A 134,391-nucleotide genomic window follows, 5' to 3' on the forward strand; every position below is an offset into this window, starting at 1 on the left:
CTTTTGTCATAGCAGAAACTGGGCTCAGTAACTATGGGGGTGCCTTCCAGTCCTGTGTTCGTATGAATCCAAAAATAAAGATGTTAGAAAGTGAAAGAACATGGTGCTAGTAATGCTGAGGCACTTCAGGGAATGAGTCAAATCATAACATGAGGGGAAATACCAGTGGGCAGGGCTCTGGAGAGATGTTCAGGAGGAAGCTGCAGTTCTGTTCTCAGCTCTGCTCCTGGCCTGCTGCCACGTCACTTCTTTGTACCCTCTTACACTTTGCACTCTTTGAAATGGGACTGGCTCTTTATGTGCTTGTACAGCACCTAACACAAGGAGGCTGTAATTCTAAGGCTTTTGTGTTACACTGTAATAATAGCCCAAATAAGTGGTTTTATAGTCTGATTTATCAGGACTAGAAGCAGGACCCATGTCCCCTTGCTTCCTGGGGAATGATCCTATCTCAGAATCACAGAATAGTATGGCTGGAGGGAAGTCATCTAGTCCAACCTATGCTGAAGGCAGGATCATCCATAATTAAAGTCATCCCATGAGCAGAGAGAGGTAGTTAGCAATGTTCATTTGAAGTCAGGCATCTGACAAAAGCTTATCTCTGGCTTAGGTAGTCTATAAGGTACAAATCTATCCTGTCTTCTGCTTAAATCATCTCAGCTAAGTGTCTTAACCATGTCTCAAGGTATAAAGCTCAATTTCCTAGCCCAGTGGGTTACTATAAAAGCATCCCCAGTCCAGGAATGAATAAGTTGCATAGCTTTCTGTCAGCTTTATGATATTGTTATTTCCTGATGAACCATCCAAATAAAGCCTGTAGCAATTGTTCAACCCATCTGTACAGACTTGAAAGAGCAGAACTGTTCTTTGAGCATTTGGCCAACCGTAGTATCTGGTTTCAGAACCTCCAACCACACTTTACACCAGTGTTAGTGTGAGCAGGCTGGGCTATTTATTTTAGGAAACAAATAGCTCTATCATTTGCACATACTCTTATAGGCAGATGACACCCCTCTAACTCACGTTCTTCAAAAGAAGAGAAAGCAAGATGAAGGTCTCTTTGTTACTGTGGGGAGCCCTGGCACTTTTCTTGGGGGCCATTCTTGCAGCAGGTAGGTGAGAAATGATATGAAGGCAATTGAGAATCATGTTTCAAATATCAGTCTTACAGTTGAGCAAGTCTGCTGAACAGCCATATACTGTTAATGATCTTAACAAATAGACAAAATTAAGGCTCAGTCTGCTAGAGCAGGAGCCAAAGCCCAGGAAAGTCAGATTTTAGTGGACTTTTGGTGAGAGTTTGTCTTTGTCTTCACCATGATGGTGGGAATTTTTAGTTTCCCATTGCAACGCTAAGAACGATCACTAGCAACTCAATAACCTCTTATTGTAGAGATTCTGGAGCAATAAACAGAGAATCCATATGGTTGCTCTTCCTCCCAGATGTGAAGCTGACAAACAGGACTATTCTTAGCTAGAATTAAAGGCATCTTAATGTTTCTTTATGCATGTAACTGACTGCTACAGAAGGGCCTGATTCTGATCTCATTCTAGTTTTACACCATTCAAACCTAAATGGAGTTACTCCTGATTCATACTGGTCAACTGAAATCTGAATCTTGTCCACATAGATGAAAATAATTGAAAGAGAGTAATTGTTGACTATTTTGATGCAATTTCATAATGCAGTGGTGTAGCTTCAGTTACATTAAAGTGGTTAAGATTCACTGGGCAAAATTCTGACTTATGTCTTACCTGACTAAGAACAGTACTACCCCCATGACCCGCTATGTCTTATGTTTTTTCTAATTTGACATCAGTAAGCATTGCAGTTCACATGATGGGTTGGTTGGTTAAGAGTATTGCTTTCCACGAGGTGTAATAGTGTATGCACAGTTCACAGGGAAGTCAGTGGGAGTGAAGAGCATCTTTGGGAATGTGATTTGGCCCCTTTGCTTCACAGTTAATGCATTTGGATCAAATTAAATCTTTTCTTGCTTTCATAACAAAAATAGCTGAAAATCCAGCAAGAGTGGGAGCAGTCAGTTTGCACTTTATTTGCACTTTAATATGCTGCAGTTGATTATTCATTGAGTCCTGTTCCCATATAACATGGCAACTTAAAAGGTAACCCACTATTCAAAAGAAATGTTTAATCAAAAGCAGCCTTTTATGGGGATCCATCAGGAAGGAAGTGTTATTGTCCATTGATCCAACTATGGAATATTTGTCTAACCTGCAGCTAATTAGGAGAACATTAGTAGAGTTCATAGGAACTGTTTTCCTTTCCCAAAGAAGCCTTCAGTACCTTGTCAGTACATGGAGGTGTTGTTTATCAAGCTCAGGTATCTTGTATGGTGGCTTATTTTCAATTATGCAATTTGTAAGAAGATTTAAATTTCTAGGAATTATAGAGCTCCTATTGTTAAATACAATTATATTTCTGTTATATGCTTTCTTACACATTTGCAAAAGAAAGTTTTCAGAAATGATGCTATAGTATATACAATCAGTAGTGTAACCGAAGGGGGCAAACAAGGTAATTGCCCCAGGCACCACCTGTGTGGAGAAGCCCAAAAGGGAGAAAACATTTAAGAGCAGGGGCATGAAAAAGGTGTAACATACTCCAGAGCTAAAAACCCCTCAGGGAGCTTTGAACCATGTTAATTTCTTTCCTGGTCTAAAATTCTTTGAAGCAAACATTATTTATTAGAAATGATGCTGCCAGTTTTCAAAACAGCAGCACACACAGCTGGTTTATTAACTTCAGCAACCCTTTGTTGATGCATCTTACAAAGTTTTGGGGTTGTCTCACATTTTGAGATTACCAGAGAGAAAGGCAGCTAAAATCTGTGACTTGCAAGACTCGGGTCTTCAGTATGTATGTCCCTAAAGGCTGGCAGATGGCATCAGTCAAAGTTAAGTCTGCTACAAAATGTGTTCAGAATTGGGGGATCCACTGAATATCAGTCCTTTGGTAACTTAGAAGATGTTAAGTGTGTGAGTTAAGTCAAAGTAGGACTTAAGTGGGACTTAACAGACATGTAAATTTTGTATTAGTCCTCTGCACTTGGTTGACTTTTACCCTGATTTCCTATTCCTCTATTTGTGCTAAACACTACAGACCAGCCCAGAAATCTCAACTTCCTTTCAGTGAATTGCTTAGCCTTGGACAATGCCTCAGGATCTGGAAAATTTGGCCAAGTGTCAGAGCTCCCATGCTTAGTTGAACTTAATGTGAGCTCTCTACTCCACTTCTAAATGAAACTTCAGCTGTGTTTTGAAACATTGCATTTTACTGAAGCTGCTTAAATATCAGAACTTTGTTTTGACTCTTTTTGAATTAATGTTTTGTTCCAACGTTTTCAAAATGAAACTTCTTTTTTTCAGTCTGCTTTCTTTAGCAATTCACCTGAAAGAAAGAGAGGCTAAAACGGTTAAATAACCTGAGAGGTAAACAAAATTTCATTTTGGTAAATGAAACCTACTCTTGAGTTTATTTTAACAACCTATGCAACAATAGGACACTGGCAGCCCTTCTCTCCCTGCTTTAACTGTGGTAGATTTGAGTGCTTTTGGTGGCTTTGAGTAATATGCCTTGTAGCTGTGCAACAGGGTTGAGTGTATAGTTTAAAAAATAAGTTATACGAGTGGTCAGCAAGCTTTTGAGGGTGTGGGCCAGGGTGACCCAGAAGCAAGAGGGTGGGGTGCTTGGTAGGACCTAGCCACTGCTGCCACTTTTCTTTATCATGGCAGAGGAAAATGACTGCCACTGAAGCCTTCCACCGCTGAATGCCACAAAGCCCCACATCTGCAGGACTGATCAAATGGCTGTGCAGGACAGATATGGCTTGTTGGCCCATAGGTTGCTGACCCCTGGGTTAGAGAAGGACTTGTATAAGATGGTTTGGATAGAGATGATCCTGCCTTGAGCAGGGGGTTGGGACTAGATGACTTCCTGAGGTCCCTTCCATCCCTACTTTTCTGTGATTCTGTGATAAAACATTTTGTGGGGTTGATCCAAAAACCATTATTTTTTTGTTTGAAGAAAAAAAAGAATTCTACTTATGTTTGATCCCAATATCTATTTTCCTGAAATTTGGTATCAGACGTTGCACTGGGAAATCCCCCAGCTCTATTCAGGGGCTGTACAAATGCCAAAATGCTGCCCAAAGGGTTCAGAACTGCCACTGGGCAATGGACACTAAATGAGCCCTCTCCCTCTGTTTTAGAGGAGCAGTTGTGAAACAGGAGGCCCAGACTGGTTCTGACTATATTGCCAATCATGCCTTTTTTTAGAGGGCACTATCACTGTAAGGGCAGGCAGAAGGCAGATGGGAACCAGTTTATTTCCAGTGTCAGATGGTGGCTGATAAACAGCCTTGTGATGGCAACATTATTCAGACCTCACTGTGCCTCTCTGCTTCATTTGTATCACGGTGTGGTGTAAAACACTGTTTCCTGTGGAGCAGAACATCTGGCTTGGCTGTGATTGAGGCATAACACAAGGACATCCTTTCTCCTGCTTTGCTTCGTATTTCTCCAACTTTTTTCACAGACCTCTCATTAGTGGATTCATCCCCTACTGCCTTCTTCCTGTCTGACCAAGTAGTAGGTGCAGGCCACACCACATTTGAGACTGGAAGAGAGAAAAAGGCTCAGTTTTCCCAGAAGATCTATGCATCAGCCTTGACAACAATCAGATCATGAAGAGAACCTGAAGTACATTTCATCCTTGTGTTCTGTTGACAGGATACCTGGGAATAGATATCAAGTCACGCAAATGACAAGACTTTTCTATCTTTTTCTAACTCAGTCTGTGTTTTGGCAGGTTACGAGGATGAGGAGTGGGACGAGCATGTCCTGGTTGATAACAAATGTCAGTGTATCCGGGTGACCTCTAAGTTTGTCCCTTCCAAAGACAATCCTCAGGAAGAAATCTTGGAGAGAAACATCCGTGTAATGTAAGTGGCAGACAAAACTTTATTTTGAGAAGGTAAAGCTGAGGTGGCATGTCATAGCCAGCTCCTTGTTTTTGTATCTGCTCAGCACATTCGTTATGAGAAACCCAAGAAGTTTTCCTTGTGGCCTGCTCTTCATGCAATAATTCAGATTCTATTAGCTCCCATCTAATTCTGTTGTGGCCTTGGGCACATAGAGGCAAGTGACCCATGTCACACCAAATGGGTCTATTTTACCAGCTGAATTACATTCGCATGACGTATATCCCCCTCCTTACAAACAGTGGTTCAAGAATATTTAAAGGGTTAGAGTAGCTGTTTAAAACATGCTTTGAAGGAGATAAGAACAGCATATCCAGCACTTCTATTAGGGACACCGTCTAGCTTAGAGCATAGGATCTAACAATCCAATAGACCCCAGGTCCAACAGACCAGCTACTGTCTTATCCCTGGGAAAGGATTAATGCCTGATGTTTCAGGGAAGGCCAAACCCCTGGCTGCAGGTAGTTGCCAGCACACACTGGGCATGTCTACATGTATGAATTTACTGTGCAGTAACCAAAATTACTCCACAGTACGGGCATGCATCTATATGTGCCTGCCTGTACTGCACAGTAAATCTGGTGACTTATGCCAACTTGAGTGTAAATTTGATACCTGCATCAGGCACATGGAAGCATCAGTGCACTTTAATGCCTGTACATGTAGATGCTGGCCTGTTCCTGCTTATTGTGCAGTAATTTACTGCACAGTAAATTTAAGCTGGTGTAAGTGCACATATAGACACTCCCACAGTGTCTGAATCTGCTTTCACATAAGCCTCCCACTGACGTGGTGGGAAGGAGGGGAGGCAAGCTGACTGAAAAGGCAAGCTTGAGGTCAGAGGAGTTTAAGAGCAGTAATGAAACTTTATTGTTGAAAAAGGCTGTGAATCACATGGGTGTTGGTGAGTCTAGCCTCTACCTACTTGGACATGCCTTGATATAATTTCTGTGATCAGCAAGACTTGTGGCAATTGTTAAGTTACTAGTATTACAACAGTTTGTCGTGCTTTGATATCCCCCAGTCTTTCCCTGGTGGTTCCTAGCAGTGGTGTAGAAAAAATCCTATTGCACTTGCAGGCACATAGAAGCTAAGCTCAAGTCTAACACACAGCAAGCAAGTATTTGAAGTTTTGTTGGGAGCAGAAGTAGAAAGAGATGAAAAGATCTGTGCATAAAACAAGATAAGAACTTGGCTTCAGTCGTATCAGGATAATAATTCATTGTGCAGTTTGCAGATTTCACCTGAATAATTCTCAGGAACTTTTATGATTTTCTTTTCCCTCACCTTTTAGAGTCCCACTGAAGAGCAGACAGAACATCTCTGACCCTACCTCTCCACTGAGAACCACTTTTGTCTACCGACTGTCTGAACTGTAAGGAATTTTCTTTACTGCATTCATGTTGTAACATTACCTCTCCATATCATGGACAGACAGGGAAGTTATGGCAGAGGGTCAGTGGCTGGGCCAAGGTTATACAGGAATTCTGCAACAAGGCTTGAGAACAGACCTCAGTTTTCCTAACTTCCAGTCCTGCATCCTGATCAGAACAGGGTCTTTCCTTCTGAGATAATGAAATCCTACACTTCTTAATTCACAGTTTGGTTAAAGACAAACATTGAAAAAATCCGTGTGTAAGCTGTTATTTTTCATGAAGACTGCATTGTAAATGTAATGATTTCAGAGTTGCAAACTATCGTGACTTTCTCTCAGGTTTCACAGCACTTGAAGTTTTACTTAAGCCTCAGAAGGCAAGTGCTTATAGGAAAATCACAGTTTTCATTTTACATGAGAGCATATAGACCCTCATATTGCAGATAAAGTCCTAACATGACCCCAGCTCATTCTGAAAGCTCAAAATCAACATGGCACATATTGGTTGTCCAGTGACTTGTGAGGGTTTCACCCTACTGCTGTGTGCAGCCCTAGAGAATTTGGTGGCTTGTCCTAAGCCCTAGAAGGCAGCAGAAGCTGCCTGAACACATTTGTCAAAGTAGCAGTGAGGACTCAAGGCTCCTCAGTGCTGCAGCCTCTTTCCATGACTAACATATACCTACTCAATCTGTCTTTCAGCTGCAAGAAATGTGATCCCACAGAAGTCGAGGTGGGCGGCCAGATAGTTACTGCTCCGTCAAACAACGATTGCAACAATTCAGATACGTGCTATACCTATGACAGGAACAAGTGCTACACCACAACCTTCCCATTTGTCTATGGTGGTCAGACCAAGCACATTGAAGCCGCCCTCACACCAGCATCCTGCTATGCCGATTAGATCACTCCAGTGCTGCCATGCTGCCTGTTGAAACTATGCCCTTCCCCACAAAAATACTTTTACATTAGTGCCCTATTAGCCAGAGAAGCTGTCAGAAATATCAGGGTAATGCAGTGCCTGTTCCTGACAGTTAATGATCTTCATGAAAAAGGTTGCTGTACTTCCATGGTACTTGTCGGTGATAAAAGATTCTTGTGTTACTTCCCTGGCCACTTGTTTCAAAATGAATAATTAAACCAATTATGCTTTGGGAGCAAACTCCCACACTGTGGGCCAGACGCTCAGCTGGTATAAATCAGCAAGATTCCACTCCCACGCAGTGGACCTATACCAATTTATACCAGTTGAAGATCTGGCTGTAACATCATTCGATCCCTTGTTAGGCAAAACTGTCAAAGTCAATGGGACTTTTGCTAGAATAGGGGATGCAGGACTTGGCCTTCTCGGTGCATAGGAACAGTGTATCCAAGGCAGCAGGCAAGTGTTCATATTCAGATTTCTCCCCTCTCTTTTCCAAAACAATTTTTCCAGTATCTTAGTTATATTAACTTAGAGAAGACCTTTAGCTCAGAGAGTTAATGCTACTACACACAAACTCTAGACCAGTGCATAATTTGACATAGCCTCTTTTTTGTATTCCTTTGGAAAACCCCAAATGATTTTACATAATCTAAAATAATCCTTTGCAAACTTTAACCAACAGTGTATTATATTACAGTTTAATTTTCAAAGATAGCAGATTTGGTGCTATCATAAACCAAATGCTATCCCACTATAAGATAAGAGGGAAAGCAGTAGAGTGGGTTTTGCAAAGACAGGCAGATTTGAATATCTAATTTTCATTAAGTTTTAATGAGTATCCCAGTCCTTTATACATTTTTGAAAAAATCACATCTTTAATATATCCTGACCTGTTTAAAGAAGATCGAGTATGCTGCAGCTCTTAAGTATTTTCAAATAATGCCAAAACACCCAATATTTTAGGAAAGATTAATTAATCTTTGACTTATATTTCAGAGATCAAGCTACCAACCAAGGGTATTTCACAATTGTGAAATTATCAGTACTTGATAATTATTAATGTTTTTCTCAATTGACTTGTCCCTGTAGAGAACAAATTATTTTTCAATTTGAACAAATATCTGTGTCCTGATATCTCCATGGACAGATTTCTGGGGCTGCATGGATCTGATGGCAAAAGCTGGGTGCTTGTTAGGGGTTTATTCCAATCTTCCACATCCCTTTCTTTTCTCTTGTTTCTACATGGAACTTCCCCAAAGAGGCTGATATTGTATTGTACATTACATTGAATGTATTATACCTGGTATTGTCATTAGACAATTATGTATGCAAGTGCATAAATTGTACAGCATTACATTGAGCCAGGCTGGTACATTCCTCACTGTTTTAAAATTTGGTTGCAGGTCCCTATGCTATCTTTCAGTTTAAATTGTGTTGCAATAAAAATAAGGCAAGAGCTTTTTACCTGAAACTTCAGCTTTGTTAGCAAAACATAAGATATTAAATAGATTTTTTCTCTTGCATGTATCTGTGTGGTGAATTTAAATGGCAATAAAGGTAGAAATCTCACCTACTGATTTTCTTCCAAACTTCAAAGAGAAGAAGAAGAAAAAGAATTTTCATTATGTTCATGTTATAATTAAATTAAGTCCATACAGAATACACGTTAGACATCTGGAATTGCATTAAAGTATTCCTGTGATGGAATTTGCTCAACCAGAGGACACCAAGATCAGTATCACTTAAGTGGGAGAGTGGTCAATGTATGATTGGAGGCACTATGACTTGGTGTGACTACAATTAAATATACGGGCACTGCGGTCCACCTGCATGCTGTAAATTGAAGGATCGTTGTCAGGCATATTAGAGCTGTATAGTAGGGAAGGGGACCTATAAAAGCCCAAAACAGTGCTGATGGGAGCTAACACTTCAACAGACCCAATTCATATGTGGGTCAAGATACGAGAGAACATGGGGAGGGTGACTTACTTGTAGGAGTCTACTATAGACTCCCCCCATCAAGAGGAAGACGTAGATCAGGAATTCAATAGGGAATTGGTTGAAGTCGCATGCTCTTGATGCTTGATTATCATGGGGGACTTCAACTTCCCTGACATCTCTTGGGATGAGTGCACAGCCAAATCTGACAGGTCACGTAGCTTTCTTACGTACATCGATGACCTCTACCTAACACAGGAGGTCTGTGCACCGACTAAGGGAGAAGCATTGCTGGATCTGGTCCTGGCCAAGGGGGAGGACCTGGTGAGCAATCTGTGGATTGAGGGGAAGCTTGGTGACAGCAACCATGACGTCACTTTAGTTCACCAAAGAGCAGGCAAACCCCTCAGTAAAACACGTCCTTAACTTTGGGAAGGCCGACTTCTGCAATCGGAGAGAATTGGTCAGTCAGGCAATCAGAGGTTATACCCTGCCCCCCACCCCCAGAAAAGAGAGTACATGAGGAATGGTTATTGCTCAAAAACATAATCCTTGAAGCACAGTGCAAAGCCATCCCTTCTCGCAAGAAATGCACTCAATGAGCAAGGAAGCCCCTATGGCTGAATAAGGAACTTTTGGACCTCATTAAGCTCAAAAGAGTAGCCTATCCCAGCTGGAAAACAGGAAGCATTACAAAAGAGGATTACCCTGCACTCACCCGCACCTGCAGAGAGCAGTCAAGAAAAACCAAGGCAGAAACCGAACTTAGGCTAGCTATGGGGATCAAGGACAACAGAAAGTCCTTCTTCAGAACTGTGGGAAGTAGAAAAAAGAACAAGGACAGTATTGGGCCCCTGAGAGATCCAGTGGGGCAACTGACATCAGATGCCCAAGAAAAGGCCAATCTAAATGACTTTTTTGCATCAGTTTTTCACCCTCCCAAGAGGATCACACTGCCAGGAATGGCACAAACCAATCCAGAAATGGGTAACAAGCCCAAAATTGATGTGGATCAGATGAGGGAACACCTTGGGAAACTGGCCTTTTACAAGTCTGCAGGCCCAGATGGAATGCACCTCAGGGTCTTGAAAGAGCTGGCAGACATCTTTGCATTCCCCTTGGCAGGGATATTTGAAAAATTGTGGTGCTTGGGTGAGGTCCTGGATAACTGGAAAAGAGCCAATGTGGTCTCTATCTACAAGAAAGGGAGGAGGGAGGACCTGGAGAGCTATAGACCAATCAGTCTGATGTCTGTCCCTGGAAAAATCCTGGAGAAAATTGTCAAAGGATCCATCAATGACAGATTAATAGAAGTCAAGCTTCTGAATGCCAGCCAACATGGCTTTGTGACTGGCAGGTCTTGCCTGACCAACCTCATCTCCTTCTATGACCAGGTAACATAGGCCCTGGACAAGGGAGATGATGTGGATGTCATATATCTGGACTTCAAGAAGGCCTTTGACCTAGTTCCCAATGATGTCCTCATGGTTAAGCTGGGGAGCTGTGGCCTTGATCATCTTATGATCCGATGGCTAGGCAACTGGCTATGGGGTCAGATCCAAAGAGTACTAGTTGAAGGGAGCGAATCAACGTGGCACAGGGTTACCAGTGGAGTCCCTCAGATCTCGGTACTTGGGCAAGTACTCTTTAACATTTTCATCAGTGATCTAGATTTAGGGAGTCAGATGTGAACTGGCCAAGTTCACGATACCAAATTATGGGGGAGGGCCATTACACTGCAGAACAGGCTTGGAATACAGGCCAACTTGAACACATTCTCAAGATAAGCTGACCAAAACTAGATGGCCTTCGATGCAGAGAAATGCAAGGTGCTGCACCTCGGTAGGAAAAACCCTCAGCATACTTATAGGCTCAGGAGTGCTACGTTCACTAGCACCATGACCAAATGGGACTTGAGGGTCTTGATTGACCACAAGATGAATATGAGTCACCATTGTGATGCAGTGGTGGGCAAAGCTAACCAGCCTTGGTGAGACCCCAGCTGGAGTACTGCATCCAGTATTGGGCCCCCCACTTCAGGAAGGATGTGGAGAAGCTTAAGAGAGTCCAGAGGAGAGCCACTTGTATGATCCAAGTCATGGAAGGAAGGCCGTGAGGGACTTGGGACTCTTCAGTCTGGAGAATAGAAGGCTCAGTGGGGACTTCGTGGCAGTATACAACTTCATAAGATGGGTACATCAGGACCTGGGACCTGTTCACCAGAGCTCCCCAAGTGATAACAAGGTCTAACTGCCATAAACTCCAGGAAGGCTGATTTAAACTAGACATAAGAAAAAGGTTATTTACAGTGCATGTGTCCAGGGTCTGGAACAGATGCCCCCCCAGAGGTGGTGTAAGCACTGACTCTGGACTCCTTCAAAAAACAGCTGGATTTATTTTTTTCTGGGGTCACTTGATCCCAACTGATTTCCCGCCTATGGCCGGGGGGCTGGACCTGATGATCTCATGAGGTTCCTTCCAGCCCCTAATGTCTATGAAATCTATGAATCTATGAACTCTGGAACATGGGATACCTTGTTAGAGTCAGGGTTACAAAAGCTCACTAGAAAGACTCTGCTATGGTGCAGGAACTGTGAAATTCCCAACAGTAAAATGCATTAAGGTAAAACTTGAAGAGAATTGGAGCTTATATATAGCGTACTAACTAGATAGGAAGGATTAGGGTGTTGGTTTAGGACATGGGAGTTCTGGATTCATCCTCCTGATCTCCCATATACTTCCTGTGGCACCCTGAAAAAGTTTCATTGTCCCAGGTTTCTTTAAGGTTAGTTGTTACCAGTAGCACAAATAGATGTGGGAAGGATATCAGGGCAGCAGCCCTAAATGCCACATATGTGGGGGGATGCAAAAGCAGCTACTGCTATAGTGGTACCACAAATGACATGGCAGCAGCCAGAGCTGTTCTGTGTCATGGCTGCCCTGGGCATAGAGTTGCCCTGCTATGCCTCTGACTGGCACTGAACACCCAAATCACTGGGAGTTAGGCACTTAACCTTTAAAAATCTGCTCTTTAGCCTCTTAGCCTCAGTTCACTGTTTATCAAATAGGGATAAGAACACGTCCCTTCCTTGTAGGGGTATTGCTAAAATAAATGCATTAAAGATTGTGAAGTGTTCAACTAATAAGTATTCATGGGGGCCATAATGAACTTGCCAGACAACTATGGTGAAAATAATAACATGATATCTATAGTCATTAAAAATAACTGAAAATGAAATAACAGCCCACAAATATATTCAAAATAATCATGGAATATCAAAGCATTGTGAGGTGTTAGCTGGGGGATTCTGGTGGATTTTAGTGGACTCTTATGGCACAAAGCAGCTCCAACATCTTGAAAACTCAGTAATAATTGTTGCTATGCAAAAATGAGCAAGAAACTCCTCTAAATTAGTGTAAGAGCAGCACATCCTGTGTGCTATTTCTATTAAACAGCTTAGGAGAAAGGACAAATTGGTTTCAATTATTGTGGTTTCTGGCCCAGTTCTTCTGAAAAACAGGACAATCACAAAGGACAGTGAATGAGCCTACATACTTCAGGGTACTTCCATCTCATTTACAAGCAACATAATATTGCTTCTTCAGTGGAACATAATTATCATGGAAGCAAAGTTGACTCCCACATCCCCAGATTCATATTGGGACACAGTCTGAAGAAGCAATTAATACCAGAAGACTCTAGTCCATGGAGGGAAAAAAAGCAGAGGGGAACAAGAGATTTGTGCTAGCAGTATTGCAGGATAAGGGGAGGAACTTCCAATGATATCACTAGAACAAAGTTTTTAAGAAAGCAGAATAAATTTCCCCATTTGTTTATTAGAACATAAGCCTAAATGCAGGGGGTCCATAATAGGTTTGTGGGCATGCTCCCATCCCATCTAATCTTACCTCCTAAGACTTGATATCACATGTAGCTCTTTTGAGTTGTTTTTCACAAATTATTCTAACTTGGCCAACTACCCCGGTCAATCCTTTGCACAGCTTGTGCTAAACCTTGGCATTCACTGTACATCTTTTAACACATGGACAAGCTAGTATGGCCTCAGCTTTCCCATTAGCTGCCCCATACCTCACAGATTTGATAGTATGGACCCTGCTAGGCTTTGCCTCCCATTAATGGTTCACCAGGCCCACTTCTCATTTTGATCCTTGTGATTTCCTTACCTCAGGAGGAGAACTGCACCTCCACAGTCTTATATTTTAATAGACTCTTATGCTAAGTACAGACAGTCAAAAAGCCCGAGGCTGAATTGATTTGGTCTTTGCAGTTTAGTCTAAGTTGCAAAGATTGAACCAATAAACAAATGAACAGATGTTCACTTTTGATTCAGGAAATGCAGCCACATGCCTGCAGTGGATCAGGCCAGAAGCCAGGGGCTGCTAGAGCATGGCTCTCTGGCACATAGCCAGCATGGGCTGTGTGTTCACTTTCTCTTCCTGCTGCCCCCGAAGTCTCTGGGATTTGCAGTCCAGACTCACAGCAGCAGGACTCTGCAAGGTTGCTCATCACTTCCTCTTCCTGCTTCCAGGTACCTCTTGGATTTGTAGTCCATAGTTGCAGCCAGCATGAAATAAGCAGGCAGGGCAGCTCTGTACTCAGGGGAAGGGAAGTTTAACCCCCATCCCTGGCCCCAGACTCCAGCAGGGGTTTTCCTGGGTGGGGCAGCAAGCCAGGTACCACTGCTCCAACTAGGGAGCAGAGGACCAGGGCCATGCCTGCTCTCTGGAACAGACAGCCCAGCTCAGCCCAGGGCTGCAAAATGATGGGATGCTGGGGGACTCTGTTTTAACTTGAACCAGGAAGGGGTCTGGGACAGAAGTTTAATTAACTGGTTTGACCTAAATCAGTTAAGTCTGATACTATGTTCAACCAGATTTATCTTAAACTAGTTTCAGCCATTTTGAAACTGGTTTATATGCACTGAACATCTATTCTGCTACAGGTTTACACCAGTTTCTGATCACTTAAACCAGTTTATGTGAAACTTCTGTCCCTAGCCTTAGAAGTCCCTTCCTGACTTGCCTCATATGGCACAGACCAGCTGTCTTCCCCAGCCACTCAGGGACAGAGGGAAGAGTATGAGGGGCATTGGCTCAGTCAGTTCTTCTGTAGCAGGAGCCCCTTATTAGAAGCAAGTGAGTGTAGTGCTGTAGGGAGGCTAGCTGTGAAGTGGTAAGCCTGTTGCCTAAAGAAACAGGCAGCAGGTATAAGTGATAAGCATGGGACCAGTTTTCCCTGATAAAAAATTGCAAATTCTCTGATAACCCCCACCCAAATCTGTGTTTAAACTGAAAGGTCCCCCCACAGCCCCCACGGCCTTGCTGGTGCCCCTCCCCCCCAGCCCTGGTGGTATTCTTCACTCCTCCCACCCAGTCCCTTGGCTCTGCTCCTGCCCCTCACCGCCCCATCACCCCAGCCCTGCTGGTGCCCTTCACTCCCAACCCACAGTTTCTGTGACCCCAGCCCTTCTGGAGGGGCCCCCCAGCTGTCAGGGCTATGGGGATAGGGACCTGGGTCTGTAGCCCCTTGCCCCTGGCAGCAGGTGGTAGCTGTTGCAGCGAAGCAGAGCCTGGCTCCCCCCACTGCTGCCTGCTGTCTGTCTGCTGTCTCCACGGTGGCGTGCACTCCAGGCTCCCTTAGACGGAATGCAGGGCTGAACCATCTCAGAAGGACTTGTAAACTGAGGCAGACAACAGGTTACTGTATCCCCTTCTAGCCTGGACCCTGGTGTAAGCCAGGAAGGAATTCTGTTTCATAAAGGGGTGGCTTCTGGGTCCTGTTCTACATTACGGCTTCTAGGACATAGCAATGTCTGTAAGTAGTGTGGGTTTTTTACAGCTTTTCTATTACCAGCAGAAGCTTGTTTATGGCAGCATAAGCTGGTTTGTTGGGACAGATGAACCAATATACTTTCCTTACATCTAACCTGAGCACAATATCTCACAGGGCATGTCCAGACAGGTGTAAATCATGCAGCTAAAGAAAGAGTCTTGTCTCTGGATGGAAAACTCCTTCAAGGAAAAGACCACTTCTTTATGTCCAACAGACCCTTGAGCACATAATGCTGTGGCTCTTAGCCATGCTTAAACAAAGTAGTGCAGCAGGAGCAACCGGCTATCTCTAGAATGCAGTAGCATTTTCCAGGCAGACTTTAGGGTGACTGAGCAGCTAGGACAGTAAATTCCAGATGCATATCCACTAATGCAAGTCTATCTCGAAGTGCTCTCAGACTAACAATTTCTGTAAAGGGAAACAATCCACCTATCTTCAAGCTTACAGTTAGGGGAGCTCTCCAAGCTCCAGCTGGAGGTATTCTGACCATCAGGAGCTCTCTAGGAGTTTTTTTTAACTCCTGTTGTTTGTAACTAAGCCAGAGTTTTGCATTAATTGACAATTGTGGAGGAGGAGCCTTCTCTCAGCCCCTCATGTCTCTTCAGATGCTCCTTCCTATGGCCTTTTGAAGACCCCTCCTGTGTTCCAGTAGCACTGATTGCAGCAAGCATCTTCAGAAGGAACTAAAATAAAAAAAATAAAACCCTAAGCTCAATTGCCAGTAAAGCACTTATATGAATGGCTGTTGAATTTAAAAACAAAAACAAACTCTCAGCCACAGTAGAACAAAAAACCAATGAGCTTGACATTTTATCTGTGAAGATATATGTATATGTATCTCTATATGATAGGATTCCAGGATTTAAGTGGTAGGATTTCAGACCCAATGAAGTCATCTCTTGCCTGAGTGCCCAGGAGAATGAAGTGATCAATGTGTGCACATCTACCACTTGGGTAACAGCAGTGCAAGCTTCCCACATGCTTATGTTGCCATTTAAGTGTCCTGACCAAGTGGCTGCAGAACCATGCCAGGGAGACCTATGTTTCAACTTATCTCTTGTCAGCAGAGTTTCAGCTTAGTATTTTTTTTCTAGTGAGAACTAGCCTATCAAAACTGTCACACATCTGAAGATTCAGATCTGATATGAGTTGTCTGGCTGTATAGAGCTGAATCAACTTATATTAAGGTGTAAATCTGGCCCCAAGGCTAAGAGCGATGTTCTATAATGTCACTTGGCCTGACCTGGAGGAGAAGAGTGCTATAGCATGACAGAGCTCTGATGTGCTGTATCCTATTGTGTAGATTGGCCCTGTAGTCTGCACTCTTAGGTACTCCACAGCAGGAAAGAATTGTGGGGAGGTTGGCTGGTGGTACACCCATACCCACCCTTTGATTCTTGCTGCTCTGAAAAATTAAAACAAACCGCAGGGGAATCTGCATTTTCATTTGGGCAGAGCTGAAGGAGTGGATTTACTTTATCTGTCATTATTATCTACTTGATTGTTGCTAATTTCTTCACTCCAAAGGTGTTAACAACCCATGACCTTCCACTAATCAAGCTATCCTTTCCTCTGCAATTATCCTGTCATCTGCTTCCACTAAAGTTTCTCTGCTCACTCCCCAGCCTGTCCAGTAAAAGTGTGCTGCTACCTAGGAAGCAGTACCAGGTGGCTTTGTTCCTAGGGGATTCAAACTCATTGGGCACACCTACATGTGTGCTTTAATGTGCATTCGCCTATTTTAATGTGCATTAAAGTGTCCCCAAAACACACCCTTTTTAGCTAATGTGCATTAAAATAGGCAAATGCGCCTTTTTTCTAGTACCTCACAATGGAGGTACTAAATTTAATGCACATTACTTAAAGTGCATTAATGTAGACATGCCTGTTGCAAATCAAAGGCAGGGAAGGGAGGAGAGGAGCCAGGCTGAGGTTGAGCTAATATTTTTGTGCTGCAGTGGTCAGAGGCAGGGAGGAGTTGCAAAGGTGAGGCAAAGTAAGTTCTTACAGTGACCTTTTCCTGGGTTATTCATTGCAGCAGATGGGGAAGACTGTGAGAGGCTGTACCAGCAGTGCAACCAGGGCAGCATAATGCTGGCCTAGGTAAATCTAGAAGGATTGGTCTCCCTGAGTGAGAGTGCTGTCAGTGGTTGAAGTGATTTATTCAATCCCAGCCCCAACCCGAACCCCAACCCCAGCTGTTTATTTCTGTGTTTGAGGATGGAGGACAGAGGAGATCAACTATGGGCATGCTGTGGGGTGGGAGGCTAGTAGTGTGGAGAGTGGTGGTGGAGGCAGTTACAGCACTGTCCCATGGTCAGGGACTATGGTGGGGGACATTGTCTGGGAGTGGTTCTGAGGCAGATAGGGACCATGAAGGGCTGGAGTGGGGTCATAGGCATCACAGGGCTTTTGGGGATGGGAGAAGGACTGTGGAATAAAGGGGTGTGGGGTAAGGAGAAATTGGGGTGTTAGGGGGTGTAAGCAGAATATGGGGTTTGGAGCTGAGGGGTATGCTGGAGGCTGTGGGGTGAAAGAGACTGTCAGAGGGGTTGGCAGCGAGATTGTGGGTGAGGAGGGCCCAGGTGGTGTGAAGGGCTGCAGTGAGAGTTGGGTGCTCAGAGGAGCAGGGGAGGGCTCATTGGGGTGTGAGATGGGGGGGGACGGTGGGGTCTGGGTCTTGGGGCACAAAGGTCTGGGACTGAACATGCAGGATATGTGGGATAACAGGGGACAGAATGGAGCCAGGGCCATTTGAGGTGGCAGGGGTAATTCATAACGGGCAGTAAGGATCACTTTGGAGCCATGGTAGAGTGTCTGGGACACCCACACGTTGGGTGCAAGGAACAGTTATGTCTGCGGCCAGGTTTGGGGTAACAGCTATACTTGCCTGGCACCAGGTGCCTGCTCTACCCTGGAACAGTAAGCCCCCCCACCAGTAATTTTTTATCTTGACTTAGATTTTAAACAGAGTGATATAGGCCTAAGCCCCTACCATATTAGTAAAGTGTCTAGTTTCCTTCTAATTGGAGAAAAATATGCATTGCATTACATAAGGATGCAGGTGATATGATGCATCATCTTTTCAAAATGCTGGATCTGCCCATGGTCCATAATGACTTACCTCAGGCTTCCTGCAGCCTTTCCTTTCAAGGAATTCCTTAAAAGCATGTGTCCCGTGGAGCGGTATGACCTCTGCCTCCTAAGAGAATTTCCAGAATTAAGTTGAGGAGCTCCGTATGCAGGGAATATTTTAAATAAAGTACACTTTTGTTTATGCCTACATCAAACCAATAGACAATGCAAAAGAGCATTTCTATGACACTGTCACACATGCTAGGTAACCATCAAAACTTTAAAGTATCTGATTTGCTGTTTACATAAAAATTTGGCAACTTTGCAAGAGATACTTTGCGGAGGAGGGAATTAGGCTTCCTTACAATGTAAGTGATCACTTGTAGATGAATGATGGATTTTCTAGTGGGGGTGTCTACATGTACAATTAATGCACAGAAAGCTTACTGCATGTTAAAATACTGTGCACTAAGCTTTCCCTGAGGGGCGGGAGGGGTGGGAGCAGACACCTGCCAGAAGCAGCCAATGGGTGCATGTTTAGAATTTTTCTGTCTTTTAACTGTAAACTATTCTGGAGTAAACCCATCAAGCAACATTTGCACATGTAGATGTGCCTGCTGATAACCTAGTGGATTCTCTGAGGAGTAGTGTAGTGAGACTGAGCTCTGCCCAGTTAAAAGATAGAAAAATTCTGCTCTGCTTTCTGTAACAAGTGATATTCCCCCAGGCTACATGGGCAAGTCTGCACATACATCCTGGAGGTGGCTGAGGACTGTCCTATTTTGGGCAGACTTTCCCACGCAGCCTGGGGCTGTCTGGAAACCGTCCTGGGCAGGGGCAGGGGCAGGGGCAGGTCCCAGCCCCATGCCACGATTGGGCAATTATGTCACAGAGCTTGGAAAGAGCTGCAGGGTCGAGGGGAGGGGGAGGGGGGCAGGTCCCAACCCCCTGCTCCAATTTGCCCGTGGGCCAGGTAGCAGTGAGTCCCCAGCTGTGCAGGGATTCCCAGCCGAGCAGGGGGCTTGCTGCTACATGGCCCACTGGTGGATGGGGGCAGGGGGCTGGGACCTGCCCCTCCCCTGCAGCTCTTTCCAAGCCCCCTGCCCCTGATTGGGAAGCTGGGGCCAGGAGCTACCTGCTGCTGGGACAGGGGGACATTGCACCCTCCTGGGTTTTGCCACTGGAGCCCACCCCGGCAGCAGGCATCTCCTGGGAGCAGGGAGCAATCTCTGGTCCAGTGCTCCCTGCCAGCCCCTGGGCTAGCACCCAGGGGGAGCTTCCAGCTTCCCCTGGCTGCTGCAGGAGGCCAGAACAGGGCTGAAGGGAGTGGGAGCAAACTGCTGCCAGGAGTAGCAAATCTCCTCCTGAATCTGCACATGTGTAGGCTCCTGCCCAGGCTGGGTTTTAGGGGTGTGTGAAGTGGGCCCTATTCGATTTGGATTTGGATTCAGCCCAAATTGGGGACAGTGATTCGATTCGTTGATTTGGATCACTGTCCCTGATTGGATTTGGCCGAATCTGAAGATTTGATGCTGATTTGGAGAATCAGTAATTTGGACATAGCCACAGCTTTACAAGTTTTTTCTACATACCTCGAGGTACTAGCGCGACTTGTGAATGCTGTGATGCTGGGGTGCATGGAGCGTTCTACAGGAGTGCAGGGGGGCCCCTCCACATGCTCAGTGGCAAACCCGGAAGTGGACCAGAAGTACTTCCAGTCCACTTCCAGGTCTGCCGGGGAGTGTGCAGGGGGCCATTCCCCCTGCACCTTCCTTCTGCTCAGCAATTGGCTGCAGGGAGACCCCGGGTTGGATGCACCCACAAGACCCAGGAGGCACCAGTCACTGAGGTGGGCGGGGGGCGCAATGTGCTGTCCGGTAGGTGCAGAAGTGGAGCAGAAGAGCTTGTGGTCATCTTCTGGGTCTGCTGCCAAGTGTGCTGCTCCCCTCCCCCCACTTCTGTGGGACACTCCATGCACCTCAACATTGCAGCATTCATGAGCCCCTGCTACCTAGAGGTATGTAGAAAACACATTTAAAGCTGTGTCTGTGTCCAAATCTCCGAATCTCTCCGAATCGATTCAGCAGGTTCCAATTTGATTCAGAGAGATTAAAGGGTCCTCTGATTTGATTCGGATTCAGAAATTCAGTCACTGAATCAAGCTTAATCTCCGCCGAATTGAATTAGGAACCAAAGCTTTGCACAGCCCTAGTGGGTTTACTTTAGAGTTATTTTCACTAGCATAAAACTACCCTGCAACATTTGCATGTGTAGATGCACCCAGTGGACGCATTTACACAAGTTGCTTTGTTGCTGTAGGTAGTCGCTATGGCTACATAATGTCAGCAAGCATGAACTATGATGCCAACGTGACTGCGCAGTAGCAATGAGCTACTGCACAATAGGGTTGGAAACGACCTGTGTGGCTCCAGTTCTGCATAGTACCGGTGGTGACTGCAGTCAGGTGCACATGTAGACATGCCCAGTAAATGCTAATTCTGTCCACAAATTGCTAAAACTTTCATTAACAGATGAAATTGACTTCCTGCTCCCAACACAGAATCTGATTCAAACTTATCCCTTCTTTGGCTTTACCTTTATTGTTAACATAATCAAATAATCAAAGTACCACTCTCCGCTCACAATTTTTCTTGATCTTGACTATTCCCAGGTATTTTTTTTTTTGCAAGACTCATCTGACTTTGCTCTTATTGTTGTACGTCACAGAAGTTCAAACCCCTCTTATTCTCCTGTGGTAGAGCTAAGAGAACCCATCTGGTCTTATAGCAGCATGAGTCACAAGAGCAGCTCTGCAGTTCTCTGAAAGTTCTTGCAGTTCTGACTCTTCTTTAATTTTAAAACCAAAAACAATGGGACTGCTACTTGTTCTAAGTCAGTGAGCCAAAATTGTGCAATCATAATTGCTTTATTAATATGGTAGTGTAAGTGTGGTGTAGCTGTGCTGGTCCAGAAATTATTCAAGAGGCAAGGATTTCTTAGGCTGCTTTGTTTTCTTGGACCAACTGCATGGCTGAGATAGAGTTAGACAAGCTTTCACATGCAAGACATTCTTCAGCAGATCTCACCAGTACCAGCCAAGCACAGCAGAGTAAAAATGAAGAATGTCTTGCATTTGAAAGCTTGTCTAACTATCCCAACTATGCAGTTGATCCAGGAAAAAAAAATCACCCTCAATATGGGTGAGATGATATAGTTGGGGACAGTCCTGCTTTGAGCAGAAGGTTAAACTAGATGACCTCCTGAGTTCCCTTCCAACCCTAGTTGTCTATTACTCTTATCTGGTACGCTCTTTTTCCATGTGATCCACTGCTAAGATCTTACACTTAACTTTGAAAACTCTGCCATCTAATGGACAAAGGGTATCTTTACCTTTCTTTAAACTTGCAGAGTCCATGTACTCCACAGACACACATTTACATAGGCTTAGTTTTTCCATTTTATGCTACGTATGAATCCAGTCACAGCAGTCTTTTGCTGCTGCTGTTAATAATCAACCTAATCTTACCGCTTAGCCTCTCTGAGGTGCTCTGACAATTCAAAAGCACATTGCCAACAATTTTAATGGCTTATCATAGCCTCTAAGGCAGGGATTTCAAGCATCTGGCCTGTGAAACTGTTTTATCTGGTCCACCAGGCTACTGGTGAGCCAAGGAATTTATGGGCATGGCTAGTGGGGGTATGGCCAGCTATGAAATTCGGGGCCCTAGGGCTCTGATTAATATGGCCTTTGGGGAAGTGAGAATTATGTGACAGCCCCTGCTTGCCCTTTGGCCACCTGGCCCACCACAGCTTGTGCTGTCTCCACCATGGCAAGTGACTGTCTGGTTCAGGGCCACTTGCCCTACTTGCCACTGCTGCAGTGGCTGCCATTGCTACTGTGCCCATAGTCTGAGTCTGATCTGGTTTGTGAAGAGCCCCATGGTCCAGATCTAGCCTGGGTCACAAGGTGAGTTTGACATCCCTGCTCTAAGGGACTTAGGGCAGCTGTCTACTTCACCATTGCTGGATTCAGTCTCTTTATAATGGTGGATATTACAGCCAAAAAAAGAGTTCTTTCTGAGCTGAGATTTCACATGCTTGATTTCCTCCATGAAATAAATGTTTACCATATCTGAAACTACCCAGCTGGTATTTACCAAAGCCAAATACAAATTAAAAGAATCTTTTGAGATAAGCACTGATTTGGGTTGAATTGTGTTTTGGAATCAGTCCATATAAACTTGCTATTATGCCATCAGCTAGTCTAAGCTAAGTGCATTGATATGTTTGTACCAGACTAGCCAGTAGGGTGGATGACATGAACCGTTCTACCGTTCATTGCAACTGGGTCACATAACATACTGTACGTTGAAATGTTCTTTGACTTAAGTGAAAATTACACCATAGGTTCTCCAGGTGCTTACAGTACCTTTCCATTAAGTCGCATCTTCATGTTCTGAAAACTATCAACAGGTGCTTTTGGAGCCTCCAAAGGTTCATTTGCTTTTTGTTTTCTCCATGTTTTTGGGTCAAGGTACCAGGCTCCATACCTAATCTTCTCCCATTTTGGTTGGGAAGGATCCTGTTAAAAATAATCAGTGATATTTCCTAATTAATTTTATATTTGCCTCTTTCCTCCCACATTAGCTATGTAAACAACTTCCGTCTACCAGGTGGAATGTCGGACCTGATCTATGTGTGAGTCAAGCACATACTGGGTGCATCTACACAAGACACTTTACTATGCAGTAGTGTAGTTTACTGCACAGTAAGCATGCATGTCTACATGTGCGCCTGCTTACTGTGCAGTAAATCTCACTAAGAGCAAGTAAACTTGTTACCTGTAAATGCATAGCAAATTTACTTGCAGTTACTAACAGCACAGTAGCACTCATGTAGACATCTGACCAGGAGCAAATCTGAATAAGGATCTCCCAACACCAGCCCTGCAACTGCAGAGCTGGTGCTGGGAGCTCCCTGCTGGCTGGGACTGCAGAGCCTGTTCCTGACCCAGCTCCATGATCGCAGAGCTGGGTGGGGACCAAGATGGGGAGCTTGTTCCCTGCTTAGCTCCGTGAGCATGGAGCTGGGTGGGGAACAGGCTCTCCAGTCTGTTCTTCTCTCAGCTCTGCACTTACAGAGCTGAGCAGGGAACAGCTTCCCAGCCTCTGCCCTGCAATTGCGGAGCTTGAGCTGGGAACTGTCTTCATAGTTTCATGGTTGGTAGGGTCGGAAGGGACCTGAGCTGATCATCAAGTCCAACCCCCTGCCATGGCAGAAAAGAGTACTGGGGTCAAACGACCCAGGCAAGATGTTCATCTAACCTCCTCTTAAAGACCCCCAGGGTAGGAGCCAGCACCACTTCTCTTGGAAGTTGGTTCCAGATCCTAGCCACCCTGACTGTGAAGTAGCGCCTCCTGATATCTAGTCTGAATCTACCCTCTGCCACTTGTGACCATTATTTCTGGTCATTCCTGGTAGTGCTCGGGGGAACTCATGGTAGTGTTCCCCCAGTGCCTGCTGGTCCCCCCTGACTAGTTTGTAACAGGCCACTAGATCCCCCCTCAGCCTTCTCTTGTGGAGGCTGAACAGATTCAGGTCCTGTAGCCTCTGCTTGTAGGGCCTGCCCTGCTGATTCCTAATCATGTGAGTGGCCCTCCTCTGGACCCTCTCCATGTTGTCCACATCCTTCCCGAAGTGTGGTGCCCAGAACTGGACGCAGTACTCCAACTTGGTCAGGGTCAGGTCCCAACCCTGTGCCCCAGTTGGGTAATCAAGGCATGTGGCTTGGAAAGAGATGTAGCAGTGGAGTAGGTCCCAGTGTCTTGCCCTGATCTACTGGTGGGGCAGCTAGCAGTGAGGGTTGGGACCTTCCCTTCCTCTGCAGCTCTTTCCAAGTCTCCTGCCCCTGACTGGAGAGCTGGGGCCAAGAGGTCCCTGCTCCTGGGGCAGGGGGACTCTGTCCCTGCCCCAGCAGCCAGCACCTTCCTCTAGGGGCAGGGTGCAAAGGCCCAGCCTCAGCCAGGAGACAGCTGTCTCCTGGCCTGGTGCTCCCTGCCAGCCACTGGACTAGCACCCAAGGAGATCCTAGAGCTCCACCTGGTGGTGACAGGAGCCCATTGCAGGGCCCTAGAAATCAGGAGCAGTTTTGCTGCCATTAGCAGCAAATCTGCTCCCACTTCCCTGCACATGCAGACAGCTATCTGCAAGCATTTGCTTGCAGGTAAACTGCTCCCAGATCTAATCCACTGAGTACATCAGTAAAGTATAGCTGATCGTGTCTCCTATGGGTACATACAGCAGATATAGGTCCTAGCATCACCAGAGGTGTGAATGTTTGATGATTAGTTACCCTAGGTAAGAAATGGATGCTATCACTTTTATATTTTTAATATACATAGTACTAGGGAGGGCTCCATTTTGTATTGTAAGAGGCCACATTCCTCTTAAAGGCTCCCTCTCTTCAACCCACTCAGCCATTGCTTAGTTCTTAAATTGGTTAACTTTATGGAGGAGCAATGATGTCTCTGTCTCTAGTAGCAATAATTTGGGAGTCACTGGTGTAATGACAGTCTCTCCATCAAAGTCTTAAATTAAAGAATACTATTTTTGGACAGGAAATAGCCTCTTATAAGCTGTGGTTGTGATTTGCTTTCTGTTATCTTGCCTAACTTGGGCCTCTTGCCTAAAGTTCCCAAGTATCACTTCCTCTTGAAGGTTTGACGTATATGAGCTTGAGCCAGTGGAAAACATTTTATCCATAGCAAGTGCTTAAAATTAGACAGTGTAGTGAGAAGAGGAACCAACGAGGAGAGTAAAAGTTGTAAGTTAGAAGTGTAATGTTCTGTACTCAAACATGCACCTTCTTCCATTTCCTCAGTCTGTGAATAGACCCTTTTGCTCTTGCATGCCACTAAGGCAGGTTCAATTAATCTAGGAGATACCACTTACGGGAGTCTAACACTATCATCTAATGTACCAGCTTTGCACGCAAAAGCAAAACTTTGAAGGGTCAGCAGCAATTTGGTTAGCTTGAGGACTGAGTGGTTAGTCCTTCAAGGATTCTCCCATCTTCCACACAAAAGTAAAGGCCCCAAAAGGTTCAAAAAACTTTAGTGATCTTGAGTAGTTCACTTTGTAGCATCCAACTTTTTAAAAAGTCTATTTTCAGAGGGTGGGAACTCAGCATTGCCTAAAACCTGACTGTTTTAATGTGTTACATTCAGTTAAAAGATTGCAAGGTAACTAGACTTTGGAAAACATAAGCCCTGACCAGTTTACCTTAGCATAGCAGGGATGGCGTCCTGCATTAAGAGGACTCTTGGCAGAAGTCTGAGGAGGTGAAACCCCCAGACACTTTCTCAGCTCAGCAGGCACATTGTTTAGTTCGACAACATGGATAGGCACAGAGATGGTAGGCTTGGTTTCATAGCCAGTATCAAACAAGCTTAGGATGGTGGCTTCATCCATGTTGTATGTCTCTCCCCCCTGGAATAACAACCCAAGGACACAAGGTAGGAGTGAGAGAAAAGAGGGGTTTCTTGCTGCTGCTTTGATTTAGAAGGCTTGTGCCCAGTCCCCATAGACTGCAGTTCCTGGAATACAGAGTCCAAATGCACTTTTAGCTTTCTCTCTTAGGCCACAATGCCTGCCCAATCTTCACACATTTAAATGTGTTGTTCATCATCATTTGTAGGCCCATTTCAAGCTGGTTTGAAAACAATATATGACCTGATGCACTAAGGCCAATCAAATAAAGTTAACTCTGCGCCAAGTGCACTTGGTGATATTCCAGAACAAAGAGGAGTGATGTCTCCTTCACATTCCTTCCCGTCAGTCGCGCTCTGTTACGCACAACCTGACACCAGATCTGAACAGTGGATTTCTGGAATGGGAGCCTGCAGGCTTTGAAGATTCTTCTACTTACCAAAGAAGTTACCCAGTCACAAAACTCCTTAGTTATTCGCTTTATGTTCTCATCCAGGGGAGGAATATAGTTCAGTCTGGCCGCCCTCTCTCGTGCTGCCACCTCTTTCTTTGAAAGCCACGTGTATGAATTCTTGCCTCTGAACTCTTTTCTTTTGAAGATACTGATTTTATAAAAAGTGTGAAATGCCTTTGATTAGCACAGTTAAGGACCACTAATAACCACCACAACAAAGTTGGATCACAGATGGTCCAGCTTATTTCTAAATGGATTGTACTTTCAGCACTAAATAGAGGGACTGGGTGTCAGAAATAAGCTGTATTTGCCCAACAGAGGAACATGGGGAAAGTATGTTGCATAACGGGCTAAGTCCCTTCCTTACTTTTCCACTAATGCCACTAACTTCATTAGAGCTACCTGCAGCACCATCAGTAGAGAGTGGAGCTCTGTATGGTGTATCTGTTTCTACTTAATTCCTCTTATGTGAACAGACACTTCAAAAGTCATATGCAGGCCACACTTGGGTAACTGGGGAGCACCAGCTCTCACAGACATTCCTTTATCCAGTTCTTTAGTTCTTCTGCATGGCTTAGAAATGCATGCAAACACTGGAATAGGTAGGACTTTCAGAAAGTGAAAAAGTATGGGGTATGAAACATATCCAACTATAGGAACACATCCCTTCTCTTCTAACACACCTCATTTCACTGAAGTGACCCCAGACACAGTAAGAGAAACCCTCGGGGCTGCTCACTCTGTCCTGCCCAGTACTCACAGTACTGATGACCTGGGTGCTAGGGTGCTTTCTTTTCTTTGCCCATCCTCCAGCAGGTGCTGTTCTTTCTGAGGAGCATGGCTCTCCTGTTCATGATCCTTGCATCCAGCCTCACAACTCAAACACATTTCAGGGTCCAGGACATCCATCACTTCTTCAAAAAGCTAGGGGTCAAACAAGAGAGCACATGTTCAAACACACATCACCAGGGCTGTTCCTATGGAGGCTGGATTGGATAGGATCCCATGTAACAAACAATTATATCAAACACTATAAGAAAGGCCAGACTAGATCAGCTCCATTGCCCATGTAGTCCAGCTCCATCCTCTGCTCTTCCATTACTGTTCTTAACCTTTTTAGACTCAAGACACCTTTTAGAAAAGCGTGCACTCACAGGTAATTGGATATTTTTGTCTTTGATGGATTTTCGGTGTGCATTCATTCTGGTATGCAGTTGTTGTTTCGTTTCTCCTATATATTTTTCCTGGTCATAGGCCAGAATATTTTTACCATTATGGATTCCTATTTGAAATCTCTGGGTTTATCTTGTGACTGGTGCACGCCTAATAGTGTGAGCATTATGTGGCACCCCATGACAACTTGAAGGGATCATGAGGAGACATAATGGTTGAGAATCACTGGTCTGTCCATTTTATCTAATGCAAAACACAGAAACACCACTGGGAGGGGAGGGGGAAGGAGTAAGAGCCAGAGCTCTGGGCTCCGTCCCTTCCACGGTAGTGCCAGTCTCCCTGAGCCAAACAGCAAGGCTCCCTGTAGTTTGTTCTCCTTTTGGCCCTGCATATTTTTTCCTGTTTCAACAGAAGGAATGGTCTTGTGATTAGGGTACTTTATTGTGAAATCATGCTCTGGCTGATGGAGGGCTTAAAACAGGGGTGGCAGTTATTCAGACTGGAGGGTTACTTGGGTAGTTTTGGTGAGCTGCTGTGGGATGGGTCAGCACCCCCACACCCCAACACATTGGGTCAGCACCCCCTCCATCCCTCACCTCCCCGTAGTAGCTCACCAAAACTCTTTAAGTGGCTCTGCCCTGCACTCAGCTAGGCAGATAGGAGAGGGCCATGGGTGGGCAAGGAGCAGCATCCAGGAGCGGGATGGGTGGGCCTGCGGCCAGGGTTGGGATTGATTTCATGGTCCCAGGGCAAAGCCATGATGCACTCCCTGCACACCCCTGCCTGTGGAACTGGCGTGCATTGCAGGGTTGTGTGAGCAGTGGATCCTGAGTCTGCCCTAGGCCCCGGGACTCCAATCGTAGCTGCGGCCCATCCTGATCCCAGACACCGCTCTTCGCCCACCTGTGGCCCCATCCGATCTGCCCCACCATATGCCCTGCTCACATGGGTCCCAGGCCAGTCTCTGTGGAGACGCCATCCGCCTGCACCATCTGGCACCTCCAGCAGTAGATGCAGGGTAGAAGGGGTGGAGTGCCCAGGCAGCGGGGCTGGGTACACCAGTGGTGGCAGACACTGGCAGCAGTAGCTGGATGTGCTACTAAGAAGCAAGTCCAGCTGCTATGCTGCCCCAACCCCAGCCCCAGTGTGCGCCCAGACATGGTGGGACTGGCCACGGCCCTGGCTGCCACTCATGGCTGGCTGGCACAGTTCACCAGTCTTGACCCCATGTGTTTGCCTTCTAAAGCAACACTTTTCCCCCCCTATTTCATATGCTTTGGGTTGACAAATCGGTGATGGAGGGTGGGTTGCTGAACAGAATATGGCAAATTTCAGTTCTAACTGGGTATCGCACAACTGTGGCTCAAAACAGTTTAAATCTCAAGCTGTGTTTAAGATCATTTATCTCGCCGCATTCTGTAGGTTTTCTATTTGTAAACTGCAGCAGATCTTTTTTTAAGTGACAGGAGGAGCTGCATTTTAGATCACTTACGTTTTAACAACTTGCTGGAAGGATACGTGCCTCAAGGAAAAGTACTGGAAAATGTGGGATTTTTACCTCTGGAGGGACACTTTCTTCCAGATGAGGGTAGAGCACCAGAGGGTGCTGGCTCACACAGTACTCTATCTGTGAGATGTAATCCCTTCTGGCTTTTTGCAAGGGACTGAGCTTGCACGGGCTGATCTGGGTTTTGGTGCATCTTTTCCTTCCTTTTGGCTGAGCCATGCAAGAAGCTTTAGATGCACTATTGTGTTGCAGAATTGGTACAGGCCCCTTTGTGCCATGAATGATGTTGTTGTCAGATGGAGGAGGGAAGCCATCTCTAAAATCATCCAATCCATTTTTCAAGAATGTCCAGCGCCGGCTGTTCAGAGAATCAGAGAATTTCAATTTGTTTTCTCGAATGCATTTCAAAGGCATTTTTTGCTCTGGCACCTGAAAGCAAGCATTGGTTATTAGTGCTTCAGATAAGGGAGGTTATCATAAAAAACATAAAGACAATGAGATGTCACCTGCATTCTTAAATATTCTGCTTCCAAATGGCTATCCAGTTCAACCAGGCTTGTGCAAGCTGCCCAAGGGGAGCACCTACTTCACAGAAAGCTTCTTGAGCAAGTTTGCAGATTATACAAAACTGGAAAGCATTTCAAACCTATTGGAGGATGGGAGCTCAAGTCAAAAGGATCTCAACAGACTGGAAAGCTGAGTTAGAGCGAACAGGATGAAGTTCAGTGTGGACAAATGCGAAGTGCTACACCTCAGGAGGAATAATCAAAAACAAAAATTTTAAATGGGTGACACCTGGCTGGATGGAAAAGGATTTTGGAGTCTTAACAGTCCATGGACTTAATTTAAGTGCAGTGTGACGTAGCTGCACAAAAGGTGAATGCAGTTTTGGGATGCATCAATAGAAGCATTAGGTGCAAGACATGGAAGGTGATGGTGCCTTTCTACTTGGCACTGATTAATTAGGCCTCATTTGGACTATTGTGTGCAGTTTTGGGCTCCACATTTTAAAAAGGACATAGAAAAGTTAGAGAGGATCAAGAGGTGAGCAACAAATATGATCAAGGGCTTGGAAAACAAGTCATCTGAGGAGAGGCTGAAGGTGTGCCAGAAAAGGTGCTTAAGAGAGGATATCAGTGGTCTTCAAATACTTGAAGGGTTGACATAAAGAAGAGGGAAAGCACCTTTTTTTCTCTTGCTGTAGAGAGGAGGATGTGGACCAATGGCTTGGAGTTACAGCAAAATAAGTTTAGATTGGATATCCAGAACATTTTCTTCACTGTTTAAATAGTGAGGCAATGAAATAGACTGACAAGGGGAAGCACGGACACTCTGTCACTGGAGGTGTTCAAGAAGAGGTGGGACAGCTATTGGTCAGGGATGACTAGGCATAGCTATGCCCATGTTCTACTATGGGTATTTCCCATGTTTCTGGGCTTTTTCTGGTTTCCCCTGCCCACCCCTTTCTGCTATGGGAAGCATAATGGGAGAGGTCCTCATCACAGTGGCATGTGTGAAAGTGGTAAACTGTAACAGAGAACTGGGCAGCCAGCCAGAGCCATGGGTCAGGGCCTGGTGGCAGGGGGAAGTTCAGGGTACCTCATGTTGTTATTGGCTCATGAGTGCCAGGGAGAGGACTGCTCATGTGGTGAGAAATGAGGGATGGCCAAGAAGAGTGAACTCCAGATGCTGTACAATGATGCATCCTATGTGACAGGTGGTGGGGCGAAAGGGCTGAGAACTGTGGCTCAGCCCAGTGAACTCCAGAAGAGGCCAGGAGAGGGTCCCAGCTGTACATCCTGTGAGGTGTGGGAAGTGGAGAGTGGGGCTGTGTTAACTTGCACAGGGAGAGGTGGGTATCCTTAAATGCATTGTGTGAGTGTTTAAATTGAACTTGCACAAATAGACTGTACTGGGGGTAGCAAGCCAGATGCACCATAAAACGTACCACTAATCAGACACCCTTCAAGAGAAAAGCCATTAAAGCATGTGGTGGGCAAGATAGGCAGTGGGTGGGAGTAAGTGGTTTTTCTCATTACCCTCCAATTAAGCAGAGTTGGCTAAAAATCAAAACTTCCTTCTTGAAGCACTGGCATTTCTGTAACAGGAGTCTCATTTCCGGAGCCTCTCTGGGCGTGCGGCTCCGACCTCCTGCAATGGGCCCACCGCCCGCCTATTCTCGTCTGCCACATCTTGATCTCATTCATAATTAAGGAATAATGTAACCTAGCAGGAAGCTGCCCATTTTTATATGCCCCGATGACAGGGGGCACTATCTGCGGCTCCTTTCCTCCCCTGCACTGCAGCCCAAGCCTCGCAGTTGTTGCTGATGTAATCTTCCTCCGGAACATGGTACTGGGTCCCGGCCCTTCACTTGCCTTTTTGGGCTCCTCGGCGCCCTCTCACTCTCGGGGCCCCTTACTGCCCCCCACACTGTTGGTTCCCTCCTACCCCCACTGTCGGGCTCTTCACCACCCCCTCACCGGGGCTCTTCACTGCCCCCTAGCTCCGGGGTGGGCCAACACGCCCCCTCAACGAACATCAAAAGGGAGAACTGTGCCTTCTCCGGCACCAATCACTGTGCCCACTGGGCAACGGGAATCCTCACACTGTTGGGGCGCTCCCATGAGGCCTCCTCACACCTCTACAGCCTCACCCGGTCCTCCGGTATAACAATAACCAAATCATAAGCCAAATGGCTGGTAACTAAATCATGAGACCAACGGCTGTGGCAAAACAACAAGGAGCCTCCTGGCTCATAACAGAAACTGCATACCATGCTGGCTCTTAGTTCCTACCTCCCATAGGATTCTCTTTTCCCCGCATCATTGCAGCTGGTCAGAGTGCTCAGACTGCGGCCCTCGACCCGGTCTGCTCAGCTCTCCCACAGAGCTCCTGCTCCTGTGGCCGCCAGAAGGGGACTGCCCTCCTGGCCTTCGGCCTGGGCTTAAGAAGGACCAAGCCCTGCCCCTTCCTGGCTCTAGGTTTCCCTGGTTACTAAGGCAACCCGCACCTGCACAGTCTTGGGGACGGGCAGTTACGCTTCCCCCTTCCCACCACCAGATGTCTCTTCTGAGCCAATTCCACCCTCAGTCGCAGAGCACCTGAGGGCCCTGCGACAATTTCAAAATTAGGTTTTTTTGTGCAACATAAGTAAACCTCCCAAATTATTTTGTTTTGACATTATCTAGATGTTTTGACTTATTGTTTCCATTATTACATTGTAGCTTGCACTATACTATGCATGAAGTCAGAAAGACAATCAGAAAAGATATTTTGATAACACCCATGTTCCCTGTGATTTCTGTCCATTCACCATGTTCTGACAGAGAACTGTTCCATCAGTAAACTTTTCAGCTGCTCTCCTAAGAAGCTTGTCTTCATTCCTCATGCTTACCTCTTTTAAGTTGATTATTCTTCCATTAAATTCTAACCATCCAGACTGAAATCTTTTGTCTTTGGCCTGTGTTGCAGGATAAATTGTCTTAAAACTCTAATAAAAAGGTTCAGTCATTTGAGAGAATAAGACAGGGAAATAGGTAGCTTTACTCACTTTAATTTCAAGAATGTTTAGGTAAAATTTTCAGAAATTACTCAGGGAATGTCAACATTGCCATCCCAGCAATTGCCGAAATTCTGTGTGCACTTGCACAGAGTAATGAGCCTTATTAAAGCCTGTCCTGCTTTTTTGATTAACAGCTACTTCCCATTTGGTTTTGCAGTGCACAGTCAAGAACTTGCAAGCTCTAAGGGTACATACAGATGTTCAGGGAGGTTAGATTGTAGTAAAAAATGGCCACCCAATCTAACTTATTTCACCCAGATGCAGACCTTACACTAAGATCCCTATCTAGGACAATCTAAGTGTAAACTGTACAGAAATTCAGGACAGTTAACCCCGCCTCCCCCCCCAGATGGACAGCTCTTCCCCCCAAGCGCATCAAATCCCCCATCCTGCAAGCTGCTCAATTTGCCAGTTTTATTGGCGTGTTCCAGTGCCAGAAGCCAAGGAAGTCGGGGTGGATGGAGGGGTCAGTTGGCTGGGAGAGGGGCTCTTCATCTGTGGGTAAGGGGGAGTCAGGGGCTAAAAATAGCCCTTGGTCCTGAGGGAGAAAGCTCATCCCCTGCAAGTCCCCCATGGATCCCACTAGCCCCCGATTCTGTCATAACCTCACGGACCAGCCCTGACCTGACTAGCAACCCCAATCCCCTCCATGGTCACTGCCTTCTCCCCTGATCCTCCCTGTGGATCCTATTAGCCCCACTCACTATCACCCAGAGCCTGCTTGTCTCCCTAAGCCCCCTCCACTAGTCCCCCCATCCTGACTTACCTTAGACCAGGTGGCCATTTTTACTTTGGTCTAGCCCCACAACCTCCCCGAATGTCTGTACATATCCTAGGGGTTGTAGTTGCTGTGTATGATAACAAGAGCAATCAGTGACTAAGAATCCCTTTGATACTTACCCTCCCTTCCAATTTTCAAAGAATAAACACAGTCTAACCAACTTGCATGAGATTACATCATTTAGTTACCGTAGTCTATGGAATTAGTAGGGATGACCGGCAAAGAAGAAATTAATGAGGTGTCATTTTTTCCCCTGCAATAGCAGGAAGTGGACTCCAGGCAGGTGAGCCATTAATGAAGTGTAAGGAAGCAAGGCAAGAGTAAAAGAAAGAGGTCTACCCTGATATATGGGCTGTCTCGCAACAGCATCCTCATTGCTCTGAAAGTAGGAAGGCCAAAGACAGTGTGATCAATCCTTCAAGCACTCTTGGCTGTACCCAAATTCATCATTTTACTGTTTCCAAACGTAACACCACATTTGCCCTTTTGTTCAGGTTGCTGAGTTACAGTTAATTTTTACTTATTAAAAAGGAAGGATGATCTTGTGATTAGAGCTGTGGCTTGATGCTCAGGAAATGTGGGCTCAATTCCTGGCTTTGTTACAGGCTTCCTGGATGCCCATGGGCATATCACTGTGCCTCTGCTCTATAAAATGAGGCTTCTCTTGTCTCTTTGGGGTCTGGAAATAAGCTCCCTTCCAACCCCACAATCTGAGTGCCAAGCTAGTTGCCTTAGAAGTAAAGAAGACAGAGTCCCACCTACCACTGATAGGGAGCTCCTGGCCCCAGCTCCCCAGCTACAGGGGCAGAGGGACATTGCCCCTCCTGGACTCTACCACCAGAGCCCACCTTGGCAGCAGACAGCTCCCAGGGGCAGGGAGCCATTTCCCAGCCCCTACCAGGTGTCTCATGGCCCCATGTTCCCTGCCAGCCCCTGGGGTAGCACCCATAGGGAGCCTCCTGCTCCCCCTGGTTGCTGCGGGGGGCTGGTGCAGAGCTAGAGGGGTAGGAGCAAACTGCTGCCAGAAGCATCAAATCTGCTCCCAAATGGGGGCCGATTTTGAATTGTTCTGTCTTTTAAGTGTAAATTATTCTGGAGTAAACCCATCAAGCAACATTTGCACATGTAGACACACTTACTGATAACCTAATGGATTCTCTGGGAGGTAGTATAGCAAGACTGAGGTCAGCCCAATTAAAAGACAGAAAAATTCTACTCTCCCTTCTGTAGCAAGTAATATCTCCGTTATATCTCTAACAGAGAGCTGATGTTTGCCTTCCTAGTAAGATTGAATCTGCTGAGCCCTCACTCAGCATTAATGGGTGAAATGCATTGTATCATTAAAATAAGAAGAGGGGAGCTGGATAGACTGAGTTTCTTGGCTTCCAGCTATGTAAACCTTTTTTTAGAGGAGAGGGGTAGCAGGAGGTTTCATTTTGTGTGTCCTGTCATGTCTATATGACAGCTTCAGCACAGGGCAGCATTTTAATTTGAAGGCATGCACAATGACAACTAAGATTTGGGAGCAAGCCTCAAACTCATTCTAGCAAGTCCATTCAAACAGATACCACATCCCAGCACTTTACCCCTGAGGAATCTCAGCTTTCTGTTCCAAAATATGAAAGCATTAAGGGCACATTTTTCAAAACTGACTTGGCCTCATTGAAAATTACACATGGCTCCATGTTGCTGCAGGGTGTATTTGTGATCGCATATCCAGTTTGGCAGCAGCAGCACAGAGCTCAATGTGAGCTGCAGAGGTTCCCTACGAATCTATGTTAGTGAGTTGATTCTGGGCTCATTTCTGCAGGGGATATTTGTGATTCCTTTTCTCCTGTTTTGCTATGACATGCAGCATAACAGCCCTATTTTTCATCTTAGTTTCATTTCCTTTCTTGGCCCGGGGGGGGGCTCTTTCCTTCACTGCCTCATCCAGCAACTGGGGAAATTCTGTTTTACAATAAATGCAGTGCAGTATCGTTACCCAGATGTTTAAAAGTTACTGTGAACTCATTTAAGTGGCAAAAATGAACAACCATAAGGGTTTGCTTCACTAAAGGGGAGATGGAGAAACTGTGGAGTGATGCTTATGGGCAGAAGGGTTGAGCAGGGCAACCTGGTCCTAAAGTAGGGACAGGGCACAGGCCTCACATATGACTACTGCTTTCATAGCACCACTGTAGGCCAGGAGTGGAATATGCCGGTAGGACCTTCTTAGCATGAGGATCACACTGAGACTTATGTCTCCTCAGACACCCCAGGTCTCTGTGTACTCACCCCATCCGATTTCTATTCTGTGCTCTGGTCAGGGAACAGGTACAGAAGGGGTTTGGAGGCAACTACTGACTTGGTTACTCTTGACTAAACAGCGTATGTAAACTCACTTGTCTCAACTTGTTGGATGTGTTTGCACCTTTGCCTGATCAGTCCAAGTTGGGACACTGCACACCAGGGATACTGGTACTAGGCTTAAATATAACAATACATTTGAGCTAATATTTAGAAGTTGGCATAAATTCTATAAATCTTGAGATTAATGATGGCAAGCTCCCCTTCCAATGCACTTGGGTATTCACTGCATCTTGGCTGCAGGGTTGGACAGGCTTCCAGAATTGTATGCATATCCCTGATCAATGTATATGAGGATTTTGAGACCCCTTGTCAGCAACATTTCAGTAGTCCTATCTCCTCTCCTTCTCCAGTCAGGGTGGGCAGGGTGGAGGCTGGAGGCAGCCTGCACCAGCCCAGGCCAGCGGGTTGGGGCTCTCTAGCTACTGAACCCTTTCCCCCCCAGACCTGTCCCCGAGATCTGGGGCTGTCAGCAAGGGAGCTTCCACCTGCTGAATGTCCAGAGATGGGGAAGGGCAGAGAAGGGGGACCCCTTGCTTCTTAGCTCTAGCCCAACTACCCCAGCTAAGGCATTCAAAGGAGCTGGGTTGGGCCCCTGAGGCAAGGGGTCCATTCTCCCTCCCTTGCCTCTCAGCTCTGGGCATTCAGCAGCCAGGAGCAGCCAGCATGGAGCTGCAGGCCCCTGAATGACCAAGGCTGAGGGGAGAAGGGGGAGGAATGGAGCACCTTTTGCTCTGAGTACCTGACCCAGCTCCCCCCAGTACCCCAGCTGGAGTGGGGCTGCAAGGTGAGGGGCTCCCCCTCCACCCCAGCTCTGGCCATTCAGTAACCAGCAGCTCCCTCTCCTTTCCTCTGACAGTCTGGGGCGTGGCGCTGGAGACCAGATCAGCCCTGCCCCCCATGCAATAAATTAACCCTGGAGGGAACATAAGTTCCCTAAGACACTCTGCTTTTAAGCGCCTTAATGTAACACCTGATTTAACCAGGGTTATTTTTTGCAAGATCAGCCATTTTTAAAGCACTCTGCAGCCGTGCACACATAGGCAACGCATAGGGGATGCAGAGGGGGTGCACATGCACCCCCGAGAGCATTGGTGCCCCCTCTGAGAGTGACCACTTTTGGCTTAGGCAATGGGCAGGGGGCACAGGCAGAGTTCAAATCACTCAAAAACTGTCACTTCTGTCTGTGCCCTTAATGCTTGGCATAAATAGAGCAAGGTTTCCTGGCATTACTTTTCCTGGAAGAGAACTCGGCAGGAAATGGCTGCAGTGCTTCCAGGTTTTTTTTGTTAAGCCTACCAGGGGTGAAATCCTTTAAAGTAGTGAAGCAGGCCTAAGGGCCTACTACCAATTCCAAGAGGAGAAAGAAAATTAAAACTATGAGAAGTCATTCTTCAGTTCAATACTTTGACTACCTAAAAACATCTCTTGGAAAAGGCAAGCTTTCTTTGCAAAAGATGTGGCTAAGACAAGTGCCTGGCAAAGGCCTTAGGGGATTTGCTTTGTGAAAGGGTTAGATGGAAAATATACTTTTCTGAGACCCAAGTATAATAGGAAAGTAAAAACCACCTACAAGATGTACGCTAAGGGGCTGGTTGCTGCTTCTTCTTGTGAGTTGCCCTTATCTGTAGCCAATTTACTTTTACTTTGAAGAAATGCAGTAGTGGAAAAGTTTTCTTGTGAGTCAAGTTCTGGCCAAACATCCCCTTCTGCACATTAGGAGAATAGCTGTGAAACTATTAAGTTTTTGTTCCAGGTCTAAAGGGACTCACTCCTCTCTCAGGACTTTAGTCTAGGCAGCATTCTGCTCCATCCTTGAGTACTGTGTAGTAGATAAAGCCACCATGCAAACAGTTCGAGGGTAACCAAACTCTACTGCTAAACTTCACTGTTCAAAAGACATATCTCAAACATATTTAAAAATAATAATTTTGGGGGAGGTTCCTTTTTGCATTTTTTGAGATATAGGTTTCAAGAGACTGGCCAGGAGCTCAAGAGTTGCCATGCAGCAAATGACAGAAACAAAATTTGTTTGCAGTAACTGTGTAGGCAGTCTTAGCACAGTATGAAGTCAATGTACAAGAAAGGTACCCATGCAGTATTAACCATCATTCTGCAAATGAGTGTTGCTTGACTTGAATAAGAGATGCAAAAGCAAAATGCAATCACTGAACACAGCTGGGGGCAACATTCTGAGAATGTGGCAGAAACTAGTCTGTGGGTTGTTGTAGAACATTACTCTGCAAACATATGAGAATACATAATTATTACATTGGAAATAAAGGATCAAAAATGCATTTCAAAACAGGTAACAGAACTGTCATTACAGCTATTTTATGCAAAAGTCTGAATGTTAAAATCAAAAACTTAATGTGAATAAGTGTTTTTCAAGATAAATGGGAACAACTATATTAAAAATCAGACAACTTTGGGTGAAAGTGGGAGAAAAGACCCTGGTTATTTGGGTTGAAGACCAGTCTACAAAGCCATTCAAGCCATTGTTAAATTTAACTGAATATTCTAAAAGAACCTTACATTTAACAGGCTGGGGTGCATTGAAGGTATAACATGTTACGTAATAAAGGTCCTAGTCAGAACTACATGTACCATATGCAGAGAGAAAGTAAAAGATGACTTTGTTGGATAGCAAAATAAAATTTTGAAGAAAAATGATCTAAATGGATTGGATGGATAATATAGATATCTTGATAAAACCAATCAAGTTAGGGAACTGTACACTATCCTACTACATTTGAGACAGTATTTCCTCAAATTTTGATCTTAAATGAATGTTTATATTCCCAGTTTTCTGAATTGCTGGAAATTATATGCATTTACAATACTAACCACACATCTTTCCTAATGCACTGGCCAGAACTGGCAATACAAATGGCGCAGTATTTATAGCGCACTTGTATTTTTACATGTCATAAACAATCTTATCTGCTTTTTCCTCAGTCGCAGTTTGAAAGACTGTAGTAAATAAGGTACACACGTTAAAGGGACAGTCTGCTAGCTGGGGTGAGCCTGGGACTTGAGATCTGGGATGAATTCACTAGTATGCCAGAACCATGGGCTGACCTCAGACAAGCCACAAAGGTGCTGTTCTACATATCATCTAAAAATCAAGATTTTTTTATTGTAACACATCAACATGTACAAGTCATTTTGTACTGTAAGGTGTGTTCTGGTTTCATGTTGCTGTGTGTCTTGTTCGTGTTGTAAAGCATGATCATATTTTCTGTGTGTCGTATTTTGCTGTATATTGTGCCTTCACTGGGACTGGAAGAGGATCACGTCCCCTCCCATCCATTGTGTCTAGGCCATTGTCTTAAGATTCCCTCCAAAGGACCAGTTCAGCGACTGGCCACTTCACCAGGACCACCTTTGAATTGATTGATCTGCATTAGCAGTGCTCAAAAGATGTTGCTTCTGAATGGAACCAGGTGATGATGTCAGAAAAGTTAAAAAATTATTTAAGGCTCAGGCCACCTGGGCTGAGGGGTCTCTTTTTCCCCTGGGTCCCCAAGAGGAAGTGGGGAGGAAGGAAACGCTGGAATGCCTGCTGGAGCTTGAGACCAGGTGGCACAAGGGATCAGGGCTTGAATCAGTGTAGCCGTGTGGGTTATGGACTGGGAATCCAGGGCAGGAACCCACAACACACGCCCACAGCCACCCAGGCAGGAGCAGAGATTGGTGCTCCCCAGCGGGTCAGTGGAGCTACATCAACTCAGTGAAGGGTCCTTCACAACGCAGCGGGAGATGGTGCCCCCCAGCAGATAGTGACGGCAAGGGAAATGACGCAATCAAATTCCCAGGAACTAACCTCTTTTGGGTCGAGACTCCCCCACTCTCAGACTGCTGAGCCTGGGGTCAAAGACTGCTCAGTAGGGTAGGGGTACTACAGGGTATACTTTGACAGCATTTTTTAACTGTATTTTTTGTTCTGGTGTTTGCCTCTGTAATAAATCAAGAGCTTGTGTCCATACTGCTTGCGAGAGAAAGGTTGTTTGTTTTATTGAACACCCTTGTGATTCATTTAGTGTTTCCCAGGTGGTCTGGGTGGGGGCTCAAGCCAAGGTAAAATATATTCAATGTCCCAAAATTGAACCTGGTCCTTGTTCCAGCTGGCAGGTGCTCAGCAGAAGAGTTATATTAGGAATACTAGGGTATGACAAAACAGCACAAGCCAGGGATACTCTAAGCTAGCTCTGCATCACTTTCCTCTGAACCAGAAGCAGTATGTCATGCCGGGTTGTGGCAGCCATGTATGAGGCCACACATGGATCAAGGTGTTGACTGAAGGAATGAGCGGATTCCAGGGACAGGCTAGGTCAAAGCCAGGCTGCCAATCTGAACAGGGTCTAGGAACAGCCAGCAAGCAAAGACAGAGAGCAAGCTGGGTCAAGAAGCCAGGAGATGAAGCGTAGAGTAGTCAGAACACAAGCCAACAGGACCAACAAGGCTGTCTGGGATCAAGTTGAGGCTTGTTGCTCAGACACTTCCTGTACTGGATTAGGGATTTATATAAGGGATCTGGAGGGTCAGCTGATCCCAGATGGCCTCTCCCATGCCAGTGAATGGGAGGGGGGCTAGGCTCTTTTAGTGAACTGAGGATAGCCTTGACCACCAAGGGTGACCAGATGTAGGGTGGCAGGCCAGAGTGAACAGCACTGGTGGTCAGGCTGTGGCTCCAGCCTGGCACAGTATAGCTGTTTGTTTTAGCATGATGCTCTGCCATGGCTAATAGGCATTACTTCTCAGAAGAGAGAATTAGCTCAGTTATAGTGCCATGTAAGTATGGCTTACTATTTTTGGGTTTAGACTATTGTGCACAGAGCTAGCTTGCAGTATCACTGCATAATGCTGCCTTGCACAACACAGACACACCTTTAGATACCTAAATCCCTTCAGTGGTTAAGTACCCTTATAACTTTGGGTCATTGTATCATTTAGGTCATTGTGTTGCTGTGGAAGTCAAATCCCAAATCATCAGTTCCCATTTTACAGATGAGCACTGATAACAATTTCCCATCGCACAAGAGATCTGTGAGGGCAGAAATATTGACAGCCATGAGGTCCTCAGACACTACTAAAAAGAGCCATAAATACCTGGGGTCATGATTATCAACTAGCTATAAATATTGCACCATATCTCTTAACTGCAAAACATTTGGGAAACAAGAGTCACATAGCAGACTTTCAGCGCCTTAAAATTAATGCTTTCATTAGTTCTTAATTGCCATCTCTTTTCTCTTGACGTGCTCCCTTGCTCACTTAATTCCTTTCTCATCTTCTTTTCATAGATCAAAATATATGTCCCCTAGTGGGTCAAATGTTCATACCTCATTAATGCAAACATTGTCATTCTTTGACTTCTGTGAGATTCTGTATAGGATAAGATATGCCATGTAATTTGCTCTGTTACTTTCATCAGCTTTACGGTAACAACTTGGTTTGCCAAAGAATAAAGAGATCTAACACAATCTCCTTTAAAAAATAAATTATGCTACTTGGAGTAGCAGACACCTCTGAATTATAGTAACGAAATGCAATAGATTGTCTAAAATAGTATTATGTTATGAATAACCTGACCATAAGCTGAAATTGCAACAAGAAAAGTATGATACATACCTTGAGATGTACAAGTTTGCATGTAAAACTTTCATGCACAGACAGGAAACTTTCTTGTCAGTTGTCACTGATCTGTTCGCAAGAGTTTCAGCTGCTCCCCAAAAATGAGCTTACAAATATAGGGTGCTTTACCTTTGCAATATAGCCGTAGGGAAGGAATGCACAAGTTTGAAGCTCCCACTGGCATTATGCATGCCAGATATGTTTGGGATTGGTTGCTGTGGAAACCAAATCCCAGACTTATTAACTCACAACAACAAAAGCCACTTTTTCAGTTCTTCTGTTCTTAATGTCTGTATATTGAAGGTAGCAATTTAAGAATAAAAGGCAAAATTTGATTTCACCAGAATAGTGAAGTTCCCTTGCATACAGTGTTCATATTGAAAACTGGATTAAAAAATAGAAATCCTTAACGTTCATAAAGTGAAATACTGTATTTCATTGAAGTGATTTAATGGCTTGCTTCACACAGCTGTGCTAAATTGTCTTTAACTCTTCGTGGTACAAGGGTTAACATTTCTCTTAAAAAGATTGCCAGCAATACAAGAACTACATGGAGGATTGATAGGTTGTGACAAAACGTTTCCTCTTTTTTCCAGTTTCCCCTTGAACTGACCACACACTTCTAATGCAGTATTGAAACTGGGCTCAATTAATAGCAAAACACAAAATATACAAGAGATGTATCCTCAGGTCTTCACAGTGTTGAGGAAGTTACCAGGGAAATATAAAATTAAATTGGTACTATCACCAACTCCATTTGCTCTAACAGCTCCTTTGCAACAGAAAGTCAAGGAAGAATATAAAGAGGGTGGAAGCAATGGGAGTGCTGAAAAATCAGCTTTCTGCAGACTCTAGGAATAACTCAGAGGTGAACTGAGGTCCGCTGTCTGACATAAGGACCTCAAGAACACTGTGCCTGGCAAATACAGAATTCAGTTTTTGGATTATTTGTACTAGTGAGGTCTGTGTAAGCAAAACACATGTGTGTCCTTTTTGAAAAATAGATCCATTGCTACCTGCTGCCAAGGTTCATCTGATTCTTTGTAGAAAGTAATGGAGACTTATTTGTTGTTGCATTTCTCACAACCTTGTACTAAAATTTGAATTTGCTTATTTAGCCTGGGCTGCCACATAGATGGTTGTGCTGTTGCTCTGCTTTTGTTTATATCCTGGTGCCCCTCATGGATTTTCAAAAGCCTTTCTTCCTGAAGTGCCTGTGGAAAACATTTTGGTCCTGCCTCTATGGTTGTAAGGCTTTCAGAAGTTGAGTCCTGTTGGACATATCATTAACAAAAATGGAATTCATCCAGACCCAGAAAAAAAAGCATTGCATGCCTTACCTGAACCCCTAAATCTCAGGATTCCAGGTAGAAGATCATCTAAGACTTTGGATGCCAGCAACACCACCAGGGGTTTGTGGCAGACTGGTCACCCTCACCTCCATCCCTGGAAAAATCATGGAGCAAGTCCTCAAGGAATCCATTTCTAAGCACTTGGAGGAAAAAGAAGGTAATTATAAACAGTCAGCATGGATTCACAAATGGTAAGACACTCATGCCTCAACAACCTGATTGTCTTTTATGATGAGATAACAATAACCTGATTATGTCCTATGATGGCTCTGTGGATGTGGGAAGAACAGCAGACATGATATACCTTGACTTTAGCAAGACTTTTGATATAGTCTCCCACAACATTCTCACAAACAAGCTAAGGATATATGGATTGGATGAATGGACTGGAAGGTGGATAGAAAACTAGTTGGATCATTAGGCTCAAAGGATAGTAATCAATGGCTGTATGTCTAGTTGGCAGCTTGTATCATCAAGTGGAGTGCCTCAGAGGTTAGTCCTGGGGCCGATTTTGTTCAATATCTTCATCAATGACCTGGAAGATGAGATGGAGTGCAGTTTAGTGTGTTTGCAGATGGCACCAATCTGGGGAGAGTAGTAGATACATTGGAGGGTAGAGCTAGGATTCAGAGAGACCTAGATAAATTGGAGGACTGGGCTAAAAGAATTCTCCTGAGGTTCAATAAGGAGAAATTCATTAAGGAGAACCAGGGAACTAGCGAACAGGGGATGCAAACAGGGTAAGCAGTTTGCAGGAAGTTTGCTGGGGGCAAGAGGAGGAAAGGAGAGAGAAGCCAGGCACCAAATCCTGTGCAGGGAAGGTAAGTGATGCAGCTGCCTGTGCCTTTGGTTTGCTGAGCGTATGTTTAGTGGGCTGTGTGTGTGGGGGGTGTGGTCTGAGAAGCTGAGAATGGTTGCTGACTGCTGAGTGATTGCTGCCTGGGCCTGACAGAAGCCATAACAAGGGAGCAGAGCCAGTCCAGGCCCAGCAGGGTATAAAAGGAGACCCCTCAGGTGACCCAGGAGTCAATGAACAGGGATGCAAACAGGGCAAGCCACTGCCTCTGCTTCCACCTGTGAGGTGCCTGTCCAGGCAGGACCACTCACCAAGGAGGCTGCCACCCAGGTCCAGTTTGGTGCTGTGGGGACTGTGGCTTGCAGGTTCCTTCCAGTGATGACCAGGTTGCGGGGAGGGCGGGGGGGAGCTGTGGTGAGAGCAGTGTCTCCTGGTGGTGTCTCTGTAGGAACAGGCAAGAGAGATACAGGAGGAGGTGGTGAGGCTCCAAAACATCCTCTGCCATGATGCATTCATTAATTTGATGCTGGAGGAGACCTCTGGGACTGTGGAGGAAGAAATGTCAGACACAGCGCAAGAGAAGAGAGAGGACATGGACTCCCAGGAGGGTGAAAGCTGGAGGCTTGTGACTTCTGGCAGCAAGTAGAGAACTTTACCTCCACCTGCAGTGGTTCGTCTGGAGAACAGATATGTAGCCCTAGCAGCAGAGAGGAAGGAGCACGTTCCATTGGTGGAGGAGGACAGGACAGACCTCACCAAGGTGGGAAGGATCAAGGCAACTGCCACCAAATAGAAGTGATGGGTGGTGGTGGTTGGAGATTCTCTTCTGTTGGGGATGGAGGGAGTCATCTGCCAACCTGACATCTTGTCACTGGAGGTCTGTTGCTTGCCCAGAGCCTGGATCTGAGACATCATGGAGGGACTACCAAGGCTCATCTGGCCCTCTGACTACTACCGTATGATGCTCCACCATGTTGGCATCAATGACACTGCCATGGGAGACCCTGAGCATATCAGAATTGACTACAGAGCTTTGGGTGCAAGGGTGAGGGAGTTTGGGGCTCAGGTTGTGTTCTTGTCGATTCTTTCAGTCAAGGGAAGGGGCCCAGGCAGGAATAAGTGCACCCTGCAGGTCAATACCTGGCTTCACAGGTGATGTTGTCAGCAGGGCTTTGGCTTCTTCAACCATAGGATGTTCTTCCAAGAAGAAGGATTTCTGGGAAGAGATGAGATCCAGCTGCTGAAGTGAGGGAAGAGTGTCTTCTCAGACAGGCTTGCTAATTTAGTGAGGAGGGCTTTAAACTAGCTTCTCTGTGGGATGGAGACCAAAGCCCTGAGGTAAGTGGGGAAGCAGGGGACCTGGAGGAAGAGCAAGCAGGAGGGGACAACAGGGGAGATGCTTTCACTTTTCCTGAGAAATCAGGGAAATCGTCTAGTTTCTTCAGGTGTCTGTACACAAATGCACAGAGCCTGGGAAACAAGCAGGAGACTTGGAAGTCCTTACAGTCATGGCACAATGACATGATTGGAATAACAGAGACGTGGCGGGATAGCTAGCATGACTGTAGCACTGTCACAGATGGGTCCAAACTGTTCAGGAAGGACGGGCAGGGGAGAAGAGGAGGAGTTGCACTTTATGTCAAATAGCCATATATGATTGCTCAGGGCTCTAATATGAAGCTGGAGATAGACCTGTTGAGAGCCTCTGGGGTATGGTCAGAGGGGAAAGCAACAAGGGGGATGTCATAGTGGGGGTCTGCTATAGACCACCAGACAAGGAGGAAGCGGTGGATGAGGCTTTTTTCAAACAGCTAGCAGAAGTTTCCCAATCACAAGCCCCAGTTTTCAAGGGGGACGTCAATCACCCTGACATCTGCTGGGATGGTAATACAGCAGTTCACAGTGTTACTTTGAATGACTAATTTATCAAATCAAGACCAAAACCTGATAAAGGGGGATGAGGCAAAACGCTACATTTATTGATTACATGAATTAGACATAGAGGTTCAGACACACCACTCATATAGACACACACATATCATCCTACCCATCATTACACTCAGACTTACACAAACACAACCATTCCATTCAGATATTATAGTTACCAGCAGCAGTTGTTCAATAGTAGTACTGGGTGGCCAGCCCAGGCCTATTGAGAGAAGATGCAGATAACAGGCTGGAGCAGGGTGCACAGACTTGTCTGTGTTCTGAAAAAGCAACTGTTGGGAGAGACTCACCCAACCAGTATATTCCAGAGTCCTCTTTTATGAGGATTGTCATCCTTTGTTTTGCACTTTGAGGTTTTTCCATGCCAAATTTCTGTTTTTGCAATTGTTCCTCATCCATCTTCTGCTTATCTAAGCCCAAAGTCAGGTTGGTTGTAAAAGTTGGTATCTCAGCCTTGGAGTGTCCTTGCTGCCTATCTGGCAGGATGTATATATTCCTCCTCCTTGTTACTTCCTTTGTGCCCTAGGCCTCAAAGGGATTCTTCAGCCATCTATAAATTAGTTTGCTGACTGGTATCTTACACATTTGGTGCTTTGTTGCTTACAAACACAGTTAAATCTTCTTTTCCTGTCTCTATGCCATTCTCTCACCATTTACCCTTTCACATACACTCATACATAAAGGGCATCCAGAGTTCATTCACTTATGTCAAGAAAAAGAATACAAAATGTAGTTTTCAAGTTATCTACAGGACAAGACTAACATGGTTATATTTCACTACTATTACACTCTATGTTAACATCAGCTACATTAGTTCAGTTCTTGCTACAACAGGCAATCCAGGAAGTTTTTGGAAAGTATTGGGGACATCTTCCCACTGCAAGTGCTGGAGTGGCCAACTAGGAGCTGTGCTCTTTTTGACTTGCTGCTCACAAACAGGGAAGAATTGGTGGGGAATGTAGTAGTGGATGGCAACTTGGGCAGCAGTGACCACAAGATGATAGAGTCCAGGATCCTGCGGGAAGAAAGGATGGTGAGCACCAGAGTAAGGACCCTGGACTTCAGAAAAGCAGACTTCAGTTTACTCAGGGAACTCATGGGCAGGATCCCCTGGGAAGTCAGTCTGTAGGGAAGAGGAGCAGGGCCGGACGCAGGCATGGGTGAACCAGGCAGCCACCTGGACAGAAAAGGGGCTCGAAAATGGTAAATTTATTATTTTTATCATTATCATTATCTCTGGTGAAGGGGGCCTAATACTAAAAGTTCACCCTGGGTTGCCAAGAGTCTAGCACAGTGCTGCAAAAGAGTCCAGGAGAGCTGGCTGTACTTTAAAGAAGCCTTACTGAGAGTGCAGGAAAAACCATCCTGATGTGAAGGAAGGTTAGCAAGTATGGCAGAAAACCAACTCAGCTTAGCAAGAAACTCTTTAGTAAACAAAGTCACAAAAAAGGAAGCTTATAAGAAATGGAAACTTGAACAAACGACTAGGGAAGAGTATAAAAGTATTGCTTGGGCATGGAGGGATGAAGTCAGGAAGGCCAAAGCACTATTGGAGTTGCAGCTAGTGAGGGATGTGAAGGGTAACAAGAAGGGTTTCTCCAAGTATGTTGGTAGCAAGAGGAGAATCAGGGAAGGTGTGGGCACCTTACTGAATGGGGGAGGCAACCTTGTTACAAAGGATGCATAAAAAGCTGAAGTGCTCAATGCCTTTTTTGACTCAGTCTTCACAGGCAGGGTCAGCTCCCAAACTGTTGTACCAGCAGCACAGTTTGGGGAGGATGTGAGCAGCCAACAGTGGTGAAAGAACAGGTTAGGGACAACTTAGAAAATCTGAATGTGTACAAGTCCATGCGGCTGGTGGAATACACCTAAGGGAGCTGAGGGAGTTGGCTGATGTGATTGCAGAGCCATTGGCCATTATCTTGTCTTCCTAATACAGCTCACTATATCCCTGTCTCCTTAATACAACCCACTAGTCCTCTCCAGCAGTTGTGGAGGACCAAGACTTTATAATCACATCACTGTTAACCACTTCATCAGGCTCTGTTCTACTAGTGTGCAGGATCTCAATTTTTCTCCCTCCCTTACAGAACAAGGAGCTATAGGAGGAGGGACTGTGACCATTACATTTTCTTAAAGCAACTAGAACTAGAACAAGACTTGCCTAGAACCAAATGTATGTCAATCACAAAACACCAATTTCAGGGGGTTGGATAAGATATGAACAGACAAGTTTTTAGATATTTTTTTTAACCTGTTCACCTAAATAATAATATTTTGATATTTCTGGCAGAGGCCTCAGAAGAGGAAAAGGTTCAGCACTGCTGCAGAGCAAAGACAGCCTGGAGTCCTCCTGCCATATGTGCATTCAGAGGCTTCAGGAACACATACATGTTGATTGTGTTGAGCAGTCTGTATGGGCAAGGATGTGGTCCAAGCTAAAGAGGCTAGAAGTTCCCTTGCATTTTAGAAGAGGAGGTTCTTGACTGCATGGGGCAGATAAAGGTGCTGTTACTTCAGGTTGTAGTTTCTGTTGTACGAAAATGATGTAGATATGTGTTCAATAGTTTCTCTTGCTTTAATGCTATCAACCTCAGTTGTTCTCTGTGGATTCTCTCAGGTTGTCCAAAATGGCTGTTCCTTGTGCTTATTTTTAGAAAATCCTTACAATCATGGACAAAGGACCTGCTCCAAACAAACTTTAGAGGGCCTAACTGAGAGAGCATTTGTTAAGTGAGAGCTATTAGTTTTATTAGTTTGTTTTTTGTTAGTGAAGGGAAATTAGGGCAAAGCATGGGTTAACGATTTATTCTGCAAGTAGCAGGGTTTGTGCTTACCCTAACAGGTTCTAGGACTGACTCAGCTGTGAATCATATACCACAAAAGGCCTGTCTCCCATGCATGAGTTTCACTTATTAGGTTCATGGTGCCAGTGTTTCTTTTCATCATCGTTATTGTGGGATGTCCTGGCTGTGAAGACAAGGCAGATATGGAAGTGTTTTGGAAATCTCTGTCAGGCTTTGTACTTTTGGTTTTAGTGACAGGTCTATAAGGAAGTTTGGACTTCCCTGCAGAGATAGAGGGACTGTTGAAAAAATCATGCATTTGTTTCTTTCTTTCTTTATTCGATTTACATGCTCCTACCCCCCTGGTCCTCCCTCCCACCCCTGCAAAAAAAGGCTTAGGGTGCTTACAATAAAAAATAGACATACAGTAAAGACTGATATAGATATTAAAATAAAATAATATGTATAGAACCAATTCCCCAAGCAAAGCCCCTAAACTTAGCCCTGCCTCCTGAAGTCTTGCCCAAATAAAACAGGTCACAGAACCCTTCTGGAAGATGACCAGGCCCAGGCTTTTACCATCCCCAAGGAGGAGGGTGTTCCAGTGCCCAGAAACTGCTGAAAACAATCTCTCGTGTGTTTCCACCAAACAAACTTGGTGCACAGGTATTTACAAGAGCAGCTGCTCTTGGCTGACTTTGGCTGACTTTAGGGCTAGTGATGGAATGTGCGGATGGAACAAAATCATGTGCCTCAAAGCATCCTTGACTTCAGAGTGTGGCAGGCAGTGGGTTTATGCCAAATCACAGATTGCACAAGTCACACAATTGTTCCCTTGGTGCTGCTTGCCCTTTAAAAAGCCAGACCATTTCCTAAGATATAGCTTGGTTGTCCTTTTCTTTCAGTTCTGTAATCTACAGCTCGGGACATGTGAGAGCACACATTGTGGTTGTTTGTCTCATCTTTTTATTTAGCTTCCAGATATTCTATAATATCCATTCCTGTAGAAGCCCTGTGATTTGTTGCTCCAATGTCTATCTAAGGGCCAATTACCTGTAATTAAGAACTATCTGTTTTATGGAAACCAATACTGAAGCATTTGCAGTGCTGTAAATCCATTTTGAAATAAATGTTTTTATTCCTTAGGTCACAGGTATTACATAGGTCACACCCTGAGCAGGGTCCAAGTGGTGTGCAAGCAGGGTCCAAGTGGTGTACAAGCATGGACTGATTATTCCAACATCTTCCTAACATGGAAATGGGCATGTTCCAGAAGTTCCTGAAGGTAATGTGAAGGTTCACTTTGCTTTCAATGGGCAGTGACTCTGGGCATAAATATTCTTTCATTGCAGCGATGGTGAAATTAAGACGGCCCGCTTTTCATTTTTGTTGAGTGCCCACAGCACTCATTGGCCTCCAGTTAGACTTCTAGGTGTTGGAGAAGTAGTCTTGCATCAGGCCAGGTTCATAAAAGGACTTAGTTGTCCAGAACTGGACTGAGGTAGACTGTTGTTGCTTAAAACTGAACTGCAATCCAAGAAAACCCTGCAAGGACCTAAAAGTTACTAGAAACATCCCTGTTCTGCCTTATATTTTCCTAAGTACTTGCCATTCTTATTCTGGGTGTTGGGAACTGAGTCATGGGGTTAGTCCTCATTATTAGAGCCAGGACAGTAAACCTGGAGGGTGGGGTGGGTGGGGGCTGCCTCAGTTGGTAAGCCAGAAGTCTAGAGCCAAAAAGCAAGAGCCTGTGCTGGACCAATAACCTGGAGTTAGAACCCATTGTGGGGGGGTTTCCAGAAGAACTAGGTTGCTTACAGGGCATGATCTTTATGCACTGTTAACTAGTGATGCTGGCAGACATTTAGAGTTTTGCCTAAGCCTGTGCATTCAACATCTAGCTGCAATGACAATAAAGGCCTATTGTATACTCAAACGGTTTGCTGGCACAGCTCCAGTTCTAGTGACACCATTGAGTGCATGCACATACAATGCCTCTTTGTGGAAGAAGGACCTCTGGATGAACAGAGAGGTGGTGTCCAACCCTACTTCTCAATGATTCTTTATGGTTCCATGACCTCCTCTCTACCAGTAGAGTCACCCACTTCTGCTGCTTGGCATGAGGGTTCTGGTACTGCCTGGCAACAAGCTGGAGGGCCATGAAGACACTTCTGCACTACCTGGGTGGTACAGCCGATTCTGAAGCAAGTATCCTTCCAGCTCTGGCAGCACTGCTGCTGCAGTTAGACCAGGGGCAGGCAATTATTTCAGGTGAAGGGCCGCTTACCAAGTTTTGGCAAGCTGTTGAGGGTCCCATGGGTAGCCCCATCCCTTGACAGGTGCCCTGCCCCCTGGTCATCATCTTGTGACCAGGAGTCCCACTCCCTAACCCCTGACCTTTGCCACCAGACGTCCCTCCCCTTGGCCCCAGAAGTACTCCTTTCAGCAAGAGGTTTTGCCATCTCAGAACCAGAAAAATACCACATTATATTTAAAAAAAAAATCTAAAACATTAATTTTATTTAAAAAATGTTTTTACATGTGTTTGTGTAGTGTACATAGAGGTGATTGCACAATAACTTAAAATGAAGTCTTACTCTCGTATATTGTGGGGGGCATGGGGGTGGGTATAGGTTTGTGGGGAGCTGAGGGTGTGTGGGGTGTGGGGGAGGGTGTGGGTGTGTCAGGGTAGATACCTGTGGGGGTCTGCATATGAGCTAAGGGAGTATGTGGGTGTTTGTGTGGATATGTGGAGTGTGGATGGGTATGAGGTTTGTGTTGGGCTGTGTGTGGGGGGCAGGGGGCCTGGGGTGTGTAAGGGAGTGTGGATGTGGGAGTCTGTGTATGGCAGTATGAGCGGGGGTGCATGTGTATGGTGGGATTTGCATGTGGGACTCATCCTATGAACACACACACACATTGCCCCTCCCTACACATACATACTCCGCTCCTCCCTGCACACACAAACACACACCCTACCAGTGTGGGTCCCATGCTCCTCATTCCAGCGATGTAGCCAGGAGCCACATAGTGCTGGAGCAATGCAGTAGCAGGGAGGCAGGGAAATAGCTGGAGGTGGGGCCAGGCTGGGCTGCTTAATTCTTCCAGCTCCCCCTGTGTCCTACTGCCCCAGCTCCCATCATCTTTGACAGGCAGCCAGGAGCGAATAAATATTAATTTACTAAATTTTTTAGGGGCCCCACAAGCTGGATAGAATGGCCTGGCAGGCTGGATCCAGCCCGTGGGCTGTATTTTTCCCAGCCTGAGGTTAGACTGTTCAGGACCACCAGGAGAGGAAAAAGTGCCCATATGGTTAAGTTTTAACATCTTATTGAAGTAATACAGTAAGAGGCATTTGCTTAGATTGAGCCTGTTTTTGTGGCTGAACTAAATGTTAAAGGCTCCATCCTTTTGGATCATTTTGCAGTACATCATAAAAACCATAAAGTCACATAGTGTGAAGCCATGACTTCTGTGATGCTTTCAACACATGCAATGAAAGTAGAATTTAACTTAGTCTGCATGGAATCCTCTGAATTCTCTGTCTCGGATTATACTAAACACTAATTGATTTTCTGTAGGAGGAGTTGGCATTCTCATAAAACTTGTTGCAATTTTAATACTTGTTTTGGGTTCCCAGAAAGGAAACATCTTGACATAGAGCAACACTCCTCTGGGCACTAAGAATATGGGTATTGCAATAAGCACATCTTGTCTCCTTAGCCAATGAGGAATTCCATCCAGGAATGGGAGTTCTGGTGCTATGAAGGTAAATGGAAGGAGAGTAAAAACTGCAGGAAGAATCACAAAAAACCTTTCCTGTCTTATATGACATGAAGACACTTCCTGTCATATGCACAAAAAACACTTCCTGTCTTATAACACAAGGCCAAGAGTTTCTTTAAAGCTGAAAGTAATGACTTCTAGAAATAGCAAGAGGAAATGCTGCATTGCACAATGTGTGTCTATGGAATTACTCATCACAGGAGGTAACTGAACCCAAGAATTTATCAAAGGAACTGGAAATCTATAAGAATCTCCTGTGATCACTTGTGACAACCTGAGGAGTGATCCCAGAGCTCCAAGTCCCCTCTCCAGCTGTTCTTCTGTGCATACTTAGTGCTTCAACCAGATTTTGTTCCTAGAAGATGCTCTCCTTGACAAAATCTCAGTCTAACCAGCATCCTGACCAGACCATACAGATCAGTGGAGGAAGGCTCTGCTACCTTGCAAAATCCTCCCAGGTTCTGCAGAAAGAATAAGGTCTGCTGTTCTTGTCTGAATGGAATACATGTGGTTGTCAGTTTCCTTGACAATCATTCTTGTCATTTGCCAATCAGCAGGATATAATACAAATAATAAATTTTATTACATAACATATAAAAAATGAAAAACATAACCTTTAAGATTGGAGTCAAATACACAACACAGCACAGAAATACCTTGCTCCTACTCTCTAACATGAAGCAGTTTCCTAGTGAGTTCAATCTGTGTTTCCAGCACCTGGCAAACCTGACAGTTTTTCCCAGATCATTCATCAGACTCCTTCACTATGGTTCTGTCTTTCTCCTAGACCCAGCTGTCATGCCTACACTTCTCTCTAAAAGATTTCCCGTAAATCCCTTATAATTATCTCCCCATCTTTTATTTCCCATTCTGTTCCTTAGGATGCATGTTTATTTTGGTAAATAAATACAGGTTTCTCAGGTCTGGTATCTACATGTTAATTACCCCAGTCATGTTCTTTGATACATTACCAAGCCATTGTCTCATGCACTTTCTATTTTGCTTTCTCTGGATCTGATACTTAGGGCCACAATGAGATATTTCAGTCCACTCAGAAACTACCGATGGGCATTTGTAGGCAACACTTTAAAGTGGGTGTAAAGCAGGTTTTGCACCATTTTAATGACATTGCTGTTTGCACATTTGTCAGTGTATTGTATGTTAATTCCAGCTGTTGTGGCACATTCAGTGGTGTAATGCACCTCAAATGACTTTGGGGCACTGAAAAGTAAAACACCTCTGAGGAGTTTTTAGTTTCCTACCCTACAGCCGTGGAGGGAAGCACTGGGCTTTGTGTGGCTCAGGGGCTGTGCAGGCAGACCGTGCAGGCAGCCTGGCAGCATCCTGGGAAGGCAGGCTCCACAGAAGGAGAAAAAAAAAAGTGGTGAGCTTGATCTTTATTTTTTTTCCCCCCAGAGCCTGCCTGCCTGCCTGAGCTGTGCAGGGGCCCATTTCTTCCTCCCACAGCTGCAGTTTCCCCCAGGACTGCCCCAGCCGGGTGCCTGCGGGCATTGTTATGGAGGGAAGCACCAGCACCTCCCCGCCAGCTCAGGGACTGCTCTGCCCACCAGCAGCTCACTCTCCCCCACCCTGCAGGAGAAGCAGGTAAGGATTGGGCTCCAACATAGGTGTATATAACACAGGGATTTACTTCGCCCTAAATTGAACCAGTGTTTTTAAAAAACTACCTCTTCAATTTAGGGAGAATTAAACCCCTATGTCATGTACAAATGCCCTACGATTCCTAATTTGGGTGCATAAAGAGCAGGCATAAGTTGGAGACCATATAAGCATATCCTCAGTCTTTAATGCTGAAGAGTAATTCTCAATCTGCCTATAACTGGAGCCTTATTTTTTAAATTTTAATAGAATATTTACAAATATATACTTCTCCTTTCTTAAAAAGAGATTTTTTTTTAAAATAGAGAAGTTTGACTGTCTAATTCCAGAGCATGGAACAGATGCCTACTGATGTAAAACTAAATAATGCATTCAGCAAAAAATAACCAGCTCCCTGAACTGAGGGGAAGGACATAGTTTTCGTCTAAATCAAAAATGAAACTAGCACATCTTTGTTTACTAAATGAATGGAACAGAGAACAGATGATGTCAAGAGGAAATTCCCAAAGCCTTCGCTCAGAAATCCCGAAGAGCCCTACAAATATGGGTTCAAAGGTTCCTTTTTCTGCCACACTTGGAAAGGAGCAGTGAGGAGAAGAGAAGACATCTCTCAGCAGCAGAGCCAAATATGAAGCCTTTGATTCTTCTTTCATTCCTGCTTCTGCTGATGGCTGTGGTGCAAGGTATTTATCTTCTTCTTGCATTCTTTTTCATTGTTCCTCACACTCTGATCTAGGAATTTGTCTTAAAACCCTCAATTTTTCAGGTCCAACAAATGCCAAGGAACCCATGTTAAATGATATTTGATGCCCTAAAAGTGCTGTCTCAGAGATTAGGCAGACAAGGTTCTTTGGGTGAATCTGGTATCTTTTATTAGTCTCAGAGATTAGTTCTTTTAGCTGCTGCACTGACACAACATCTGGAAGTACCTGAAGCAGCAAACCAGAGGCAGCTGAGGGCTTATGCTATTGATAATGCAAAGGAAGATAAAGCAGGAAAAGACCTCTATTTTTATGTCATCTTAGTTTAAGTGACTTTTGCCTACGGATAATTCGTTTTTCCAGCAATGAAGTATAGTTTCATACTCAGACTATGATGAGATGATCTTCACTACAGCAGTAGATAATCTTCTCTTGTATGTTAATACTCATTAGAACATTAGAGAAGTTATTCAGTTGTTTAAATGTTCATTTGGTTGTTTAAACAATATTTTAATTCTGCTGAAAAAAATGGTATTTGACAAGTGATTTTCTGCTCTCAGCTATAAAAATACAGCTTTCCACCTCTCCTTCTCTTCTGACATGTAAATGAAGGAAACTCTGGGACTGATGAGTTTATTATAAGTGTCTCATGCTCAACTGCATTTCTAACCATATTAGGATCAATGACCTCCAGAAGAGGACGCTGTCTTTGCATAAGACCAGGGATACCTGCTGTGCACCTGAAACGCGTTGCAAAGGTTGAAATATATGGTCCAAGCAACAGCTGCGATCAAATTGAAGTGATGTGAGTGACCAGTTAATGCTGTTTGTAGTGCACATTTCATAATGGGCTAGATTTCATGTTTGTCCAGAAATGTCACATTTCTGCCAGCACTGAGATATTTATTCATTTTTTTTTCTGACAGAGTCACATTGAAGGGGAAAGGGCAGATGTGTCTAAACAACAAGTCTCCACAAGCATGGCAGCTGATACAGGTAGTTCACCAGAGTGCTTCTTGTGCCTTTGCTATACTGCTTTGCTGAGCTTTTGATGCAGCTCTTAGGGGGCTGTAAAAGTGGCATTAGGGCATCCTACTTTTTTCCTCAGATCCTTGCACTTTGTATAATTCCAGTGTTGGATATTTCTAGGATACAGAATTGTCCACGCTGTTGCTAGTCTCTGCTGTACTCTTAGTACCTGTCTTTCATAGCTCTCAAAACCCTGGGATTGACAATGTTGATGTTGGGATTGCAAGATGCTATGGACTGAGAAGATGCCATTTCAGTGAAGCTCATGGAAGTCCATGAAACATTGGTTTCACGTCCTTTTCTTTAAATAACTGAACCATAGTTTTCAAGCTGTGAACTGAGTCCAAGTCAAATGTTAGACTCCAAGTAATCAAATTTCTCTGCCTGAAGTTCAGCTCTAACCAGCTTGAGATTTTATTTGCTCCTAATTTTAAATCATTATAATGTGCATGCATTTGATTTAAGTTAGATGTAATTGGATTTTCTTGCTATTCAAGTATGAACATTGATATTACTTGCAGCTGGATCAGATTCTAAATTTTAATCTTCTACCAGTTAGTAGAGATTCAGCTCTGATAGAGAACAAAGATAAAACACAGCTCAGATTAATATGCATTAATTTCTTTTGTTAAAATAAACTCCAGTGCAGGGGAGAATACTATATACTGCAAGAGGAATTAAACCTGACACTGAGTTTTAACCTTTCTGTAGCAGGTCTGGCTGAATGAAAATTTTTAATAAATAGAAAAGCCAGATTTTTGGAAACATCATGTTAATGGCCTTGATTGGTGGCAGGTGATGAGAAGACATGGTGTTCAGTCCTGAACTGGCCTGAGGTTTCGTAAACGAGAGAGGAAAAATCAAATCATAAACATGGCCCACATAAGTATATTTGTACTCATGATTTGATACTATCTGCTTCAACTGTGGGGTTGTGGTATACCTCAATTGTATCACATTGACCAAAAGGTTTCATGCGTTGGTTACAGCATGGTCTTGACAGTCAAAACTCCTATAATCTCTTCTCACTGCTGTTACCAATTCACTGTGAGCTGCCACACATGGAGCCTCTAGTGACAGTGAGCATTTACTCTCTTCTACGTGCGGTTCAGCCTATTTCAGTGGACTATTCCTAGAGTAAGATACTATGCAGTAAAAGTTTTAGTCTGGCCTATCTGACCTGAAGCACACGTGCTTTTCATACGATGCATCTGATAAATCATCTGTCTATATATAGATGCTTTCCCAACTTTATAATGCTTTTGAAATACTGGAGATGCAATGGAACACAGTCCAAAGAAACAGTACCTGTAGAAAGCTAAAACAAACTAACAGTGGTATTTTTTTTTCCTTCCAGAAATTCATGAAAAAATCAAACATCAAAGCTCAAAGAAAATGAGTATACAAAACTACTCCTGGGCATTGCTGCTGATGGCATTTACCTGCCCTCAGGTGGGGTGAGCTCTTGACAAGTCTCTCCAACTGTGCCCTGCACTGCTGTGTTTCAGTTTGTTTGCAGCTGTGATGCACCCACGAGGAAGTGTGTGGCAAACCCCAGAGAAGATAAGGAATTGTGACACAGCTTAAGAACCTATCTTCATTTTGCATGTTGGCTATCCAATAACAGTAAAAATAACAAAAGATTTTAAAGCTTCTAATTACTGGGGACTTAGAACTTGGCCGTGACTTAGGCATGAAAAATTATATGTCCTCCCTTGTCTTCAAAAATATTTACCAGGATAATGCTGTAGAAAACAGACGGGTAAATCATTCATATTTTATGAAACACCATTAAAATTTGTCCGACTCTGATATGATAGGCTCTGATGCAAACTAACGAAAGCCACATAATACTTTGTGTGGCATGACTTAATAGGGACTGTCACTATCTAGACTATCAGCTTGTATAAGAATTGTGATGCTGGGACACAAACTACAATATAGCTGAAGTAGTATTTTTATACTGAATTCAAGTGGCATTTTTCCTAAGAAATAAAGATACATTTTGTGAATTTTGTTTACGTTTGCAAATTATACGTCAAAATAATTTCTTGACTGTATACACATTTTATAAATAGTTTTGTTGGAATCCAGGTCTTCTTTCTTGTCTTCTGGGTAAAAATGCATACAAACCTCTCTCACAAAAACACAGTAAAAAATGTTACTAAACACATTTGGGGCCTGTCCTTCAGTAGTGTCAATCAGCATGCTACCAGTGACATCCCTGCCACCTTGCCAGTTGGCACTGGCTGAGGGAATGGTCCTATAAGTGTGAATGATGAATGAGTTTAGGAAGCTAGTGTTGCCTGCCATCCCAGCAGGTCAGCTATGGCAGCATACTGCAGCTGTTGCTCTCACTCTGAGGGGTTGCATTTCTTGTGTCAGTAGTTCCATCAACCCCAAGTTTAAAAAATCATGACTGGGAGCCAAAAGGGGATTTGTCCCTCAGACTGTGAATTTTTTTTGTCCAAGGAGTTCATATTCTATGGTGCACCCAGAGGCTTAAGTAGTTGCTCATACCAACTGCTCTTTGTCTCTCTCTAGCATACCCACCACACTCACTCTTGTTCTGTCTTCTCCCCTTGTATTTCAGGGATTCTCTGCAATGCCCCAGACCCTCTCCTTTGTCAGGGGCTCGGTGTAACCTCTATTTCCTATGTGAGTGCCAGAGCCCAACAAGCCAGGGGCTCTGTGTCCCTTTTCTCCGAGCTACTAGGGGTGTGCTTCCCCTCCCTTTCCCCTCATCCCACTTTCCTGAGCATGGCTGTGGCTGTGAGTGTACTCCTTTTCCCGTCACTCAGCATGTCAACATGTTAAACCCACGTAGGGGCTATTGCTATGTCAGAAGGGCTTGCCATATTGTTCCAATTGTAAGCTGACCTTTTTTCATCTAAAAGAATGATAACAATTCACTCAGCTTATATGTGGGGGTGACCAATAACTAGGCCCCCTGAAAATATGGACGTTTTTTGTATGCACAAAACACACTTCAGTAAAAATAAGAAATCAAATCTTTTCAGTGCAGTCTTTGTTTTAATATTATGTGTTTAATCCTTTGAGTCCTTTTCTTGGTTGATTCTCCTGTGAGATTTTGTAAGGACAAGAACAATTTGAGGTTTTTATTTGTACTTACGAACTTATATATGGGACAATCCCCCGCAACTTATGCATTAAACTAAACAGGATTCACTCTGGAGCTGGACGCTTTAATGCCACACACTATAAGGCTGGCTTAAAAGACAGTTCGATATGTGAATGTGGTGATGCACCACAGACAGCTAACTATGTGTAGCACACCCACACACCCAGGATGAGGACCTGGCAAGCAACAATGATAAAACAGTTGTGTGGCTCTGCCACATTAATGATGTGTAAAGGGGGAAATGAAGTCTATGAGAGAAGATGTGAATAGGTGACTAAGTCTGCTTATGTCCCTAATAGATGGAACAGAATCTGACCAGTTAGCTTTTTCCTTCTCCATGTACCATGTTAGTTTATCAACCACAATATTATTAGACTTCTTGCAATTTATTAAAGAATTGGTTACTACAGAGATGGTATCTATGGCCTTCACTTAGAGGCATTTAATTGTCTGGAACAGGAGTAGGCCTGAAAGAAGTGTGCCCCTGGTGGCTGGGGGGGCACAGTGGTGCTGACAGTGGCGGGAGCACGGTGGCAGGAAGCGGAGAGCTCCCACAGATGCCACCGGCACTGTCGGCAGCAGGGGAGGGGGGTGGCGAGCGCCAATCATGGGTCAGTGACCACCGACAAATGCCGCTGGCAATCGCTGACCACCCACAGACACTGTAGGCAGTGTCAGCGATGGGGGGGCGGTAAGTGGCAACCACCCACAGGCACTGCTGACAGTCTCAGTGGTGCATTTTCATGCAGCATGCTACACTCAAGGGGATGCACATGCACCCATGTGCACTCCCTACACATCACCAATGGGGGTAAGCATTAGGGGTGTGCGAAGTGGGCCTTATTTGATTTGGATTCAGCCTGAATCAGGGACAGTGATTTGATTCGTTGATTCAGATCACTGTCCCTGATTCGATTTGGCTGAATCCAAATCTGAAGATTTAATGCTGATTTGGAAAATCAGCAATTCAGCCATACACACAGCTTTAAATGTTTTTTCTACATACCTCAGGGTACCAGCACGGCTCGGAAACACTGAGATGGTGCGGCGGATGGAGTGTCCCACAGGAGCACAGGGCCTCCCCACCCCATGTGCTCAGCAGGGAACCCAGAAGTGGACAGGAAGTACTTCTAGTCCACTTCTGGCTCTGCCAGGGAGTGTGCTGGGGGGCCCCCCCAGCTCAGTAATCAGCTGCGGGGGGACCCTGCGTGTCCCCCCAGACTCAGGAGGCACCAGTTGCCGAGCTGGAGGGCACAAGGGGGTCCCCTGGCACGCTCCCCAGCAGACCTGGTAGTGGACCGGTAGTGCTTCTTGTTCACTTCCGGGTCTGCTGCTGAGTGCACTGGGGAGCCCCCCACACTCCTGTGGGATGCTCCATCTGCCCCAGCATCTCAGCATTCACGAGACGCCTGGTACCTAGAGGTATGAAGAAAAAACATTTAAAGCTGTGTCTACGTCCAAATCTCCGAATCTTTCCAAATCTCTCTGAATCGATTTGGAGGGTTCTGATTTGATTCAGAGAGATTCAAAGGTCTGATTCATTTCAGATTCAGACATTCGGCTACTGAATCAGGCCGAATCTCCACTGAATCGAATCAGGGGCTGAAGCTTCTCACAGACCTAGTAGGCATCCCCTGGCACAGGTGCCAGAGTGTGGCACACAAAGGCATTTTGCTTGGCACGTGCACCTTGGTGGGGAAGGAGCCAGGGCTGCATTGCCACAAAAGGGATTGGGCCCTGCAGTGTTCCTTCACCATCTCCCCCTGGCACGCCAATATCTTACGGGTCGATGTTGCGGGTGTTTTTGGCACTCTGCCACAAGACATTGCTGACCCCTGGTGGAATGTCGATGTAGGTTGTATTTAAATGTTAGCAAGCTGGTTGTAGTTTCCTGGAAATTGTGTCAGTTGGCATTCCCAGCATTGCACAATTAGACTGCTTTGGGATCTGCTTTAGAACAGCTATGGTTAGCAAAACCCCCTGAGAGTGGTTATATTATTCTACAGATACAGATCTCCATTTCTTGTAAATCATGGGCTTTCTGCATCTCCAGTCTCAAATAACCAGATATTAATATCTTGGTATCAAGGTTAATCCCAGACACAGGCAGGAACATTAGTCAATGCCCAGTAACAAATATTGGAAAGGAAAATCCCTCTGCCATATAGCACTGTGCCCTTTATTCAAATCTCAAGCCCCAAATAGCAGGAGTCAGAAAAGGAGTTCAATGCAGCCCACTGTAGCACTCTTCACTCAATCCAAGCATGAGTCTAAACTCTGATCCCGTTACACTATCCTTAATTTTGAACATGCTAATAGACTTCTCAGCTGCAGTCAAATTACTCATGTGAATAGGCTGATAAACACAGGTATGCGTGGATGATTATCCCTGTGCTTGATTTTCAGAAGTTAGAGTCAATGAGATTCATTCACTCAGTAGCTTTGAAAAAAGACAGTGGAGCTGGTTCTCTTTTGCCTTGCACCATCGATATATAGTTAAACCTCTGCCAGTTGAATGTAAAGTATAGCACTATCATAATTATTTAGTGGTGTTTTACATCCACTTTGTACAAGAGGAGTTAACTCCACTGCGGGGAGGCTGTAGAGCCTCAGGTGTTTATTGCTAATATCACATTCTGTAATTCTAGGGTATTTTCAACCTCTGGTTGACCCAGGTGAGTGAGTAAAACCTCAGGGATGCTTCTGTCCCACCCCAGTGAAGAGCTTCAGAGTGCAGCTACACAAGTGCTGGGCTTGGCCAGGGACAGTACCAGTAGCAGGTGTGTCCCCTACTTCCTGCACCAAGAGATATAGCAGGGTTTGTGCCATAAGAAAACCCTGTTGGAGTGGGAGAGAAGAAGGAAGTGGAAAAGATGGGGAGGTGTTACTGAGCATCAGAGGGAACGGTATAGGGAGGGTGGGGGAAGAAGGGCCCTTACCTGCTTCAGGGATTCAAAAGGTCTGCAGTTTCTCTTCCTGCCCTGGTGGTGGGAGCACTAGGAACCCTGTGGGTTTTGCAGCGCCTGCCCCTGGTATCCAACATATCTGCTGCACACTCACCCCCACTCCCCTCCCTTCCAAATCCAAGCACCAGATAATTTCTATTTTAGAATATCAGGGCCAAATATTCATGTCTTGAAAACCCTTCCTGATACTGACCCCTGAAGTATTTTAGTCCAGGGGTTGGCAACCTGTGGCTGCCAAGGGGTACACTGGGCTGGCAAGGGGAGAGACGCTCAGATAAGAAGCACAGGAGTGAGTCATCTGGGCGTGGGAGGAGAAAGCTTTTATGAAAGAGGCAGTGTTGTGTGCAGAATGTTTTTTTTCCCCTTTAATTTGCTTTGCATTCACATTCAATTGCATAGAGATTCATGTCTCTGCCTTTCTACACTCCTCACATAATCCATGGGCTGTGCCTCAGTTTCTCCTTTGCTGGTATCAGTTTTTCTGGGGAGAAATGGGGGGGGGGGGTGGAGGGGAGGGATATTCAAACCAGGGTAGGCTGTGGTGCAGTGCTGGAGTGGGAGGAGGGTGGGGAACACAGCCCACTTCATTGCCCCAGCATTGAATTTACAACCCTTCTAAATACTCATTGCCTCATAGGGAGTTGGTTGTAACCATATCATCTAAGGACACAGGCATGCAACGTTCTTTGGGTAAATCTAATATCTTTTATTAGTCCAACTAAGTAATTGGAAAAATTGTTCTCTGCAAGCTTTTGGGCACAAACACCCTTCTTCAGGCATAGGGAGAGTCTGCCGGTGTGTGTGCGCGCTCCTGAGTGGAATAGAAGCCAATATGCAAAATCCAGGCCTGTGAAAATGCAAGCATGTTGCAGTGAAGATCAGAGGTGATGGGAGACGATAGGTGTGAGACAGGTAGGTAGCCGGGGAAGAGGGGTGGGGAATGTAGACCCATAATAGAATGTAGCTGGTAAAATGTAGAGAGGTGACCTGGGCTTATAACCTGCCTGCTATCTGATAATGTGCCGTAAGTCCAATGTCTATATTTAGTCCATGATTTCTTGCATCCAGTAGATGTATGAAATGAAGTTCATAGGCTCGTCTACAAAAGGTATTTTTTAAATTCCCTTTGAGGATTAGAACTGAGAGATTGTAGAGAGAGAGCTTATCTTGTGAGAAGCGTGCAGCCACAGGTAATTGGATATTTTTGTCTTTGACAGATTTTCGGTGTTCATTCTGGTATGCAGTTGTTTGGTTTTGCCTACATATTTTCCATCAGGGCATTCAGTGCACTGGATGAGATATATTATATTTCTGAAGGTGCAGGTGTAAGATCCAGGAATGGTGAAGGTTCTGTTGCGGGGTGTAGTTATTGTGGGAGTGTTGGAAATGTTTTGGCAGGTTTTACATTTCTCGTCCTAGCATGGTCTGAGTCCATTCAATGTGTTTTGGGCTATAGGAAGTTTGCTTCTGGGTGATGAGATTGGCAAGATTCGGTGCTTGCTTAAAGGCTAGGATGGGTGGTTCTGGGAAGATCTCTTTAAGAACTGGGTTTTCTAGTATGGGTTGCAGTTGTTTGAGGATTTTCCATATAGGTTCCAGAGAAGGATGGTATATCATAACTAACAGTGTGCAATTCGTAGGGATTTTCTTTTTGTACTGCAGCAATTCTTCATGTGATATGCCAGTGGACCTTTCAAAAGCGCAATCCATTTCTCTGAAGGACCTGCAATCGTCACCTTGCAAATCTCAAAAGGGCTTTTACTCAACAAGGACGCTAATCCAGAGATTCCTATTCTACCCAGGAAACCACACAAATCACCAGCAGACTCTCCCTATGCCTGAAGGAGGGTGCTTGTGCCCGAAAGCTTGCAAAGAACAATCTTCCTAAAGATTAAGTTGGTCTAATAAAGGATATCACATGTACCCAAAAAACCTTGCCTGCCATTGCCTTATGGAGTACTTTGACAGTTTTCTGAGGTGGTGACTTGTGTTAAAGGCCCACCCTCCTCAAAGCTCATCCATGCTGACAGCACCCCCCACCCCCATTATTAGCTCAGTGACTGGGATCTCTCATAAAGACTCATTTTCCACTGCAGGCTGTAAAACCAGATCCTACCCCCACCTGCTGCTAGCCCTTCCCCCACCGTCAGGGTCTGTGCACCATCAGAGTGTGCAGACAGAAGTGCAGCTCCCAACTGTAACCTAGAATGATTTCTCCAAAGTGCTCTGAGTTACAATATTACCCCAGACCAAACACAAGTTCACTGTTCATTCAGGGGACAGGGGAATCTAACTGGGGCTGGGACCCTGCAGCCCGGTTTCCACAGAAATGGCCAAGCTCTCTGCCAGTGCTCACTGTTTTCAGACTAGGAGCAGGGAAAGGCAATGGAGGGAGCTCATTCTTGGGGCTCCCCAGCGGGTGCTGAAGGATGTGTGAATTGGAGCCCCCCACACCAGGGGGTGGGGATGGGGACTGCAGTACACGCCCCCCACCCTCCACGTGGGCGGAAAACCCCTGAGACTGAACTCCTTCTGCTTCCTTTCCCCACTCCCATTCTGAAAACAGCAGCAGGTTGGGAACTCAGCAGCCACACCTTACAGAAGATGCTACATTTTGTAACATCTTTATCTGATACCTCATGCAATAAGGAGTCAGCTTTTCACCCAATTGGCCATTTTTTAAACTGTCTGCAGCCATGCACTTGTCTTTGGTCACAGCTATAAACTGCTTTCTGTGGTCAGATCAGGCAAAAATTGTCACTTCTGCCTGCACCCAGAGTGAAACCTGGGAGCAGCTCCCCTCCCCTGATCCCTCCCCCCCTAAGAGCATAGTGCTGTGCTTAAATGAAAACTCGTCAATGGACCATTCTTACCTTTTATTTTTGAGGGTGGGAGCAGGGAGACCCACAAGGCTGGTCTGAAGCCACTTCAGAAACCTCCTAGCTGGGCAGGAGCATAGCATTCAGGATTTGGGGATCCTGGGGCACATTCCTCGGATGGGGCATCAGGTTCTGGGATGCTTTGAATATCAGCCAGGGCCCCACCCACCTAGAAATTTGGCAGCTACAGCCCTGTGAGTTTGTACCTCTAGCTGCATCCTCCCATCCAAGTCCTCAGGTTATGCCCCAGTGAAGTTAAAGGATAAGAGCTAGTGGAGTGTGGGACCCTCATACAGGTATTTAATACGGAGCAAGGGGAATTGTGATTTACACCTCCTGGAAGCCAGAGGGGGGAATGCAAGTGGGATTGCAGAACAGACATCTAATGTAGGAGAGTCTGTATGTAGCAGGTCCAAGTCCCACGGGTGGCTGCGATGCCCCTAGTGGCTGTGTGGCTCCTGCTTGGCTCTGACTCTAATATTGCTGTCCCTCAATTTTGCTCGTCCACCACACCTTGTTCTTCATAATTTCATAGTTTGTAGGGTCAGAAGGGACCCTATTCAATCTTGTTAAAGGTTTAATAAGGAAGGTTGCCCACTGGCTTTAGGGTAAGCCCTTGTTCTACCAAATTTCCAATGGGGTTCCCCTGCCCCCATGCTAGCCTCAACTATGCCCTTGGGCTCAAATAGACCCTCTTAGCCTGACCATGCCTCTGCAAGGCACCTGTAGCCTTAAGGGCTATTTGCATGGTTCTGTTCCTCCCCTACACTGTCCCCCAAGTTTCACAGGTAGCATCATCAGGGATGTTCTCTTTGTCACATGCTTATACTCATGCGACCCTCGTCCAGCCCCTCTGACCACTTGGTCTCCCACACAGCCCCAATCAAGTCTCCAAGTCTCTTAGTCTCTCACTCACCCCCTCCTTAGGCTGCTGGACTCCTCAGCCTGTCATTTGACTCCCTTCTGGGCTGCCAAATTCTCTTGTCTCTCCTTTGGCCCCTTTCTTGTCCCTCATATCTCTCAGCTCCTCTCTGGGCTGCCAGATCCTCTGATCTCTCACATGACCCCTTTCTAGGCCTCTGGGCTTGGCTGATCCCACTCTCAGTCCCTGCTGAGCTGCTGGTTCTCTAAGCAAGCCTTGCTTGCCTTTTCAGGGCTTCAGACTAAAGTGCTAGTACAACTTAATAGAGAGGGCATGCCTTCTGGCAGGTACTCAAGCCTTCTCTAGGCTTACATAAACCAGGGCCGCCTGCCTGTATTACAAAGTAGTAAGGGTGTGCAATGTGGGCTCTATTTGATTTGGATTTGAATCAGGCACAGTGATTCAATTTCATTGATTGGGATCACTGTCCTTGATTCAGTTAGACCGACTCCGAAGAGTCAATGCTGATTTGGAGAATCATTGATTTGGCCATAGACACAGCTTTAAATATTTTTTCTTCATACCTCAAGGTACCAGCATGGCTTGTGATGGCTGCAATGGTGGGGCAGATGGAGCGTCCCACAGGAGTGAGGGGGGGGCCCTGAGTGCTTGGTGGTGAACCCGGAAGTGGACCAGAAGCACTTCTGCTCCTCTTCTGGGTCTGCTGCTGAGTGTGTGTGCGCGGGGGGGGCTGGGTGCTCCCTGGCAGACCAGGAAGTGGGGCAGAAGTGCTTCTGGTCCACTTCCAGGTCTTCTGCTGAGTGCATCGGGGAGTCCCCCTGCACTTCTGTGGGATGCTCCATCTGCCCCAGCATTGCCTGCTACCTAAGGGTATGTAGAAAAAGCATTTAAAACTGTGTCTATGTCTGAATTTCCAAATCTTTCCGACCAAATTGATTCAGAGGGTTCTGATTTGATTCAGAGAGATTAAAGGGTCTCTGATTCAATTTGGATTCAGAAATTTGGCCACCAAATTGGGCCAAACCTCCACCAAATCAAATCAGGGACCAAAGCTTCGCACAGCCCTACAAAGTAGCTTTCTTCTAGCATTCAGGAGCCCGGCTGCTCTGCTACTAGGAACTCCTCACTTCATGGCTCCCAGGGCTGAGCTGCCTAGTCTGCTCAGGCTCAGGGCTGCAGATGGCTGCTGGTCAGGGGAGTCCTTAATTACCTTCCTTTGCCACCTGCCAGCAGCCTCTCTGGCTGCTTGCTCCCTTAAAGGACCAGGTGCACCCCAGTGCCCTGCTACAGTGTAAAACCTGGGGGCTCACAATGAAAACCTGTTTTTCTACTGCTTTTGCAGGGCGAGCCCTACAGCCTCTAGACCTGATGAAAACTGCCACCAAGGCCACAGCATACACTTGGAGCCCTAAAGGCAGCCAGACCCTAGAGACAAGTAGTTCTGAACATGGTGGAGAAGCTTACAGCGCTGGTGTTAGCATTTCAGGAGTTGCAACAGTTGCATGGAAAGCATACTGTGCCTTCCCAGCCCAAAAAGCTATTGCCCAGTTTGCTAAGTCCGACTAATGCTGGAGAGTACTCACGCGGAAGGAGTCCTGGCCAGATCCCACTGCATCCACGAGGATGCCGGCTGAGAGGCTCTCAGAACATCTCTCTCTAACAGCTCAAGGAGACCAGAGTTGCAGAATACCCTGGCATCAAGCAGCGTGTCTGACCACCTGGCATTCACATTTTCGTATTTTCATAGTTGTCTGGGGCTGGAAGTGTCCTTACAGACCATTGGGTACAGCCCCCCTGCACTTGGGCAGGAAAGACCGCTGGTGTTTCAGTTTGGGCCTCAGCTTAGGCATCACCCCATCTAAGTTTAAATAATTTGTGCCGGGACAATGATCCAAAATGGCCCCATAATATGTGAATCTCCCTTCATAGTCTAGAGAAGAAGTCCTTGTGGATGATGTAGCCCCTGGCTTGGTGTGCAGGGTGCACGGTGGTACACCATCGATGCCATCAACACAGGGAAACCCATATGGCTAAATTGAGCCACAACTTCCCATGGATTGGTGAGATGAATGAAAGATGAGTCCAGCATGTTCTTGCTCACCAAATACACCACTGGCACTGTGGACTTGCTTGTACCAAACTGGTTTGCCACAAACCAGTAGCTGTCAGGGGGGTGGCAATCCTGAAATGAAGCACATGATTGAGGTTTGAGGAACTTTATGCCCATCTCCTCCCTGACACAACCTGGTCACCCATCTACCGTCCCCCACCTCAAATTAGCCTGGAATGCAACAGAACAGGGCCCATAGTAGGCAACAGAAATTAACTGAGAGGCTTTCAAGGGAAAGTCTTTGTAAAGTCATAGGAGAGTCCTTGGAGAGCCTCCATCCCCCGCAAAATGCAGAGGCATAAGTCAGGAAGCACCCACACACCCAGCCATCCCTCCACCCTCACCCCCTACTCCAAATCAGCCTGGGACACCACTGCTAATTGAACTTAATTAAGTAGCTCTCTAGGGAAACTCTTAAAGCTGTGGAGTCCTTGGGAAGCTCGCAGAATGCCCAGGCCCTTTGGGAATGCAGAAGCTGGAGTCCAGGCAGTGCCACCTTACACCCTTTCTTTGGTGTACCCCTGGTCAGGTTATTGCCACATAGATTTCACTAAAGTGCGGCAGTAGACTTTATTGAACTCCATGTTAGTGAGAAGGGGTAGCACAAAATTGCAATTGTGGGGTATTTGTCTCCTCTTTCCTCTTGGCATTCAGCCAGTCAAGGTCTTCCTCCCCTGCTTAGGGATCCAGAGGAAAACTCTGGGCACTTGCAAGTGGGAGGCACACTGGGCTCCGTATTTTACCACCCTCTGGTGGTGGTTTTGAAGCACTAAGATGCCTAGAAGGTGACTTTTACTGAAAACCCTAGTGTATGTGCCAGTACCTCCAACCTGGGACAACTGTGAACTATTCCCAGGTAGGGGCATTTTTAGAATGGTTCAGTTGTTATATCTGTCCCTAGCCATAAGGCACTGACCCAAGTTTCAGCTCTGAAAGCTGTGATATCTGAGGACAATTTAGCCTCACCTGCATCTGCCTGTATCAAATTGTTAAAGGCAACAGTAGTTTGAACAACAAATGTTTTTATTTAGCATATAGGCAAACTAAGCAGCTTCTAGTGTTGTTGGACTGATGGCAACACTTTGTCTAAAGGTAACAACAGCAGCTTGAATAGTCAGCATGTGGCTCTTTTGCACTTACTTCTACATCTCCCTAATTATTGCAAGGGGAAACATGCTACAACCTTTCTAACTCAGTGTAAACTTTAACCAGACTACACATGGATCCAACTACCCAAGTGAATGAGTAGCATTCATACTCTGTAGACACATCTACACCTGCATTTGATCCAGGATCAGTTTACTCATGAGTAAACTACTGGTGACTACATGGTCCCAGGCAGGCGTCTACATGTGCAGAAAAGCAGGGCCAGATTTGTTGCCAATGGTGGGACCCTGCCGCCACCGGGGGGAGCTCTAAGCTCCCCCTAGGTGCTAGCCAAGAGGCTGGCAGAGAGCACTGGGCCAGGAGACATCTGTCTCCTGGGTGGGTCTAGGACATTGCACCGGGCCCTGGGAGCTGCCAGCTGCTGGGGCAGGGATAATGTTTCCCTGCCCCAGCATCAGGGAGCTCCTGGCCCTTGCTCCCTGATCAAAGGCAGGGGACTTGGAAAGAGCTGCAGGGGAGATGCAGATCCCAGCCCCCTACTCTGATCTGCCAGTGGGGTAGCTAGTAGCTAGCTTGCTGCTAGCTGCCCCACTGGCAGATAGTGGCTCCCCAGCCCCTGCCAGCAGGGAGCTCCTTATCTCTCAGCACCAAGTTTGCACATGGGGGGATGGTGCTAGGAGACCCTTATCTCCCAGCACCAGCTCTGCCATTATGGGGCCGGCGCTAGGAGATCCTTTTCCTAGCCCCCTGCTCCCCGATTGCGATCTCGGGGTGGTGAGCTTGGAGCTCCCTGCTGCTGGGGCAGGGGGACATAGTCCCCACCTGGGCTAATGTGGTGGAGCCCACCCTGGCAACAGGCAGCTCCAGGGGGCAGGGAGCAATCTCCTGCCCCCAGTGGGCAGCTGGCCAGAAGTAGTGTAACTGTGTCATTACTAATTGAAAGTAAATTTACTACTTGCACTTGCAGGTAGCAAAATTACTCATGATTAGGGAGGTTTACTTTGTAGTAAGTATATGTATGCACTTCACGGTAAACTATGGTACTGAGCAGTTAAGTGCCTGTGTAGACATGCCCTGTTTGAAGTTATCACCAACAGAACTGCATTCGTTATCCAGTAAATGTCACCAGCCATAAATGGAGAAGACTCACTCTTGGTGCCTGCACACAACATCAACTTTCAAGAAAAAAAAAAAAAAATCAGGCTGTTATAGCTATACAGGAAAGTGCGAAAATATGAAACAAGTACAATCTGGAGGCTCAGAGCACCACACAGAAAAAGAACCCAGTGCCTATCATTTTAAATGTTTTGAGTACTTAAAAGATTGGCAGCAGCTTTCATAGTTTCATAGTTTCTAGGGTCAGAAGGGACCTGACTAGATCATCGACCCCTGCCATGTCAGGAAAGAGTACTGGGGTCAAACGACCCCAGCAAGGTGTTCATCTAGCCTCCTCTTAAAGACCCCCAGGGTAGGAGCCTGCACCACTTCTCTTGGAAGTTGGTTCCAGACCCTAGCCACCCTGACAGTGAAGTAGCACCTCCTGATATCTAACCTAAACCTACGCTCTGCCAGCTTGTGACCATTATTCCTGGTCACTCCTGGCGGTGCTCGGGGGAACGGTGACTCCCCCAATGCCTACTGGTCCCTCTGACTAGATCCCCCCTCAGCCTTCTCTTGTGGAGGCTGAACAGGTTCAGGTCCTGAAGCCTCTCCTCATAGGGCCTGCCCTGCTGCCCCCTCATCATGCGAGTGGCCTCCTCCGGACCCTCTCGATGCTGACCGCATCCCTCTGGAAGTGCGGCACCCAGAACTGGACACAGTACTCCAGCTGCGGCCTGACCAGTGCCGCATAGAGGGGGAGGATCTCCTCCTTGGACCTGCTCGAGATGCATCTGTGGATGCATGACAAGGTGCGGTTGGTCTTCCTGACTGCATCCCCACACTGCCAGCCCATGTTCATCTTGGCATCAATGATGACTCCACGATTCTTTTTCGCCTCTGTGCTGACAAGAGGGGAGTTCCCTAACCTGTAGGTATGGTGCCGGTTCTTCCTCCCCAGGTGCATCACCTTGCACTTGTCTGTGTTGAATCCCATCCTATTCTCGTCCGCCCACACTTGTAGCCTGTCTAGGTCTGATTGTAGCCTGTTGCTTCCTTCTAGTGTGCCCACATTCCCCCACCTCTTAGTGTCATCAGCAAATTTGAACCGGGTGCTTTTTACCTCCTCGTCCAAGTCACTGATGAAGATGTTGAACAGTGCGGGCCCGAGGACCGAGCCCTGCGAAGCCCCACTGCCCGCGTCCTTCCAGGTTGAGAAGGACCCATCCACTACCACCCTCTGGGTGCGGCCCTCCAGCCAGTTGGTGACCCATTTGACTGTGTGGGTGTCTACACCACAGCCCCCCACTTTCTTAATGAGAATGGGGTGAGAGACAGTGTCAAAGGCCTTCCGGAAGTCCAGGAAGACTATGTCCACTGCTACCCCTGCATCTAAGGATCTGGTGATCTGATCATAAAAGGCCACCAGGTTGGCCTGACAGAACCTGCCACTGATGAACCCATGTTGGTTGCCCCTAAGCATGCAGTCCCCTGCTGGCCCCTCATGGATGTGTGCCAGAATAATTTTCTCAAGCAGCTTGCCTAGGATTGAGGTAAGACTAACTGGTCTATAGTTTCCTGGGTCCTCCTTCTTCCCCTTTTTAAAGATGGGAATCACGTTGGCCCTCTTCCAGTCCTCCGGCACCACTCCAGAGCACCACGAGTGCTCATAAAGCCGTGCCAGGGGACTTGCAATGGCCTCGGCCAGTTCCTTTAGAACTCTAGGGTGGAGATCATCCGGGCCGGATGACTTGAACACGTCCAGTCCCTCCAGAAGTTCCCTAACTAGTTCCTTACTAACCCGTGGCCCAGGTGTGCCTCCCCTGGGGCCCGAGGGGGCGCCCAGCAGGGAGGTGGCTGTTCTGGTCCCTACTTAGGAAGACAGAGGCAAAGAAATCGTTAAACATGTTAGCTTTGTCGTCTGGTGTGACGACCAAATTTCCCAACGCGTCCTGCAGGGGCCCCATGTTACCCGGGACCTTCTTTTTGCCCCCTATGTATTTAAAGAAGGACTTCTGATTGTCCTTAATCTGGGAAGCTAGCCCTAATTCCATCTCTGCCTTGGCCTTCCTGACTGCCCCCCTACATCTCCGAGCAACTGCAGTATAGTCCTCCCTGGTGATGTCCCCTTCTTTCCATTGGGTGTAGGCCACCCTTTTAGAAAGCAGACATTCCTGGATGCTTTTGATGAGCCATGGAGGCTTGTGTGCTCTCCTGCTCCCTTTGATCCTCATTGGGATTACCTTCCTTTGGGCTTGGATGGTTGCTGCTTAAGGAGACGATCCCTCTCCTTGGACACCTGGCTTTGCTTGACCTCACTGCCAAGAAATTTAGATGGTTTCCTTCAGACCTGCTGTTTTATCACATACTGGAAGAAATGTATTCTTTAATAAAGTAAATGTTTGACAGGAGGCAGCATACAAATCTTTTTAAAGGGTAATGCTTTTGTTATACAGCTCCACAAGAGGTGATAGGCGTAAGAGCTAAAAAGCAATTAGATATTTTGTTTGGTGAATAACAAACTCATTATCTTCTAGTGTTGCTGAATGACAAAAACGGGTTCTTCTACTACAATCTGTTTCTCACATACCTGTGAAACCACATAGTCATCTGAAAGGCAGCAGGTCTTTAAGAATATAAGCACTGACAGGTTTAGTCTCAAGTTGGGAAAGAACAAATCCACAGGGCAAATATAAGAAAAGTAGCTGTTTCATACCCTTCAAGTCAACAGAATGACTAGCAAAGGGTAGTGTCATTCATACAATACTGGAAATATTGTAAAAGCTTTGTAACAGCATCTGGAACGTGTGGAGTATACCTACATTGCAGTTGCAGCAGTGAATGCACCAAAAGGTTAAGACCGTTGCTGGTCTGGATGCCGGCAGCAGTCTAGTTAGTCATGGCAACACAGGCTAATTTATCCTGTTTCTCCTTCAGACTATGCAGAAGAGAACCACCTTTGCTCTTTTGCTGTCGGTGTGCCAAAAGTCAGAGATCAGTGTTATTCTCAACTGTTTAAAGATAGGCCTCTTCCATTAGATGACAATTTTCTTTTAAAAAGAAAAACACTCCAGAGTATATTGAAAAATGAGTTTGTTTTTTACTTACAAAATGTTTTTTACTATAAAAAAGTTTCCTGTGAGCCATTCAAAGACTCAGTGCCAGTGAAGGTTGAATACCTCAGAATCAATCTTTTCATGGAATAACGCACTTGTAGTCCAAGCCTTCTTTCCTATGTAGAAGTAATTGGCTTACTTGACTAGAAAAAAACAAAGACCAGAAGTGCTGATACTGCTTAATTCAAATGTTCTGAGATAAGGAATCCGCATTCCTGCATGCCTTGGGATAGCCCTATGCATAGATAGTTGTTTAAGTTAACCTTCTAAGTTTCTGTGTAATTTACTATTGTTTTGTTTCTCCAAAGTGTATTTTTTATCTCTTTCTCTGTCTTTAGTATAAATACACTTGTAAACTTAGAGAGTCTGAGAAAAATCCTTTGAAACAGACAAGGGTGATTCCCCTGGCTGTATGGAATTCTCCCTGTGATCACAGTATAGCCTTAAATAAAGAAAAGCTGGCTCTGTCAGTGCTGATTCAACCACAACGTGAAGTTTGATTTCTTCCACAATTTGGTGCCGTGACTCGGATAGAGACGCCTGGAGAGTCCAGAGACTGCGTGCCATCAGGGACTGCAAGCAGGAGATAGACTTCTACTGCCAGGCCCTTCTCCCCGGGGAGCCACAGGGTAGAGCACCGTCTCCCTCCAGGACTAAGGAGGACCTCCCGCTCTGCCCAGTCAGGGGCATGGACCAAGGTGGTCAAGGGCCCCAAGGCCCGCCTCACCAAGGCCCCTCCCTCGCCGGAGCTTAGCAACAGGCGCACCTCTTGCAGCCCCAGCAGAGCCTGCTCAGTTGCCGGCTCCCACAGGCAACCCAGGCTCAACCAGCTACTGGCCCCGCTCTCCCCAAGACAAAACAAAAGGTGTTTGTTGTGGGAGACTCCATCCTGCAGGGGACCGAGGGGGCAATCTGCTGCCCCAACCCCTTAGCCCGGGAAGTCTGCTGCTTCCCGGAGGCCCACAGCTGAGACATTGCGGAGAGGATCCCAGAGCTCCTCCAGCCCACAGACCACTACCCCATGCTCCTTATTCACGTGGGCACCAATGACACAGCTCGGAGCAACCCCAGCCAGGTCATGAGGCGCTACAGGGAGTTGGAAGCGGGGCTTAGGGGTCTGGGGGCTCAGGTGGTGTTTTCATCGATCCTCCCAGTCTCAGGCTATGGGCTGAGGAGGGAGAGGAGGATCCACATGGTGAACCAAAGACTGCGGCGCTGGTGTCATCGGGAAGGCTTTGGCTTCCATGACCACAGCTCGCTCTTTGGAGAGAGAGGCAGCGAGCTGCTGGGAAGAGATGGCCTCCACCTCTCTCCCCTGGGGAAGAGGCTCTTCTCAGCCAGGCTGGCTGACCTGCTCCACCGGGCTTTAAACTAAGCCCACTGGGGGATGGGGGGACTACTGCCACTGCTGGCCTGCTGAGCGACCCTTGCAAAGCCAGCAGACCAAGGCACTTAAAGGAGCTGACCCCTGCCCCAGCCCTGGCACAATCTGTGGGCAAGGCAAGAGCCCCCAAGAGGACACTTTCCTGCCTGTACACTAATGCCAGGAGCCTGGGCAACAAGCAGGAGGAGCTCATCCTCCTGCTCAGTGCAAAGAATTATGACGTCATTGGGATAACGGAGACCTGGTGGGACTCCACCCATGACTGGACCACGGGTATAGAGGGCTATACCCTGTACAGGAGGGATCGTGTTGACAAAAGGGGCAGGGTGTAGCTCTCTATGTGAAGGAAAGCTACATGCCCCTGCAAGCTGATGTTGGCGACTGGCATGGACAGCTAGAGACCCTCTGGGTAAAATTTAGTGGGAAAAACGGCACAGGGGACACAATGGTGGGAGTCTACTACAGACCTCCCACTCAAAGTCCTGAGCTTGACCAGGAGTTCGCCCGGGAACTGACTGAGGCCGCTTGCTCCAGGACCTTGGTTGTCATGGGTGACTTCAATTACCCAGACATCTCATGGGAAGATCACTCAGCAAAATCCAAGCGGTCGCAAAGCTTTCTCTCCTGCGTGGATGACCTCTACCTGACTCAAGAAGTCTATGGGCCAACGAGAGGCAAAGCACTGCTCAACCTGGTACTGGCTACGGGGGACGACCTAATCGGTGACCTAGTGATCGATGGGAAGCTGGGTGACAGCGACCATGAGCTGAGCACCTTCACCATCTGCCGTAAAGCTGGCAAGTCAGTCAGCAACACAGAAGTCCTTGACTTCAGAAAAGCCGACTTTGACAAGCTCAAGAGGCTTGTCGGTCAGGCCCTCAGGGACCATGACCCCAGGGAGATGGGAGTTCAAGAAGAGTGGTTGCTTCTCAAGGAAGCGATCCTCAATGCACAAGCTAAATCTATCCCAACATGGAGGAAAGGCAGCAAGAAGGCACAGCAGCCCTCCTGGCTCTCTAGGGACCTAGCAGACCTCCTGCAGCTAAAAAGGAAAGCCTACAAAGGATGGAGGACGGGATTCACCTCCAAGGAGGATTATTCTGCACTGGTCTGGTCCTGCAGGGAGCAAACCAGGAAAGCCAAGGGTGCAACTGAACTCCGACTAGCTTCAAGCATCAAGGACAACAAAAAGTCCTTTTTCAGATGTGTGGGGAGCCAGAGGAAAAGCAAGGGCAACGTTGGACCCCTGCTAAACCAGATGGGGCAACTAACAACTGATGCCCAGGAAAAAGCCAACCTATTAAATAGGTACTTTGTGTCAGTCTTTCATCAGTCCCATGGGATGCCCATGCCTGCTATGGGACAGGGAGATCCGGGTGATGGGGATCCCCTATCCTCCATCAATGCTGACCTCATGAAGGAACACCTTGAGAAGCTGGATACCTTCAAGTCAGCCGGCCCTGACAATCTGCACCCCAGGGTACTCAAGCAGCTGGCGAGCGTCATAGCCCAGCCCCTGGCACGTATCTTTGAAAACTCCTGGCGCTCTGGTGTACTGCCCAAAGACTGGAAGAAGGCCAATGTGGTGCCGATCTTCAAGAAAGGGAGGAGAGTGGATCCCGCTAACTATAGGCCCATTAGCCTGACTTCTATCCTGGGGAAGATCTTAGAAAAGTTTATTAAGGAGGCCATCCTTGAGGGACTGGCCCAGGCTAACATTCTAAGGGACAGCCAGCACGGGTTTGTTGCAGGTAGGTCTTGTTTGACCAATCTCATTTCCTTCTATGACCGGGTGACCTATCACTTGGACAAGGGAGAAGAGATTGATGTCATATATCTTGACTTCAAAAAAGCCTTTGATCTGGTATCCCATGATCACCTCTTGGCCAGACTGGCCAATTGTGGCCTTGGCTCCACCACGATTCGCTGGCTGGGAAACTGGCTCTGTGGTCAGACCCAGAGGGCTGTAATTGATAGCAGTCACTCATTGTGGTGCCCTGTGACCAGTGGGGTCCCTCAAGGCTCTGTCCTGGGACCCATACTGTTCAACATCTTCATTAATGATGTGGACATTGGAGTCAGGAGTGGACTGGCCAAGTTCGCTGATGACACCAAACTTTGGGGCAAAGCATCCACACCAGAAGACAGGCAGGTGATCCAGGCTGAACTGGACAAGCTCAGCAAACGGGCGGATGAGAACCTGATGGTGTTTAACACCGGAAAATGCAAGGTTCTCCACCTGGGGAAGAAAAACCTGCAGCATCCTTATAGGCTCGGCAGTGCTACGTTGGATAGTACTACAGAAGAAAGAGACCTGGGGGTCATCATTGACCACAAGATGAACATGAGCCTTCAATGCGATGCTGCGGCTAGTAAAGCGACCAAAACGCTGACTTGCATCCATAGATGCTTCTCGAGCAAATCCCGGGACGTCATTCTCCCCTTGTACTCGGCCTTGGTGAGGCCGCAGCTGGAGTACTGCATCCAGTTTTGGGCTCCACAATTCAAAAAGGATGTGGAGAAGCTTGAGAGAGTCCAGAGGAGACCCACGCGCATGATCAGAGGTCAGGAAAACAGATCTTACGATGACAGGCTGAGAGCCTTGGGACTCTTTAGCCTGGAAAAGCGTAGGCTCAGGGGTGATCTGATGGCCGCCTATAAGTTTATCAGGGGTGACCACCAGGATCTGGGCGAACGTTTGTTCACCAGAGCGCCCCAAGGGATGACGAGGTTGAACGGTCACAAACTCCTGCAAGACCGTTTCAGGCTGGACATAAGGAAGAATTTCTTTACTGTCCGAGCTCCCAAGGTCTGGAACAGCCTGCCAGTGGAGGTGGTTCAAGCACATACATTGAACACCTTCAAGAGAAAATTGGATGCTTATCTTGTTGGGATCCTATGACCCCAGCTGACTTCCTGCCCTTTGGGCAGGGGGCTGGACTCGATGATCTCCTCAGGTCCCTTCCAGCCCTGATGTCTATGAAATCTATGGAAGTTGGGACACAGACATCTCTTCACTGAAGCCCTGGCACCAAACCAAGGTAAGAGACCTTTTGAAATCTCTACTGGGGCTTTTCAGTGAGAGGCTGTCTCTGTGTCTTCCTGATTCACTACTTGAGGCTTACTCTATCCGAACTTTTGCTTCCAGAACTGTCAGGCCCACTGTGTAAGTATTAACTGTAAGTAGAAAGAGTCAAGGTTAAGAGTCAAGGTTAAGAGTTAAGACTCTGTGTTGCTGTTGTCAGTGAAAGTATTTCCCTGTATGAATTGAGTTAAGTTCTGTAAAGAACTGTGAGGTCTTTCTGAGGCCAGAAGTAGAAACCTTGTGCAGCCGCCCCGAAGACACCAGATTTGTTCTGTGTGCTCTTCGAAAGCAAGGGTGCAAGGTGGAAACTCTTAGAGTGTAAGTGTTTTTCCACGATAAGCGTTGACCAAGGCTTAGCCCACATGAAATTCTAATGGGAAGACCCATGAGGCTCCCTGCCTCGCCACCTGTTGCTTCCCACTTTTGCGATATACATTCACTTGATGATACCATTCTAGATTATTGTAAAGCACTAATGAAGTGTGTTAAGGCTTTTCATTTGCAGGTACAGGCAGCTCTCCCCAAAGAACCAGGTGAGCCGTGCCATTTTATCCTGCCTGGAGACTGGGTCCATGTAAATGCCCATCAACGAAAGTCATAGCTGGAACCTCGCTGGAAAGGCCCATTCCAGGTCCTCTTAACCACCAACACTGCAATAAGGTATCAAGGACTCCAGACATGGATCCACGCTTCACACAGTAAGAAAACATCAGCCCCATTAGACCCAGAGTCTCCTCCATATCAATCTTGTAATCAGCCTCCACAGACTGGTAGTGAGCCTAGGGCCTGCCAGCAGGAGAGCTCAAGACCAGTAGTGAGCCAAGCGCCTACTGGCGAAGAGGATTTGCCACTACAGAGCAAAGAGGATGTGCCCCAATGACACCACTATGCCCTTCGGGACAGGAAAAAGGCCTCTACCTAGTTCCTGGTTCCCGAGGTGGAGTTGGTTAGTCGTGAGTTGGATAGTTCTCAATATTTGTTTTTGGGCAATCTTATATGAACTTGACTCATCAGTTATAAGAAACTCTGTAAACCAAACTACACTTCTGCCCCGACAAAGAAGATCACTTTATAAAAATGTGTTCTTGTCTTTAGTTAATCAAATTGGAATAGATTTAAATGTCTCTCATTGTTGGATATGTAGTCATGTCCCTATCTATTTTACTGGAGGAATACCCATGATACCGGTACCCTTGAATGCAACTCAGATGTTAGCCCCTTACTATTCAAATTTTCATGGGAATGAAACCTGGCAGAATGTAAGTTGCAACCAGTCTGAATATGTATGATTAGCTTATGCCACCCCTGGAAAGTTCTGTTGGACCTGTAATGGATCTTGTGTTGCAGTAGGAGTCAGTAAGTATGAGGTAGAATTTAAAATAAATGGTGCTTGTTTTTCTAATAATTCCTGGATATCTAACTACTCCCCTGCAGGTCAATTTTCAGGCTATTATTCACAATGGATGATGTCCCCACGCTGTAATACAGGTGGATATATTGCATTAGCTGGTCACTATTTTGTATGTGGAGATAAGGCCTATAAAAATCTTCCCTCTGGTTGGAGAGGAATGTGCTATGTCTCCGCAGCGTATCCTGCTTTTACTATGAGATCTCATTTACCTAAGGGGAGAATTCACAATGTTCGTGAAATTACAGAAAATCAAAGATTTTGGGGTATAATGTTCCCCAGCTATGGCGCAGGCTTAGCTATGTAAGAGATAAAGAAAGTTGCAGCATCTCTGGAAAAGATTGCTAATACTACTGCTGATAGTTTTGATAAAATAAATACAGAAATGAAGGAAATAAGGCAAATGACATTGAAAAACGGACTTGCATTAGATTATATACTAGCCAGCAAAGGAGGAGTCTGTGCTTTAATAGGTAAAGAATGCTGTACTTATATTCCCAATAATTCAAAAGAAATCCAGGATTTAAGTAAACATATTCGAAAAGCAGCAGCTAAATTGCATGAGTCAGATAACTGGAATTTGAATTCTTGGTTTAGCTCTATTTTTAATTCCTTAGGCTCTACTGTCATTCATAGTTTGTTGATATTGTTTGTTGTTTTTATTGGAGTATATATACCTAGTGTTTATGATAATACAATGTTGCATAAACCATGCTACTAAGCCAATGAAGAATAGATCATCAACCAGAAATGAGGTACATAATTTGTATGTTGAAATAGCAGAAAGTAAAGAGAAAGAAAAACTAGAAGTTGAAAGGCTAATGGCTATAAGTATCTAACTTGTAAAAAAAAAAAAAAAAAAAAAAAATTAGGGAATGTAGAAGTAATTGGCTTCCTTGACTAGAAAGAACAGATAAAGACCAGACGTGCTGATACTGCTTAATTCAAATGTTCTGAGATAAGGAATCCGCATTCCTGCATTCCTTGGGATAGCCCTATGCATAGATAGTTGTTTAAGTTAACCTTCTAAGTTTCTGTGTAATTTACTATTGTTTTGTTTCTCCAAAGTGTATTTTTTATCTCTTTCTCTGTCTTTAGTATAAATACGCTTGTAAACTTAGAAAGTCTGAGAAAAATCCTTTGAAACAGACAGGTGGGTGATTCCCCTTGCTGTCTGGAATTCTCCCTGTGATCACAGTATAGCCCTAAATAAAGAAAAGCTGGCTCTGTCAGTGCTGATTCAACCACAACGTGAAGTTTGATTTCTTCCACACCTCTCAATCCAAAACTTCATGTGCTATCACCCTTTAATAAATGCAAGCATCAGAATTTGAAATAGGGTCCTCAGGGAAGGAGGGTTCATAATAAGACAGATTGATTTTTATTAGTAGATGTTTAGGATTGGGAATCCAGAAAAAAGATGACAACGCTGATATGGAAATACAGAGCGCCCAAGCAAGGGACTAACAATAGAGGGATGGGGGTGAGGAGGGGAATGCAACTAGGTTACAGGCGATACAATGTTAGTCAACTAAGCCCGGGCGTGGGGGGTGGGGGAAGGGGGAAGAGGAGGGAGGGGGTTCACGACGCTGAGAGAGAAAGGAGATAGATGCACACAAACCTGTTACAATGGTCCGAAATGGTGGAGGAAGTGGCTCGGAGGAAGTGTCTCAGTCCATATGGTCTCATCGCAGGGGGTCCTCTTTGGGTCGGGTGGGGTCATCCATGGTGGAAGAATCCTCTCGAAGTGAAGTGAAGGGGGGTGGGTTTAGGCGGTGCCCTTTGGGTCCGGTTTGGTGGCAGCTCATCTGGTGGGGTCGGTGTACTGGCGGTGGCCCATGATGTGCTCCACGTAGATGTTGCGGGACCAACAGATGGTATTGGACACCATGAGGCAGCACATCAGCTTGGCGTAGCAGCAGAAAATGCAGCAGGCATGGAGCACACTCTCATTGCTGGGGTCCCAGGCTCTGAGAGTTCCCACAATGAGTGCATCCACCGTCACGTCGTAGCTGTGGCCCCTCAGGGTGTCGGCCAGCGGGGTGTACTTCTCCCGCTTGTGATCCTGGGCATTGGTGAAGGCTTGGCGCCGGTTCTCAAAGGGGATGGTGACATCCACGATCATGATCTTCTTGGCCTCTTCGTCAGTGATGATGATGTAGGGTCACAGATGGCTCTCGCAGCCCGGGACAGTGCGGTTCACAGAGATCTCTCCCACCGCGGCCGGGATGGCCCTCACCAGGTGGTCCTGGACAGCATTGTGGCAGAGCTGCCAGGCCCTGGCATGCAGCTTGCAGCTGCACAGCACGTGGGGGAGGGTCTCTGCCGCGTAGCCACACAGTTGACACCTCTTGTCGTGGTGGCCGAAGCGTATGGCCCCATGAGCGCATGGCATGAGGCGGGTGCGGTGAGGGAAGCGCCAGTCTGCGAAGCGTGTGAAGCTCCCGCTGGGCATGAAGTGGTTGCTAGCGTCCCACTTTGAGGTGACGTTGAAGACCTTGCCCTGGTCAGGTTTGGCCCTCAGGTCGCCGGTGTATTTGTTGTGGACGGCATCCTTCAGGAACCTCTCCAGGAAGGTCCTCATGCGGGGCGTCATGGTGATGCGGTCAGTGTGCGGGGCTGGTCACAGGGAGACTCCCAGCTCTGGGCGCTCCTCGGTCCAGGTCCAGGCACAGCTGATGTGGTTCCTGAGGTGGCGCGTGGCATTGCGGGCTTGGTTCCACAGCGAGGCAAAGGCCCCGCCATCTCGGCCGAACACACCCTCCAGTGAGCTGCTGAGGAAGGTGGCCAAGTCTTGTCCGGTCGGCTGCCGTGCGATCCTTTTGCGGGCGATCTCCTCAAGGGTGCTGGCGGCAATGATACTTACTGTCGCAACATACTACACAACAATTTTTCCAGGTTGTGGCAGCTCCTTTACAACTTTCAGAAGAGGAAGAAGTGCATGGAATGTAGGAGTACGTACATTTAAAGACTTTGGGCACTAAACCAAAAGTAGTGATGCAATGCTACTAATGCAACCACTGATGCAATGCACCACAGCCTGAACATGAGGGTGCACTGTATGCAGCTGGGGCTATTTTGTAGCAAAACAAAAGCAGAAGGCCACCTTAGTAGAACAGGAGTTGTGACAACATGAAATACCTACCATCACCGGCAGGTTCAAGTGCCCAAGTACAGAATAGAGGAATCACAGAAAATGAGTGTTGGAAGGGACCTCTGGAGGTCATCTAATTCAGGGGTGGGCAAAATACAGCCCATGGCCAGATCCAGTCTATCTGGCCCATGGAACCCCTAAAAAATTTAGAAAATATTTATCTGCTCCTGGCTGCCTGTCAAAGAGGACAAGAGCCAGGGGCAGTAAGACCTAGGGGGAGCTGGCAGCAGGAAGCAGGAGTCTAGCCCCACCCACCCCCAGCCATTTCCCTGCTTCCTGCCCCCGCCTGCCACCATGTGGCTCCCAGCTCCATGGTCGGACTGGGGAGCACAGGGCCCTGCTGGTATGGAGTGGGGAGGGAGTGTGCACGCGTACAGGCAGGGGCAGTGTGTGTGTGTGTGTGTTCACAGGGCGAGTCCCACCCCCCCACCATACACATGCACCCACACCCCGTCACACACCCCAGCCACCCTCCCCCACACACAACCCTCCACAAACCCCATCCCCACCCACACCCCACATATCCACACACAATCACATGTGCCCTCATCCCACACCTAACCTACTTCCCCCCACAAACTTATACCCAGCCCCCCAACAATATACAAGCATAAGCCTTCATTTTAAGCTATTGTGCAATTACCTCTATGTAGACTACACAAGCACATGTAAACCAGGGCAAAAATATTTTTTTAAAATCAAATTAATGAATGTCTTAGGTCATTCCTTTTTAGAATACAATTTGGTATTTTTCTGGTTCCAAGATGGCAAAACCCCTTGCTGAAAGGGGGCAAGGGGAGGGACTTCCGGTGGCAAAGGTCAGGGGTCAGGTCTTCTGGTCCCAAGATGGCGGCCAGGGAGCAGGGCATCTGTCAAGGGGTGAGGCTACCCATGCTACCCTTGACAGCTTGCCAAAACTTGGTAAATGGACCAGCACCTGAAATAATACTTGTCCCAATCTAGTATTTTTGTGATTTACTTTACTATACATTTCCCTGCTAAACCAAGCTAGTCTGCTGCCATATTTGCTAGTCTTCCTGTACATCAGGTTGGTTTGTTCCTGCACTCTCAGTAAGGCTTCTTTAAAGTACAGCTAGCTCTCCTAGACTACCTTCCCCCTCTGACTGGCTGCCCAGGAGATCCTACTCATAAGGCCATAATGAGTCTGCTTTTCTGAAGTCCAGGGTCCTTACTCTGCTGCTCTCCATCCTTCCTTTCCTCAGGATCCTGAATTCAATCACCTCATGGTTACTGCTCCCAAGTTGTCATCTACTACTACATCCCCCACCAATTCTTCCCTGTTTGTGAGCAGCAGGTCAAGAAGAACATGGTCCCTGGTTAGCTGCTCTAGCACATGCAGCAGGAAGATGTCTCCAGTACTCTCCAAAAACTTCCTGGATTGCTGGGAGGGCAATACAGCAGCTCACAGGCAGATGTCAGGGTGATTGAAGTCCCTTATGAGAACCAGGGCTTGTGATTGGGAAACTTCTGCTAGCTGTTTGAAGAAAGCCTCATCCACTACATCCTCCTGGTCTGGTGGTCTATAGCAGAGCCCCCACCATGATGTCACCTTTGTTGCTTTCCCCTCTGACCCTAACCCAGTGACTCTCAACAGGCCAATCTCCAGCTTCATACTAGAACCCTGGGAAATCATATGGCTCTTTTACATAAAGTACAACTGCTCCTCTTCCTTTTCTCCCTGCCTGTCCTTCATGAACAGTTTATATCCATCCTTGACACAGTGCTCCAGTCATGCAAGCTATCCCACCAAGTCTCTGTTATTCCAGTCATGTCATATTGCCGTGACTGTGCAAGGACTTTCAATTCTTCCTGCTTGTTTCCCAGGCTCCATTCATTCGTGTATAGGTACCTGAGGTAACTAGACAATTGCCCCAATTTCTCAGGAAGTATGAGAGTACCTCCCCTCTTATCCACTTCTGCTTCCTCTAGGTCCCCTGCTTTCTCGCTTACCTCAGGGCTTAGGTCTCCATCCCCCAATGAACCTAGTTTAAAGCCCTCCTCACTAGGTTAGTGAGCCTGTCTGTGAAGACACTCTTCCCTCTCTTCATCAGCTGGATCCCATCTTTTCCCAGCAATCCTTCTTCTTGGAACAACATCCCATGGTCAAAGAAGCCCAAACTCTGCTGGCGACACCACCTGCGCAGCCAGGTATTGATCTGCAGGATGCACCCATTCCTGCCTGGGCCCTTTCCCTTGTCTGGAAGGATTGAAGAGAACATGATCTGAGTCTCAGACCTCTTCACCCTTGTGCTTAGAGCCCTGTAGTCACTTTTGATCCATTCAGGGTCGCCCTTGGCAGTATTATTGGTGTCCACATAAATGAGGACCATGGGGTAGTAGTCAGAGGGCCTGGCTGAGTCTCAGTAATCCCTCCGTGACATCTTGAATCTGGGCTCTAGACAAGCAGCAGGCTTTCCAAGACAACAGGTCAGGTCGGCAGATGGCTCCTTCCCTCCACCGCCCACAGAAGTGAGTCTCCAACCACAATCCTCCATTGCTTCTTGTTGGTGGCAGTTGTCACGATTCTTCCCACCTTGGTGAGGTCTGGCCTGTCCTCCTCCCTCTGGAACGTGCTCCTCCCTCTCTTCTGCCAGGTCTTCATATCTCTTCTCCAAACGAAGCACTGCAGGTGGAGGTAAAGTTCTCTGCTTGCTGCCAGGGGTCACAAGCTTCCAGCTTCCAGCTTCCACCCTCCTGGGAATCCACGTCCTCTTTCTTCTCTAGTGCTGCCTCTGGCAGTTCTTCCTCCACAATCCCGGAGGTCTTCTTCAGCATTAAATCAATGAACTCCTCATGGTGGAGGATGTTTTGGAGCCTCACCACCTCCTCCTGTATCTCTCTTGTCTGTTCTCTGAGAGACACTACCAGGAGGCACTGCTCACAGCACAGGCACCCTCTAACCTGGTCGTCACTGGAAGGAACCTGCAAGCCACAGTCCCTACAGCACCAAACTGGACCTGGGTGGCAGCCTCCTTGGTGAGTGGTCCTGCCTGGACAGACACCTCACAGGTGCAAGCAGAGGCTCCAGCCATTTCCTTGGGTCTCTTAATCTGCCTTCTCTCTCTTACTGCCCTTCTTCCAAGCACATCTTCCCTAGCAAGCTCGCCTGGAAGCTGGCCTATTTACTACTCATTGGACCCAAAAGGCTCCCTCTTCCCTGCTTTCTCACACAAAGCTGAAAGGCACTCCCCTCAAAAAAGGGGTAGGGAGTGCAGACTGACTTGTGAACTGACCTGCAAACTGCTTACCCTGTTTGCAACCCCTGGTTGCTCAGGGAGTTCCCTTTTATACCCAGCTGGGTCTGGACTGGCTCCACCCCCTCATTGGGGCTTCTGTCAGGCCCAAGCAGCATCACTCAGCTGACAATACTCCCAGCTTCTCGGCGCACATGCCCCAAACACACACAGCCATGGGTGACTGGTGGCTCGAGTCTGGGGGGCCCTTAGATCCCCAGCAGGGGGGTTCCCCAGAAGCCAACTGCTGTGCCAGTGGTGAAACTGGAAGTGTACTCCCAGTGACACTTCTGGTTTTGTGGCTGGAGCTTCCAGGGGGTGCACAACCAATCTCAGGGGATGCACATGCACCCATGTACACCCCCTCTGTGTTGCCAATGCACACAGCCCCCTGAACAAACACTCAGCAAAACAAAGGCACAGGCAGCTCTAGATCATTTCCCTTCCCTGGGCAGGATCTGGGGCCTGGTGCCTGGTTTCTCTTCCCCTTCCTCTTCTTGCTCCCAGCAAACTGCCTGCAAGCTGCTTACCCTGTTTGCAGCCCCTGTTCATTGGCTCCTTGGTTGCTGGCTCACCAACCAGGTAGATGGTTTAGGAAATAGTTCTCCAAGATTAGCTCAGGTATGTTGCTGGGAGGCAACATATTTAAACTTTTCTGACTAGACAGCCACATAAATAGTTGGCATACACTTCTGAAATCTGGCTTAATAGTGAGTTACTTGCTCACAGGACTGATGAAACAGGTTCAAAGCTCACTCATGCTCAATGTAGTTTGACAATTGTTTAAATGCTTCCATTTGTATATCAAGGCATACTGAAACTGCCATGAATGAGTTCATTACTAGAATATAGCATTTATTTTTCACCAAATATCAAGCTAGCCACTCATTTTGAGTTTTGTAAAGTTGTTAATGCTAAATAAAAGAGGTAATGCAGTAAAGGCATTATGTACCAGCTAGTCCAGGACTAGATTCCAGAAAGTGCCCTTTCTGGCTTAGAGCTGAAAACTAGCTGCAAGGGCAGTTCAAGTTAGTAGGGACCAAATGAACCCCATATATGGAACATAGGAAGGTAGAGCTGGAAGAGACCTCTCAAGCTCATCTAGTCCAACTCCCTGCTCAAGATCATCCCTGACTAAACCATCCCAGCTAAGTGTCTTGCCAAACTGCTCTTGAAAATTCCCAGGGATGGAGACTCCGCAAACTGTAGGTAGCCTGTTCCAATGCTCGACCACACTCATAGTCAGTAAATTCCTCCTAATCTCCAACCTAAATTTCGTCTGCTGTAGCTAAAGCCCATTGCTCCTACTCCTGTCCTCTACAATCACAGGGACAAGCCCATCTCCATCCTCCATTGTAGAGTTGTCCTTCAGGTATTTGAAGACTGTTATCAAAAACCACCTCAATCCACTCTCTTCCAGATTAACTAACCCTACCTCTTTCAACCCTTCCTCATAAGTCTTAGTTCTTAGGCCCCTAATCACTTTTGTTGCTCTTTGCCGGACTTTCTCCAAACTATCCACATCCTTCTTGAAACATGGGGCCCTAAACTGGACACAGTACTCCAGATAAGGCTTCACCAGTGCCAAAGAGTGGAAAAATCCCTTGATTTGCAAGTGGCCTTCCAGTTGATACAACCCAGTAAGCTATTGACTTTTTTTTTTGCAACAGGAGCACACTGTTGGCTCATATTCAGCTTATGGTTCATTGTAACTGCCCTCCCCCACAATACTTCTCTGCAGTACTATCCAGGCATTCCCTAGTCTGTATTTGAGCATACAATTATTTTGCCCCAAATGCAGGACTTTGCACTTCCCTTGTTGAATGTCATCTGATTGATTGTGGACCATTTCTCCAGTCTATCCAGGTCATTCTAGATCCCAGCCATACCCTGCATCAGGTCAGTAACTTCACTCATATTTGGTGTCATCCACAAATTTGCTAAGTGTGCACTCAATCCCATTGTCCACATCATTAATTAAGTCATTAAGCTCTACCAAACCCAGGACAGATCTCAACTGTTGTTGTTTCTGAGTACCTGTCTCTTCTGTCTTCCAATGCCTTCTCTGGCTGTCTTCCTTCCATGTGAGAGAGCTCTTTGTGAACTGAGCTGATGAAGGCATCACAGTTGCTTCTGAGCCTATCCACCTCCTCCTGCAGCTACCTTATCTGTTTGCTGAGAGAATCCACCAGAAAACACCTCACACCACAAGCATTCCCCCACCTGGCTATCCTTAACAGAGGCTTTGGCACTGCAACATATTTCAGCCATCTGTTTGACTCTCCTGCTAGTTCCTTCCTCTTCAGCAGGGCCATGGAGGTGGGGGATGCATCTAGCAGGGACAAGCCTGAGCCTGTGCTTATCATGAGGTCCCTTCCAGCTCTAAACTTCTGTGAATCTGCTTAACTCCTCATACCTCCAGGATGTGGGAGCACTCAAATCACTGGCATAGACAGTGAAAATGAAGAAAATGTCCCTTCCCTTATCTCTAAAAGAGGCTGCTGTCATTAAAAGTAGATTTAGCACTTTCGCAAACTCTGCATCTCAATGCTTGGCCAGTAATTTCCAATGCTACACTGTTTTGACTTTAAAAAAAAAAATCTGACAAACATACATAGCTTGATTTTTCCTTTTTAAACCTTACATGGATTATGGTAAATTTAGACCTTGTTAGGCTGCCAGAACTCCAATTTTAATTTTAAATAACTTATCTAGAAATTATTTCAGTAAAAGTCCACCTTTTGATCTCTTAAAACTATTTTTTTTATCTACTGCATTTTAAACTCAGAATGCTGTTCAATGTACAATATTTCTGCATGGCTCCTCATTGACACCTTTTAAAATATAGAGCACTTAGTGAAATTTTTTAGTCACCAGAACCAATCCCTTGATCTGAAGATGACAGTCTTCCAGTAAACAGGGAAGTCATTTGTAAGTCTACAGATGATTGAGGCAGCCAATCTGAGATCCAGGTGTTCGACTGCAGACATGGAAAATAGTTCCAAGAGGCAGTAGATCCTGGTGGATCACAGCTCTTTCCCCCATCTCTTTCATCTATCCACTTCCATAGTGAGGTGTTTTTGCTCAAAATGATCAGTATTTCATTGTACATCACAGCAGCATTGGGGATGATTCAGAGTCTCCCATAGCTGATGATACGACTGCAAAATTTTCAAGTGGTTCTGATATGTCATCCCAAGTTTCACACCCATACAACACAGTAGGAATGGCAACAGCCTGATAAGTTTGATTTGGCTCCTGATATCATGATTACTGAAGATCATTGAGATGTCCAAAGGCAAAACTGATAAAATGTATGTGGCATTAAATAGTGTCATCTAGGTTTACTTTTTCGGGAAAAGATGGCTTCCCACATTGAGGAAATGTTCAACATCCTCCAAGGATTGCCCTCTAACTGTATTCTGTGGAGGACTAGCTGGTTGGTTTATGGCACGTAAAGGATCTGGGGTTTTGTGAAGCTGCTACTGAGTCCATGCATTTCATATGATGAGTTTCATAGTTTCTATGGTCTGAAGGGACCTGAACAGATCATCAAGTCCAACCCCCTGCCCTGGGCAGGATCGAGTGCTGGGATCAACCAGATATATATCCAACCTCCTCTTGAAGACCCTCAAAGAAGGGGAGAGCACCACCTCCCCTGGGGACCCATTCCAGAGCCTGGCAACCCTAACAGTAAAGTAATGCCTCCTGATATCAGGACTGAACCTGCTCTCAATCAATTTGTGGCTGTTATTCCTTGTTATCCCAGGTGGTGCCCGGGGGAATAGGACCTATTTTCCACTGGTCCCAGGTGAGTTTATAGACTGTCACCAGATCCCCTCAGTCTTCTCTTGTGGAGGCTGCGTAGATTCGGGCCCTTTAGTCTATCTTTGTAGGGCCTGGCCTGCTGCCCCCTGACCATGCGAGTGGCCCTCCTCTGGACTCTCTCAAGGTTAGCCACATCCCTCCTGAAGCGTGGTGCCCAGAACTGGACGCAATACTCCAACTGCAGCCTGACCAGCGCCGCATAGAGGGGAAGGATCACCTCCTTGGACATGCTTGTGATGCATCTGTAGATGCACGACGTGGTGTGGTTAGTCTTATTAACCGTTTCCTCGCATTGTCATCTCATGTCCATCCTAGAGTCAACAATGACTCCAGATCCCTTTCAGCAACTGTTGTTGATACTAATCTGTGGACACTCACCCCTTCCAAGATGTTATATTCCCTCAACTACCAGTGAAATTACAGAGGAGTTAAAAGTTGCTTGGCAACCTCTTATGATAGGATCCTAATAAATGGTAGTATAAATGCTGGAAGATGACAGATTTTTGGGTGGTGGTGGTTGCTTTGTTTTTAAATGATATCCAGAAGCGTGCAAGGAGAGATTGTGAAAATGAGTCCTAAGTAGTGTCTGCACACTTCCACTTGTGGAATCAAGCGGTTTGCATCATAAGCTTATGGAACCATTTCACGAGTTGTACTCTTGGTGCCATTCATCCTCTTTTTCCATTTGAAGGTTCAGAGAATAGAAAAGGTGTGGCTTCATCTACTCTTCAATTCCTTCCAATTACTCAAGATGCAGTGATCTTAAATAATGCTCAGGGTCCTTTATGCTTCCTTCATCAGCTTTATTATTTTGTTTGACAGCTCATTTTAGCTGTTGGATTATTACTAGTCAGCATTTCTGAAGAAGGAAAAGAGGAGATCTGTACAGTATGGGCATTGTCTGGACCCACTATGGCATGGGACTTACCCCATGATAGAGGAGGCTTTACAAGTCTGACAGCACTAAATATACATGTATGCCTGGTGTACATAAGACCAAATTCCAGGTGATTAAGTTTGCCAGGATTATGGTGAACTGCTTTTCAAAGTTGCTCTAGATCCCTGGGTGTATTTGGCTTAATAGAATATGGAGCTGAAGAGCTGGCAGTGAATTTGGAGAAATATTTTCCATTTTGTGGTTCTGCATCCTTAATAAATATCTGAAGTACCCAGGTTCATCCAACTGATGCTGGCACAGATGGATCTTTGGTCGTCAAATGTGGATAGGCACTTCCTAAAGAGGTTCTGTGCCAAGTATAAGCCACATTGGTGTTCCCGGATTCACCATTATGCCCTCTGGTGCAGGCACTGACCGTCATTTTGTAGTGCAGCATCAAGAGTTTGACACCATTTTGTTTCTGTGATCAACATAGTGAGACAGAGGTCTCTAGATCCATCTAGGTCAGTTGTGTGAAACCTTTCTGACCTGTGAACTGACTCTACATGCCACATCCAACCTTGCATGCTGTGCCTGGAGCCATGAATTGACTCCACACACCAGGTCTGGGGCTGTGCTCCACGTATGACCACATGGACAAGGTCTGGGGCCACGCACTGCATCCAGCCCTGCGCATCAGCCCAATCCAGGACATTGGGCCATATCATCCAGCTCATAGGGTCCCTGTAGGTCCAGAAATGTAGTGGAGGAGGAGCTGGTGGCAGTGTTAATTGCCATAGGGCTTCCAGAGTTGTAGCAATTAACATTGCCACTGCTCCCCCACTGCCACAAATGGGGAGTCCTACAGGCTGAATAACTCAACTCCATGGGCAGTACTTTGAGCACTGCTTATCTAGATTGACTTAATATGTGTGAAGGACCCTGTATCATTCAATGTGTGCCTAGCATTCAAAATAAACAACACAATGGTTCCTTTACCTGTATTGGTAAAGTTCATTGCTGAATTGAATTCTTTTCTGTTAACTCTGGGAAATCATTTAGTAAGCGCTTTGTTACCTGGATAGGTAACTACATTCCTGACTCCATCTCAGTTAATATGATTTCAGTGCTATAGGCACAAATCCATCAGCTGCAAAAGCATATTTTCTGTGACGGAAGCAGCAGCAAAGATCCAGCCCTGTGCCGGGATGAAAGGCTGATTCTAACATTGGAGCTTTAAGGCTCTGCTCCTCTTAGGTACTGAAGTTGGTAGTAAAGCCCTTGTATACATATGGCTCAACAGAATTCAGCATCAAGTTGCAAAAAGCTGATTCTCCAACAAAGACTACTTGGATGAATGTGGAAGTCTTTCTATGGCTCTCAACTTCTTTGAAACTGGGTGTAACTTAAGTCACAAAAGTTATGGAGGGGTGCCTCAAGTCTAGAAAGGATGAGAACCACTGATCTAGGCAATTAATTAGTTCTCAGTTAAGACACCCAACAAGGAGATGGAAAAATTACTTTTCCAATTTTCTTATAAAAACAATGGGTAAAGATAAGATCTACTGGCTCTAAAACCTTGTTTCGTTTAGCATGGATTTCAACAAGTTCAGTTCATTACTACAGGTACATCTTTTGTTATTAAGCAAGTTTAAAGAAAACAAAAAAACCCAAACCAAACCCCCTTAAATATTTGCACACTTATACCAGGCATATTAAAGGCAGTTTTTAACTAAAAATAAAAATGCTATTACATAATTAAATTCCACTTTTCATTTAAATAGAGCTTGACATATTTCACAAGTAAAAATACGTGTAGTAAAAAAGATAGATTCATTCTTTACTCCCTTTCTAACATAAAAAATAAAAAACAAGAATCTGTATAAGTGTGTTGCAAGTTAAGCTGGACAACAGCTTAAATAAATATATAGCTAGTGTATCCTTTCAAAAATGAAATGCCAAATTTAATATAAAAACATGCTTTAATAGTCACTTTCCTAAATGGATGTTGATTCTTACTGATAAGCAGAAATGTATCACAAGAGTAAAAATTATTTGAGTCAATACATCCTGGTTTGGAAAGCTAAACAGCTATTAATACTGGATAACTAACACATTGTAAAACAACAATAATCATTCCATGAACACAAAGACTAACCTTTTAGAATATCCATTTGTTTTGGTTTACAATTGCAAGTTTATTTGTTGAAATACACCAAATAAGATGCAAGCACTTTCATGACAAATATACAGAAAAAGTAGGATCAACACAGAACAGTAATTCTTAGCTAAAAACAAGGCAAAGCTCTTTAAATGTTATGACAACATACTCCCAATAAGACCTGGTTCCTTTCTCCAGTTAAGTTAATCATATTCAATAAAATAAAGGGTGCTGAATTAAGAAAAGTTAGCTGTGCATTTTCCTTAAAAATGAACTCCAAAACTAATTCATGCCAGTTAAACACTAGAACTAAAAATTTACAAATAAGCATAAAAGGAGCTGAAGGTGTTAGAATGACCTTTTTCTTTTTGAACAGTCCAGGAAAAAAAAAGTTACTACAAATACAGCAGGCAAACTGACTGTTGGACTGATTGATATAGGATATATAGTGTTGTACTGAACTCAGTCTCAAATTGTGCTAAATGCTCATCGTCCTCAGTATGGCACATTTTGGTCCATGATGGGGATTTTATGTTGAAACAGATCCCAAATTGTTACAGAAATGTGTAAATATTGTTGCTTTTAAAATGCCAAGTCTACTTCCTTCTACGATGGCAGAAGTTAGAAGATATTTATAGGAAGTAGTCTGGGGTACGACGAGTGACATGAGGCTCTCCACGACGAGGTGCTGGGTCAAATTGAAGGCTACAGAAAAAGGAAAACAGAAAACAAAAAACCCCAAGGGTTATTTTTTGGCACCAGAAGGAATGTTTATTGCATTTTTTAATAGAAGGCTGCTGTACTTTCACTTAACCCACCCTCACCACACTTTGTATCTTATATAGCCCAATTAAAGGCCAGAAGAAAAATAATTACCAAATTATGCAGTATTTTATAAGAGGTAAATTATCAACTGGCATAAAAGGCTGCATGAAAAGGTCAAAACAGTAGCCACTTCAAAAGTGAATTTATTGTCTCGATGAAGGCTAGAAGTGCCTTTCACCAATTCCATCTGGTGAAAAGGCTAGACCCCTTTCTTTCAGACTCTGATCTGGCCACGACCATCAATAACATGGAGCCAGGGGTTCCTTCCGGCCCTACTTTCCTGATTCCTTTGCTTTTGTAACATTAAGCTAGAATACTTTACCTGTGGCTGCCCACAGTGACAGTCCAGAAGATGCAACTGGTGTGGAATGCAGCAGCCTGCTTTCTAACTGGGGGGAGTTAAGGAGCACACAACTCCAATGCTCCAAAGTCTGCACCGGCTCCCAGTAGCTTTCTGAGCATAATTCAAGGTGCTGGTTTTGACCTAAAAGGCACTAAACAGCCTGTACCCTACTTACATAAGAGACAGCCCCATCTCTCTTATGTCACATCACAATCCCTAAGACCAGTCAGAAGCAACCTCCTACTAGTACTATCAGTTTGCTTGGCAAAAAGATATGGGAGGCCATTGGTAACAGCTGCTCCCCAGCTTGGAAAATCTTTCTCCCTTGAAGCCTTCCAGAGCCCAAGCCTGGCATCTTTTGGATACACTGTAAGAACTTCCTACTTGGGTAGGTGTTTAGCTAGCCAGGCTAAACTGGTATACTACTTAAGGAGCTTCTGTTTTCATGTTCTATTCTACTTGCTTTTATATGCCCCCCGCTCACCCCTCGGGGCCGGCCATGTAAACACTCCTTTGAAATCCATCATTCTTGACGGACAATTGGCTAGCGTATTTAATAAATAAATAATACTGTTACAAACATGGGTGTAAATCTTGTAAATAATACCATAAACTTTTTGCTCACTTAGTCCAGAACTATTGCTTGTCAATAACAACAACCTGCTGCACTTTGACACTTTTATATCATGCCTGGCTATTTTTCAAGGTGTTCACAATGTTTCAGCACTCTTTTCCAGAAATACTTGTTTACAGTATAAAAAACTTCGGTGTTTTCCTTCCTAAACATGAAACGGATAGAGAATGGACACAAATAGAAAAAGTACTAAGGAAAAAAGAGACAGAAGGGCTAACAAATGATAAATCATGCTTATTAGGAAGTAGTAATACAAAACTAGATTTGCATAAATGTAAAAAAACTTCTGCCTCCTTACAGTCAGAAACATATACTTAAAAAAATATGGATTTCTCGCTATTTAGAAGTAAAAGGGGGACACAAATTAAAAAAAAAGAGTTACTCACAAGGAATATTTTAAAGTATCATCTAGTTCCATAATAGCAGCCTGATTCCCACAACGATAACAATAATTGGGCGCACTGAAAATGGTAACCACATTTCGATCATGACACCAGTTGTAACCCTGCAATGCAAAAACAAAAAAAGGAAAACAAAACATCCTTAGTTAGGCCTCAGTGTTGGTCAAATCTGAAAGCTCTTCTTAAAAGGTTTATATGGATTATAAACACAGATTACTAACTATTTGCAAATTCTGAAATACAGGCAGTCCTCGGACTTTTGATACAATCGGTTCCTGAAAACTGCCTCTTAAGTCGAAATATTGTAACTCGGAACCAATTTTCTCATAGGAAACAATGTTACAAATTGGGGATTAATTCCTGAACCAAGGCCGGATACCCTATTTTCACCAAAAATAACCCAGAATTTTGTATTCGATCAATTATAGATGAGTAATACAGCTACATTAATATATTTATATTGTAAATAGCAATCATATTAATTTGGAAGGATTTCTTTGAGATAACTTTGCTGGACTATGAATCCATGCTATGCTATGAACTTTGCTATGAATCTATGACTTTCTGAAAGGCTTTTGGTTGGACTTTTTGAAGGGTTGTTGGCTGGAGTCTTCTCAGGCGTCCTGGCTGCAGGTTTTGCTGGAGTCTTGTCTGCTTTCTTAAAGAAAGCGTCCAAGGAAGTTTGGACACATGTTCTCCAGGGAGATGAGCGACACAGCCAACTTGTTCACTGGCGTGGCGTCGTGTCAGATCAAGCATTGTAAAGTCAAAATTAACATCATAAAGCTGAAACAGGGTGTCAATTTATAAATACTGTTAGTGCGAAAAGTTGTAACTCGAAACTTAAGTCGAGGACTGCCTGTATAGTATTCTAGAAGTACCTAGAAACTTTTAACTAGATATATTTAGCTTTTTAAATGTGATACAGTTCACACTTGACCAATTTTCATATGCTGATGCTTCCACGTACAGAGCACTAAGTATAAAATTCTATCTATAACAGTGGTCACCAACCATGGGATCCCGATCTACAGGTAGATGCCAGAGCCTTTTTTGGGCCAGGGGGCAGCTGGGCGTGCACCATATACAAACCTGCCGCCCCCAGTCCCAGCAGGTCAATCTGTGGGGAAGGGAAGGGGCGGGGACCAGATTGAGACTCCCGCAGTGAGTGGATGACCATACAGCCCAGCCAGGAGCAGTGGAAGGTAAGTGGGACCCCAGCCCAGCTGGGTGGTGGGAGGATTGGAACCTGGGGGGCTCCCCCCAATCTCTGTGGGAGCGGAGGCAGCAGAGGCTGCTGGTGTTGCTGCGCTTCAAGCCCTGATGCAAGCTGGCCACATGTGGGCACAGCTCAGCTCAGCAGTGGGAACTCATGTGGGAGCAGCCCCAGCCCAGCTGGGCCTGGGAATTTCTGGTCACCCAGGGTCACGTGGGGACTCCCGCTGTTGGGCTGAGGCCCGCAGCAGCAGCCACCTTGACCCGAGCACAGGTGCGGGGGAGGAAATGGGCCCCCGGGGCCTCCGCTACCCCTGCACGTGCTCCTGGACCACAAACACTTCCAGACAGAGCCAGGCTGAGGCCCGATGCCATGTTCCTCTGGCTGCCGGGGGGAGTAACTCAGTGCAGCTGCAGCACAGAAGTGGGAATGAGCTCCGGCCTGGTCAGGACTGGGAGACTCCGTGGTCCAGGGGTGTGTGGGGAAGGAGGTGGGGGACAGAGATCCTGCTCTTTAATTCCAAAAAGTGATCTTCACCATAAAAAGGTTGGGGACCACTGATCTATAACAACCAGATGGTTTAATTTCCATTACTGATGACTGCTATATATTACAGGATATCCTAACATGTTAGTAGCATAAAACACTCTAAGAGTGCAAACAGACTTAACATATTTACTCAAATCTAACATAAGGCATCTGTCCATCCCCCATCAACATTGGGGAAAAAAGCCCCTTGTCTTAGACTTGAGTTCAAAGGGTGGGGGGAGGAGGAGGAGGGGAAGGTGGCTGCTGAAGCTCAACTCTGGTTCTGAGCCCAGGTTGGGGCCAGAGTCAGACCCATAGCAGCCTGTTTCTGACTGCTGCTCCCAGTAGAGGCCATGCTTCCACATGAGGAAGGAACAGAGCCTGAGCTGCACTTCACAGTAAGGGAGTGAAGGAAAGAGGAATAGACTGTGGACAGTAGGGGAGAAAGCTTAGAGATTGTTGGGAGTGGGCAGGGAAAGGTGCAGAGGCTGTGGGGAGCTAGGGATGAGGAGATGCAGGTGGTGGTGGTAGGGGGAGGTGGAAGCAGGAAGGCTGCAGGGGGAAGAAATGGAGGGAGGGCAGAGAGTGAGGGGGCACTTAACCACCTCACCCAGTCACCTGATCCCCCACTGGCCACTTCTTTTCCTGCTATAGCAGCGGGGAGGAGATGAATTTAAGACAACCCTCTAGTAATTAGATTTTATACCTGGAAAATGATAACAAATTTATATATTTTGCATATACAGTATCTAATTATTGGGGGTCATCTTAAATTCAGGGTGGTCTTAGATTTGAATAAAGTAAATGCTTAACTAGTGATAGAAAGGAAATGACGATGAAACATACTTTGAATAACTCAATGAAGATGAGAACTGAATATCCTTTTAATAATTTAGCTAAAATGACAAAGATTTAGAGTATTACATTTCTGGCCTATTACAAGAAAGACTTTTAAATGCCACTATATGCAATTGTATACACAAACTTGCATTTAGAAATTCGTTTCTGTACAACTTCATCTTTGGCAGTTTACATGTAGAACAGAAAATACTCATCATACCTCCATAACAAGTTGGTGAGCACGGGAGACCAGCGTAAGACCATTGGCATGGTTAAATGTTTCAGAAATGTCTTGTCCAAATGTGTAGCCAGCACCACGCGGAGAGATACCCCAGCCACCACGATCATCTGGATCTGACCATAAGAGATCACACATTGGGCCCTGGCAAGGAAAACAATTTTTAGCTCATCACATTTCCTTATTGAGGCAAAACATTCATGAAAATTAACTAATGCTGCTTTGTAACTAACATGCATTTCAAACAGGTTGACAGCCCTTTCTTTTCTACACATGCACTATATATTTAGGTACTTCCCAAACACATTTTTCAGGCACAGTATTCTAAGAGAAGCAAGGGGTTTTCCTGGACCATTTGTATAGTTGAGAGATGTGAGACAAGCTTTCAGGCACAAAGCGGCCATCTTCAGGTAACAAGTGACTGACGTTGTGGGCCTGTTCATGAATACAGCAAAGGGTGGTGGTAGCTAGTGACAATCTTCTGCAAGGGATAGAGCCATTCATCTGCCAGTTTGATTCACTGTCTCAGGAAGTCTGCTCCTACCAGAAATACATATTTGAGATGTTATGGAGGGGTTGCTCAGGCTCATCCTACCCCCTGCTGCTCAGCCATGTGGACACTAATTGTACTGCCAGAAGTGACCCCAAACAGATCAAAAGTAACAACATGCCTCTCCATGCAGAAGTGCAGGTGACAGGGGCCCATGCTGTGTCTCCATTGATCCTTCAGGTCAAGGTTAAGGGCCCAGACAGGACCACATACACCCCAGAGATTAACATATGGCTGCATACATGGTGTTACCAGCAGGACTTTGGCTTTTTTGGCCATGGGATGGTGTTCCAAGGACTGCTAGGAAAAGCAGCTTCATGTAAAGTTACGGAGGTATTCAATGAACTATGAAGAGTGAATAGCTTATTAAATATTATTCTTCTGTTTTCAGTTACCAATATGTAAAAATAACTGTACTAACAACACCTAATCTCTCTGTAGAAGTTGTCAGGAAATCAAGATTTCTGTGCTAGCCATGCAGTCTGGGACTGCCATTAGCTAGATCGGGGCGGGCAAAATATGGCCCACAAGCCCGCAGGACTCCTAAAAAATTTAGAAAATATTCACCTGCTCCTGGATGCCTATCAAAGAGGACAGGAGCCAGGGGCAGTAGGACCCAGGGGGAGCTGGCAGCAGGAGTCAGGAGCCCAGCCATGCCCACTCCTAGCTATTTCCCTGCTTCCTGCCCCCAACCTGCTCCAGCACCATGTGGCTCCCAGCTGCATGGCCAGACCGGGGAGCACGGGGCCCCACTGATTGGGGGGGGGCAGTGTGTGTGTGTAGGCAGAGGTAGAATGTGTGTTCATAGGGTGAGTCCCACATGCACACCCCACCATACATATGTACCCACACCCCTCCTCACACTGCTATACATGCTGACCCCCGCACTCACACACCCAGACACCCTCCCCTTCCACAAGCCCCATACCACCCCCACAGCCCACATATTCACACCCCCCACACGCTCCCTCATTCCATATACCCATACACCCACAGCCGCCCCACAAACCTATAACCAGGCCCCCCACAATATACAAGGGTAAGACTTCAATGTAAGCTATTCTGCAATCACCTCTATGTACACTACACAAACACATGTAAGCCAGGGCAAAAACATTTTTTGAAATCAAATTCATGTATGTTTCAGATATTCATTTTTAAAAACATAATTTGGTATTTTTCTGGTTCCAAGATATGGCAAAATCCCTTGCTGAAAGAAGAACTTCCGAGGGCAAGGGGAGAGACTTCTGGTGGCAATGGTCAGGGGGTAGGACTTCTGGTCACAAGATGGTAACCAGGGGGCAGGGCACCTGTCAAGGGGTGGGGCTACCCGTGCAGTTCTTGATAGCTTGCTAAAACTTGGTAAGTGGCCCTCTGCCTGAAATAACTGCCCATCCCTGAACTAGACAGAGAGATTGGTGAGGCAGTTACCTCTACCATTTAAAACATCTGAGTGATCTCAAAGAAAGTATGGGGTAATTCACACCTTAAGTTTTAGGCGGTTTGGATGATTTTGCAAATACCACTGTATACTGGTTTAGATTACCTTTAAAACAAGGGCCTGGTGTTCTATTCATTTAAACAGCAGCAGCAAGGTTCTGAAATGTTTCAAATAGAAAAAATTCTATATAGATGGAATCTCAGTATATGTCAGCCCTTTGATTATTAGCTAGTGGGTGTTTTGTGTCAGTTGGACCATTCCACTTTTTAGCAGAAAACATGATTTTTTCTTTCACCTTTTTTCACATGGGTATTTGAATGAAGTGGGGGGAGAATATTACTATTTGTTCAGGTTTTAGTTTCTTTCACTTCACTTTTACAAGCACTCTCTCCTCCTGTTGGTTGGTCTTATCCTTCTCCTCCAGAAAATTATACCTTTGTATTTGCCAGTTATTTATGTAAGAGAAGCATTTATTCAAGCCACAAAAATTAATTTTAAAAAATCAGTAAGAGGACTAGTGCATACAGGAATCAGCTCCTGGCAAATATTAGGAAATACTGCCATCTCTCTCTTGCAGATTTTTTTATCCAAATACACTGGTTTGACTTGCTTGTTTAAAACCATATCACTCTAACCTAACAAAAGTAAAATTTGTTACAGGGTTCCCTCATTGTAGTAGAGTGGATTCTAGAAGAGAGTAAATTTGTATTAAAAAAACTAACAAATTCGTGAATTATAAACCATATATTTTTTATGTTACCTCATGTGGAACTTCCTGCAGGCGATCCAGAGCTCTGATATGATCCAATGTATCTATAGATGGAGAGAGACCACCATGGAGACAGAATATCTGTCCAGAAATAAAGTGACAAAAATATTAATCATATCATCAAAATAACAGCTTAAAAGGTAAGAATTAGCTGGCTTTAGAGTTGTTTAGTTTTATACAGTTCTAACCCTCATGGCAAAACCTCACAGCTCATTTAAAACTAAAGTGAAGCCTCTGAATGCCATATGCAAAGTTTTAAAGTAAAACTAAAACAGCGAAAAGGGTCCTATAAAGATAACATCAGGAAATATTTCTTCAATTCTATGTCAGAAGTGTTTTGCCTCACAGCAGAACTTTAAATTATGAAACAGTCATTGTGTATCATGTTGGGTTCCTAAAGAGAGAAGTGGTGAACCAGAAGAAACTTAAAATCCTATAATAGCTTGAAGGATTAAGTAGGCAAGTGCTGAAAAGACCAACAGCCTCTACTTCATCTCACATCTTAAACCAACCTGGTCATAGCTCCTTAACCATGCTCACATAGTTTCACAGTTTCATAGTAGCTAGGGTCAGGAGGGACCCAAACAGATCATCTAGCCTGACCCCCCTCCCACCTCACTTTGGGACAGTGCCTGTGGAAGTTCGACCAGTTGCACAGGCAGTTTCTACATCTTAAGAATTACTTTACAGGAGCTGAATACTGAACATACGCCAGCAAAATGCCTCCACAATGCCTACAAGGAGTACTCAAAGAATCTAGTGAGATTATTAAAAAATAATTACATCCCAACAATTTTTTTAGACATTATAGTATTGATATGCAATGTACTTGTTAACAGCCATTTTTTATGTGGGGGGGGAGAGGAAAAAGGAAGAAACAACCTTTAGCTGGTGAGCCCAAGTCAGCCACCAAAAATATTAAGGGGAAAAAAATGAAGATTTAGATCAGAGCAATGACCTAATACTTTCATATGAAAGGTTTGATCCTACACGTGATCTGTAAGAACACAACAGAGGATGATGCCTCTCCATATGCCATAACATATAGAAAAATACACAAGTAAAAGCACAGAGCTAGATTTAAGGCAAGGAGAATAAGCCAAAGGAAGAGGTTCCCAAGAAAGGCCTACACAAAAACACAAGTCAATGCAGTCCCCACAAGATGGCGATTAAGGTCCAGGGATTCTGGTTTTCTCTTTTTAAAAACCAGAGTTTCTCTGATAAAAAAAGAAAAATCTCTGATTAAAATGCCCCAAATCTGCATTTTTTCTGTGATTAAAATGAAACATCATTAAATAGACAGGTATCAACTGAACACAATGTTTTATTGATATATTCATAATTTTAAAGCAATTTGGAAGCCTCCCAGTGCCTCAATCATTATAATAAAATACATTCTAAATACCTATACATTTTGACATTTGATTTTGCTTTTTTTTAAATCACAAAAAATCAGAGATCCCCCCGCTCCCTTCAATCATCAGAAAGTGGGTCCGTCTGCAGCTGTCCCCCTGCTGCTTTGTGGTGCTGAGCAGCCCTGATATGCTGATACCCTGCCCCTGCACATGCCCTTGCCTTTCACTCCCAACCCACAGCTCCCTGCACCCCCGCTCCCTGCTGGAAGGGGCCCCCAGCTGCGAGGACTATGGGACCAGGGCAAGGTCCAGGGCCTGCAGCCCCATGTCCCTTCCCAGCAGCACCTAAGCCCCAGCTGCCATGACCAGAGCATGCACATAGCACTCTCTGCATCAAGCTTCCCTAATCCCAAGCAGCCCCTTGCAGGCCGGAATTCTGCCAGCCTGCAAGGGAAAACTGTTTCCTGTGTTTTTCTCCTTTAAAGGAGAAAATCTGCATTTTTCCCTTTTAAAGGAGAAAATGTATGTTTTTCTGCAGTGAACACAAAATCTGGATCCCTGTTAATGACATAAGATAGTCAAGGACAACACTGGCAGCACTTGAAATAAATCAGTGCATGCCAGCCTAAGCTAAGACTATGACAAAGGAGACATCAAGAAGAGTGCTCAGAATGTTGAAGGCTGATCAGAAGAAAACTAACTTGACATTTCCAGGCAACTTTGGGGCAGTTTCAAGCAAACACAGGGAGGAAAAGGAAAAAAAAGTCACGATCAGGACTGTGATTCAGGATGAGACAAGGTTCACCACTGATTTGGAAGCTGAACAGGAAAGCATTCAATGGACAGTCTCCATCTCCAATGGAATTTCAGACTACGGTATCAGCTGGAAAGGTCTCTCAAGGAACACAATCATCAATAGGGAACACTATGCAAACAAACCACTGCCATCAAGAACAAGTGCCATACAAAGCAATGCTTCTCTGAGAACTTACTGTATTGACTGGCATACCACATCACACACTGCCTATTCCCCCCAAAAGTTAGAGCTTCAAAACTGGGATGCATGTTTTAAGGAAGCTGATTTCTGTGCTGGAATGGAGGTATGGGAATGCCAGAATGGATGCCTTAGGACTTGTGCTCTTTTGGTGGTACCAATCTGGTAGCTACTGTGACAGGGTCTAGCTGAAGAAGCAGAAGGTGGGTGATGCTGATAAGCTGACTGCTCCTTCTCTACACAGCAGTGAGCTTTCAGCCATGGTGAATCCGTTCTGTGGTAGGAAGATTATGGAAAAAATCTCCTTTCCCCCTGCATTCTGCCTCCCCAAAACAAGTTGTGGGTGGTATACGGGTAAGTACTGCTTCACTCCACACATCCCAGGTTGCAGTAATTACAACAACCAAACATGGCTCTAAACTGCTTCCCACCCAGTTTATTTACTGAACTTGCTCTCCCAAGTTGAAGGAAAACCTTTAGGAAAAGCATGTCCATGGTAATGTAGTAACTTGCAGCAGTTTCTTGACACACAGAGCTCGAACTTCTGTAAGCTGCAGCTGCACCAAACAAAGGGCACTGATATCAAAAGGGAATTATATGGGAAGGAAAAACCCAGTTTAATGTGAAACAAAGAAAACAAAAGCTTTTTTTCCTAGCCTGACAAGAAAAACACCCCTTTCTTTGTATTACGTGCTATACTCAGAATACGACAAAAACTCTTCAAAGGACCATTTTCTCCAAGTTCTTTTAAAAGTCAGACTAGATCAGTGGTTTTCAACCTTTTTAACTCAAGGTTCAAGGCACCTTGACAAACTTGAGGCACCCCTCATTAAACTAAAGACAACCTCTGAATAAAATGCCAGCTCTTCATTTGTTTTCTGACTACAGGAAAACAGAGTAATTCTACTCTTGCAAACAACTCAGAAAGACCATAACAGGTCAAAATGTTTTTTGACTTTATGGAGTCCTCTTTAAAATCTCTGGGTTTATATTGTGAATCATATTTGTATACCTAACAGTGCTAACATTACATGGCACCCTGGGCACCCTTGAAACGATCTTAAGGCACCCCAAGGTGCCATGGTACCTTGGTTGAGAATCACTGGGCTAGATTAGATAGTGCCAAACAACTGTTGCTTTCAGGACAGATGTATTATTCCCTCTATAATGCATAAGAGCTTACCTGGCCATCTACTAGAGCTGTTAGTGGAAGATAATCAAATAGGTCTGTGAAATACTTCCAAACATTAGCATTTCCATACTTTCGTAGACATTCATCATAAAATCCATATACTTGTGTAATTTGTCTGCTCTCATGATTTCCTCTCAGTATTGTAATGCGTTCTGGATAACGCACCTTTTGGCAGAATGAGAACAGATATTTATAATTTTATTATTTACATGCTATTATGAACCAATGAGAAATTAAGCATCTTTCCAATAAGAGTCTTTTGCCCTATAAATACATTCCAAATAATCTTCCTCCTTAGCCCTCCCACAATTTACTCCAGAAATCCCCAAATAAGAGTTTTTAAAATAAAGATGTCACACCATACCTTTAAAGCTACAAGAAGGGTCACGGTTTCCACCGAGTAATAACCTCTGTCCACATAGTCACCCATAAATAAGTAGTTTGTATCTGGTGATTTTCCCCCAATCCTGAAGAGTTCCATAAGATCATGAAATTGACCATGGACGTCCCCACAGACTGTAACAGGGCAACGTACCTCCTGTACATTGGATTCTTTTGTAAGTATTTCTTTAGCCTGGGGAGGAGAGGAGAAAAAAAAATATATGGATGAAATTAGGAAACTTTTCTGCAAGCAGATTTAGCAGCTACTTCAGTGCCTACTCAATACAATGCCAGTTTCCTGAGAGGTTAAGAACTACCAAGCCACTAGAAAACCCAGTTTTGGAGGCGAACAGACACTGCATATTACAAATTACTCTGAGGAGAGACGACCAACCTTGTGTTAGCTAGAGATCAGATAATTGAAATTTTTGCTAAACTCCCTATTTTAAAGCATATTAAGTTTGAGATCGCTGTAAAAGTGCAAACAATGCAAAAATGTTGATAAAACAAGGCTTATAAATTCACATATAATGGGTCACAAGGCATCATATCATGACTTCCCAACTGGATTGCCTGTGCAACACAGGCCAGAAAGACATCCCAGCAACAATGTAAATATTTAAAAGTAATGATAACTCCATTAAGAAAAAGGAATGAAAAATTCCTAAGCAGCTTATTTTCCAAAGGACAGTTCCTTACTGTTAAATGATTTCCTCACTGCTCATTTGAATGTGTGTCAAGTCACATTAAAACTATTGGCTTCTGTCAAACCTTTGTCAGAGTAAATGCTTCCTTACATATACATTTTCCCACATAGAGGTACTTCTAAGCAGGGATCCTGGTTTTCCATTCACCATGGAAAAATGTGGTAAAACTTAGATTTTCTCATTTTAAGGAAAAAAACATGGGAAATGATGGGTTTCCCCTTGCAGGCTGGAAGTTTCAGCTTGCAAGCTGCTGGGGGGAGGGGGAGGAGGGCAGTCAGGCAGGGGCCGTCATACACACGTGAACATGCAGCCTAGAGAGCAGCTCCGGCAGGTAAGTCTGGTATAGTGGGGATTGAGGCCCCTATAGTGACCGAGCGAGGGAGTTGGGCAGGGCTGCAGCTGGAGCTGCTGCCCAGCCGAGGCAATGCATACCCAGGGCTCAAATGCATGGCCACAGGGCCCAGGTAGGGAGGACAGAAGCATCCACTGGTCCACAGAGGGCAGTAGGGAAAGATCACCTGGCTATCATGTGAAGATTTGCTGCAGTACAAAAAGAAAACACCCACAAATCGCACACCATTAGTTATGATAAACTATCTTTCCCTGGAACCTATACAGAAAATCTTCAAAAAATTGCAACCCATACTAGAAGAAGACCCCATTCTTAAAGAGATTTTTCCAGAACCATTCATCCTAACCATTAAACAAGCACCCAACCTCACTAACCTCATCACCAGAAGCAAACTCCCTATGACCCAAGCCACACCCAGTGGATCCAAACCATGCCAGGACAAGAAATGCAAAACCTGCCAACACATCTCCACCACCCCTACAATAACTACACCTCACAACAGAATGATCACCATACCTGGATCTTACACCTGCACCTCCAAGAATGTTATGTATCTCATTCAGTGCACCAAATGCCCTGATGGAAAATATGTAGGGAGAAACCAAATGACAACTGCACACCAGAATGAACACACACTGAAAATCTATCAAAGAAAATAATACCCAACTACTGGTGGGGGCACATTTCTCACAAGACAATCACTCCCTCTCTGATCTCTCAGTTCTAATCCTCAAAGGGAACTTACAACACACTTTTCGTAGATGAGCCTACAAACTTCACTTCATAAACATACTGGATACAAAAAACCATGGACTCAATATAGACATTGGATTTATGACGCATTACAATCTGCCTGACATCTGATCCATCAGGTACCTGCCTGACTTGACCTCTTATGTTCTTCTTTTCTCCCCACCTTTTCTGCCTTTTGTCTTCCTGATTTCCAACCATTTCCTTTTTCTTTGAGAGCCTCTCTTTTTTACCTCCTACTATTATCACTGTAGTGTTTCCCTCTGGCTTTTTCCCCCCTGCTTTCTTCCCCTACTTTTCCCTGTTTTACCTTTTGGTTTTTCTAATTTCTACCTATTTATATTTTCGCTGACATCCTGTCACACTTTCTGCATCTCTCATTCCTGTTTTCCTGATCTCCTACTATGGTAGTAGCAAGACTTTAGATCTTTATATAAAGTCCTGTGAATAAAGTAGTGTTGCCACAGCGCAAACCTAATTGATACAATACCAGCAGCTCAGTTACTTCTTCAGGCACAAGCTATAGAGCTCAGCCAAAACCATGGCTTTGAGAGGGTTAACACAGGACTGCCATCTGGGTGGCCATCTTGGCAGCTGCATGGCACATACAGTGTCTCCAGGCTGGCTTCTTTTCCAGCTTCCCCACTTAAAATCAGGACCCCCCACCCCCAGCACTGAGAGAGATGTTTTGGGGAAACAGATGTGTACTGTATGTGAGAAAATACAGGCTATTTATTCCCAGTCATTCCTTGTCATAGTACCGGGGTGGAATCTTCAAATAAATGTGTTATTTTCTGTTTTGTGTTGGCAAAGCAAAACCAGGCAGAGGGTAAGACTTTTTTCAGTCATGTGACGCCAGGGCCAAAAGTGAAAAAGTAACAGCAATGGGTAGCTATATTATATACAACAGTAATTCTCACACTACACTTGGTTCTACACAGCACCTACACAGCACTATCCCCTTATTTCATAAGCTGCAAGTTCACCCACAATCTTACACTGAGCCTTAATTTACACTTACAATAAGCCTTAGTTTATACCCTCCAGGTTTATCTGCATGACATTTTTGAAAATCATGTCAATTGCTTAAAGTAAATGGGAATATGAAGTCATACACACCTGTTGGCCAAAGGCAACATTATATGATACCATTTCCCAAGAAGAGTATAATCACTTCCACATGTAACATATGAGTCTATTATTTGTAATCAATTTACAGACAGGACTAAGCACGTGCTGCACTGTCTGCCTTGCCCTGCCCAGCCCCACTCCTGGGAGGCATGCGGGGAGGAGCAGTAGGAGGTACATGCTCTGGTGCCCCCAATTCCTGTCAAATGATTATAGTCACCTTATATAATAGTCAGCCTATATTTACACAAGCTTAAAATCCGGGATATGCATGAGCAGGAAGTGAAACCAGAACTGAACCAGAACAAAAGAACCAGTATGAATCAGTACATTGTTCTGAACCTGAACCAGAACTTTAACAGCAGTTTTAAATCATTCTTGTACTACTAAAAAGTGGCCCCTCCTCCTCGCCACTGCCCAATGCTTCCTGCTACAACCATCCGGAGCCTGCGCTGGGCTGCCTTACAGCTCCATGCGCCATCACCACCACCTCCGGGCTACCCTGCAGGGCAGCAGCAACAGCACAGAGCAGCCACAGGGCAGCCTCTGAGCAGCTGTAGCAGGAAGCACTGGGCAGCGGTGGGGGGGAGGGAACGCTTTTCCCCCCACGCTAAGCAACAGTTTCTGCCTGGCCAGCACTGCTGCTGCTGCTGTTTAGTGTGATCAGGAGAGCCTGGAGCAGGCAGAAGGCGCACCGGGTCAGAGCTGTGGTGTAGGTCCCCACTGCGGGACGGAGGCCAGCAGCGGCAGGTGGCAGATGGAAGAAAAAAAGATGCTGTCACCCCCTACTCTGCCTAGAAAGGCAGTCCAGCCTTGGAGCTGCATCAGCCCTCCTGCATGCCCAGGAAGCACTATAGGCAGGCAGTGCAGAGCAGGTGCAGGGCAAGTTGTGGTTGGCACTGTGGCGCAGGTTTCAAGCTGTTGCAAGGCGGGGTGGGTACTGACCAGCTCAGGGATACACACATGGGTGGATCCCATGCACACCCCACCACACCCACAAACCCTCCCCTGAGAATCCCACAACCACACCCTCCCCTCCCACACATCACATACCCCACAAACCCTGCTCCCCCTCACACACACCCGTCATTCACTTCTGGGGGGAGCCCCACTCACCGCTGCACGCACACACCCCACCACACGCACCCATGCCCCACACACCCCCAGCCACCCTTCCCCTCCACATACCCCACAATCCCCATACCCACTCACGCACCCCAATACTTCCCCATAAACACACCTACAAACACCCCATACCCACCCACACCCCGCATACACACACATCCACACACAATCCGCCACAGTCCCTCACAAACTCCGTACCCACCCACCTATACACCTCCACACTCCCCACAATATTTTATACCAAGGCTTCATTCTGAGCTATTATGCAATCACCTCTAAACAAGTTTCCCTCACCAACCATGGTTTTGAGTATCTACAGTTAATATTCAGTATACCATTTTAGCTACCATGGCATACAGTTTTGTGTAAGCATGGTTTTTCATGGCCACGCATCAGCCTGCCAACCCCCTGGCCCTGCTTGTGCCTCTCCTTCCTGCCCCACCCCCCCAGCCCCATCTCCCCAGCTGGAGGTGTGTGCGGTGGCAGGGAGCTGCCCTACCCATGGTGGCAGGGAACAGCAGGCCTGCTCACTGCTGTTCCCTACTGCCCTGCTTCCCTCCCCCCATGACCCGGCACATCAGGAAGCAGAGAAACTGCATAGGGATCTCTTCACTGCTTGCCCTGCACTGCCCCAGCAATGTGCCTGCTGTGTCTGACACTGGCTTGAGGGGCGCAGCCTTGTGCGCAGGAGGGGTTGCCAGGGCAATGCAGGGTGAGCAGCAGCAGGCAAGGAGATCCCCACACGGCTTCTTGGTGAGTGGAGCCCCAGCCGGTCTGGATCATGGGACAATCTGAGCCCGGCAGCTTGTCCGGGGTGTGGGCCGGCGGCTTCTGCTGCCACCGGGCTCGGATTCTCCCATGACCCAGCCAGGGCCTCATCTGTGGTGACTGGAGCCCTGGCTGGGCTGGGTTGTGGGACAATTCAAGGCTGGTGGCTTGTCCAGGGGTGCGGGTGGGTGGCTCCTGCTGCCACTGGGCTTGGATTGTCTCGCAACCCAGCTCTGCTGGGGCTGCTGTTCCCTGCCACCATGCTGCCATACCCTGCGACCCGGCGCAGCAGGGAGCAGAGAAGCCGTGCAGGGATCTCCTTGCCTGCCATTCAGACAGGTAGGGGAGGGGAAGTGCTGTGGTGTGCTGAATGGGGCTAGCTGGTGCATTCCTCCCCACCAGGTAAAAGGCAAACGCAGCATTCAAGCCCCTAACCCGATTTTCCCCATAAGCCTTTAGTTTTAACAACCATGGGAACTTTTCAGAACCTAACCCCAGTAGGTAGCGAGGGAAGCCTATATACGTTATGCAAACACACACAAATCAAAGCAAAAATATTTCTTTTAAATAAAATTAAACTATGTTATTGTAGATGTTTGATTTTTAGTATATAATTCCTCCTCCCACCAGTTTCAAGATAGCAAACCCCCTTCTCAAATGGAGTACTTCTGGGGTGAGGGGAGGAACTTCCGGTGGCAAACATCAGGGATTAGGGGGTGAGACCTCTGGTCCCAACATGGTGATCAGGGGACAGGGCATCTGCCAAGGGGCGGGGCTAACCCTGCAGCCCTCAACAGCTCACCAAAACTTAAGCGGCTCTCCAGCCGAAATAACTGCCCACCCCTGCTCTAGAAGTGACTCCTCCTCCTCACCCTGCTGTGCTGCTCTGGATGGGGGGGAAAGGAGTTGCAGCCTGGTGGCTCCTGCCATACAGCACAAAGCTCCAGCTTCAGCTCCCGGCTGCCTTCCACCCAACTCAGCCCACACCTAGATAAGAGAAAGTGTGCTATAACTCCATGAAGTGTTAAACAAGCTTTGGCAATGCACATTTGAAGTTAACGGTCAGTGTAACATGAAACAACTGTGAGACAAAAGGGATTAAGTGAACCCTACAGGGATTAAGAATAACAGTCTACTAATTGAGAAAGTTGTGCATGCTGGGGCCGGGGCCAGGAGGAGTGCAGCGTGGGCTGCACGGGCAGCTGAGGGCCAGACTGGGGGTGGGAGGGGAGGGAAGAGGTGTGGGAATGAAACATCCACACTGCCTGGGTGAGCTCTGCTGCATGCATTCCTCCCCGCCCTACTCCCAGGACCTAGCATGCCCCCCGCACCTGTCCCCCCCCCCCTTATTCAAGAGTAAGACTTTATTCTGAGTTATTATTCAACTGCCTCTATATACACTACTCAAAAAAACATAAGTCAGGACAGATCAGGAGAAGGTTTATTTTTAGTATCTTAAAATTATATCTTCTAAAAGATTTAGTTTGCACAGCCCTCAACAGCTCAGAGAAATTCATTAAGTGGCCCTCCAAACCAAATAACTGCCTACCCGTTTCAGAAGGTAGTACTGTATTCATGTAACCCCTGCACTGATCCTGCCCAGGACTGCTCTGTACCTTCCCTTCTCTTGCACAGCCAACTATTTAACTGCTCAGTGAATGAATATTAGAATAATAGGCATATTTGCTTCTGCTGTTGTCACCTCCATAGGGAAGAGAGACTTCCTTTTGCATGAGTCCAAATCAGAAAGAGGCTAGAGGTCCCACCTTCCTTGTGTGCACAAAGAAAGGATTTTAATTTTGAAACTGAGAGACTCTGGAGAGAGGTCTAAGACCGCTAAACCTGGGTTGTCATCCAGCCTGAGTAAGCAGTGAAGCTTCCTTTACAGGGTGTAAAGTTTTAAATCCCGCCCCCGCCCTGCACTATTAATCTAACAAATTTTGAAAGGTTGTTTAGCCTGTTTTCCCCCCTGCACTGGGCTTCGGGAAGCCCCTGCCCCATACTCTATGGGGGCAGGCACCCGGCAGAGGGAACCCTCTTCCCCATCCCTCCCAGTCTCACCCCACGTCCAGCCAGGTAAGCAAAGCCTTAGCTGGGATTATATAGTTGGGGCTGGTCCCGCTTTGCTATGATTTCAGCATTTTGTACAGTGCCAGCTCTTCTGCTCCTCGTGTAATGTGACTCTGGATCTGGCAAGAACAAATAGTATCAACTAGAAGTACACCAGAAGAGAAAGGCTGCTTCAGAGGCTGAAGGACAAAGCAAGCAACAAACCACCATGTCCTCAATGTTCAAAAAGACCACTGAAATAGAGATGTAAAATTACCGGGAATTTTGAAGCTGTGGAATAAAGAAGTGTTTTTTGGGGGAAAAATGGAAATTTTGGGAAAAACTGAAATCAGCAATATTTATGTTCTTATCTATCTACATTGACTATTATGTATTACTTAATTAGCACATACAATTATAATGTTTGGTATACTTATGAAATTTAAAAGTATAAATGTCTTATTTGAATAAAACCAAGGCATCTAAATTATTTGTAATTGTTACAGATGGAGCTACAAGCTGCTGCACCCTAAAGAACTTAAGCATATCTTAGTTTTTGCCAGTTTGTGAGAACTTGGAAAAAAATAAAAGTTGAAACTAGAAACCATTAACACTGTAGTAAACAAAAGGAAGTTTTTATTATCTGGACTTAGAAAGTCTCCATACAGTCAGCACTCTCCAGAAAGAGAAGAAACCCACATTTTTAGAAAAAAAAAAAATCCCTTGAAGGGTGGAGATGAAAAAAAATTTGCACATGAAACCAATATGTCATTTAAACAAACCAATATGTCATTTAAACAATCAAATATATCCCTGAAAATATTAGCATCACAAGTTTCTTTGCCTAATCAGAGTCAGACTCGGTTTCTAAAACATCAATATTTTCTGATTCTGAATTTAAGCCTTCATTTGAATTCAAAAAACCAAAGGTTTGCATGGATTAAAACAAGCTTCTCTACTCTTTCACAGGTTAGTTTATTTCTTGATTTGGTGTGTATATTTCCAAACATTAACCAGTTTCTTTCACATGTTGGAGAATACAGAGGAACCTGAAGCAGGCAAGAAGCAAACGGAGTCAGAGGCTGCGTTGTACAAAGGTCTTGCCACCATGCTGCAGGAGGAATATGCTTGGCAGAATCCTGGATTGTGCTCCTGGACCAAGTACCTGGCCATGTTCTGTATTCTGCAACATTTGAACATACTAGTAGCAGGGCACTGGGTGGCTTTGGTAATAGGGCTTGGCTGCCAATTAGCAGGGCAGCACAGCTGAAGGTTGCTTAGGCAACTGAGAGGGTCAGCTGACTGAAAGGGGGCAGGGTCTGGCCTTTATAAACAGCCAGGCTGAGACCAGAGTTAGTTCCCCCCTTTGACAGGCTGAGAAGCAGGAGCTCTGCTGCTAAGCAGAGCTGCTTGAGTGCCTGTGTGTTGATGACATGGAGAGGCCTCTATCATAGAGGCTTGATGGAGAGCCAGGGTGGTGCGGAATTTTATAGCCAGTAGGCTGATTTTGTTACAGCTGGTGGGCTCAGGGCTTTATGTTTGTTGTTGTGATGTCTGTGTAACACCGGAGGACTGGGTGAGGCTATAAGGGGATGGTGGAGGCCTCATTAGGGGCTCCCCGGTAATGTAGGGTGTTCCTGGCACTGCAGAAAGTGCAGTGTTTTGGGGTGTCCTAACCCTGGCCCCAGTGGGGCAGTATTGGAGAGAGCCCAGCTGGGCAAGATTTGGAGAAGAGCCTGGGGCCAGGTAAGGCTTAGGCTGCCTGAGCCCCAGTTGAGAGAAACCCTGAGAGGGTGTAGTATTTGGGTGCCAGAGGGAAGGCATGGCAGTGTGGTGCCAGGGTGGCGCTGTGTTTGGGGGTGTGTTGACCCCAGCCCTGTGTGGGCGATAACTGGAGAAGCCCAAGCAGGGCATAAGACCCACGAGGAGGGTCAAGGGGGCCAGGCACGGCTATATGCCACCTGAGCCCCAGCTGCGGGAAGTGCGGGTGACAAAACCCCAGTGTGGGGAACCTACTGCGGGAAGTGTGGGTGATGAAACCCCAGTGGGGTAATCGGAGCGTGGGAAGTGTGAGACAGGCCCCAATGTGGGCGAGCGCAAGAGGCGCGAGCATAGGCCCCAGAGAGGGTGTGAGTATACAAGGCCGCAGGGAATGTGGAGAGACAAGGCCCAAGTATGGGTAATGGGAGACGGGCCCCAGTGGGGCACAGCCTGTAAGGGAAAAGCCCCGGGGGGGGGGCAAACGCACTTGGAAGCCCGAGTACAGGCAAGTACGCGGGTAAGAGCCCAGTGAGGGCGGACACGCGGGTAAGAGCCTGGAGAGGGCGAGGTACATGGGGAAGTCCCAGAGGCAAGCCCAGTGAAGGCGAGGTGTGTGTACAGAGAGAAGCCCCAGGCAAGGTGAACATTAGGGCAGAGGTCTTTGACAGGACCTCTAGGGAAAGTATATAGGTAAGACAATGTCCAGAAGAACTGTGAGGCTTGGGGCATGCTACAGGGGAGGTAGGAGGTGTGGTAGAAAACCACCTTGGTTTCTCCCCAAAATCTCTGCCCTGTGACACTGACTAAAATCTCTGAGCTGCAACCATTTGATTAGGGTGGGCCCTGCACACAGGGGACCACCCTCAGCCTGTCTATTTAGGTAACTTGAGCTGGCTGCATTCCTGAGGGGCGGGGAAAACCTGCTCCCTCTGCCTACCTGACTTGCATCAATTACCTGGGTAAGGGGTTTCTACCTGGGGAGCTGGAATCTGCCCGGTAACAGGTGATGTATTTCAAATTGGTTGGCTGACAGCCAACTGGGGCTGACTTCCACTGGACCAGGTGAATGATGTCACAGGGGCTATATAAGTTGGGGGGGGGGGTGTTTAGGTTAGATAATCAGGAGGTGCTACTTCATGGTCAGGGTGGCTAGGATCTGGAACCAGCTTCCAAGAGAAGTGGTGCAGGCTCCTACCCTGGGGGTGTTTAAGAGGAGGTTGGATGAACATCTTGCTGGGGTCATTTGACCCCAGTATTCTTTCCTGCCATGGCAGGGGGTCGGACTAGATGATCTGCTCAGGTCCCTTCCGACCTAGAAACTATGAAACTGCCTTCTGCCCACTCCCTCCCAGCCCCTTGCAGGCTGGAGCTCTGTCTGCCTGCAGAGAACTGCTTGGAAAAACTGTAAAATCTGTGGGTTTCTCCAGTAAAATGAGAAATCTGCATTTGCCTCTGGTAAAATGTAAAACCCACAGTTTTCTCTGTTTTCCCATGGGAAATGGAAAACCCAGATCCCTGGTGACAACCAAAGATTTTAAAGTAGTCTGAAGGGTAAGGAACACTATACTTGATGACTGAGGAGGTCTTCTAAGTCCAGCTGCAGAGCTCCCTAAAGAGTCTAAAGCCAGATTTTTCAGCAATTGCTACATCTGAATGTAGCGCTTTTGTCAGACATTCCTTATCTAATGGCTCAGATAAGTCAGCTGGTTGACAGTGTAAGTATAACTCCACTTACAAGTATGGAAAAGTGAAAGATTTTATTTACAGGCAGGAGGAATTTTTTTGCCAGCCAATTCACACTGTTGCAAATCTTTTGGATCCAAGATTCAAAGGTAGAAATATTAGTGGTGATAGCATTGCTTATTTTGTAATCCAGTCAAATGCAGCAGCAACACATTTAAGATTTATGTTGGCAAGGTATGGGTCACAGCATGGGACCTAGGAGCGGCTGTGATCTCTCTAGTGCCCCCTACCATGCCAAGCCACTTGTTTAGCACCCTCAATCTCACCTGCCACATCTTGCTGTTATGTTAAGGGAGGCTGCCTTGTACTCTTGGACACCGGTGCTAGTTTGTACTGGCCCCTGTCTGGTAAAGAGTGACCTGGTGCACCCCAGCCTTATGGGCTATACTTGCCTCCTGTGGCAGGTCAGTAGGGGGCGCTCTTGTGTTAAGCTGCCCACTTCCCTGTGCTGGACTACCTGCCAGGCTCCAAATGCCTCCCTAGGGAGGCCTTATGCTCAGCTGACCCCTCTCCCAGAGCACACTTGCTAGCCTGGGGGTAACTTCGCTGCCACCACCCTGAGAAGGGACTGTCTCAGCCCTGTGTCCTCAGGGAAACACAGGCCTAATAGTCATAGTTTCTAGGGTTGGAAGGGACCTGAGCAGATCATCTAGTCCGACCCCCTGCTATGGCAGGAAAGAATACTGGGGTCAAATGACCCCAGCAAGATGTTCATCTAACCTCCTCTTAAACACCCCCAGGGTAGAAGCCTGCACCACTTCTCTTGGAAGCTGGTTCCAGACCCTAGCTGCTCTGACTGTGAAGTAGCGCCTCCTGATTATCTAACCTAAACCTACCCTCTGCCAGCTTGTGACCGTTATTCCTGGTCACTCCTGGTGGTGCTTGGGGGAACAGTGATTCCCCCAATGCCTGCTGATTTCCACCCCCTGACTAGTTTATAACAGGCCACAAGATCCCCCCTCAACCTTCTCTTTTGGAGGCTGAACAGGTTCAGGTCCTGTAGCCTCTCCTCATAGGGCCTGCCCTGCTGTCCCCTGATCATACGAGTGGCCCTCCTCTGGACCCTCTCCATGCTGTCGACATCCCTCTCGAAGTGTGGTGCCCAGAACTGGATGCAATACTCCACCTGCAGCCTGACCAGTGCCACAGAGAGGGGGAGGATCACCTCCCTGGACCTACTTGAGATGCATCTGTGGATGCATGCCAAGGTGTGGTTGGCCTTCCTTACTGCCTCTCCACACTGCTGGCCCATGTTCATCTTGGAGTCAATGATGACCCCCAGATCCCTTTCTGCCTCTGTGCTGACAAGAGGGGAGTTCCCTAAATTGTAGGTATGGTGCCGGTTGTTCCTCCCGAGGTGCATCACCTTGCACTTGTCTGTGTTGAAACCCATCCTATTCTTGTCCGCCCACCCTTGTAACCTGTTAGGCTGGAAGGGAGTGGGCGGAGGGCAGTTAGGGGTACCATAGTGTGTGCGTATATACACACGGCCACCAGGAAGCCTGGAGAACAGTTCCTGCAGGTAAGTGGTGGAAGGGGGTGAGGGAGACTGAGACCCCCAAGGGGGGGGGGAGGGAGTCAGGCAGGGCTGGGGCTGTTGCCCAGCCAGACAGTGTGTGGCACTTGATGCCCAAGGCTGCAATGTGCAGCAGCAGGGCCCTGGAGGACCACAGGGGTCTGGGGTGCAGGGGGAGGTGAGGCTAGTTCCCCATTGCTGTGCATGCTCTGGGGGGCAGGGTGGGGAGCTGGCCCCTCCAATGAACCTGCAGCATACAGTAGTGGGGGGAGGGAGGGGGCTACACTCAGTGCTCTGCTCTGCTGCAGCAGCTGCTACCTCCAGCCTGGGGCAGGGGGCTATAGACCCAGGTCCCTAGCCCTGGCAGATGGGGGGGGGGGGGGGGCCCTCTGGCAGGGGACTGTGAAGGGGGGGGTGAGGGGCACTGGTATGGCCAGGGGGCTGTGGTGGGAGGGGGGAGGGTGGGGGGAGTGAAGGACACTAGCAGGGCCAGGGGTTGGTGGGGGGAGTGAGGGGCCTTTCATTTTAATCACAGATTTGGTGGGGGGGTTATCAGAGAATTTTAGGGGTTTGTTAGTTTGTTAGTTTGTTAGTCAGGGAAAACCAAGATTCCTGGTTATCACTGTTTCTTGAAGACCTTTGTTTTTCATTAAACTTTCAAATGAGATCAACCCCCCACCCCATCTAGTTTTACTACAAAGTTTGAGTGTCACCATTTTATTCTTCCCATTCTTTCCTTCCCCCTTCTTAAAGTGTGAAGCTACAATGAGAGTAAATTTTACATATTTTATAACTTTTGCTCTTCTATACAGGTCAGCTAGTCCAACCTCCTGCTCAAAGCAGGATAATCCTGAACTAAATGATTCCAGCCAGGGCTTTGTCAAGACAGGCCTTAAAAACCTCCAAGGACGGAGCACCTCTCTAAACAACCTGTTCCAGTGCTTCACCACCCTCCTAGTGAGAAAGTTCTTCCTAATATCCAACCTAACTTTCTTTGCAGCAACCCAAGACCATTGCTCCTTGTTCTGTCATCAGCCTCCACGGAGACCAGTCTAGCTCTATCCTATTTGGAACCCCCTTTCAGCTAATTAAAGGCTGCTATCAAAATCCCCCTCTTCTGTAGCCTAAAACTCAGTTCCCTCAACCTCTCCTCAGAAGTCTCGTATCCAGCCCCCAAACCATTTTGGCTGCCCTTTGCTGGACTTCTCTAACTTATCCACATCCCTTCCGTAGGGGAGGGCCCAAAATTGGACACAGTACTCCAGATTATACATCCAGATTATATTTCCCTTCAGTGAAACTTCAACTGCAAGCTGCAGTATGTGGGTAGAACAGTGTTATACCAGTAATCTCAGCAGACATATTAAATCTAACTTCTTCAATCATCTGAATAAAATTACTATGATCTTGGTCCACTTTGTATTATTTTAAAAAAAAAAAATGTGTTTCTTCTTCCTTATGAACTTGTTGTTGTTCTGCTTCCCCAGTTTCTTTCAAGTCAGTCACTTACCTAACTGCTTTCAGCATATTTGTCTGTTATCTGTTGTAATACTACGTATTTGTCTTGGTGTAACTTCATACATGCTAAGAATTTCAAGAATCAGAGTTCGAAGAACACTTTCAGTGACAGGAGAGAAACACTGCTGAATATATACATTTAATTTAATGTTATTTATATAATATTAAATTTGTCCTGCAACACTTCATCTTGCCTTTTCTTTTTTGATGCACTTCCTGATGGGTGTATGTGTTTCAAATATTCTCAGCATTTGTTGTAAAGGTTGTGTGCGTGTAGGGTTTTTTGTTTTTTTTTTTCCCCCAAGCCTAATGGGGTCAACAGTATTGCAAAATCCTGAATCTTCCATCGTGCGAAATAGATAGAGTCAGAAGGGACCTCACTGGGCCATCTAATCTGACCCTCTGCCCCTGGCAGGCAAGAAAAGAGTCACCAACCCTGGGGTCATGTGATCTGAGCCAGGTTTCTGTCTAGTCTCCTCTTAAAGACCCCCAAGGATGGAGCGATCACCACCTCCCTTGGGAGCCCATTCCAGATGCTGGCAACCCTGACCATGAAGAACTTTCCCCTAATGTCCAGCCTAAACCTTCTCTCTAGTAGCTTATGGCCATTGTACTTTGTCATTCCAGGGGGTGCCCTGGTGAACAGCTTGTTGCCTACTTAATGTTGCTCTCCCTCTATGAATTTGTACACTGCCACAAGGTCCCCTCTCAGCCTTCTCTTGTAGAGGCTGAAGAGGTTAAGGTCCCTTAGCCTTTCCTTGTAGGCCATTCAGAAGACAGAGGCAAGGAGCTCATGGCACCCCTGGTTCAAAAACACTGATCTATATCTTTATGGTAAGTAAAGCACTGTAAGAAACCCTTCAGACATGTTTAGATGGGTGTGGACTGGACACAGTATGGGCAGTGAGGTGGGTAGGGTGTTGCTGGTAAAAAGATCAGCTAAACACAGTGAGCCCATATTCCCTGCAGGCCTCTAATCAGGTGAGTGGCTCTCCTTTGGACCCGCTTCAAGTTGTGTGCATCCCGCAATGGTCTTCTATTTCCAGTAACTCATTCTAGGGAAGCATTCAATAAGGCAGATTCTCAATCAGGAAGGCAAAGAGCTGAGAGAACCTACACTTTTGTATGTTGTATACCATCCAAAGTAAGACTTTATTTTGAACAAAATCAGGACAAATTACTTAAAATTAAAATTTTTTACAATAGATATTAAATATTTAGTATGGCTGTTTGTTGTTTGTTTTGTTTTTAAATCTATTACTTTAGTAAAATGACTTGATTGGTTTGGCACCAGTTTTACGGAATTCTGACACCCTTGAAACCCCCACTAATTGGTTGAAGGCAATGGGGCAGGTTGTTAGAGGGGTCACTATTCCTCACTACTTGCTATGTCATGCCTGTGCCTTGTCTTGTGGCCTAAAGGGCAGAACTGGGATCCCAGGGGCAGGCCCTGCACCATGGGGGGATGGAGGGGGGTCTGCTAAAGGAGCAGTGTTTCCCAGTCAAGGTGTGGACTTTCTAATTTCAGGGACCAGGTGATGGGGGCAAGGGATTCTGGAACCAACATGGTGGCAAGCAGGGCAAGGTTTGATATCAGACAGGTGGACTGTCTTATGTCACAGATCATGTGACAGGACAGGACTTCTAGTCCCAAAACTGCAAAACCCACTCCTCCCAAAGGAGTACTTTTGGCGCAAGTAGAGGAGCTTCTGGTGGGGCCAGAGGTTAAGGCAGGGGCAAGCAAAATACAGCATGTGTAGGACTGAGGGGAAGTGAGCAGAACTAAGGAGGAAGGCTAGCCCAGTCCTGCTCCACCACACAAATTAATGCATGTTTGTAGATGTTGATTTTTTAGAATATAATTTGGTATTGTTTTGGTTCTGAGACAACAAAACCACTTGCTGAAAGAACTATTTTCGGGAACAAGGGGAGGGACTTCTGGTACCAAAGGTTGGGGGTTGGGGGGCAGGATTTCCAGTCCCAAGATGGCAACCAGGGGGCAGGACACTTGTCAAGGGGTGGGGCTACCCATGCAACCCTTGACAGCTTGCCAAAACTCAGTAAGTAGCCTTCTGCCCAAAATAATTGCCTGTCCCCGAGTTAAGGGGTGGGATTCCAGGTCCCAAGATGTCAGGTCTGTCATCCCTGGGCTGCCAAGGGGCAAGGCTTAACAGTTTGACACTTGTGGCCCTTGACAGCTCACCAAAATTCATTTAGTGACCCTCCAGTGGAAAGAATTGCCTACTCCTGGTCTAACCTCTCAGCAAAACTACACATTCCATCCTGACACAACAGCACAAGACAATACCCTAACCCAGGGGTGGGCAAAATACAGTATTTTGGTGCAAACTGGAATGCATGAAAACGATTTTCCATACTGCTTATTAGTTAAAATGAACTACATTAAAATATGCTGTATGTATATGCAAGAGCTTATAAAAATACTGCATACGTAAAAGTGATTTAAAAGAATTCTGTAGTTAGTTAACAGACCCAAATATTTCTGGTCATAAAACTAACAAATTATCTTTGCAGTTCTTTTCTTTTAGAAACTAGGAGGCATAAACAAACTTTTCAGCTTCTCCTTGTGCTTGGCCACTTCAACAGGCCTGCCCTAGTAGGATGAAGCTGAACTTCCATTCTGACTCAGAAATCTGGTCCCATCTTTCATGCCAGCCTTTCCAGTATGTTTTAGGAATTACCCATTTCTCAGTAAGGTACTAGATAATGCAGGCACATCCATTAGGAGTATTTTGGAGCTGGGACTTCACATACTGCCCCAGAAATTAAGTTATTAAAATTTAAATGACTGCTTTTTACATAAAGTGTAGGCACACCACACTGGATGTCAGTATTACCCCAGTTTAGAGAAGTAAGTATATCCTATACACCAGGGGTGGCCAACATACAGCCCACAGGCCACATCTGGCCTGTGACTGCCCTAGCTTTTGGTGCCTCTTGCCCTTCTGCCTTCCTCAGACCACAGCCAGCTGCAGCAGCTGCAAAAGCACCGGCACCAATGGCTGGGCAGCCACTCTCAATGGCTTAGTCCAGCCCACCCTTCCCCACCACCAGCATATACTCCAAGGCAGGGGTGCTGAACTCCTGGCCAGGCTACTGCCTGGCAAGGCTGTCTGTGCACAGCTCTGACCTCGCAGCCCTTTGTTAACCTGCCAGACCAGCCCCTAGCCAGAGTAGAAGCTCAAGTATGGTTCCTCCAACCATCAAGGGAAGGGGTGGAGCAGGAAAAGAAACAGGAGCCACAGGTTATCTGGGCCCTGCTGGGCCAGGACCTGGCAGGCATGCAGGCACTGCTAATATGGTGCCATGTCATGTTCTCACCTGCCACTTCAGGCTTTGCCATATGGGTGTACCTGGAGTGGCTGACAGCTTCTGCCCGACCTGGCTGTGTGACAGGGACTCTAGGTCAGGCAGGAGCCACTCCAGCTGTGCCCACATGGCTCAAGGTAGCATGTGGGAATACAGCATGGTACCAGCCTGGCTGTGCGTCAGGGACTCAAGGCAGGAAAGAAGGTGCAGGGAGAAGTGGGGGAGCAGCACAGCACTGGCCTGGAACTTGAAATATAGGTAAATAAGTGAGGCTACATAACTTTACACTGAATAGTTGTGACAAATGACTAACAAAATGTGCCACTTCATGTGCTGCCAAGAACTATGGACATGGGAGTTCTCTGCTGAGACTAGTTTCATAATTGTAGGGTCAGAAGGGACCCGAGCAGATCATCAAGTCCAACCCCCTGCTGTGGCAGGAAAGAGAACTGGGGTCAAATGACCGCAGCAAGGTGATTGTCTAGCCTTGTCTTAAAGACCCCCCAGGGTAGGAGCCAGCACTACTTCGCTTGGAAGTTGGTTCCAGGTCCTCACCGCCCTGACAGTGAAATAGCGCCTCCTGATGTCTAATCTGAATCTACCCTCTGCCAGCTTGTGACCGTTATTCCTGGTAGCGCTCAGGGGAACAGGGACTCCCCCCAATGCCTCCTGGTCCCCTCTAACTAGTTTGTAACAGGCCACTAGATCCCCCCTCAGCCTTCTCTTGTGGAGGCTGAGCAGGTTCAGGTCCCGTAGCCTCTCCTTGTAAGGCCTGCCCTGCTGCCCCAATCATGTGAGTGGCCCTCCTCTGGACCCTCTCCATGTTGTCCACATCCCTCTTGAAGTGCAGCGCCCAGAACTGGACACAATACTCCAGCTGCGGCCTGACCAGTGCCGCATAGAGGGGGAGGATCTCCTCCTTGGACCTGCTTGAGATGCATCCGTGGATCCATGACAAGGCACGGTTGGCCTGACTGCATCCCCACGTTGCCGGCCTATGTTTATCTTGGCATCAATGACGACTCCGAGATCCTTTTCTGCCTCTGCACTGATGAGAAGGGAGTTCCCCAGCCTGTCGGTATGGTGCTGGTTCTTCCTCCCCTGGTGCACCACCTTGCACTTGTCAGTGTTGAATCCCATCCTATTCTTGTCCGCCCACCTCTGTAACCCTTCTAGGTCCGATAGCAGCCTATTCCTTCCTTCCTTCTAACATGCCCACATCCCCCCCACATCTTGGTGCCATCAGCAAATTTGAACAGGGTGTTTTTTACCCCTTGTCCAAGTCGCTGATGGAGATGTTGAACACTGCGGGCCCAAGGACCGAGCCCTGGGGAACCCAACTGCCCACATTCCTGCAGGTCAAAAATGACCTGTCCACCACCACCCTCTGGGTGCAGACCTCCAGCCAACTAGTGACCCATTTGACTGTGTACGTGTTGACACCACAGTCCCCCAGTTTCTTAACGAGAATGGGGTGAGAGACAGTGTCAAGGTCTTTCTGGACTTTCGGAAGACTTATGTCCACTGCTACCCCTGCATCTAAGGATTCGGTGACCTGGTCACCAGGTTGGTCTGACAGGACCTGCCTCTAATGAACCTGTGTTGGTTGCCCCTAAGCATAATCTCCCCTGCTGGCCTCTCGTGGACATGCGCCAGGATAATTCTCTCAAACAGCTTACCCAGAATCGAGGTAAGACTAACTGGCTTATAGTTCCCCGGGTCCTCCTTCCTTCCTTTTTTGAAGAGGGGAATCACATTGGCCCTCTTCCAGTCCTCTGGCACCACACCAGAGCACCACGAGTGCTCGTACAGCCATGCCAGGGGTCCCGCAATGACCTCAGCTAATTCCCTCAGCACTCTGGGGTGGAGATCGTCTGGACCAGCTGATTTAAATACATCCAGTCCCTCCACAAGTTCCCTGACTAGATCCTCCCTGACCCTTGGCCTAGGTGCACCTCCCCTGGGGCCTGAGGGGGGCCCAGTGTGGGGGCTGATCTGGACCCTGCTCAGGAAAATGGAGGCAAAGAAATCGTTAAATAGGTTAGCTTTGTATGATGACCAAATTTCCTAGCACGTCTTGCAGGGGCCCCACGTTACCCGCTACCTTCTTTTTCCCCCTTACATATTTAAAAAAGGACTTCTTGTTGTCCTTGATCCGTGCAGCTAGTCCCAGTTCTCTCTCTGCCTTGGCCTTCCTGACTGACTGCCCCCTGCATCTGAGCAACTGTAGTATAATCCTCCTGGTGATGGCTCCTCCCTTCCATTGGGTGTACTTCTCCCTTTTAGCTAGGAGACATTCCCGGATGCTTTTGGTGAGCCACAGCAGCTTATGTGCCCTCCTGTTCCCTTTGATCTGTGTTGGGATTACCTTCCCTTTGGGCTTGGAGGATCGTCTCCTTAAGGAGCAACCACTCTTCCTGGACACCTGGCAGTAAGCAGAACCTCTGACTAAAGCCAGTGGTCTTTTGCTGCCACAAGTATTGAAGCATAAGGTCTGGCCTACAGTACCAAGCTTTTTTCCCCAGCAAGTAAGGGGTGTGAAAACATCCTTGTGGCCAAGTTTCCTACCTACCCTCCCCATCTTGGCACATGGCTATGCCACTTCTACCATTCAGAGAGGTGGAGTGGGTTAAGTCAAGGAAGAACTTTTTCTGCTGCTACAGCCTCCATCCCCACTAGAGAGCTCTGTGCCACCATGATGGTAGTAGATAACTTAAAGTCCCTCTAGCCACATTGTTACCAAAGGTGTGTTAAAGTTTAGTTCAGCCAACACTCCCAGATCATAAAGAACTTGCCACATATGTTATTCAATCTGTCTTTTGTTCGCTCCCAAGGGAACATTCACAAAGCTACAGAAAAGTATATGCTGATGGACAGCAGGCTGCAAGGTACCCCTAAACATAGTATAGAATATGTAAACCTACTACTGCAACAGCATTAATGGAATTGCTGAACTTTTTGAGAGAGGAGAGCAATGAACAAAAAGCTTTGCAGAGTCTGGATTTCAATTACTTGAGCAAAACTTCTCAGCACCAACACTCAGCACCTGAACAATCATGTTACACTAGTTTCTTCAAGTCCAGTGGGCTGTACTTAAGCAACTTATGCTCCTGGGCTTCAGAAGCTTGCCAGTAGTTTTCAAAGAAGGTGGTCACGTTCTTGATCCAGATCTGTCCCTCCCCCCCCGCCCCAAGTCCTCATAAGCAGGGATCTGAGTCTTCTGTCTGCTGCAGAAAAACAGATTTTCCCCTTGCGTGCTGGCAGTATTCCATCTGGGAAGGGGCTGCAGGGAGTGGAAGGAGGGCGATTAGCAAGGATCCTGGTTTTCTCTAATAAACAAATCCCCAATTTATGTTTAAAAAAGTTACCCAAAATCCACATTTTTTGTGATTAGAATGAGAACGCCACTAATACAGTATAACCTCAAAAATCTGGAATTCTCAAAAATCCAGTACTTTAAGCTTTCCTCTCTGCTCCCCCAGGCACAGAGGGGGAAGCTTGCACATGACAGCTCCTGGCACCATCCACCAACCCACACTGCTGCTCCAGGACTGGCCACCACTCCCTCCCACCCTGCTGGATGCACATGGGGAAGCTTGCACATAACAGCTGTTGCCACCATACACCACCCTGCTCAGTGTCCAGCCACCACTCTGTTTTCAAAAAACAAATTTTTAAAATTTCCTGCAGGTGCTCAATCCTGAGCATGCTGGATTTATGAGGTTATACTGTACATAGATATATATAGATATCTATCTATAGTGGTGTTTCACTTTAATCATGGAAAAATGTGGATTTTGGGTTATTTTTCAACCTGAAAATTAGGGATTTTTTTAGAAAAAAAAAAAAAAAAAAAAAACCCAGAGAAAACCAGGATCCCTGGTGATTAAGTAAGGGGCACCACATGCATGTGCGTGCACACACACGGCAGTCAGACAGCATGCTGGAGAATAGCTCCCACAGCTCCCTACAGGTAAGTCTACAGGAAGTGGCAGAGGTCACACAGGTAACACAGCCAGGTAGGGTGGGGGGGTGGGTGGGTATGCCTGAGATTTCTGTGCTTACAACGGAGTGCTAGAGTGGACCAGCATCAGGCAGAAGCCATTTGCACAGCCCAGTGGGTAGGACCCAGTGTGAGAGGGAGTGCAGCACCACCGTGACCAAAGTGAAACACCCCTGCCTACCCAGCAAGGGCACAAAACTCCATGCCACTGCTGCCATGCCTCATTAGGTCAGGGTGGTACTCCCTCCAGCATTGGGTCCTGCCTGCTGTGCTGCAGAGGTGGCTCCTGCCCAGAGCTGGTTTGGTCCAGGTGCAGAAATCTTGGGAGGCACATGTCCCCTGCCCTGCCACATTACCTGTGGTCTCCCCCCGCACCCCAGCAATGCCCTTCCTCACACACTGAGGAGGCTGGGGGTGGGGGCAGCAGGTCTGGAGTGAAGGGCACCAGCTGCACTGGACGGGCCTTGGGTAAGGAATCAGAGTCACTGGCAGGGCTGAGGGTTGGGAGTGAAGGGTACCAGCACCGCTGGGGAAGCTGTGGCTTGGGAGTGAGGGCCAACAGCATAGGCAGAGCAAATATGTTAGGGTTATTCAGCACCAAAGCAGGGGGGCAGCCACAGCTAGACCAGCATCCTCGTGAGTGAAGGGGTCAGGGGGAAGCTCTGATTTTCCACAATAAAAAAAAAAATAAATAAAATAAAACCAAATGCTACAATTTATAGTTATTTAGAATAAATTTTATTACAGAACTGTCAGTTAATCACAGTTAACTCACACAATTAAATGCAAAACCAAATAAGTATGTTAAATCTTTTTAATTGTATTAATTGCGCACATTGTTTTGACCAGTGGAGTGGATCAGTTCTGGACCAGCCAGAACCTGCATAGAGAGCCCCAACCCTGGCCCGCCCTGTGCATGCTCCCGACTCACCCACCCACATTGAGCAGGAACAGCAGCGAGGCAGAAGCTGCTACTCAGCACAAGGGGAAAAGTGGCCCCCGCCTTCCCCCCACTGCTGGGCCCTTCTTGCTACAGCAGCCCAAAGCCTGAGCCTAGACTGTCCTGCAGTTCCTCTCTGCTGCCATCACCACTGGCTCCGCACCACACAGCAGGGCAGTGGTGGCAATGCAGAATAGTTGCAGGGCAGCCCGAGTGCAGACTTCAGCTGCAGCCAAAAAGGCTCAGCTGTTGGGGGGGGGGGCAGGGGAGGTAGAGAGAGGAAACAGGACTTTTCCTCCATGCTAAACAGCAGCTTCTGCCTGGCCACTGCTGCTGCTCAGTGTGGGCAGATGAGTTTGGAGGAGACGCAGGTTTGGATCAGGGCTGTTTGCACAGGTTCTGACTTCGGCTGAGCCAAGTCCAGAGCAGGTGCAGGGAAGGCCAGGCTGTGGCTATTGGTGGTGGCAGGGAGGAGCTGCAGGGCTCACGGGCTGTTGGGTGGGAGGAAGAGGTTGACTATTGTTTAACTGCGTAATTAACTGCAACTTTTTTCTTCTTCTCACAATTAAATCGCAATTAATTATTTTAATAGTTTGTTGGCCCTGTTTTACTATAATGATTGAGGAACAGGTAAACTGTAAATATATCAATATCTTAGAGGAAGTCAGGTTCCCTTCTCATGAGTTACAGCAATATCCAGTCTTACTGAGTTGTAGCTGCCTGGGATGGTGTTTTACAGCAAGCATCCCTAGCGATGCTCAAGATGGTCTTGATCAGCTGGTTCTCTACAGCATTATGATTGGGGTATGTTCTCATACCGAAAATCTCTAGCATCTTATTCCAGTTGCCAAGGTGGATGGCTCTGTTGAATGGGTTGGATGAAGTGCCAACCTGTAAAGTAGCTGAAATTACCACTAACCTCTCATTTCAAGGTAACCTTGAAGACTTTGCCTTGGTAGGGTTTCCCCTTTGGGTTACTGATGTATTTGAATGGCATAGCCTCTTTCAAGGGGTTACACTGATCAGGCTGGTATCTGGGGCCAGCAGCAGGGAAGACACCAACCTCTTAATACAGGCACAGACAATTATTTTGGGTCCAGAGCCACTTAACGAGTTTTGGTGAGCTATCGAGGGCCACACGGGTAGCCCCATCCCTTGACAGTTGCCCCTCCTCCTTGTTGCCATCCTGGGACCAGAAGTCCCACCCCTAACCCCTGCCCTTTGCCACAATAAGTCCCTCCCCTCATCTCCCCCCTCCCCCCCAACTCCTTTTGGGTGAGTGGGGTTGCCATCTTAGAACCAGAAAAAAACTAAATCACACACTAAAAAACAAATACTGACTGAAACAATTTAACTTTATTATAAACAATTTTTTTTGTCATGATTTGTGTTTGCATAGTGCACATAGAGGCGACTGCACAGTAACTCAAAAATAAATTCTGTTTTGTATATAGTGTGGTGGGGTGTGTATGGTAGGTGTGGAGGGGGTGGGGACCCCCACACACACTCAATCCATGGTGCAGCAGCAGCAGGTGGGGTGCTCAGAGCTCCAGCACCCAGAGGGGCGTGGCTCTGGCCAGCGCTGCACATCCTCCGCTGTGCTGCCTGTATCGCAGGTGATCCCTGCCACTCACGTGCAGCCTCCATATTCACACAGTAAAGAAAGAAAGTCCCATGTAATAGAACCAGGTGCTTTCCCTGCTGGGGAGGCATAGCACCACAGAGAAGCCCCATGAGATGAAACTTGCTGCCTTTCCCATTGGGGCAACCCTGGGGGGTGAGAAGAGCAGTGGGCTCCAACGCATGAGGCTTCTGTCCTGTGCTACACAGCCCTGACAGAGAAGGCACCTGGCTCCAGCACATGGGACTTCCCTCCTGCACTGTACGAGTGCAGGAGCTGTGCGTGAGTGGCAAGGAGCCAATGATACAGGGGGCCCGGCAGAGGCTGCACCCCTTGCTGCAACGTGCAGTGTTGGCCAGAGCCATGCCCCACCAGGCACCTGTGCTCTGACCACCCTGCCTCCTGTTGCTGCCACCACTTGCCAGGGCTGTGCACCCGGGGGGGGGTCTGCGTCTATACTCTGACAACTTCCCTCACACCCACACGCTGCCCACCCAAGCTCTGTGCTGCTACCAATCCTAGCCCCAAGCTCCACATTCCCTCCCAGCTGCAGCTCCACTCCTGCCACTTCCATACCTGCTGGCTAGAGCCAGCAGGAGACTGGGGAAGCAGAGAAATAGCCCCATGCAGAAGCTGTGGGCTAGCCAGCCAGGCCCCTCCGCCCGTGAGGGTGGGAGTGAAGCAATAGGGTAAATTTGGGGGTTACATGAACACATAGGCACTTCACTCCTACCTTCATGAGTGGAAGGGCTGGACAGGGTACAGTTTGTTGGGGGGCTCTACAGACTGGATGAAAGCAGTGGGCAGGCTGGATTCAGCCCGTGAACCATATATTTTGTCTGCTCCTGCCCCAACACCTGCCACTGCTTTTCAGCAACAGCCAAAAGACTTTTAAGAGGCGCTACATGAAACTGGGCACAGAGCCAAAGACCCCACAATCTCATCCAAACTTTTCCTCCAGCAGCCTGCTCAGGAACTTGGCCAGGTCAGTTACCCCACAAATAGGCAAAGGCCAGTCAGGAACCAGATGCTTATGCTTTGCTAGCAGTCACCCTGGCTTTGCCTAGCAGCTGAACATTATGTACCTGTCAGAATAGAGTAGCAGATAACATACACTAACATGAGAACAAACAAAGGAATACTAGTGCCAGCTTCAACTTGGTTCCACACCCTCTCACATCTTAACCCATCCTACTCCAAAGAGATTCAAAATACAAACACAAAACCAAGACTTAATTACTAACCCTGTAGACAAGGGGTGGCCAACTTATGGCACAGGAAGCCTCCATGTGTGGGATGCAGCAGACTAGGGTAGAGAGCAGAAAACACAGAAGCAGATCAGGCAGGAAAAACAGAGCAGGAAGCAGAGCAACCCATCAGCCAGGGGGGAGATTAGAGCAACAGAAAGGACATGGGGTTAATTTTCCAGAAAGGTTGGACCTCACGCTATAGACAAACAATGGATGGATCACAGAGACTGGTAAGAGAACCTCACACAAGTAACTGCAGTGTTAATTACACACACACAAAAAAGTTAGGGATCTTTTAAATATACACCTGTGGAGAATATATTCAAATAAAATATCTAATGAACCTCTGCCTTCTACATCCCTCTCCGGATAAACAGGAATTAACTCATTCTGTGTTAACAAAAGCCTCAAAGTAGATGACAAACTTCGAAAGCGCCCATTAACTTATTTTTCAAGATAACATAGAAAACAAGGCATTGGCCAGCTCTACACTGCAGACTTCAGTTTACTTTCTTGTTTTGTAGATCTATTCAATGTTTTAGAATGGAATAAAAATACTAGTTGACATTGGCTCTGCACTTATTTAAGAACTCCAAATTTCATCTTATATTACTAACTACCATATACTTCTAATGTTTATTCATTCATCTAGCTAGTTCCAAGCAAACTACAAGGTTACTAACAACTACAGTATGATTTTGTCCCCATGTACCTTGATGGTTTTAATAAACTACACATCTGGGATACAATCCAAGTAGCTTCTGCCAAAACAAGCAGAAGGGATGTCCAGCTGACCCACTGTATGTGCCAGGCCACTGCAGAGCTGACAAGGTATTGAGCTTCAGCAAATGCTGCGAGTAGAAGTATGGAGACAACATCTATTTTCTAGTTAATTAGTTTTTACACAAAGTACCTTTGCCAGTAGAGTTGCTAGGAAAAATATGCACTTTATTTTGCATATATTTAGGCAAAAGGATAATAGTGTGGTACTGATTTTAAAAAGTATTTTAGGGATAATTCAGAAATTTACAGTGTTATGACACTACAGATTCCTGCCATTGCAAGGACAAGAAATAGTTTGTTAAAGTTCACTAAAGAGACCCACAAAACAGGACCATGCCCCCTGCTACAAAGGCACAAACCCCCAAAATTGATGACACTGATCATCAGGGATCCTGCTTTTCTCTGCCTAAAAATTGCAAGTTCTCCAATTAAAAACCCAGAATCCCCAATAAAAATTAAAGCGTCCCCCCCATGCTGCTGGTGCCCCCCACATCTCAACAGCCCTCTTGATGCTCCTCGCAACAGCCCCCCAGACCCACCGGCACAGACAATGACAGTGACACCCACCCCAATAGGTAAGTGTGTGTGGGAAGAAGGGGCGAGGGAAAGGGAAAGTGCTGGGAGGATAGATCAAGAGGCTGGCAAACATGCCCCTGTGCCACTCCCAAGAGCAGGGCCAGGGGTTGAGGACAGGAGTGCCACTCTGTGAGCCACACACACCGGCCAGCCTGACAGCAGGTTCACACACAGAGACAGCCACCACAATTCTGCTACTGCACCCTGTGCTACCTTTCCATGGCCACCTGCAGGGCTTTGTGGGCAAGCTGTGCAGGGCATGGCAGTGCGGTGGCAACCACCATGTGTGGACCACATATGCGCTGCCTGGCCGGGGGCTGGAACGGGGGGCTTGCATGCAGAAGCATGCCCCACAACCGACTGCACAGCTCCACAGCAGCACGGGCTGGTGGCTGCTGCATGCAGGCGGGGGGGGGCTTTGCAGGCAAGTGCTGCCACTGTGGAGCTATGCCCTTTGCCTCTGGATCCTAGAGGTAAGTGGGGCTTGGGGGCTGTGGGGCAGGGCTGGCAAAGATGGTTGAGGGCTGATGGAGCGGGGGGTGCTGCCAGCCCCAGGCATCACACCACACTGGGAGCAGGGCCAGGGGGTGAAGGGCAGGGGTGACCCTCTGCAGGAGGGCTTTGCGGGCAAGCGATGCAGGATGCAGCATGGTGGTGCCCACCATGTGCAGGCCGCACACATGCTGCCCGACTACCTGCCCAGGGAACAGGAGGCTTGCATGCAGCCACAGCACAGCTCTGCAGCCGGTGTGAGGGGTTTTTTTTTTTTTTTTTTTGGGGGGGGGGGCCAGAGGGAAAAGCTGTGCCAGCCGGTAAGAGCTCTTTGCAAAAGTGGAGAATCCATGGATTTCTCTGCCAAAAAGAGAAATCCGCGTTTTCTCCGACAAAAACACAGAATGCGTGGTTTTCTCCATGGGAAACAGGAAACCCAGATCCCTGCTGATCATGAAGTAAGATTCCCTTCCAGATGTCAAATGAGGCAACCAGTCTGATCCTCAGTGGAGGAGCAAGACCCTCTAGAGAGGAACATCTGGGTTTTAAGTCCCATCAGGAGCATCAGCACACACTTGTCAAAATCCACACTCTTGGCTGCACAGTACAACCACTGCTTCTAAACCAGGCAAAAAACAACCCCCGCCCCCAACCATGATACCCATAGAGATAGCAGAGGGAACACTTCCTTCCCAGCCCCACATGGAAACTAGCAGAGACCACAAGCCAGGGCAGGATGGCAGAATAGGGGGGAGGCAAATGAAACACCCAATACTCTGTACTGCAACCTAAGGACTGCAAACAGCCAGTGCATCAGACACAGTAACTGAAGAATCAGAATTCCCCTATCATCCCACAGCCTTTGTCCAGCTCCAAAGTGTTTGTGGAGCTCTGCTGTATCCTCCTGCTGCTTAGCAAGATTTTTTCTAATTTCTATCTGTTCTGGGCTGCAGAGCTCTGATCTGAGTGATGCACAGGGGAGTCTCTTCATAATGCACTCCAAGCTCTTTTAGTCCCAGATCACCTTTGACCAATGCTTATCCAACCTCTTCTTGAAAGCCTCCCATAAAGGAGATTCCATAGATTTCCTAGGCAATTTATTCCACTGCCCCACGGTTCTAACAGGAAAAAACTTTTTTTCTCACAGCCAACCAAAACTTAAATTGCTGCAATTTTGAGTTATTGCAATCAGGTGAGAAAAGTATCCTCCCTCTTTATAGCAGCACTCAAGATATTCGAAGAGTGTCTCCCACCTTAATCACCTTTGCTGCAAGTTAAAGATGTTTAGTTCTTGCCACCTTTCCTTAAATGGTTTGGAAGACAAACTATTCATCATTTTATTGCCCACCACCCTTCCTTCTACATATCCTTTTTAAAAACATGGAGCCCAAAACTGTACACTCTAGGTGAAGCCTAACCAGTGCCAGATAGTGCTATCATCCTTCTTACACCCTATGTTCCTGTTGCTGCAACACAAACCCAAATTGCATTTTTGTAGTGTAGGATATCCTAACTCACACCAAGTCTGTAAATCCACCTGTGCCAAAAAAAAAAAAAAAAAAAAAAAAAATTTTCTCCAAGGCTACCATCAAGCCAGTTATCACCCATTCTGTATTTGTGCTTTTGATTATTCTTCCATACCTGTAGCATCTTTCATTTGTCAGTACTGAACTGCATCCTTTTTTGTTGTTCCTACTTTTGCCAGAAATGTTTGTTTCTACATCCATTAAATTTGATTCCACTCTGAAGAATGTCCACTGCCTAATTACTGGTTTACAGGCACAAAAGGCTGCCAATTTTAAGATTTGTTCACAGGCCTATATCAATTTATGAAGTATGTTAAGAACTAAAATGGAATTTAAAAGTTGTTTTGTGAGGTCAACGAGCATAGTGGACATTACCAAGTCCCCTTCAGCAACTTGGATAAAAGGGAATTAAAAGCAACTGGACTCATACTATCCTACATCCCCACAGGTGAGGGCATGATAGTCTACGCAGTTGGCTCAAAAGTTGCTTGCATGAGAGACATGTATAGAGAAAATTACAGATAAAACAGAAATAGAATTCTGTCCCCATAACTATCACCATGCCAAGGAAGATTCTTATGTCACCAGTGATAGACAAGCCTCCAAAGTTCAGCCTGTTTTCCGTAACTAGCACAGCAAGCAGTTTTATGGCATCCAATATTCAAATCATTAGTATTTTGTCTTGCAGGTAACTAGAAATTACAGTCAAATTATGCTATGGGCTGTTTGCAACCCCTGTTGAGGGGACCAAAAAAGTTGATGACATACTCTAACAATTATAAGTTATTTTCCCCTGAATTATATGTCAACTTTGTTCACTTGGCTTAGTCATCATCCAATTTAAAATTCCTTATCTACCTAGCTTTAAGTTGCAAGACTCAACATTAGCTGGCTACCACAGTCTTAGGACATTAGACCTGGTGGGGAGAACTAGTCAACATCATTAATTGAAAAGAAATAAAAGTATAGTATTAAACATTTTTCAAAATTTAAATAAATGTTATATACAAATTAAGATTAGTTTAAAGAAACCTCATTACCACAAGTATTTCTCTTTGTACTTTGGGCAGGTATTCAAAACTTTACTTATGGAGAAAAAAAAAAAATCATCAGATCATGCCCAAGCTTACTGCAAGGACAAAATTTTTCTGAAACTCTACTCACAATACCAACCAATTTAAATAAAAGCAAATGGTTTAAGATTATTTGGCACCTATGGCAATCACCTTCGATGACATGAATTTGACAAAACAAGCTGTCAACTTTCCATATAAAAGGTTAATTAATTAAAAAGCCTCATGCATAAGGCATATCTCAACAAATTAAAATTAAACTATTAGCAATTGTACAGAACTACTAAGATTTACAAGCCATAAACAGGGTCAAATCACAAATTCACCTAAACCTTCAACAGAGCAATTGTGACAAAAGATAACTTTTAACTATTCTTCCTTTATAGCCAATTGTATGCAATAATTCTGCTGATTTTAACATTTCTAAAAAAAAACCCCAAAATGACACATAAGATGGTTTAGCTCTGACTTAAAAGATTTCACTACTGCCTGCTGGCTTGGACTCCTGAGTTGGCTCCAATGCAGACTACCACAGGAGGATAGGAAGGGCTTGAATAACCAGGGCAGTGAGACCCAGAAATAAACACCCCCCATTCTTTTCTGCAGGATACTAAAAAGGTAGTTAGGATACCCGAACACCCTCAGCTTTTCAACACAGCCTGTGATAACAGCGGGATAAGAAGGCACAAACATGTCTACAAATGAATTCCATGAAAACGTTATGTCACAGACCTCTGAATGCCTCAAGAGTCACTGTATCATTGACAGAGTTAAGGACATTCGGGTACCTTAGCTGGGCACTTCCATAGCGAAAGTTTCTTTGATTTCTTTCGAGCAACACTGTGCTGTAGACAGAACCTGACTTGCATTCGCAGGTCCCAGAGGCTAGTCTCAGCTCAGCTGCTGGCTAAGCTGTATCACTTTGCCTTGGCCTCCCCTTCTGCGAAACAGTGAGAAACACCAACAGAGGACCTGTCAAAGAGCCTCCCTATCCTGACGTACCCACACAGCAGGCAAGGTGAAAGAGACATGCCATGATGTGGAGCTGCAGTGCTGAATGTCCGAGTTCAGAGGGTTTTTTGGATCCGGACGAGAGCAGCAACCACTTCACACCTGTGCCCCAGACCAGAGGGGCAGGATCCAGTCCCCACCTGAGCTTCTTTCTTCGGGTACAGCGCGTCTGTACCCGGCCCTTCAAAGCCGGACCGCGGCTCTCCGAGCTCCTCCCTCAGTCCCCGCTGGCTCGGGCGGGAACGCCCTTCCAGCGGGGCGGCTGGGGGTGCTGCCGCTCCGGCCGGGAGAGAAGCGCGGATCTCCCGCTGCAGCAGCGGGGGGACCGGGCCACAGGCGCCGCAGATCCAACAGCAGCGGCGCGGGGGGTCGGGTCGGGTCGGCGGGAGGCGCCAAGTCGCACTCACCTTCTCGCAGAGGCTGCGGACCTGGCTCTCGCTCAACTGCTTGCACTCGTTGAGCTGCTCGATCCACTGGTCCAGCTCTTTGGCGAAGCCCTTTTCCTCCATGGCGGCGGCGGCGCTGCCCGCCGCGGGCTCTCGCGCGGCCCAGGCCTAGCCAACGCTCGCAACCAACGGCGGCGGCGCAAAACCCACCCCACTACCGGCCTCGGCCCGCGCCGCGTAATGATGGCCGCCGCACTGCGCACTTCCGGCCCCTCCTCCGCCCGGCGTGGCGCACTTCCGGCCCCGCCCGCGGCGGCGCAGGAGAGAGCCCGCTTCCGCATGCGCGCGCGGAGCCCCGCCCCGCCGTCGCTTTTGTGTAGTCGCGCTTCTTGCAGAGTTGGCCTTCACGGCACCTCTCCACAGTGCTGTCTTTCATGCCATGCTTCACCCATCGAAGGCCCTGCTGCCCCTGCCATCCGCAACACGGGTCCTCTAAATACACCAAGGGTGGGCAATTACTTGAGCTAGAGGACCACTATGGGAGTTTTGGTGGGCACCCCTTCCGCCCGGCAACAGCTCACGGGAACTTCCTAAGTGCTCTGTCCCGCACTCAGGCTGCAAGTGGGCAGGGCAGGGAGTGGCATCCAGCAGGAGGATGGGTGGGCAACGGCAGTGTGGGGCCAGGG

General features: G+C 46.4%; 4 protein-coding genes and 1 pseudogene across 5 annotated transcripts; 2 read left to right on the top strand and 3 right to left on the bottom strand.

Moving 5' to 3' along the window:
- The first annotated feature begins 971 nt into the window (after positions 1-971).
- On the top strand, positions 972-8,823 carry JCHAIN (joining chain of multimeric IgA and IgM). Its single transcript, XM_090031986.1, has 4 exons — positions 972-1,112; positions 4,832-4,964; positions 6,298-6,378; positions 7,078-8,823. Exons 1-4 carry the CDS (start codon positions 1,049-1,051, stop codon positions 7,277-7,279), a joined length of 480 nt encoding a protein of 159 aa, XP_089888112.1. The 5' UTR covers positions 972-1,048; the 3' UTR covers positions 7,280-8,823.
- A 5,913-nt stretch (positions 8,824-14,736) lies between these two features.
- Positions 14,737-41,254, bottom strand: LOC149871004 (protein FAM47E-like). Of its 2 annotated transcripts, XM_090034799.1 has the most exons (8): positions 41,119-41,254; positions 28,841-29,218; positions 26,870-27,033; positions 26,095-26,257; positions 25,449-25,655; positions 22,597-22,749; positions 18,217-18,294; positions 14,737-15,775 (listed from the first exon to the last, which is right to left on the bottom strand). In XM_090034799.1, exons 2-8 carry the CDS (start codon positions 29,201-29,203, stop codon positions 15,644-15,646), a joined length of 1,260 nt encoding a protein of 419 aa, XP_089890925.1. In that variant the 5' UTR covers positions 29,204-29,218; positions 41,119-41,254; the 3' UTR covers positions 14,737-15,643. The 2 variants fall into 2 exon arrangements, with proteins under 2 accessions (XP_089890925.1, XP_089890926.1); XM_090034800.1 differs by lacking the exon at positions 25,449-25,655.
- Positions 41,255-53,944: 12,690 nt separating this feature from the next.
- Positions 53,945-57,129, top strand: LOC149871005 (C-X-C motif chemokine 11-like). Its single transcript, XM_090034801.1, has 4 exons — positions 53,945-54,091; positions 54,788-54,914; positions 55,036-55,105; positions 56,496-57,129. Exons 1-4 carry the CDS (start codon positions 54,037-54,039, stop codon positions 56,535-56,537), a joined length of 294 nt encoding a protein of 97 aa, XP_089890927.1. The 5' UTR covers positions 53,945-54,036; the 3' UTR covers positions 56,538-57,129.
- Positions 57,130-80,120: 22,991 nt separating this feature from the next.
- LOC149871006 (uncharacterized) lies at positions 80,121-80,771 on the bottom strand (annotated as a pseudogene).
- Positions 80,772-91,389: 10,618 nt separating this feature from the next.
- Positions 91,390-133,964, bottom strand: PPP2CB (protein phosphatase 2 catalytic subunit beta). Its single transcript, XM_090031987.1, has 7 exons — positions 133,727-133,964; positions 103,281-103,490; positions 102,908-103,081; positions 99,367-99,456; positions 96,598-96,759; positions 93,779-93,897; positions 91,390-92,295 (listed from the first exon to the last, which is right to left on the bottom strand). Exons 1-7 carry the CDS (start codon positions 133,826-133,828, stop codon positions 92,223-92,225), a joined length of 930 nt encoding a protein of 309 aa, XP_089888113.1. The 5' UTR covers positions 133,829-133,964; the 3' UTR covers positions 91,390-92,222.
- Between the last annotated feature and the right edge of the window lie 427 nt (positions 133,965-134,391).

The sequence above is a fragment of the Crocodylus siamensis genome, chromosome 2, assembly GCF_052110815.1.
Source record: "Crocodylus siamensis isolate JL-2025a chromosome 2, ASM5211081v1, whole genome shotgun sequence".
Classification (NCBI taxonomy): domain Eukaryota; kingdom Metazoa; phylum Chordata; order Crocodylia; family Crocodylidae; genus Crocodylus; species Crocodylus siamensis.

Bases quoted from the DNA above. Each gene is read 5' to 3' on its own strand.
- LOC149871004 (XM_090034799.1), bottom strand. From the start codon at position 29,203: ATGCCTTTGAAATGCATTCGAGAAAACAAATTGAAATTCTCTGATTCT. The intron at 26,258-26,869 runs GTGAGTACTGGG...TTATAAAATCAG, and splicing joins GCACCCAGGTCATCAGTACT to TATCTTCAAAAGAAAAGAGT. The intron at 15,776-18,216 runs GTAAGTCATTAT...TTTTTATTTTAG, and splicing joins AAGGCTGCAGGAAGCCTGAG to TTCCTTCTGAAGATGCTTGC.
- LOC149871005 (XM_090034801.1), top strand. From the start codon at position 54,037: ATGAAGCCTTTGATTCTTCTTTCATTCCTGCTTCTGCTGATGGCTGTG. The intron at 54,915-55,035 runs GTGAGTGACCAG...TTTTTCTGACAG, and splicing joins TGCGATCAAATTGAAGTGAT to AGTCACATTGAAGGGGAAAG. The intron at 55,106-56,495 runs GTAGTTCACCAG...TTTTCCTTCCAG, and splicing joins AAGCATGGCAGCTGATACAG to AAATTCATGAAAAAATCAAA.
- PPP2CB (XM_090031987.1), bottom strand. From the start codon at position 133,828: ATGGAGGAAAAGGGCTTCGCCAAAGAGCTGGACCAGTGGATCGAGCAG. The intron at 103,082-103,280 runs GTATGGTGTGAC...TTCTGCCAAAAG, and splicing joins CCCTTCTTGTAGCTTTAAAG to GTGCGTTATCCAGAACGCAT. The intron at 96,760-99,366 runs GTAACATAAAAA...TTTCCTTGCCAG, and splicing joins TGCAGGAAGTTCCACATGAG to GGCCCAATGTGTGATCTCTT.
- JCHAIN (XM_090031986.1), top strand. From the start codon at position 1,049: ATGAAGGTCTCTTTGTTACTGTGGGGAGCCCTGGCACTTTTCTTGGGG. The intron at 1,113-4,831 runs GTAGGTGAGAAA...GTGTTTTGGCAG, and splicing joins GGGGGCCATTCTTGCAGCAG to GTTACGAGGATGAGGAGTGG. The intron at 6,379-7,077 runs GTAAGGAATTTT...TCTGTCTTTCAG, and splicing joins GTCTACCGACTGTCTGAACT to CTGCAAGAAATGTGATCCCA.